Raw genomic sequence first — 144,179 nt, forward strand, 5'->3', positions numbered from 1 at the left:
CCACAGTACACAAAGTAGTTTTTCAGCAGATATTTCTTCATTGAAGGTATTATTTCATGTGAAATAAAGTATGAATCAATTTCTTGTGAAGGGCAAGGATAATGAGGATCAGCTTGCTTCTAGAACTTGAGTAAGTGTGGGTAATTTTCAGAAAAATCAATCTTTTTTTTTTTTTTAATTTCTCCTCCTGGAAAGTGGAGAATTCAGCATGATTTTTTAATGGTTTAGACTGTCACCTCATTTTATTTTTTTAAGGTTCATGTATCTATTCCATCAGCAGTGTTTATGGAGCTACTGTTAAACAAATTGTACTCTATTAGATTCTGAGGAAGAAACTGGAGACAAATTTCAGGTAGGAATTCCAAACAGGGACATTTTAATATTGTGAGAGAGCATAACACAAATGTTAACTAAAGGGCATGCAGTAAGTACTGTGTGTGTGTATGTTTAGAAAAAAGAGGATGCTATCGAGGGCTTGAAAAGTTGAATCAGGCTTGGTTCATTTTTTCTAGGTGTAGAGCTCTAATGTTTATATCGACATCTTTTTGGCTAGCTAGCTTGCTTCCTCCCTTCCTTTCTTCCTTTTCTTTCCTCCTTCCTTCCTATACAATTTTTATTGAAAGGTAATTTACTTATCACAACATTTATTCTTTTTTTTTCTTTTTGGTATTTGGTTCTGGGAATCAAATTTTGAGCCTGCATGCATGCTAAGCACACATTTTACCACTGAGTTACATGCCCAAACAAAAACTGCTGTGCTGAAGTACGCATTTCATTGATTTTCAGTATTTCAAAAATTGGGTAACCATCAGCACTATCTAATTATAGAAAATTTTATCAACCTTAAAAGAAACCTATACCCATTATCAGTCACTCCCCTATTCCTCCCAGCCCCTTGTCCTTAGTAAGCACTAATTCTACCTCTATGGATTTGTTTATTCTGGACATTTCATATAAATGGATGGTATGTTTTGCGGTCTTTGTGACTGGGTTCTTTTACTTAGTGTGCTATTTTCCAGATTCATCCATATTTGTAGTATGCATTAGTGCTTTATTCCTTTTCATTGCTGAATAATATTCTATTGCATAGAAATATCCCATTTTGCTTATCCACTTCTCAGTTGATGAATAGTTTATCTCCACTTTTTCAGCTGGAATGAATAATGTTGCTATGAACAGTAGTTAGTATACAAGTCTTTGTGTGGACATATGGTTTAATTTCTTTGCAATATATACCTAGAAGTAGAATTGCTAGGTCACATGGAACTCTATATTTAATATATATTTTTAATATATACATTTTTAGTTGTTGATGGATGTTTATTTATTTAGATGAGGTGCTGAGAATTGGACCCAGTGCTTCACACGTGTGAGGCAAGTGCTCTATCACTGAGCCACAACCCCAGCCCTATGTTTAATGTTTTAAAGAACTGCCAGATTCTTTTTCAAAGTGGTTACACCATTTAAGAATCTCACCAGTAGTGAATGAGTCTTCTAATTTCTCATATCTTTGTCAACACTTACTACTGTCTATCTTTTTTTTTTAAATTTTATTCATCCTATGGGGTAAGGCATTATTTAATATGGTTCTTATTTGTATTTCCCTAGTGACTGATGATCTCGACCATCTTTTCATGTGCTTGTTGGCGACTTTTATATATTGTTTGGAAGAATTGTCTGTTGAAAGCCCTTTTCTCATTTTTAAAAAGTTGATTTTCTATCTTTTTATTGAGTTGGAATGTGTAATTTGCAATTTTTGCAGAGATGTGATTTGAAATTTTTCTCCTATATCATAGATTACCCTTTCATTTTTAAAAATACCTTTATTTTATTTATTTGTTTTTATGTGATGCTGAGGATCGAACCCAGGGCCTTGCACATGCTAGGTGAGCACTCTATCGCTGAGCCATAACCCGAGCCTGCCCTTTCATTTTTTGAAAGTGTCTTTTGATGCACAGAAGCTTTTAACTTTATAAAGTTCTATTTATTTATTCTTTTGCATCTTTTGCTTTTGTTATTGTATCTAAGAAACTGTTTGATAGGTCAAAGTCATGAAGATTTACTTCTGGTGTTTTCTTCTAAGAGTTTTTTAGTTTTATCCCTTCCTTCCTTCCTTCCTTCCTTCCTTCCTTCCTTCCTTCCTTCCTTCCTTCCTTCCTTCCTTCCTTCCTTCCTTCCTTCCATATTGTTTAGGTCTATGGTCTTTTTTGAGCTACATATATACATGTGTATACATGCACACACACACACACATATGGTGTGAGGTAAGTGTCCAACTTTATTCTTTTCATATAGCTATGCAGGTTTCCAGCATAATTTGTTCAAAAGGTATTCTTTCCCTTACTAACTTGTCTTGATACCCTGTTGAAAAACAAGTGACCATAAATGAAACAGTTTATTTCTGAAGTCTCAGTTCTATTCCATTGATCCTCATGCCTTCTTTTTGCAAACACCACATTGCCTTGATTACTGTAGCTTTGTAGAGAATTTTGAAACCAGGGAGTATGAGTTCTTCAGTTTTTTTTCTTCTTTTTAGTATTGTTTTGGTTATTCTGGGTCCCTTACATTTCTCTATACATTTTAGGATCATTTTGTCAATTTCTCCACAAACGTCAGCAGGGATTTCATAGGCATTGTACTGAATTTACAGATCAAATTTGGAAAGTATTGCCATTTTAACAATCTTCCAATCCATTAACATGGAGTTTATGTCTTCTACTTTAAAAAAAACACGCTTATGTATTTTATTCTTTTAGATGCTATTGTGAATGAGTTCATCTCTCAAGTTTCAAATTTGCTACATCACTGTTTTGCAATTTTCTATAGAGAATTTTCATTAGAATATCACACTGAGACAGACCCCCAACCCTCCACCAGAGCTTAGAGTCTATTAGGCAAAAGATTGGACATGTATCATATGTACCCATTTCATACTCTGCACAGGGATGATAGGTATGTTGGTGATATTCAATAGATATATTCTGCTTACTGATTGATTAATAGGCTGATTAAGATGGGATTTGGGCTGGATGGTCCCAAAAGATTTTAATAGGATTCAGACAGGTAAATAGATTGCATTTAATTAAGTGGATTTATGGTCCCCCCAGGCCCATGTTGCATTTTTGTAGAAGATGAGAGAAAATATGGGAGCCAAGGAGCATTTTCTGTCCTCAGGCAATAGTTTCACTTGGAAGATTAGACAGCAGTCTTCAGGCTTGGGAAGTTATGCTTATTTCTATTTGCAATTATAAGGGCTGTAATATTTAACAGGAATGTTTGCCTCACAGAATCACAGAAAGAAATAGTTACCTCTATTAATCTCTCACATTTACTTAAATGTCAATATATATCTGAATTTGTAATACTAAAGTATTTTGGGGTAAAAACTAGAACTCTCATCAAACCATTTAATAAATTAAAAGTCCTATATAGAAAATCAGGTATAACCTGGTTTTAACCTTTGAAGTACTTTGGCCATACAAGTGGTGAGTTATTGTTCTCTTTTCATTTATTAGTGAGGACACAGTACCAGAAGAAGATTGTCTTGTCTCTGTATCTCCTATACAATCTTTAAAAGAAATTTTCTTTATATTGTTGATGAGTTCTGATAATCATGAAAGTATAAAGAATTATTTACGGGGGCTGGGGATGTGGCTCAAGCGGTAGCGCGCTCGCCTGGCATGCGTGCGGCCCGGGTTCGATCCTCAGCACCACATACCAACAAAGATGTTGTGTCCGCCGAGAACTAAAAAATAAATCTTAAAAATTCTCTCTCTCTCCTCTCTCACTCTCTCTTTAAAAAAAAAAACTTTAAAAAAAAGAATTATTTAATGAACTCTCATATAATCATCACCTGACTTTGACAATTATAAACATTTCCCTTAGGGCTGGGGATGTGGCTCAAGCGGTAGCACACTCGCCTGGCATGTGTGGAGCCCGGGTTCGATCCTCAGCACCACATACCAACAAAGATGTTGTGTCCACCGAGAACTAAAAAATAAATATTAAAAATTCTCTCTCTCTCTCTCTCTCTCTCTTTAAAAAAAAAAAAACATTTCCCTTGTATCTCCTAATACAAAAATTTCCATGACATCATTATTCCAAAGTAGTTTCTCCTCTTCCATTTGTTTTTATATCCTTTTACCTCCTGGAAAATGCATTTCAATAAGTCTTAAAAATACTAATATTGAATTCCAGTGGCTCAGGAGGCTGAGGCAGGAGGATCACAAATATAAAGTCAGCCTTAGCAACTCAGCACAGCCCTAAGCAACTTGGCAAGACCCTGTCAGAAAAAAAAACAGAACAACAACAACAAAAAGGGCTGGAGATGTGGCTCAGGATTGAACTCCTCTGGGTTCAATTACTGGTACCAACCCCCCCCCCCCAAAAAAAAAAAGTAACATTGAGTTGTATATTTCCTGATTTTTTATACTTTTAGGTATCCATAACATTTTATGTGCTATCATTGTAGCCATTGAAGAGGCACGGAGACTTATTTCCACTGAAGATGCATGTGGGTGTGAGGCCACACTAGCTTACCAGGAGAAGGTCAGCTCCTATCTCCAGAGACTGAACACCAAACATATCCTTTCCAGAAGGTTTTCTGCTTCTTCTTGAAGCCAGTGGAAGTACTACAAATGAGCCAAATGTTTTAGGACATTACGAAGGCAAGGGCCTTATTTGTTGTTTTAAGATAAGCAGCAATAATATACATTTTTTTTCAATTTAGAGTTCTTTAAAATACTTTAATAGACCATTTATATTTACATGTAAAAGCTGCGTAACTATTACATTTCCTAGTGCTTTTCCATGGCATGTATGCTCCAAATTGAGCTCTTACTCCACAGATGAGGTAATTATCCTATGCTTCCTTTATATGGCCATCTTAGTTCAGAATCTGCATCTGTGCAGAACAAATCAGCTGACTGATGAGGTGTGATATCTCAGATTTCATGATTCCACACTTTGGCTAGCCAGGTGTTCAAAAACAGATTTTAAAATGTAACATGATACTGTCTTAGGGTCTTTCAAAACCAACACTTCAAAATACTAACAGAAAAAGTACTTTTTCTCAGCCCAGCTCAAGTTAACTACTCTGTCTCTGCTACCTTAGAGGAGTGGAATTCAGATCTTGGTACAACTTAAGAGTATGCAGATTTTTCAGTTCAAATTGAATCAATTTCCAAATACTTCACTTGCTCAAGATGCTACTTGGAATCTGCTGGCATGTTCATTTCTCATCTTCCATTTCAGGATTGCCATTTTCCTAACTACACAAGAAAAGCACACCTCTCTCTTACCCTGAATCTAATAAGATGCATTTTCTAGAAAAGCAAAATTCCCAGAGGACCAATAATTCCTTTAATCAAGAATTCATAAATGTTGCTCCCTTTATCCATCTTACTAGTAAGTATTTTTCCAATTGAATTTCATATGAGCAAAAATATCTGAAGACCACTGCAGTGGTCAAGATCTCAAAAGAATTGAACTTCTGAGTGTTAGATGAGACTTTTGCTGAGAAAATAGTCTAGTTCTTTTTCCTCACTTATACTAGGACACAATTTTCTTTTATCTTGTGTAAAAGTGTTTAAAAGTGTGCTTGTTTTCTAATGTGTAGAAATAAATGGTGTTGGCCTTAACAACTAGCTACTTGATGACATTTTGCAGAAGCTGCAAATAAATGAATATGGACAAGTACATCGTTAGATTGCTCAAAATGTGGAAATGTAGAAAACTTGGTGCAATTAATATACTTTTGCACACTGGTATCTTCAATGTTCTTGCTAATTATTTGCCATTATAAATGCTTGAATATTGCCAGATAAATAGTATGACGATTTTCTGGAGAATCGGTATCATTTTTCCAAGGAAATAAATGTGCATATTCTTATTAAGGGCAAACTTTAGTGTTTCTATGCTCTAACTGTGAAATGGTAGGAAGTAGAATGAAAAGTTCAATTTTTAAAATTATCTACTAATTGGTCCATTTAATTTTAAATGTCTATATTAGTAAGATAATCATATTCACAATGGAAACTTAAGATATATTTTCTCTTGATAATATTTATAAAATAAACCATTTTATTACCAAGAGTGCAAATGGTATGCAGTATTTCCACATGAAAAGCTTATATAATTAAAATTGAAATTAATATAATTTAGAACTGTTAAACACTTTTTGTTCTTTGCTAATTTTTGCAGGAGTATTATTGAAACTCTGATCAAGGGATTGTAATACACATATTTAAACGTAGTTGATTAAGTAAATATTACCTGCAATTTTTAATTCATTCTGGTCTTTGAAATGCATGACTAAAGAGCATTAGTTGTGAATTTAGAGTGCTAAACTTTTTACCAAGAGCAAAATGTCCTAAATTTATTTTATCATTTTCCTTTAGGATCAACTGATAACATGATATGTTTGTAGAATTGGTATAACAAGCAACAATATCTAATGACTTTTTGAATGTTAGTAATAAGCATAACATTTTTCACTTATATATTTGATACATATACTTTATCTTTACAGCTTAAACTTTTAGAATAAAACAGTCCTTTAAGTTGTGTAGCACTCAATTCTTTCTTGGTTTGAATTGTTTATAATAATAAAGTTATTATCTTTATGTGTTAATGTCATGACCATTTTTTTTGTTAATTCACATTAATTTTGTCTATTGAACACATTTCTTTATGTTGAACTGAATAATTATTTAAATATAACAGCTTCTTGTCAAAGAACAGAGTATTAATATTCTTCCTATAATCTAATCTCACACTTAATTTTTTTTGAAATTTTATACCTTTTATTCTACAAATGCATTATTTATATATATTCTACTTGTCCCATATAACTTCTTTCTTATGAACTGTATTTTAATACCTAAGAATTTTTTTAGTTCATTTAGTTCTTTTAAAAAATTTCTTATTGGTACATTACAATTGTACGTAATAGCAGGATTCATTGTGACATATTCATATATACCTTCATTCATACATAACATAATTTGGTCAATTTAATTCCTCCATATCTCCCCTTTCCCTTCCCTCCTTCATTCCCCTGTTGCCCTTCCTCTACTGTCTCCCTTCAATTTTCATGACACACTCCGACCCTTTTTCCCCTCTAGCTTCCACAGATAAGAGATAACATGACCCTTCATTTCTGAATGTGGCTTATTTCACTTAACATAATGCTCTCAAATTCCACCATTTTCCTGCAAGTGGCACAGTTTCATTCTTCCTTCTGACTGAATAAAACTCCACTGTGTATACATATCACATTTTCTTTATCCATTCATCTGTTGACAAATACCTGGGCTGGTTCCATAACTTGGCTATTGCAGTCTCACATTCTTGAGTCTATAAATTTAAGTTCAGATTGAATAGAAAAGCTTTAATCATTATGGTGTGGGAGAGGGATAATAGAAAATATCAAAATTTGGGTACAATAATGATGAAGTTTACATTGATATAAATTCCTGAAAAGCAAATATAACCTACAGATGTAAACCTAACTTATGAAATTTAAAGAAATGAAAAATACCAAAGCAGCATATATGAATTATCTATTGCATTTTTTCAAAATATTTGAAAGGAAATCATGTAGAGCTACTATATTTTTCAAATATATCTGAACATAGAATTGGTTACACATCATAATATATCACAAAGAAATACTGGAAGGAATAATTAGAACTCATATGCAAGGCAGGAAAGGTATTTATTTAAAGAGAGAAATGAGTTTTCAAGAGGGAAAACTAGCTTCACAGCAACTAGTTTCAGTGTATCATGTCTTGACCACCTGAGTGAAAATCCTTAGCTTAGATAATATTGATTTGTGTCATGAGTCTATGACTCTATGACTGATTTATATCATAGGCTCCTGGTTTACTGTTTAATGATGGAAATCTAGCCAAACATTTGAAAACAAATATCTGAATGGGATAGGAATTAAGTTTGAAAAGATTTCCTCAGTAGACCTGATTTGGTGTGGCTTGGACACAACTGGACTCTTTTAAAGAGAATAAGAACATCATAGGATATCTAAAGTAGCATGGAAAGTGGAGCCCATGGAAAGCTGATTCAGAAAGCGATTGACTTAGAGTGGGGCACCACAGTAAGACATTTCAGGACTGAGGAAAGATCTGTTTTTCTTTTTGTCTCTCTGGACTTGGAACCCAGGGTCTCCTGAATGCTGGGTAAACAGTCTACCATTGAGCTACACCCAGAGCCAGGGATCTGATTTTAGATGGAATTCAGGATTTTAAAAATACCTTTATTTTATTCATTTATTTTTATAGAACCCAGTGCCTCACACATGCTAGGTGAGCACTCTACCACTGAGTCACAACCCCAGCAGGAGTTCAGATTTGATGGGAAACCCACTAGGAATTTAGAATTTAGAATTAGTACATGCTAATTCTAGTATGTGCTGGGTGAGACAATAGACCTGGATCAAAAGATTTAAAGATTATTTGCCTGGGAGGGGAAAAACTCCAAGTGGGGAAATTAACGCTGCCGCATAAAGTACACGCTAGATTATATAAATCAAAAATGGTATCTATAGAAAAGTCTATCCCAGGGGAGAAGACACTAAACAGCTCAAATATTTTAAAAAGGGAGGCTATACCTCAATGGCAACTGTAGCTGTAATGAGCCCAAGTTCATAGTTTTCCTTTTATAAGGAGCTCTTTTAAAAATTCCCAAACAAAATAAACAGAGTCTCCTATTTTCAGATTGCCCCAGAGGGCCCTGCAATGCCCCAAAGCAAAGGGCAACCAATCCTCAAAACGCCGCCTGGCCTACGGCACTAGATACCGAGTGCAATAAATGACTTTTCCTTTTATGAATGATGGGACAAAACACCAGATCCTGGTGACCTCACTGGTTTGGGCACCTTTCCTGTTTGTACTGATACTAAGGACACCTGAAGCACGGCCATGCCAGGTGTGGCGTGGCGGGTCTTCAGAGCCTGCGCAGGCGCACGACGTCCGGGGCGCGGACGACACCGGAAGTGCCTCTTCGCGCCCCGGATGCGCCGGGGTAGCGGCGGTTGCCAGGGCGACGGGAGCCATCCAGAGCCGCTGGTACTCGGAATTGGAGACGGAGAACCGGTGACCAGCGGCGGGCTTTGCCCGCTGCGGCCGTTCGCTCTGGGTTCCCACGATGTTCTTCTACCTGAGCAAGAAAGTGAGTTTCCTGGGGCCGCCCCGCTCCTCCTCAGTGCCCGCAGCCCATGGGCCATTCCCGCATCCTTCCCGCTAAGCCAAGCGGCTTCACCGGGCCCTGATCGCGGCTCTGCTGCCCCGCTGCCCACCTGCCCGCCTGGTCGGGCCCCGGACCTTCTGCGGGTCCCGGAACCCCTGGTCCCCCTTAGCCAAGCTAGAAACCCTCTCACGGGTCTCTGCCATACCTGTCCCCGACCGGGTCCTTTTGGGTAGCCCGCGGGATAGATCACTAGGTGATCTATTACCAGTGGTGATCCAGATGACTTTGGATCATCATCGCGCAAGAGAAAAAAAATAACAAAAGGTAGCCTAAGTGTTCTAGGGGGAAAGGGAATACAGACCGGTGGAATGGGTCAATAACCCTTCAGTCCTCTTCCACCCTTTAAAAATACCTCAGGTGACTTACCTCCTAGCTTTCCCCGCAGCCTTCGCCTTTGTCTTGTGTGCACTTCTTTCCTTTTTTATCAAATTGTAGAGCACGGGACATTTCAGAGGAACATGCCCATTTTCATGACAGCTCATTTTTTTTTCTTTCTGCAAGGCTTTCGTGTTTCTTCTTGAAAGACTTTCATCATTTTTCATCTCCTGTAGACGTACTTCCCAACTCCTTCGTGAAAAGTTGCTAACTTGACTGTGATTGCTTTTACAGATTGCCATTCCCAATAATGTGAAGCTAAAATGCATATCCTGGAACAAGGACCAAGGGTTCATAGCGTGTGGTGGTGAAGATGGATTACTGAAAGTTTTGAAATTAGAGACGCAGACAGGTAAATGAATGCAAGCCCACATGTCTGAAATTATAGAAAAAGGAAAAGTGTCATTGATTCAGTGCCATATGCTCTTGGTATTTGTCAATATGAAATTCTAATTCTTTTAAAAACAAAAAACCCTAAACATCTTGTGACATTTTTCTAGAGAAAAGTTCAGAGAATGTCAAATGTGAACATTCAGCTTTTGCTGAAATTATTGATGGGAAATGAAAATGAATGAAAGATGAAACCAAGTCACCATGTTGTCTTGTGCCAGGTCCAATTATTGCCCTCTGTTATTAGGAGTCTAATAAAAATCATGCCAATCAACATTTCAGTAACATCACAAAATCTCACATTTTGGCAGTTTTTTTACAGGTCCATATCATCTTTTTTTCCTTATCAGATGTATTGTGATTATACAACTAGTGCCCCCAAACAGAAAATAGAATATATGTTACCCTTTTATTAATAGATCTCTTATCTTTGTAGCTTTCTTTCTTTCTTTTTATAGTTCTCTGGAATCACATTGAACAACTTTATTTTTATTTACCTTCCATACTATTACTCTATATTAGGGATCTAGGTAATCCCTATCTAGGTTGGAGATCTAGATAAAGAGATTGACATTGGAATCAGTTCTGCCACAAGATTACTGAATGACTTTCAGCAAGTTGCTGAATATCTTTGGACTTTAGTTCATTATTTTGTCAAATGAGGTAAACTATATTACATTTTGGGTTCCTTTATAGCATGACCTCTCAAAATTTGTCAGGCATAAGAATCACCAGAAGAGGTTGTTAAAATGGATTTCTGGGATCCGTCCCCAGAGTAGATCTGGGACAGGGCCTGAGAATTTGCATCTGTAGTGATGCTGGTATTGCTAATGCTCCGACTACCCTTTGAACAGTGTTTATTAAATATTTCCCGTGTATTAGATGGTTAACCTGTGCTGTCTCATTTGGCTTTAAAATACTCTTGAAAGATGTGTATTCCAGGTGAGAAAACTGGGACTAGGATCATTTAATAACTTACCCAAGGTCACACAGTCTATAAGTAACACTACACAAAGGGCTCATGACCATCCTAAACAAAGAATAGAATAATTGTTTTGATGTGCTACACTAATTATGTGAAATAAAAGGCAGATTGGAAGATAGATATTTAAGTATCAAAGTTTGGCTTCTGATGTTTTGTAGTTTAATCTTTTAACTGTGTTAAAAGAAAAATATCTCTGGTATGTTTTTTAAATGTGTATGTATGTATATATATATATATATATATATATATATACAACTTATTTTGTCTAAAATATGTAAAAGTTTTAGTTACATTAAGAAATGAATGTATTTTGTTCAACATTGAAAGTGTTAGTTTCTGTTTTTCTGAGACAAGGTCTATGTTGTTCTTTCTCACTATGTGTTTGACCATTTCTTTTCTTTGTTTTGGAAACATTTTTTAATACAGAAGAAGTCAAACATTTTGAATTTTGTCATATTTAAACATATTTAAATATATTCCCACTCTACCTTCCTGTCTTTGATAACTGAACAGTCCTTGGTCACTTTGCTAGATTCTTCTTTTCTAACAATTGGAATTCCTGAGAACTTGTTTGTGGGCTCTCTCTCTATTTGCTCTCTAGGTTTGTTATTTTATTCCCATGACCTTAAATGCTATCTGTAGGGTGATGATCCCTCATTTATATCTCCAGAACAGTCCTGAATTTTCAGATTTGGGCATCTCCACTGGAATCTTTCATAGGCATTTCATATTTACTATGTCCAAAATGGAACTCTTGATCTCTTAAATCTTTTTTCAGTTCTGTTTCAACTTGTATGTTAATTTCACTCGTTTGCTCAAGCTGGAAGTCTAGTCCTGCCTCTCTTTTGTTAAAGAGATAATGGGCATTTTCAACCAAAAATGAACAAACAATTCATCAAAATTCCCATTGTTGTTTCTCCTTTTATTCATTGTTCATGGTAGTTTTCTTTGTTTTTTTTAGATGATGCAAAATTGAGGGGTCTTGCTGCCCCTAGTAATCTTTCTATGAATCAGACTCTTGAAGGTCATAGTGGTGAGTCCAGCAGTTTTGTTTATTATGTGTAAATTGTAGTTAGTCATCTAGAAACCATTTACTTAATGTAGAAATGTCAACATTTTAAATAATTATGATATTATTTTTATGGAGTCATAATTAATATTTTCCAGAGTCATTCATTCTTCCATAAACATGAAAAAAGTAGGTGTTATATGTGAAAAATATTGTTATTTCTCTGTGGATGATATATATATATATATATATATATATATATATATACATCTATATGTATATATAATACATAAATATTATTTTCCTTTTAAAGATTGTTTGATAATTACAGATTAAAGGATACTAAAGATGTAACAACTGAATGCACAATATGATCCTAAATGGGATCCTGGAATGAGAAAAAACAAGTATCTATAAAGAACATTACAACTGGGTACAGTGGTGCATGCTGTGGTCCCAGCTACTGGGAAAGCTAAGGCAGGAATATCCCAAGTTCAAGGATAGCCTGGGAAGATTGGCAAGACCCTGGCTCAAAGTAAAATAAAATGAATTAAGAATATAACTCAGTGAAAGAAAGCTTACCTAGCACGTATGAGGGCCGGGGTTTAATCCCCAATAAGGCAATAAACGAATAAATAAATAAATAAAAATAAACATAAAAATGGACACCTTGACAATTGAAATTTGAAAGTGGACAGTGTGTTAGGTAATGATATTTTATCAGGTTAGATTTTTAAATTTGTAAGATAGTTATGAAAGAGAGTATCCTTAAAAATACATACAAAGTATTTAGAGATATAAGAATTAAAAGAAATCAATTACTAATGTCACCCACAGGTTTAATATATACTTAAAGTGTGTTACAAATAGAGTGTAAAACCCGGGAGGTTGGAAAGGGGGGAAACAGATAATGGGCATTTTCAACCAAAAATGAACAAACAATTCAAGGGAACAACTTGGTGTCCTTTGGACATCATTATCCTTGGGAGGCAAGCCAGCTTGGTAAATCATGCTTACTTTTGTTTCCACTATCTGATTTACTGGCAGCTTTCCATGAAGTGTGCCTTTATAGGCATGAAATAGGGATGGATGTGAGAGTATTAAGCATTGTTGTAGGAAATTAGTGATCTCAGTAATTATATCCTATGAATATTTTTAATATTCATAATATTTGAAAAACTGGTTAGTTGCATAGGAAGTCTTGATTTTAACATGTTCTTGATGTTTGCTTATATAAAGGTACAAATTTGAAATTAATTGTAGCCATTTTTAAGTGTCTAATTTATTTTCCAATGTTCTAGGTTCTGTTCAAGTTGTAACATGGAATGAACAGTATCAGAAATTGACCACCAGTGATCAAAATGGGCTTATCATTGTCTGGATGTTATATAAAGGTACATTAGGAGAGCTGCTTTAATCTTTCACAAACTGGAGTCTGGATCACAGTGTTTGGATGGAGAAATAACATCTCTAAAATAGACCCCTGGTAACCAGAAGAGCTGATTGCATAGTGATGATATTTCTGGATTTATTGTAGCTTACTTTTTATTTTATTTCCTTTGAGCTGTAACTTTGCATTAAGAAAGCAAATTAAGTGACTCCAAAGTGAACTTATTAACTTGGTAAAATAGTTTCTACTCTTAGATAGCTCTTCTTCTCCTTCCTCTAACCCCTGCAGATTTCCACCAAGAATTAGGTCCTATGTGGCTGGTGGTTGAAGTTAGTACACTAGAAGAAAGCACATTTATGAAGAATTCAGCAGCAATAGTAATTCACTTCCTATATTGGACCAGTCAGCTTCCTTTTCTTTCATGGATGCAGATTTTATCTTGGCTCTGGCTATTGACCTACAATTTTTGCCTCTTATCTATAAGAGACAGAGTAAGGTAGAGAGGGAAAGAGAAGGATTAGTTTAGATGCATCATTATTACTAGAAAAGCAACTCATGATACATGTTCTCTTGAAGCCTGTAGCCATTGTCTTTTAAAGGGAAAGGTACATGTGTGTTGTTTTCAAAAGGTTCAGGGTATGTTGTTTATAAACCTATAATTAAAAAATATGTGGTAGTGTTTGAATATTATTTTTAAAGTATGTGTATTTGAAAAGTGGAGTGGGGTAGAAAGTAAAGTAGATGGGAGTGAACTTTGTTTCCAAGATAAATTTTCTCTGGGCTTCAATCCTAATTCTATTAATACCCTGCGCTGACCATTTATTTCAAATCACATGACATTTGCTTGGCTGATGGCCAGAGTTCCCTAGGCCAGAAAGTGGTAAAGTTTTTAAAAAACACAAAAATAAGACAAAATTCCCTGCTCTTTTGCTTCTAATTGGATTATATTATGAAAGAAGTCACATCTCTGTCCAACTCTGTGTAGCTCAAATGTTTTTGTTCTCAGCATTAGTGATGGCATATGTAATGTACCACTGATGTAACATGAATTGCTTAAGAATTTTTTAAAGAGTTTTACTTAATGTGCTTTTACCTCATATGCTTAAACTAGTCATCAGAGAGTTTATGCATACATATAAGGTTGTTGTTATTCTGTTTTCCCCCCTGCTTCGTTATTATCTGAAAAGATAAGTTTCAAGTGGGAAAAATTTGGCCTTCAGAAAAATAACTTGTTTTGGCCCTGCAAAAGCAAATGAAATTTTCTTTTTTAATTGACAAGAAGAAAGCAAGAAAAAGAGAAAAAGTAAAAAGAAAAGAGCTGGGCATTTGTTGTGTTTTCTGTGATAGTCTTTGAAAAGATTATTAGTCAAGGCCTATGTTAATTTTTTCTTTTGTTTATGTTGATTTGAAGGTTTTCTAGTTTAATATCTCAGGTTGACAAAACTTTGCAGTTATTTATTGCACAGTGTACTTTATGAAGTGTTGTCAACTCTTAAGTACCATTTAATAGATGTGAAAGTTTTGACTTGTAATTTTTTAATTTGTGAAATCAGGCTCTTGGTATGAGGAAATGATCAACAATCGGAATAAATCAGTGGTTCGAAGTATGAGTTGGAATGCTGATGGACAGAAGATCTGCATTGTGTATGAAGATGGGGCTGTGATAGTGGGTTCAGTGGATGGTAATTGCATTTATTGGATATAGGACTAAGATCAACATTTAGCTTACTTTTTTATCTTTAGAGATTTAAGTTAATTGTTAGCATTCTGATTGAAAAATAGACATAAAAAGAGAAAATAGTCACTATACATTTTGCTGAAATCTAAGAAGCACCTTTTGGTCCTAACCATTTATTAAGTCTACATGAGAAAACAATCTATTCTTTTTTGATTTCCTACGGTGGCACTGAAAAAAATGAATTAATTTTTCAACATTATTTTAAATATGTCCATCATATAATTCATCTTTATATTGGTTAGACTATATAAATGCATAGATTTTATTTTCAAAAAGTAATAAAATCATAATAATATATGATATTTTCAGTAGAAGATAGTATATCATTGTTAGTTGTATTTTATAACCTTAAAACCTATGTCTTTCAGATTCTAATATGTAGATGAAACTGGGTCTTCTGTAAGTCAGCACCTTGGTATTAATGTGAATGAAATTGTTGATAGAGAAATAACATTTTAAAGTCATTTTCATATCTGTGTGTGTATATATATATTGTAGTCAGTGAATATTTCTGAGAACTTTATAGAGCAATAGCTATGGTTTTAGAAACTAAGAATGTAAGCTAGGTACAGTGGCTTTTTCCCATAGTTCTAGCAACTCAGGCCGCTGAGGCAGGAGGATTGCAAGTTTGAGGTCAGCCTCAACAACTTATTGAAGTTTGGTTGTGAGAGAATGGTAAAAATAGAATGCTAGCGAGATGGAGAGCTTAGAGTTGAGGAAAGTGTTTTTTTGTTTTATTTTGTTTGTTTTTTATTTGAGGTGATGATTTAGAAGATATGCATATATTTAAGTGTTTACTAGAAAGAGCCTAGAAAGATAAGTTTAATGAGAAAAAGAAAATGAGAATAATTTACTAAGGGAGATTTTTGCAAAGATGGAATGGATTAGATCATAGATTAGGTGGAAGGATTTACCTTAGACAGAGGTCTGGTTGGGAGATACCTCTTCCTTTGTATCAGGAGCTAAGCAGAGTGGATAAGTGTGGATTTAGTTATGTTCTAAATATCCTGAATTTCTTTTTCGGGAGCTTTTATTTCTTTTCCAAAGTAGAAGATGGGCTCATCTGTTAATTGGGAGTGAAGAAATGGGAGAGTTTGAAACAGCTGCTATTTTAAATGTCTCTGGGGTATTTTGCCTCCTATAAGTGCTCAGTAAATATTTATTGACCAAATAAATTGAATGACTGCATGAATGCTGAGAGGAATGTGAGAACTCTTTAGGGAAACAAAAATGTTGAAAGCAGCTGTTGGAGGATCATGAATCTGAACTTTTAATAATTATGTTTATGTTTTGTTTTAGGCAATCGTATTTGGGGAAAAGACCTGAAGGGTGTACAGTTGTGCCATGTAGCATGGTCATCAGATAGTAAAATCTTACTTTTTGGAATGGCAAATGGTGAAATACACATTTATGATAATCAAGGAAATTTTATAGTAAGCATATATATTTGTTGTTTTTATGTATATAATTTTATATGATTTTTAATATATCATTCATATGCATACACATTTATTTATTATGATGGCTTATGTAGTTAGTCTTTATTTATTTATTTATTGATGCTGGGAATTGAACCCAGGGGTGCTTTAACTACTGAGTCACATCCCCAGACCTTTTTATTTTTTATTTTGAGACAGGATCTTACCAAGTTGCTGAGGGCCTTGTTGCATTGTTGAGGTTGTCTTCAAACTCGAGATCCTCCTACCTCAGTGTCCAGAGTCACTGGGATTACAGGCATGTGCCACCAAGCCCCTCTAATTAGTCCTTAGTTTGACTTTTAAATTTTTTTATAATCTTCCAACTTTAAAAAAATATTAAAACCAAATCTTGGCTTCTTTAAGGCAAATTGATGCAACATATTAGAGTGTAGCTTTTAAGTTTGATCTTTTGGTAGTTGGATGGGACAAGGTGCTAGTACATTGAAGTAGAGAGATACAGTAGAATAATGTATAATTTAAGTTTTGAGAATGTCTTCTGCTGCTTGAAGCCAAAGTTTACATGCAGATACCAAAGTTATTTTTGTAGTAACTAATGGTTGTTTGTAAAAAGAATGGAAAACTTAAACTATAGGGGAGAAAAATCAATTTTTAGAAAAAGGGTAAAAAAAAGGAGGCTTAGGTAGCATAATCTGGAGAAAAGTTTTGGTTTTGCAAGATTTAGCTGTGGTAGGTCTCTGATTACTGATGGGGCAGTTTTGTTTTGAGTGAGGATTGGAATAGTTCATGAATCCACTGATAGCTGAAAATAAAATTGGTATCGTTTGTATGACACTTTGCTATTTTCCAAGTACTTTCATATACTTTTTGTCATCTGAGTCTCCCACATCCTCCTTTAAAAAAAAAAATTCTTTTTTGGTACCAGGGATTGAACTCAGGGGCACTCTACCATTGGGCCACATCCCCAGCCCTTTTTTTGTATTTTATTTAGAGACAGGGTCTCACTGATTTGCTTAGTGCCTTGCCATTGCTGAGGCTGGCTTTGAACTAATGATCCTCCTGCCTCAGCCTCCTCAGTCACTGGGATTTCAGGCATGCACCACCATGCCTGGCTCCCCCCTTTTTTTTAACCTTCACTTTACACACGGGGAAAATAGAGTTAGATAAGTGATTTGTTCAGGGTTGATAAACCAGTAAGTGATTAAGCTTGCATTCACATCCAGATTTTTAAATCCTATTTATGGTGTCATTCATACTGCTCTGTTTCAAAATGTAAATATTAAATCTAGCCAATTCTATCTAGATGAAAATGAAGCTGAAATGTTTGGTGAACGTCACTGGAGCAATCAGCATTGCGGGAATTCATTGGTACCATGGCACAGAGGGCTTTGTGGAGCCCGATTGCCCTTGCCTTGCTATTTGTTTTGACAATGGGAGATGCCAAATAATGAAACACGAGAATGACCAAAGTAAGTAAAATTTCTGTTTTTTTTTTTTTTAAATTGGAGAATTTAAAACATACTTGAAAATTGTTCTTTTTTTTTTCTTTTCTTATATATTTTTTTAGTTGTAAATGGACACAATACCTTTATTTTGTTTTTGGGTGGAAACTGGGGATGGAACCCAGTTCAATGTGGTGCTGGGAATTGAACCCAGTTCCTCACACATGCTAGGCAAGTGCTCTGCCTCTGAGCCACAACCCCAGCCCGAAAATTATTCTTAATATCAGGTCCTTTCAACTAAGATGCTAACACAGATACTTCATTTTCCTTCCCTTTTTGACTAGATCCAGTTTTGATTGACACTGGCATGTATGTGGTCGGTATCCAGTGGAACCAAACTGGCAGTGTGTTAGCCGTGGCAGGCTCTCAGAAAGCAGTCACTCAGGATAAAGATGTCAACACAGTGCAGTTTTACACTCCATTTGGTGAGGTAAATGTATTAGTTTATCTTCTTTTCATTTAATGGTATAGTGGCAAGCAGGGAAAAAAGAATGGAGGAAAGGTAAAAACTTATCACATTTTCTTTTAAGGACATTTTGAGTAATAATCTTGATATATCAAGTATATGCCTGACTAATGTCTTCACTTTACATGTTTTCATTTTATTTTATCATGGAATTTATTTTATGATCTGTACATGTAGAAAGTATATATAATATAAATCACTGTGCAGTAGTTATTTAGAATATTTTCTCTACAACCTGAATAGCTCTTTTCACAGCTGGTTTTTGAGTAGATTTTAGTGTAATATACCTGTTTGAGGTTCATTTTTTTCCTTTTTAATGTAATACTTTAAATATGATTAGGTATTAAACATACATATCTGCCTGCCCTTCTGGCAAATTTCTAATAATTTTAATTTATTACAGTGATTGTTTTAATAAAACCTGTCTTAACAGTCAATATATTTTTTTAGTTATTCATGACAGTAGACTGTATTTTGGCATATTGTACATACATGAAGTATTACTTATTCTATTTAGGATCCTATTCTTGTGGTTATACCTGATGGGAGTTACCCTGGTCATGTATTCAAGTGCAGGCTAGGAAAGTTATGTCCAGTTAATTTTACTGTCTTTCCTATTTCCCGTCCCCACTCCCTTTCCTTCATTCCCCTTTGTCTAATCCAATGGATTTCTATTCTTTCCCTCCCCACTCTCCCTTGTTTTGGGTTAGTATCCACATATCAGAGAGACCATTTGGCCTTTGGTTTTTTGGGATTGTCTTATTTCACTTAGCATGGTATTTTCCAGTACCATCCATTTACCAGCAAAAGCTATCATTCCATTCTTCTTTATGGCTGAGTAATATTTAATTGTGTACATGTACCACAATTTATTTTTCCATTCATCTGTTGAAGGGTACCTAGGTTGGTTCCCTAGCTTAGCTATTATGAATTGAGCTGCTATAAACATTGATGTGGCTGTGTCATGTAGTATGCTGATTTTAAGTCCTTTGGGTAGAGACTGAGGAGTGGGAAAACTGGGTCCAATGATGATTCCATTCCGGGTTTTCTGAAGAATCTCCATATTGCTTTCCATAGTGGTTGCACCAAATTGCAAACCTACCAGCAATGTATGAGTGTACTTTTTCACCCACATTCTTTTTTTTTTTAAATACTTTTTTAGTTGTAGTTGGACACAATACCTTTATTTTATTTATTTTTATTGTGGTGCTGAGGAGTCTTGCATGTGCTAGGTGAGCGCTCTACTACTGAGCCACAACCCCAGCCCCTTTACCCACATTTTTGCTAACATTTTTTGGTACTTGTATTTTTTATAATTGCCATTCTGACTGGAGTAAGATGGAATCTCAGTGTAGTTTTATTCTTTTTTTTTTTTTTTTAAAATATTTATTCTTAAGTTTTAGGTGGACACAATATCTTTATTTTACATTTATGTGGTGCTGAGGATTGAACCCAGTGCCTCATGCATGCTAGGCGAGCACTCTACCACTGAGCCACAACCCCAGCCCCTCAGTGTAGTTTTAATTTACATTTCTTTAATTGCTAGTGGTATTAAACATTTTTTCATATATTTTTTGACCATTTGTGTTTCTTCTTTTGTGAAGTGCTTGTTCAGTTTCTTTGCCTATTTATTGACTGGGTTATTTGTTTTTCTGGTGTTAAGTTTTTTGAGTTCTTTGTATAAATGGATTTTAGTGCTTTATCTGAGGTATAGGTGGTACACATCCATATAGATACATTTATCTCATCCTAGACAAAGGTGCTGTACACATACATTGGAGAAAAGATAGCTGGTGCTGGGAAAACTGGAAATCCATGTGTAATAGATTGAAACTGAATGCCTATCTCTCACCCTGCACAGAACTCATTCAAAGTGGGATCAAGGACCTAGGCATTGGATCAGAGATCCTGTGCTTACTAGAAGAAAAAGTAGGCCCAACTCTCCATCATGTTGGCTTAGGAACCAATTTCCTCAATAAGACTCCTTAAGCACAAGAAATAAAATCAGAAATCTATAAATGGGATAGTATCAAACTGAAAAGCTTCTTCCCAGCAAAGGAAACAATCAAGAATGTGAACATCATTTCTACAGAATGGGAGAAAATCTTTATCACTCATACCTCAGACAGAGCATTAATCTCCAGATTATACAAGAACAGTCAATCTTTTTTAAAAAACATATATATTTTTAGTTGTAATCGGACACAATACCTTTATTTATTTATTTTATGTGGTGCTGAGAATTGAATCCAATGCCTTGCATATGCTAGGCGAGCACTCAACCACTGAGCCCCAGCCCCAGCCCCAAGAACAATCACTCTTAAATGATGCTACATTAAAATATAAGCATACATTATTACTTTCAATGATATTATAAATGAATCATATTCTAAAGATAATTTTCTGAAGTAGCATTGAACATTCAGGTAAGATAATTTATGTATTGGGCTGGGATTGTTGCTCAGAGATAGAGTGCTCGCCTAGCATGAGTGAGGCGCTGGCTTTGATCCTCAGCACCACATAAAAATAAAGATATTGTGTCCACCTCTAACTAAAAAAAGTAAATATTTAAAAAAAAGATAATTAATGTATTGTGAATTTAGAAAATGAGAGCTTAATATATATTTGCCTGTCTTATTTGCAACCTTATACTCTATTTTTGTCCTTTTGGATACCTTGTTAGTTTTTGTAAATTCACCATAGATTGCAATAATGAGTATTTTTGGCGGTAAAAAAGTTCATGCTAGTTGTTTTTGTATTTTAATATTAATACTTTTATGTATTTTGAACTTTTCTATAAGGATAATAAATGGTATTATCTGGTGCTTTTCAATCAGTACCTCAGAGTTACCCAGTGAATGTATTGCAGAGAGGAGGCACTCTCTGTGTGTTGTTGGCTAACAGTATTTCTGGTAGATGTAAAAACTAAAACAAAGAACAAAAACAAAATCAGAGTTTTTAAGGTACGCAAATAAAAATCTGAATTCTAATAATTTCTATGCTTATAATCTTCACTCATATTTGTTGATTATTTTTGTGGGTCCCCATTGATTTAACATTATGTTATTTTATCTGTTTTTCCCCCCTTTACTTCAGCCTTTTCCAGGTAGAAAAACATGGGTCCTAAGGTCTATATATTTTATCTTGCAAAACAATATGTTAAGCATATCCTGAAAAATATAAGAAGGAACGTTTTGGTTCAACTGTACTTAAAAGTATCAGTTGTAGCTCTTCAGGGCATATTAGTAACTTGATATTTTTGGGATGAGTGAACATATGGGGGATTTATCTTTGGATCTATTTTATTGTTAAAATTGGGAAGATACTTGGAAAGAGGATCCCTAAGGTTCAAACTTAAAGAAGCCTCAGAGAAGAGTCTGCTTCAAGGCTGAAGGTTAGGGCTCACTGAGTTTTGCACTGTGGTCTTAGCTGTGCACTGTAGTCTCGGGATAATGTGGTTGAGGTCAGGTTGAACTGGCTTTGAATCCCATTTCCACAGTGTAGTTTGTATTAAGTTAGTTAATCACCGAAATCCAGTTTACTTGTTTTGTGAATGAAGGGTAATGCCTCCTGGTACTATCATAAAGATGAAAGAAGATAATAATGAGGAAGTACCTAGCCGGGGCTTGGCACATAGCCAGTGCTTGGCACATAACCAGTGCTTACTGAGTCTGGTTTCTGCCCTTGCTGTGGCTAACACCTGATTGGTTTGCACATTTAGGAGATGGCTTTATTCTCTCTCTGTGAATGGGTCAATATCAAGTGTATGATCATAAAAACTTTCAGTTCCCTTTTGGTTTCATGTAGGCAGCAAGATGGACCCTTCTAGGTTAAAACTTGAGTTTTTTGTTTCCATTGGTTTCCTTGGCAAAATGGGGTTCAGTACATTTGTCTTAGACTGTTATGACATTTTATAGTGAACAGAAGTTTATTTGCTCACAGATTTAGAGGCTGAGAAGTCCCATATCAAGGCTGCAGCATCTGGTGAGGGCCTTCTTATTGTGTCATCACATGGAGGAGGGTGGGACAGGAAAGAGGAAGGGCAAGAAAGAGACAACAGGGGCCAAATCACCCTTTTCCAGTGGCATTATTCCTAGTCAGCTCTTAAAAGTCACCCCATTTAGTACTGTTTCCAGGTCAAATTTCAACATAAATTTTGGAAGGGACAAACATTCAGACCATAAGCAACATGAAATTTGACTTTAGATACATCTGCTTCAGAATAAGGGATGCCAGTGCAATTAATTCAAATTTGGGGGATTATACTGGCCTGTCAAATGAGAACCATAGATTAAAAGGGCTGTGTTCATTGACTTGCTTATTGAGTCACTCATCAAATGTTAGTTTATGAACAAACTAATTTGACCATGAAGTGAGTGCTCTTGAGGAACTTACTGTTGCATTCCCTGGAACCATGGAGAGAAGAAGACCAGGCTCATCAAGGAAGCACTATTTGAGTTATATTTGAAGGATGAAGAGGGATTCTCCAGGAGGACAAGGAATAGTAAGGATAAGGAGGCATGGGGAAAGAAGAGGAGGATTTCAGGCAGAAGAGCTGCAATATGGGCCTAAGGTATGGTGGCAGAGTAGTTCTCTCACAAGTGGGCACACATAACTATGGCTGTATGGTAGGGCATTCAGCAAGGAAGGTACTTTTGGGCCAGATGGGAAAAAGGTAGTGTATTCCATGCTCAAGAATTATGACCAATGGGGAGCTATTGCTTTTTAAAAAGTATTATTATGTTTTTAAAGCAGGGAAGGTTATGATTAGAGTTTTGTTCCAGAAAGATAATTATAATAGCAGAGTAGAGAGGGAATCTGGGGGAAAGAGGGTAGAAATAAGGAAAGAGATGAAAGGGAGGCTATTCCCATAGTTTTCTCCACAATTGTTTCTTTGTGACCATTGAAAGGAGCAAAGGCAATGGGTCTTGGTGATTGGTTGTTTGCTGGGGAGGAAAGAGAAAAGTAGGACTTCAGTATTGAAGTTACTATTATAAACTTTCATGGACTCTAAAAAGTATAGCTTTTTACAAGTCTAAAATTTGGATCCATTGGCCAGGTGTGATGACACATGCTTGTAAACCCGGTAACTCAGGAGGCTGAGGCAGGAGGATATCAAGTTCAAGAGCAGTTTTCACGACTTAGTTCAAGATTCTGTCTCAAAATAAAAAATTAAAAGGATTGGGGGTGTAGCTCAGCAGTAAACAAATGCCTCTGGGTTCAATCCTGAGAACACAAAGAAAAAATTGGCACACATCATGTAATCAAAGTGATCATATTTTAATTAGCATGTTTTTTCTTAGTTTTACATAAAAGTAAAGATGTATATTTTAATCTATGACATGGTAGATTTGATGACATTTGCTAACATTCTTTGGATATAGCCTGTAAATATCTCCAATCATACTCATGTTTTTTTGTAATTAAAATGTAAGGAAAATGATCTTAAAATTAGTGATAAACTTTCACAAGAGAGTCTTCATACCACTTTTGATCTTCATGAAGTGTTCAATGGTAATTTGTTCATTGTGATACTTTAGATTGAATACTTTTTTTCCCCCCAGCATTTAGGCACTTTGAAAGTTCCTGGAAAACAGATGTCTGCACTGTCTTGGGAAGGAGATGGACTGAAAATTGCACTAACTGTTGATTCCTATATATATTTTGCGAACATTCGGCCCGATTATAAGGTATTAAGAACATTTGTAAAATAAAGTGTTTTTAACTAAATAATTTGTTATAACTCATTATATTCATAGTGGTTTTGTTTTAGAAATTAACAGAAAGGAGGCTTTTGTTGTCCACGAGGACTTTAAAACTAGCTTTTCTAGTATACTGTGTATAATTAGTAAAATGACCCTATGAGTCAGGGTCTCAGTGGGAAACAGATGGCCCACCCACCAGAGTAATTGAAAGGCTTGTTACAGATGTGTGGGTAGCATTAAGGGACAGCAAGGGAGATAAAGCAGGCACCCAGTGCTTAGCAAATAGATGCCATCACCAGTGCCCCCAGTTGGAAGGGGCAAGGGAGTAACATTCCATGAGAGCTTTGGCTGTGTAAGAGAAGCTGCCCAGCAGGGGCTTGGCTACCACCAACTGGCCAGGCAGAGACAGATAGGAGAGTAGATACTCCATCTTTCTACTTCATGTGCCTTTTACTGGTCAAATCCAACTAGGCACGAGTTGGCAAGGTAGCCCAGGTGATGGAGTTCATAGAAATCAGTTTCCAGGGCTCAGCAGAATAGCGAAGGGCAGAGAATAGATTAGGAGGGGGAAAAATGAGAGAGCAACTTGATATTTAATCACTATTTTATCTTAATATTTGATCCAAAACAAGTTTGAAATATGATCTGATAAATTATCTGTTATGAAGAATCTTATATATTTCATTTAAAGGGCAAAGCCCCTCAGAGAAATGACTGATTCTAGGACTAGAGCAAGGAAAATATAACATAAGTCTGGAGCATCTTAACAATGCCAGACAGTAATAAAGAACCCTAACACAAAAAAAAATGTGGCCACGTCAAAGGCACATGGCAGACAACTAGGAAGAACTCTCTTTGGCTTAAGGTGTAGCAATTTGAGGAATAAAACAAATGTTGCAAGTTCATTGTAACCCAAATTATGAAGTTAATGTCTGTGAGCCAATACTGATAAAATTAACTTACTTTAATGAAAAACAAATGGGAGAGAAGAAACAGATCTTACTTACAGAAGTATACTATCTCACTTATGTACTCCAGGGGGCTCCAGAAGGTAGAGCATAGTCCCAGTTCCTTGGCTTGAGTATGGGCTGCACTTGGTGACTCACTTCCAAAGAATGGAGGATGGAGAGAGGAAAGAGAAAGTAGCTTAACAGTGGGAAATCCCCATGAACACCACATCAACAGTGATGTCATGTGGATACCACGTACCTCCTAATAGGATGTGTCGAGATCATGTCACATCTCTGTTGATCTTCCTAAAAACCAGCAATCCCATGATTGAGGGGCACTTTACAAAATACCAGAGCAGTACTCCTCTATATTGCCAAGGTTATTGAAAATAGAGAAAGACTGAGAAACTGTCACAGCCCAAAGGAGTCCATGGAGACATGTTATCTAAATATAATGTGTCTAAAATGGGATTCTGGGATAGAAAAAGGACATTAGGGAAAAGCTAGAAACTTAAAGTGTGAAGTTTAGTTAGTTGTAATAGTAATATTGATTTCTTCATTGTGACAAATGTGCTATGGCAATGTAAAATGTTAATAGGGAAATGGATGAGGGGTATATGGGAACTTTGTATTATCTTTGCAACTTTATTGCAAATCTAAAACTATTTTAAAGTCAACATTTATTGTAAAAAATAATCATGGCATTAAAAGTGAACACAATTATTAGCTACTAATAGTAAAAGTAATGTGGACAATGAGAATTAATTTATTCAAAATTACATGTAAGTATACTATAAGAGTTAGAATGGAAAGCTGTAAGTGCCTGAGTTTCATAATCAATAGCTATGCAGTGTGATGATAAATACTAGAATAGTTACAGCTAAAGATGTTATAGGCTCTTCATGACAGGAAGTTGGGGAGGGATATGCATTTTGTTATTGTTTTAAATAAATTATGCAGAAAGATTTGATATAAGAACAAATTTCATAAAATATGTGGATGGGGAAAGGCAAAACACCTATCTTTAAATATTGACTGTGGACTCAGAATCTAAGATTTTGACAGGGATAACACTATTGATGGTTCACACTAGCTATGGTACCACTGAAGCTTAAGTCTTAAAAATTAAAAATAAGGAGGGTTAATCACACTGAATTTATTTTGACATTACATTTTTTTTTTGTTTTTAAAATGTATTATTATTACCTTTTTGGTTATTTTAGTGCAAAAAAGGTAGGTATGAAGCTGAAGATTCAGAATTCAGAAATTCTACCATTTCTGAAGAATGTATTTTGTCAGTACTGATAAAGTACTTATCTGCATTATTCCTAGAGTAAAAATAAAATAAATTGCATTTTTTTCTCCCAAAGCTAAATATTCTTTCCTTCCTCTCTCTTCCCTCCCCTCTTTCCTCCTCCCATTCTTTCCCTTTTCTGTTTCCTTTCTTCCTAGTGGGGCTATTGTTCAAATACTGTGGTGTATGCATATACCAGACCAGATCGTCCTGAGTACTGTGTTGTCTTTTGGGACACTAAAAACAATGAGAAATATGTTAAATATGTGAAGAGTATCATTTCCATTACCACTTGTGGCGATTTCTGCATTTTGGCTACAAAAGCTGATGAAAGTCATCCTCAGGTAGGAATTCCTTGGTATCTTAAAGCACAGACTGGTGAACAGACTGGTTGGCATAATCGTGCCAGAGTTATCTACATTCTCAAGCATGGCCTGGATACTGGCAAGTACAGAAACACGGGGTCTGTTGGCCATGTTAGTCTAGACCTGTTCTGGAAAACTCTATGACTCCATTGCTTCTGTATTCTCTGATTTTTTTTTCCCCTCCATTCAGCTGATCATTGGCAGTTCATATTGACTGGTTCAGTACTGAAGCTTTTTTTTTTCTCTGAAATATATTTAAAACACCATAATCCTTTTCCAAGTTAAAATTTCACAAGCAAACAATGAATATCCAGATATCTGCAATAAATACTAAAGAACTGATAAAACAATGACTATTTGTAACAGTTTGGGAAGCTTTTGACATTGAGAAATCTTTTATTTGAAATTATATTAGTTTAAAAGTCATCTCAGAGCACAAAATAAATAGTACATATAATATCTTGTTAAAAAGTGTACTAACAATTTAAGTATTTGTAGAAAAATGTAAATATTCCAAAATAGGACTACCAATGTCTTTATCTAGGTTATAATTTATTTCCTTATTACATTTTTGGTTAAAGGTAACCATTTGAACAGCCTTATTTGGCTTTGTTCTCTTCTGAAACTTGCTGAATAACAGTAAAGTTGTTTTTTTTTTTTTTAGAGTCACAAGCCCATAGGAACCAGAAATGGAGAGGAAATGGCAACAAATTTTGGAGGTTAGAGAATAGGTGGATTAGTGATAATTACCTTAGCAGGTCTAAAAAAGCTGAACCATAAACTTTTCATGGAAAAAGCAAAGAAGCATCTAGTTACAGAATGTTGAAGAGGAACAGGACTGGGAGTGCCTGAGAAAGAAACTAACATAAAAAAAGATATAACAAAGAAAGTTCTCAGATCCCCATAGAAAGAGAACACGGGCTGCTTGCTTAACATCTATTAAGACTGGGCTTAAATCTCCAGGGAGGATCAAAGGGGATCTCTGCACTGAAGGGCACCACACATAGCTAAGGGTGGAAGAACTCAACTGAAAACCAATTAAATGAGAAGTTCATGACTTGTCATTACCCCTGGTCCTCTGTCCCTACTTGGTTCCCAGAGCACTGGCAGCCAGGCATCAGGCTTTGAGGTATTGGATTGAAAGAATCTTCCCTGAAGAATCTGATCAGCTCATGAGAAAAGACTAAGATTGGGAATCTCCAAGAAAATAACCCTGCTTGATCACTTCACAGTAAAAGCCATGCTCAGTAAGGCTTATTTATGGACAAATAGATTCCAAGTAGCCTTTTAATATCCCACTTTTTAAAAATTTTGTTAGAGCATTATAATTATACATAGTATTTGGGTTCCTTTGGATAAAATTATATATACAAGGAATTTGATTTCAATTCCCATTCCTCCTCCCTCCTCTACTGGTGTTCCTTTTACTCATTTATTTATTTATTTTGGTACCAGGGATTGAACTCGGGGCCACTTGACTTCTGAGCCACATCCTCAGCCCTATTTTGTATTTTATTTAGAGACAGGGTCTCACAGAGTTTCTTAGCACCTCACCGTTGCTGAGGCTGGCTTTGAACTTGAGATCCTTGTGACTCAGTCTCCCGAACTGGAGCTGCTGGGATTACAGGCCTGCATCACGATGCCTGGCTCCTTTATTTATTTATTTATTATTTTATTTATTTTTAATTCTCGATGGACACAATACCTTTATTTGTTTGTTTTTATGTGGTGCTGAGAATCAAACCAGCACCCCACGTGTGCTAGGCAAGCGTTCTAGCTCTGAGCTATACCCCCAGCCCCTCCTTTATTTATTTTTGATTGGTGCTTTCTATATATATATAAAGGTGGAATTCCCTTTGGTACATTTATATATGTATATGACATGATTTTGTTGATTAATGTATTTCCGTTTTTCTTCCTCTCTCCCTCTCATTTTCCTACTCCACTGATCTTCCCTATATTTTATGATATCTGATCTCTTCCCCCATTGACTTCTTTCCCTTATTTTGCTTTAGCTCCAACATATAAGAGAAAACTTTCAACCCTTGATTTTCTGAGTCTGTCTTATTTCTCTTAGCATGATTTTCTCCATTTCCATCCATTTACTGGCAAATATTATTTCATTCTTCTTTATGGCTGGGTAAAACACCATTGTGTGCATATACCACATTTTCTTGATCCATTGACAGGTGTCTGAGTTGATTCCATAATTTGGCTATTGTGAATTGTGCTGCTATAAAAATTGCAGTGGCTACATTGTGATAGTATGCTGATTTAGTTTTTTTGGATAAGAACAGAGGAGTGGGATAGCTGGGTCATGTGGTGATTCCATTCCTAGTTTTTTGAGAAATCTCCACACTGCTTTCCACAGTAGTTGTACTAATTTGCATTCCCACCAACAATGTATAAGTGTACCTGTTCCCTCACATCCTTGCCATATTTATTGTTATTTGTATTCTTGATAATTGCCATTCTGACTGGAGTGAGATGAAATCTTAGTGTAATTTTTATTTGTATTTCCCTGGCTGCTAGACAGGTCGAACACTTTTTTAATATGTTTGTTGACTGTATTTTTTCTTTTGAGAAATTTGTGTTTAGTTCTTTTGCCCATTTATTGATTGGCATTCCACTTTTAAATACAGCAGATAGATTAGAATTCTCAGACATTTGAAGAAAGCATTGAATTTGACAGACAGATACCAGTATAACCACAAGTAGAAAAGAACTTGGAGGAAGTAAAGACTAGACAAAAAGAAAAATTCAAAGATTCTGTATTCTGCAAAGAACCATTATTATTATCTTCAGAGAGTTAAGAGGTTTCCATCTATAAAATAAGAATAGTATAGAAAAGGAAAATTTTAGAAATTACAAATATGAGAATCCCATTGAAAAATTTTGCAGAATGATTAGGAAATTGGATGAAAATACCCTAAAAAGTACAGCAAAAAAGACAAAGAAATGGAAAGTAGTGAAAAAGAAGAAAATTAGAAAACTTAGTCTTGGAAGTTTAGTATTTGAACAATAGTTCTAAGAAAACTGTAAAAGCAAAATAGCATGGAATGAATGTAAAAAAAAAAAAAATCCAGGAAAATTTCCCTTGAGATTCTAGATTGAATAAATGTGTTTCCACATCAAGACACATCACTGTGAAATTTCAGAACACTGGGGATTAAAAAAAAAAAAAAGAGTCTTACAAGATTTCAGAGAGGAAAAACAGATTTCATAGGATAAGGAGTCATAATGACATCTGACTTATGAAAAGCAATGCTTTGGAGAATCGCTTTTAAAATTTTGAAGGAAACTGACTTCCTATCTAAAATTCCACATCCTAAGAAAACCACTTAAGTATGAGGGTGGAATACAGACTTTTTCAGATGTGCAAGGTCATAAAAATTTTACCTTCCATGGTGTTCCATCTTAGGGAGTTAGTTACTTGATGATGATGTCCATGAAAATGAGGAATAAACCAAGAAAGAGGAAGAAAGAAGAAACAGGAGCACAGGACTCCTGGTGAAGAGTGGTACCAATTGACTGCTCTGCAGCATGCCCAGGGAGGCCAGTGAGAGAAGGGCAGAAGATTCCAGAAGAAATTTAAACATATGCAATTGTTAGATTCCCTAGAATGTTTGAACCCTTGGGAGGAGATAGACTTAACTGAGGAAAATCAGGGATTTGAGTTAGTAATGGGTGCCTAGGAAGCTAAACAAAGGAAAGAATAAAGATAATAATAAACTACAGGGAAAGCAAACTATGCTTGAAAGGAAAATAAATCATGGTATAATGGATGTCTCAGCTGAGTAGCATTTACACAGTCAAAATAATGTGATCACTGATTTTTAAAATTAAAATCTTTTAATTGACATATAATATTTAGTCCTAATTCTTTTTTTTTAGAGAGAGAGAGAGAGAGAAGAGAGAGAGAGAGGGAATTTTTTTTAAAATATTTATTTTTTTTTAGTTTTCGGCGGACACAACATCTTTGTATGTGGTGTTGAGCATCAAACCCGGGCCGCATGCATGCCAGATGAGCGCCCTACCACTTGAGCCACATCCCCAGCCCCCTAATTCTGATCTAACAAAATGATGTGAAAAGTGGAAAGATGAAGGGATAGAAATATGCCCCTGGGTGGCAGGTTTTGGGAAAGGGGATGAAAAAAATGTAAAATTCTTATCTTTCATAATGGGAAGGTGACAGATAATGCACTGGATTGAAACAAAACCAAACCAGAAATAGCTCTAGAAATATGTTACTTAGATTTGTAGAGATAAATAGCAAGAGCAGGAGTTGAAGGGAGTAGAAAAGGAATGCTGTGCCAGTTTTAGCAAGAAGTCCTGTAGAATTATTTTTTGAAAATATAATTGATGAAAACGAAAAGTAAATTAAAAATATAACTTGTGGTATTTTGGACAGTAAATAAGCTTTTAAAGGGTGGAAGGGTAAATTATAGTATTTTTAGTATACCTTTTATCATTTGGTTTATATTTATGAAATTAATTAAACAGGTTTTAATTGAGATAATTGAGATGCTGAAAAAGGTAAAATATGTATCAAAAATATGTATAAAATTGATTTATTTGAAATTATTATTCTGATCAGGAAAACATCTAAATAGAATAGTACTGTTAGTACAAGATAAGGTGAAAGAAAAATGAAATTATCACTTTAGAACAGTATGATCTAAAGCATGCTTTATTATCTTCCTAATATTAGTCATTGATAATTATTTGAATATAAGTCATTTTTACTAGGTTGGATTATGTCTTTTCTGAATTAACTGAATTTTTCTGAATTTCTCATGTTGTTTATATATTGCTTCAAAGGAGGAGAATGAAATGGAGACATTTGGTGCAACGGTAACAAATTAAGTTAGTTCTTATATAGCTGGTTATAATAAGATAAAAATGAGTTTTGATGTTATAGCTGGTCAGGAATTTTAGAAGTATACATGATGAAAAGGAGCCAGTGTATCAGTATTTCTAAAATATCCTCTTAAAAACTGTGGTATTCTGTTATATTGAGAAATCAGCCTTCATTTAATTTTAATTTATATTTTTAAAATGGTTAATAACTTAGATTGTCTTGTTTTATTTGCTATTTTTTGCACCTAACAATTTTATCAATTATTTCTCAGTTAATGATACTTGAAAAAGATAAGTATGAAATATATTTCTTTATTTGTTGTAAGTAAGAGTTGTGATATTTGTTTTTGTTTTGTTTGTTCACAGTTTGTGCTAGTTCTTTGTAATTCTATCGGCACACCCTTGGATCCCAAATACATTGATATTGGTAAGGAAGTGTTAATATTTATTTTGTTTAGTCTTTTCCTCTATAATCTATTTCCTCATTTTTTTTTTCTTTTTTGTGCTGGGGGTTGAATTCAGGGCCTCAGCATGACAGGCAAGCACTCTACCACTGAGCCATATCCCCAGAACAACAATCAGGTTTTATTTGTAACACTAATTAAAAAACCTATGATATTAATTAGAATGACCATACTTTCTGGTTGTCAGGTCCAGTACCAGATTATACCTGTTCTCATGGTAGACTTATTAACACACCATTTCACTCTCAAAAGCATCCTAGTTAAGATAATAAATTAAACGATTACTGTATCTGAAATCCATGATTATTCATAATTGCCATTATTTGCTTTAAGTGGGAAATATAATTGTACAGAAGTTGGCATGCTACATAATGCTTAAGTGTAATAATCTGAGGATTATAGAAAGAATTTTGCTGTTAAATCACTTTTATAACTGCTTGTAAATACCTCTCCCATAAAAACACTTTAGCTGCTTGTAAAATTGAGTTTGCTCTTTCCAGAGTTTTCTAATGAAATTAAGTCTATTAATAGGGACAGCTTTAAAAATTTCCCCTTTTTCAGATTTCATTTGTTTCTTTAACTTTGCATTTTTCTCTATCCAACAATTATAAAATAATCCACCAAAAATTTTTAAATTTTGTTCAGAGAAGCTTGTTTATAATCTAACAAATATTTTGTTGCCCTTTCACAGAACTTTGAAAAGTAATGATTTTCTTTTAAGTTTATGGTAGTATATTGGATATAATATGACAAAAAAATCATTTAAACAAAAAATTTGAAAAACCCCATTGAATTATTTTCTGACTCTGAGAATTACTCTTTTCTTTCTTTCTTTCTTTCTTTTTTTTTTTTTCCTGTATTGGACATTCAATCTAAGCAATGAAATGATAATGTCACCTCTAAATGTTTGCATTTTGTTAGGTTCTTCAGTTGATAACAAGCAAATGTGAAAAATATTTACTGGCCTTAAGATTTTATGCTCTAAGGTTAGGGTGTTGGTAATTCATTCACCTTGATATATTGAAATATTTCAACTGCCTATCTATGTCCATTGTTATATAGGTATGTTCATTTGTATGTCTACATATGTTAGTGTTCCTTGTTGAAAGACTTAGTATTACTGACTCTTGTCACAAATATCTTATTTATTGGAAACATAACAGTTTTTAAGGGGTAAATTCTATCAATCTTCAGATTATATTCTTTTTCTTTTAAGATCTAAAGTTTTAACATAGACTCATATGATGATAGGGTTAGCCTCTAAGTAATTTTTGTCTCAGGTTGACTTTTCTTCTTTTGTTTCTGATGGAACCTAGAGGTGCTCTATGACTGGGTTACATCCCCAGCCATTTTTACTTTTCATTTTTGATCAAGTATCTTGCGAAGTTGCCTACGTAGACCTTGAATTTGCTATCTTCCTGCCTCAGCCTCCCAAGTAGCTGCACCAGGTTAGACTGTTTGTGAAATAGAGCTAAATGCAAATCCTTCCCTTTCATAAAATGGCAAATACTTGAGGGCATGATTATTCGTATTTTTGAGTCTCAAAATGTTTTTTTGCAGTCTTGCAGACTGACATTTTAACAAACGGTTCTTTCATTGCACTATAGCAAACACAGCCAAAATCTCAACATTTTTTTTCTTACATATTCTGTAAAATTTCTTTATAAAGTTTCTATGCCAAATTTTCGTAAGAACTGGAGACTAAAATGACAAAAAACACGTGTGACTGGTTCTATTCTGAAACATATTGTTCTTGTTCTGCTGTGTACTCTTGCTCTTAACAGTCTCTATAGAAACCTTTAAAAAAGAATTTTACACATTATTTGGGAGTATGGTTTGTGGAGCTCTGTCGTACTCTACATGTTAGGGTTAGGGCACACTCTTTTGGTGCTCTTCCATGGGGTCATTATGATATCTGTGGTATACTTTTATTCAAAGTACTTCTTTTCTTTTATATTTATTCTTTAGTTGTAGGTGAACACAGTACCTTTATTTTATTTTTATGTAGTGCTTAGGATCGAACCCAGAGCCTCACGCATACTAGGCAAATGCTCTACCTCTGAGCCACAACCCCATTCCCCAAAGTGCTTCTTTGTTTGTGCTGCAGTTATTGATCTTCTTGCCTGTTTTCTCCTTTAGATTCTGAACTTCTTAAAAATATTTTTTCTAGTTAACTTTTGTATCCCCGGTACATAACACTGCTTGGCCTGTAGTAAATGTTTATTGAACATGTGGAAGATATTTTCTATCATGTAAATATAGAGTAAAGCAAATCATTAATAAGTATATATTGTTTTGGATACTTCAGTGATAACTGGGAATAATGAGAAATTAATTATGACATTTCTTTTTTTTGGTGGGGGGGTAGTAGAGATTGAGCTCAGAGGCTCTTGACCACTGAACCACATTCCCAGCCCCATTTTGTATTTTATTTAGAGACAGGATCTCACTGAGTTGCTTAGCATCTCGCCATTGTTGGGGCTGGCTTTGAACTTGTGATCCTGTTGCCTCAGCCTCCCATGCTGCTGGGATTACAGGCATGTGCCACTGCGTCTAGCTAATTATGACACTTCTTACATGATGTCTATAAACAAGTTATTAAGATTGAATCAGTCCATTGAAAGATGACTTACTGCTCCCCTGCTGTGGGCCAGGTATCATGAAAGATTTGGATAAATGAATCTTGGGGCATAAGGGCCTCAGAGTCATCTTTTCTATGTAGAAAAGGTTGCATTTGAGCTGAGTTTTGAGGGATAAGTATTTCTTCAGGTGATATTTTAAAGAGAGAAGATAGCATTTACAGAGGCATGGAGTCATGCAAAGTGGCCAGAGAGTGCCAGGTTGCCCATATTGCAGCCATTTTGGTGGAGCACAGCAGGTTTCTAATGGTGGTCTCTAACACATGCACTGTGTTTTCCATGTATTCCAGAGAAAGTTAATTTGATGAAAACTCTTCAGCGCAATTTCAGTTTACCAGCTTCTTTTAAAAGACTAAGAAATGAATGAGTAGGAAAGTGGGGGAGGGACTGTTACAAATGCAGGCATTTATTTCAGGGCTCAGCATGAAAATATTACAAGCAGGTTTTACTTATATGTGAATTCCTAAATTGTTTTAAATCATTTTACATCCTGGCTTCACTAGAAATGACTGCTTTTAGTGTTACAAAGTGCAATTAATGGAAGCACAATTATTTTCATAAAAATTTTTTCAATAATCTTTCTAGGTGTTTTGAATTTTTTCTTTCCAAGTATTAAATAGTTCAGGAGGGCATGAGGTGTTTTTGTCCAGAAAAATGTTCTTTTTCTAAAACATTTGATCCCTTGAAATTTGGCCTTGTTTTTTCTAGAAGCTTAATCTGGATGAAGTGAATTTTAAAAATAAAGATGTATCAAAATTTATATTGATGGCATTACTACTCATATAAATTTATTGAAATCACTACTATATTGACTCTAAAGAACACATTTCCAATATATTTGGGTTTAATTTTGTATTGACTAGAGAATTTATATATGGTTATATATATATATTTTTTAGTTGTAGTTGGAAACAATACCTTTATTTTTATGTTCGTACATAAAAGGCGAACGCTTACTACTGAGCCACAACCCCAGCCCTATATGGTTGTATTTTAAAAACCTACCTAGATAGTAAAAATGAGAATAAGAATATCATCCGTGCCTAATACTTCCTAATCCTTACTGAGGAGTGATTATGAGCATTAAACCTGGTGTCAGATTGACTGAGTTCATGTCCAACTCTATCACTTTCTAGCATATGTCATAGACAAATTATAACTGTTTTATGCCTCAGTTTCTTCCTATGCTAAATGGAGATAATAATGGCTACCTTAAAGGGTGATTGTGAGTTAATATTTGTAATGTGTGAAGAGGGCCTGGCATATATTTTTAAAAATCAATAAATATTGGCTTTAAAATTATTAAGTATTTACTCTCTTCCAGGCACTGTGCTATGCTTTATAGTTAATTTCTCTTTTATAAATAGGATTGGCATCATTATTATCTTTAATTTACTATAAATAATCTGAGGTTTTGAGAGAAGAAATACTTTATCCAGTGCCACAGTTAGCAAGTGCCTGTGATTTGAATCCAAGAAATTTGACTCTTACCTGGAACCACTGATATCCTAATTTTGAATCAGTCAGGCTAACAAAAAGAAATAACTTGTGTATGATTTATAATTATGATAAAACATTGGTTGGAAAATGTTTTTATGTGCTTAGGAAAATTTATATTAGAAAGCAGTAAAGGTTTGTGAACTTACTTCAGATTACTCTAAGAACATAAGGGTTACCAGTATTCGCATATTCATGGTAGAATTTACTAAATATTTAGTAAATGTTTTAGAATTTAATAATGACAAAGTGAAGGAGAGAGTCTGGGTCTGCCCTGAACGCCCCCTGGAGGCCCAGTGGCCATTCTTCAGCCTACCTTTTGTTCCCTACCCAGGAGAGGCTTGGAATGCCCTCTAGTGGTTGTTAATAGTACAGATTTTAAACAGAAAAATCTTGACAGTTATGAAAATAACATTTTAAAATATGACTTAATTTTACTGACTTATTTAGTATAAAAGTTCTATATTCAAAATTCAAATCTATAATAGGATTTGATTATCTTGTTTACTTCATAAAAGGGTCCACAGTAGGAGATTGAACATTTTTTAAAGAGATAAAACAGATGAAAAAGTTATTTGTTTAGAAAACTATATTTCTAAATTAGGAAGGAACTTGGGATAATTTTTTTTTCTGAGTTACAATGGGGATTTAACACATATGAGGTCAGGAGAAAAGATAAATTCTGAACTAAGTCATGACTGGTTGTAGGGAGAGAAAGCAGAGGTTGGATTTTATTTATTCATCCATTAGTTGATGGGCATCTGGGTTGGTTCTACCTTTTGACTATTATGAATAATGCTGCTATGATCATTTGAGTATGGCTTTTTATGTGGACATATATTTTAATCTGTCTTGGGTATAATCTAAGAGAATACTTGCTAGGGCATAAAGTAACTCTGTATTTAACATTTTGAGGAACTGACAAACCGTTTTTCAAAGTGTATTTTACATTTCTATCATTTCTGTACATTCTTGACAACACTTGTTATTATCTTTTTGATTCTAGCTCAAATTGTGTGAAATGATATCTCATTGTGGTTTCATTTGCATCTCTCTGATGCCTAATGATGTTGACCATCTTTTCATTTTCTTAATGGCCATTAAAAAAAAAAATCTTCATTGGATAACTGTCTATTCAGATTTTTTGATTGCTTTTAAATTGTTTTATTCATCTTTTATTATTGAATTTTATGTGTTCTTGATATATTCTAGATAGAATTCCTTATTAAATATATGATTAAATATTTTCTCACATTCTGTGGACTTTTTCACTTTCTTAATGGTATTTTTTGAATCACAAATGTTTTTGATTTTGGTGAAGTCCAGTTTATCTACTTTTTCTTTTGTTGATTGTGCTCTGGTGTTATATCTAAGATACCAACCATTGCTTACCTCAAGGTCACAAAGATTTACTTCTACATTTTCTTTTTAAGTGTTATAGTTTTTGCTCTTGTATTTAGGCCTTTGATTCATTCCTTAATTTAATTGTCTTGATACTCTTTTCAGTAGTACCATTATTTGTTGCAGTGACCAAAACCTATGTGACAGCAGCTTCAAAAGAAGCATTTTTGGGGTGCTTGGATCCATTCTTTTTGTATGGTATGGTCCTATGAGCTTTAGATTATTTTCTGGTTTGAGAAACTGTGTGTGGGTATTTTGAAACTGCAGGTATATTGTCTATAAAATGAGGAGTTGGACTCTGTGATTCCTGAAGTTACATTCAGGAGGACATTCTGTGATTCAGTGTAACCATTACTTAATTGTCTTAATGTTCTTTTTGACAGTGCCCTTATTTGTTGCAATGACCAAAACTCACGTGATAGCAGCTTCGAAAGAAGCATTTTATATTTGGCAATATCGTGTGGCAAAGAAGCTCACAGCACTGGAAATTAATCAGATAACTCGATCTCGGAAAGAAGGAAGAGAAAGGTATCTTTTTTGATACATATTTTAATAGTTTAACCATATCACATTAAAACCAGATATAGTAATTATAAATTTTCATGCTTGAGAAATGCCAGTTGCCTTGATTAGTACAAAATATTTTTCCATTAATATGAATATTTTTCAAATTGATCCATTTCAAATTTCTCAAAATGAAAGACAGATAGTATGGTGTAATAAAAGAAAACCCTTGGAGATAAAGGCTAGAGAGAGACCTTTGTTTTTTGTAATGAAATTGCTGTCTTCACTCACCTACCCCCAAGATACTAAGGTTATTATGTTTACTGAAATATGATTATTCATTTGTAGTCCAAGGATCTAACTGAAGCTTCATTCTTTTGGGTTAGTGGTAGAGAGGACAGGCAGGTCCTGAGGCACAGGTATGGAAGAGGTGTTGAGTGTGGTACACTGGGGACTTGGCTTCTTTCCCTTGCTCTGGATTCCAAGGAGTCTGGAGTTGGAATGGCTGTGGTAAGTGGGGGTAAGCTGTTCCACGTGAGGAGCCTGCAGGAGGGACTTCTTATAGTAGGTCTAGGTGAAGATGCATTTACAGTGTTTTCTAAGTTATTTTGTCTCTGTTTGCTGTTCTATGGTTGTTACCCTAAGTCTTTAAATAAAGCGTTCTGTCATGTGTGTTAAGCTGAATGAGGGTACAGGCATGTGTTGGTGGCACTGGGTTGCACAAGTCAGCTCAGAAATCCCAGGCTGCTTTTTCAAACTATCTTCTGCCCTCACATACACTTGATATCTTAATTCAACTTTCCTGTCCCTTCATGACTTACTCAATTACAAAATAGGAGGTTTGTCCCCAGTAAAAGCATTTGGGACTTGCAAATTATGTGGAAGAAGAAACTGTTGAAAAGTAAATATCAGCAGTGCTAGAAGGTTAGCTGGAGAGGGTCTTTGGCTTCCTTGAGGGTAGTGCAGTAGTCCTCTGGAGGACTTCCTATAGTAGTGATGATAAGCAGAGACCTGAAGTCTTTGTAGAGAAGCTGGATCTTTGGACATAGTTGCAGAGGGTGGGAAGGAAAGACCCAGCATCTCTGTGTAGCCATTGTCCTCTGTTAGCCAGTTGTAGGAATTCTAGTTTCTGTTTCAATCAAGAAGACAGCACTTCCTTATCTTCCTATCTGGGATGTGCTTACTGGTATTTGGAGCTGGTTCTCCTCGGATCTCAGTTTCCTCATCTATAAAATGAGGTGGTGGTAATAGCCAACATTTATTGAACACTTCTTATGTGCCAGATCCTTTCATAAATCTAATAGGTATCTGCATTATTCCTGTTTCATAGAGGAAACTGAGACACTGAGCTTCAATTATTTGCCAAAGGTCATCAGGTGCTAAGTGTAGATGTAGTCAATCTGACTTGGAACCCTTTTCCTGGGACTGACCTTTCTTGTGTCTTTCTGGTTTTAAGAGAAGGCACTGGGTTGCGTGATCTCTTGAGGGAACTGCTGTTCTAATCTTTGACTTCTTTTGTAATAATTGTGTAGGCCTAGATGTATTTAATAGAAATGTGTTAAAATGCAGAAACATGTATGGATTTAGACATACCCTGTTTCTATAATTTAGTAGTTCTCTATTAAATTTCTTTAAAATTCGATGTACTTATTATGTTGGTGATGTACAATCATGATTTCAGAATAATTATAAAATTTTATGGTATTTTAAAAATAGATAATGGCACGGTTTTTCTGTAATTATATTATAGCTGCAATTTCTGAGCCCCTGTTTGTGTTAGGCTCTATATTTATTATGTGCTTTATAACATCACTTTATTTTTGTCTCCAGAAACGCTAGAGGAGGATCTTTACTGTTGTTTTACAGAGAGAGAAATTGAGGCTCAGGGAAGTGAAGTAATTTGCCTTGGAGCTAGGATAGTATTTTAGTAATTCTTTAAATTTTTTTTATTCATTTTAATAATTTTTCAGCAGATATTATGGCACTTGAGAGTGCGTGGCACTGTGCTAGGGACTGGAGATTCTTTGCCTCCAGGAATCTCACCACCTAGTGGGAGTCAGTGGACGAGTAAACCAGCAATGACGCTCCACTGCAATTTGAAAAAGTATTGTAATATGGTGCCAGGGAGATGGCAGGGGTCCATAAAGAGCGTATCTTCTTTAATTAGTGCTTCTCAAGTCCATTTAAGCTTTATTTTCATTAAACATACTGACATAAGGGAAATTATGGAGAAACAACAGAGAAAGTTCATGGAGTAGGAGTTAATCCTGACAAGAGTAAGGTAACCTCTTCCTCAGAGCTTGATGAAATTCAACGTGAATATGTAATTGAATGGTCAGATATATTTGGGGCACAGCTATCAGAAGCAGCTTACTTAACTGTAAAAATATCCTTATGAAACTAAGCTATATCAAGAATTATTTAAAATAATCAGGATTTTTATTAAGTAACAGTATTCAATGGTGTCACCCAATCCTTTCATTGTTGTAAAGATTATGAAATAATATAACCTTTATTAAATTTTCTTTGGAATTCTAATTTTTTAACAGAATTTATCATGTTGATGATACTCCTTCTGGATCAGTGGATGGGGTCCTTGATTATAGCAAAGCCATTCAAGTAGGTGATTTTATTTTTCCCAGAAAAGATTTATATCTGTAGATTTGGAAATATTGTAATTTTATTTGGAGAACTGAAAAAAGAATTCATTTCTAGTGAATGGGATTTTAATTTTTTAAAATTTAATTAAAAAATTTTTTTTTCTATTCTGAAAAACTTTTTTTAAATCTTAAAAACTCTTCAATGAAAATGAAAGTGGTGATAAGTAGCTAATAGGATAATAGAAAAACTAATTATCTAAAAGCATTGGGGAACATACTTTCTCCTCACTTTCTTGCCCTCCTCTCTCAGCATCTGTCTGTCTATCTTATTGTCTATGGATCTATCACTTGGTCTACTGAACATAGATTGGCCTGTCATCTCTGGCATATTTGTGAGTATACCAAGTTTTGTAGGTAGCATAGTTCATTCTCTCTTTGTGGAAATATACTTTTGTTTATAAGCTAATGTAATTTAATATTTTAGTAAGCAATTTTGTTTTTGGTAAGATTTTTTTTAGAGTATCTAAAGCTCTTTCTTATCTATTTTCTTATCTGATGCATCTAACCAGATAGTATGGAGTCTCTCTCTATCTTATAGAGAAGAAAACTGAGAGTAGCAAAGTGAGGATTCAAATTTAGATCTTTTGACAGCAGATCTAGATCTGTTCACTAGAATATGCAGGAGTCCCTCTGGTCATCTACAGTGTCCATCCATTTATTCAACGGGTATTCACTGAATGTCTATTATGTGTAATACATTGGATGCTGGAATCTTCTGGTGAATAAGAAACAGTCTCTTCCATTAGGAAACTTTTGGGAAATTCCAAATCGATTCATCATCAAGCAGTTCTTTCCCCTACTCTCACATAAAGTAGACTGAAATCTCTCCCATCTTAAAAACAAGTTCCACTGTCAGCCACATGGATTCTTCTAACCACTGCCTTATCTCTTTATCCCTTTAGAGCTAAACTACTTCTTCTTCTTTTTTTTTTTTTAGAGAGAGAGAGAGAGACAGAGAGAGAGAGAGAGAGAGAGAGAGAGGAATTTTTTTTTTTAATATTTATTTTTCAGTTTTTCGGCGGACACAACGTCTTTGTTTGTATGTGGTGCTGAGGATAGAACCCGGGCCGCACACAAGCCAGACGAGCGCGCTTCCGCTTGAGCCACATCCCCAGCCCAAGAGCTAAACTTCTTGAAAGAATATTTTACATTCATTTTCTTTCCCTTATACATTCCATTTTCACTTCATTGCCATTTGGTTTCTAGAGACCTCTGAATTGCCAACTCTGATAGGAATTTTTTTGTATTCTTTGATCTGTATGTGACATTTAATAGGTTTGATCACTCTTTTATGTTTGGCTTTCATGAAACCACACTCTTGATTTTGTACCTGTCTTTTCCTTGTCTTTTTGTTAAGGGCTCATTACCCTCTGTTTCTGTGGTGTCCCCTCATTCCGGACCTAGACCATCTCTTAATACTCTCTTCTCAGTGTTCTTTTGGAAACCCATTCTTTATCTTATGTGGATGACTGTAATATCTTTCTAATGTTTCTAGTTTATAATAATATATTTCTTGCTGTTTGGGTATAATAAATTGGATGGCTTGAAAGACCCCAAATTTAACCTGAGTATGATTCATCTTGCCTCCAAATCCATTCGTCCATATGCATATACATATCAGTGACTGGTTCTGCCATCTGTGCAAAAATCATTAGAACTCCTTTTCTCTTGCTCTTTGTGTCTAATAAATTGCCAAGTCCCCGATTTCTCTCAAATTTGTGTCCCATCTCTATATTAGTTCAGTATCATTAGTTCCTGTCTAGTTCACTGCAGTAAATTTCCATTCAGTATCATTCAAGAGAACTTTCTGTTACAATGGAAATATTTCATCTTTGCTCAGTGCAGTAACCACTAGCACTTAAAATATGGCTAGTTCTGCTGAGGAACTGAGTCCAAAATTTTATTTCACTTTAATTAATGAAACTTTACATTTAAATGGTGACATATGGTGGGTGGCTATGATGTCTAATGGCACAGCATAGTCTCTTACTTTAGGCTTCCACATCCTCCCAGTGCCAACCCATTTGTCATATTGCTGGCCAGTGCGCTGTATAAAATGTAAACCTGGGGTGGGGCATGGTGGAGCAAGACAGCGCCGCAGCTGCCTTCCCCTGCTCACCAAATATTAATCTTCAGCAGATTATCATATTTTTAAGAATAAAGTATAGATGCCCCCAACTTCTCCCCTCCCTTAGATTGTCCCTTCCTGCCCATTTTTTCTCCTGCACATTCCTCAGCTGTGCTAAATAACTTGCAGTTTCCTGACTATGCCGGGCTGATGTTTTCTTTTGATTTATTAAAAAAATTATTTTGAAATAATTGTAGGCTCCCAGGAAGTTGAAGAAATAGTCCCATTACTCTACTTCCCACAATGGTGACATCTTATGTAATTGTAAAATGACATCCAAACAAGGAAATTTACATTGATCCAATACTATTACTAGACTGGGGCCTTATTCCTGATTCAATTTCCACCAGTGTGTACATACAGTTGTGTGTATAGAATTTTATCATCAGAAAAGTACTCCTTTTAGTGCTACTTATGCATGTTTTCATCTACTCCCCAGCCCATCCATGTTGCCTGGCAACCACTAATCGGTTTTCCACCTGTATAATTTTATCAGTTTGAGACTGTTTTGTGAATGGAATCACACAGGGTGTAACCTGTTGAGATGGGCTTCCCCCCGCAGACATGATGCCCTGGAGGTGGCTGCAGTGCCATGCCATTTGACTTTTCCTCCTGGCATGTGCTGGCCCTGCTGTTGTTGGTTCATCTTTTAGAGCTAGACTTTCACCCATATTGCTGTAGGTTAGATGCTTCTCCCGCTCTGCTCTCATAACCCCTGTCTGTGCCTCTTTTTCTATCATGCTGTCTACAATTAAGTGTTCAGTTCAGCATCTCTCCCAGTACACTTTTGAGTTACACCTGAGAGTAAAGATTTAATTTGAGTATGTGGCTGGCACATAATAAGTGCTCAGTAAGTAAGTTTCTTTTTAAGTTAATAAATACTTTATGGACAATATTCTTTTCTTCTTCTTTGTCCTCTTTCTCCTTCTTTTGTTTTTTGATCCTGGGGATTGAACCCCAGGCCTCCCTCATGATATGCATATATTCTACTGATGAGCTGTACCCCCAACCTGCCATATTCTTCTTAGTGAATTGCATTTATCTTTTATAGATTAAGCATGCAATAGGTATTTATTGAATAATAATAATTGGTTATTTGTTTTAGGGCACAAGAGATCCAATTTGTGCCATAACTGCATCTGATAAGACACTCATTGTGGTAAGTTGGAAAAAACTTATTTTATAAATAATAATTGTTTAAATTTTAAAAGTAGGTTAAAGCAATGATTTTTGGATATGAATAGCATCTTGTGAGTACCCCATGTTTTACTGAGTCTAATGTAAGAAAGGAGAACATTTTCTAGCTAACCTCACAAATTAATCATGTACAAAAATGCTATTTATAAAGGCAGTAAAATGATGGCTATCTGAGAAGGTAAAGTACATGTAGAGTTTGACACCAGGTTGAAGGAGCCCTATAAAGGGTTGAAAGATGTGTTATCAAATGGGATTTAGAAAGTTTTCTCTGTCGTCTGCTATTTTATATTGAAGAAAATGCTCAACTACTTTCATACAACTTAGAATGAAGAAGTGGTGTTTGCCAGCCAGTAAAGTAGAGAGGTTGCTGGCAAACGTCTGTTGAACTTTGCAAATAGAATCAATGGTATAGTGTTTTTTCCTGAGCTCTGACATTTGAAAATATTAATTTTAGAAATAAGTGCTTACTTTAATATAGTAATACTGGTGGAGTTGCATTGGAATTACAGAAACAGAGACTAAGTAGTATATATTTCCAGTTTTACTAACATTTGTTAGCTGTTAGCTAATTTTATGGGGGAAAATACTCCAAAGTGCCCTGTATTCTATAGTATCCCCACCTTTTTGACAGGCTCCTCTTGGTTTAGATGAAAGAGGTCAAGACTGGCTGTGTGGACCTTCCACTCTTTCTTTTGGCCAGGGCTTGAAACACTGTAGCTCTCTCCTGTCTGATATACTTGCTGCCAATCTGTCAGTCTTGATGTTTTCCCAGAATTACATAGAAATATATTTAGTTTTATTTTTAAAAACATATTTAAACAAATACTCAAGATTATAACTGTTTTCAGGTCATTTTTTTTCCTTACCAAAACTAGAGTTAGAAAAGTGGCTATAGGATAAAAATCCAAGACTTGCAAACAGCTGTTTCATACCATGATCTTTTATTGATTTTTCATTCATATGAAATTTAAATCAGCAAGGGCTTTATGCTTTAGCTCTTAATGTATCTTAAATATTAACGTAGATAGCAACTAGAAACAACTGTAAATATTTCTTCCTTGTGATGGAAGAATTTACATATTACTAAAGAACTAGGTTTTTGACTACTTTCTTGAACATTATATGAAAAAAATCATTCCATCTTTAGCCACTTTAAAAAGGTTTAAATTAAATTAGGAGATAAGTATATACTTAATGATATAATTCAGTATCAGAATTGGAAACTTGCAGGACAATGTCATTTTGGTTTTAAAACACACATGTAGATGTATAGAGAAATCTGCAGTTGTAATTTTATATTGTTATGGTAAATGTTTTAGTAATCACAACTAATTCCTATAGGGTCGTGAGTCTGGCACCATTCAGAGATACAGTCTTCCTAATGTTGGTTTGATTCAAAAATATTCCCTTAATTGTCGAGCCTACCAGTTATCCTTAAATTGCAACTCTAGGTAAGTATAAAAACTCTCCTTCTGGGGTGTTAGAAGTTATCAGTTGGGATTGTTGGGTTTATGTAATAAATGTGAAGACAAGTGTGTTTGTTATGAACTTGTAAACTATATAGTTTTTGGTTTAAATGCTTTTTATTAGATATATATGGAAATCCTTATGTAGTTTTTATTCTTAAAGCTTAAGTGTTTTGAGAGTATTTTATATTTTCCTATCAGTTGGTTTAATCTCTCTGGATATATTTTCCTTACAGGGAAGCAAAATAGAGAATAGTCTATATCTCCTGTCAAATTTATAAAAAAAATTTAAAGCCATTTTTACCATGATTCAGGTTTTTAAAAAATATATAGATATATTTTTTTTAGTTGTCATTAGATCTTTTATTTATTTATATGTGGTGCTGAGGATTGAACCCAGGGCCTCACACATGCCAGGCAAACGCTCTACCACTGAGCCACAACCCCAGCCCCAGCCACAACCCTAGCCCCATGTTTCAGGTTTTTGATAAACTGATTTTGAATAATGGTTGTAGGCTGTACTTAAGATGGTAATTTCACATTTGTTTCTCTTTCCCTGATGGCATCTTTTGTAGTCGTCTTGCTATCATGGACATCTCAGGAGTTCTAGTGTTCTTTGACTTGGACGCTCGGGTAACAGACCGTACAGGACAGCAAGTAGTCGGCGAGCTGTTAAAATTGGAGAGGAGAGATGTCTGGGATATGAAGTGGGCCAAGGATAATCCTGATTTGTTTGCAATGATGGAGAAGACAAGAATGTATGTTTTCAGAAACTTGGATCCTGAGGTAAAAACAAGAAACGAGTGCTAACAGTCCAGAAATAATGAGCCAAAGATCAAAATCTGGATATTTCTCCTTTGTTTCTTTAAGAGGTTCATTGGTGTTGGCTATGTAAATTTGTGAAAGTAAACACATTTCTGTGGAGGTTAAAAATATTTGATCTGAAGTGTGAATAATACTCATCTTTTAGATGTTCTTTCTCTGAAAGATACTGCCTAAGCATTTATCTGTTCTTTTTTTTTTTTGTAATGGGGGATTGAACTTAGGGGCACTCTACCACCAAGGCACATCTGTTTTTTTCTTAAAAGACAGAATTATGGTCACTAGATGGTCTTTTTCTTAATCAAAATTCAAAGAGGAAAAGAAAAAAGAAAATCAATAGCCTTATTTGCTAAAATTTCTTTTAAAAATCTAACCCAAAAAATATAGCTTTAAAGTTGCCTTGTTCTTTCATTGTCTTCTCCCTGAGTCTAGTTTCACAGGGACCTTGTCTTTCTTATATATTCACCATGTCACCCATTAATCCAGGCTCTTTCTTAACCCAGATATTCTTGCAAATATGCTAGGTGGATTCTGATTCTCTTTTCTCTCTTGGTATCAGGAATCCCTTTTCTCTGATTTTTATGCTTATGTTTTGATTTTCCACTTTTGCCCTAATCAAGAAGATAAATCTTTTAAACAATATGTAAATTAGTAATGATTTTCAATTTGGAATTTTCTGTTGTACTTCACTGGGGGAAATAATAAGAGGAGCAAGTTAATAAATGCTTTGCGTTGTTCATTTCTGTTTGCACTGATAGCTTCCTTTGGAAGAAATTGTATGTTTGGCCCTTGAGCTGCCAAAGATTTTGTGTGGTGATTTGTTTAGTGGTTAAGCTGTTGGCCCCTTTAATATCCTAAATTATTTTTACATTTCCCCATTTAGCCCTACTCAGGATCTTTGGCAAATAACCTGATGTGAAAGGCTCTGTTAAAGCTTTAGGAAGTCTGAGGGCCTTTGTAATTCTTAGACCCTGAGGAATTGTTCAAAGGAAGAGACATTTGGGACTGCCACATTTGACCTGCAAGCATGGGCTTTTGCCCAGGACTTAAGGGGCATTTGACCCTTGCCACAAAACAATTATAGAAATTTGACAGGTAACCACAGGATAACCTTGAAGATGGGAATGGAATACTTTTTGAATGTTAGAGTCCTTTTTTCTATCCTTGGCTCCACTCACATTAAGCTGGAAATCATATGCCTGGAGAAGTGAGTGTTTGTTATGGCTGGCTGCTCTTAATGTGTGGAGCACATGTGGCCAATCTAGCACCAAGTGAAATTTTTGCCTAGTGGAAAGTGTTTCTTAAGTAGTTCTAACAGAACAGCCTTTATTTTTTAAAAAATATTATTTTCGTTATTTGAGTTTATTTTGGGGTTTGGCATGAAGTTCAATTTCTATTAGATTTAAAGCTAGATGAATTTTTTTTGAACAACCTTCTCTGTCTAGATTTTTTTTTTTTTTAAATAAACGATGCTGTTCTGTGCTTCTGTTCTTTCATGAAGACACTGGCTTGTTCTGGTCCCTGCTTGTTTAGTTATAAGTAATCATCCTCTAGATGCTTATTGATATGTAAAAACAAACTTCTAAAAGCAGATTTTTTTTTTTTTTGGTATGTGTGTATGTATGTTCATGGTGTCCTGGGGATTGACCAGGGCCTTGTGCATGTCAGGCAAGTGCTCTACCACTAAGCCACAGTCCCAGTCCAGGAAAGAATTTAACAGATCTGCAGAACTACAGAAGAGTATATAACTTCAGGACATAGTAGTTGGTATTATCATTCAGGAGATGAGCTATTGTTTAACAGTTAAAACCAAATATATTTTTGTCCCTGTGAGGACAGGAGAGAATGTCCCTGTTTTCACACTGTAGTGTGGCTGACCTAAGGCTTATACTGGGCATGCCAGAGCAGTCAGTTCTGCCTTTCCATTTGCTTGCACTTGCATTACCAATATTATCTTGAGTTCACAAATTTTTGTCAAGAAACTTTTATTATACTTGTCCAATCTGTGAGGGGTAGCTAAAAGTGGATTGTATAATACCTCAAGCCACTTAATTAGGTATATCCAAACTCCAGTATGTTACAATGTGCAAGATTGAAAAGTAGAGAATGCCTGTGGTATTACATGAGTTGTGAGACCTTCTGAGTTAGTGCTGGGTAAGGGAAGCAGGTTTCTTGGAACAGCATGGAAAACTTTATAGATAGTGTCTTTTTGATATATATATTTTAATTTCTTTATTTTGTTTATTTTTATGTGGTGCTGAGGATTGAACCTTAGCGCCTCACATGTGCATGGCAAGTGCTCTGCCACTGAGCCACAACCCCAGCCCTCTTTTTGATATTTTGATAAATAGAAATATCTTGCATACTGCTTAGCTTTATAGACCATTGATCTGAAACTTTATAATCAATTGAGGTATAAATGAATGAATAATGAATTTTGGAAAATAAAAGATAATTGGTTGATTGGGCACATCTACTGTGCATACAACAACCTCATTCTTAAACTTAGACATACTAAACTAAATGTGAATCCATTTTTACTTCTTAGTTTCATATTATTGTATTGTATAGTATAATTATATGTTATATATCTGCAGGTATATTCTTAAAAATTATATTTTGATATTATTTACATCTCTTATTATTTATAACATATCCTATTTCTTTTATATTATTCATAAAGGTATTAAATATATTAGCAGTTTATTTATTTTGGTATTGATACCTATTTTTTTCTACTAAGGATTTAGGGAAGCTACTTTACATTACAGTATGCATTTCTTATACTTTCTTTCTATAAGCCTGCATAATATTAGGGTAGAGATAGACATATAACAGATGTATTTACATATTTGCAAATAAAATCTTGTGTAGGAGATATGTCAGGAACATTCTCTACTTATGTTACAGAAGACAGACTTTTCAGTATGTTATGGTATTATTGTCATGGATGTACTATGATACAAATATAGTATTTATTGGTTTTACTAAGAATTAAATGTCCTCATTTTGTAGAGAAATGTACTTAAGGGTGTTTAGGGGTGAAATGTCATGATATCTGTAATTTACTTTATAATACTTCTGCCAAAAGATTAAACAAAGTGTATTTATTAAAATGTTAGTAATTATTTAAGTGATGGATATATGGTGGTAATGGTATTCTCTCTACTTTTTTGTTGGTTTGAATGTTTTGATGATAAAATTTAAAATCAGATTCCTTAAAGGAGGCGACATTTTGCATGAAGAAACATTAACATTTGTTTTTGTCTCTAAAGGAACCCATTCAGACCTCTGGATATATTTGTAACTTTGAGGATTTAGAAATCAAATCTGTCCTGTTGGATGAGATATTAAAGGTAATTTAAAAAAGTTATATTTCTTTTGCCAGCTTAACTGGGATTCGTGTTTGAACAGGTGGTCAGACATCTCAGATAAAGTGGGGACTCGGAGGTCAGACAGATCTGGGGTCCAACCCTGCTCTGTTCATTGTGCTTTGATTCCCATGGGTAGGGGCTAATATGGTTTGAATCTCTGGCTGGCCCCAAAGGAGGGAGCACCTGTGCGTTTCAGCTTGCCCATGTGAGGCAGAAGGGGAGGGAGAAAAGGATGAAGCTCAAGAAGCTGCCAGCAGTCAAACATCAGAAGGAGTCTGAGTCTGTTGCACCCTAGGATTGTGTGCTTTCCATGTTGACCGGCTCTTTTGTGTGTGGGTAGCACTTCTGCAAAGATAAGGAGAGAGATCTCGTCTTATTTAAGGTATATAATCTGTAAAACAAGTGAGAACATCAGAGAATATCTATTCCCCCTTTCCTCACTTGTGCTGGGAAATAGTCTTTTTGTTTGTCTTGACCTCTTTTCCAAAAGACTTAGGTTTTGGGAACTCTTTTTAGAAGATGTGATTTTGCCTGTATCCTTTAAAAACAGAGACATAGGTGGGTAAAGTCCACCTAAGGTAGCTGAAGTGTCTCACCTGTTTTTGTGCAATTAATGCTTTGACAGTAAGCTTCTTGAGTACCCAGCATCCAGCAAGGGTCTGCTATATACTTGGTTCTCAGGAAGTGTTTGTTACACTGAGTTTTAAAAAATGAATAATGACTTTATCACTTTCTAATAAGTGGTGGATATTATTATATAGAATTCAAGCAATATAGAAAATTGCTGAAGAGGAAGACTTTAAAAAGCACCTAAAATCCCACCAGATAGCTTTTTTCATAATTACTATTACCATTCCGTATAGCTATGAGCCATATGTGGAGGGACAGATTTGATAGGTTAGATAGAGGAACAGAAGTAACTTTCTAAAAATGAAATCATTGTGTAATCCACAATTTTAGTGTCAAGTTTAATTTTGGGGATAGGTACTGGAGATTGAACCCAGAGGTGTTAAATACTGAGCCACATTCTCAGCTTTTTTTTTTTTATTTTTTAAATATTGAAATAGAGTCTTGCTAAATTGCTTAGGGCCCCACTAAGTTGCTGATGCTGGGTTTGAAGTTGAGATCCTTCTGCTTCATCCTCTGGAGTCTCTGGGATTACAGGTGTTTACCACATGCCTGGCTGAATTTAATTTTAATTAAGAAATCTAAAAGTTAATAAAATCATTCTGGCCTTTTAGGTAATTTCTTTTTCACTACAAAAAATATCATTTCCCCAAGTTTAAGAAGAAAATTTGTGGAAAACTAAGTTATCAGTTTAAACTATATTTTAATTTTTAATAGGATGGATTGACTTTTCATTTTGAAAGATGACATTCTTTTGTTTTCTCCCCTTTTTTGTTAGCCATATTATTATGTTCACATTGTCAAAATTCAGAACATTTTAATTTTGTTTTGTAAGCCTAACTTTCAGTTGTTGATTCTTATATTTAAATGAATTCACAGTACTAGTCTTTTTTTTTTTTTTTTACTATATTTTCTCTATACATGAGTTCTTAATTTTGATTAGTCTTTTAGTTGGCTGGATTTCATCATTAGTAATGTTTTTTAAGAAGGGCTCATAGTTGCTGATTGTATTAACTTCTACAATGTTTGAAAATGCATCACTGTATCTAGTGATTGTCTGAAGTGTTTCAGAAAATATGTATTTCAATTGGTTAGGTGTACTCCAAGATTGTGGATACACTAGTGTTAGGATAGACTGCCTGCAGTGTTGGTGCCCAGTTTTTTGAGAAAGAATAGGGGTGAGGTGGGGAGTTAATTTGTAACTACAACCAAATTTTCTGTGATGGCTCCTTACCTACTTGGCTTACTACAGGCAAAGTTTACCAAAGAATATGGTCATACTTCTCTCTGGGTTCTTTTTCACCCAGGGTTGTGGATTAGCTGGACCACAGACTCATTCAAGCATAGTTTTAAGAATAATAGAGAAGTTTTTTTGGAGGATGAGAGAAGAGGAAATATTAAAGAAAAAGGAAGGGGTTAATGTTTACTATGGTACCTTCAAATGAGGTGTTAAATTTGTTGTTTGTCATTATAATGTACCTGGTAGGTATTACACATACCTCTTTTTTGGATGAGGAAGGCTCTTGGTGAGTAAAATGGCTTATCCAAAGTTCATCTAACCATTGATTTGGGAAATATTGATAAAGAGCCAGTAATTTTGTTTTGTAAGCCTAACTTTCAGTTGTTGATTCTTATATTTAAATGAATCTGGCTTCAGGGGAGATAGACCAGGAATTCAGCAACCAGAAGAGGTTTAGTGGTGCTGATTCGCCAGAGGGTGTTCCTGTTCAAAGCTCTGATGTAGAGAATATTGGGTCAGTTCTCAGACTGGGAATAATGTGAATAGCATGGCTGAACCTTGTGCACAAGGTCTGAGTGTTCTCTCTCTCTTTTTAAAATTATTTATATTTTACTTGTAGTTGGCACAATACCTTTATTTATTTATTTTTTATGGACACAATATTCTTTATTTTAATTTATTTTTATGTGGTGCTGAGGATCGAATCCAGGTCCTTGCACGTGCTAGGTGAGTGCTCTACTGCTGAGCCACAACCCCAGCCCCTTGAGTGTTCTCTCTTAATCCTCACAATTCTAGGATGCAGATTTGATTACTTTCTCTGCTTTTTTTGGGGATGAAAGGTGGAGCTTGGAGAGAGAAGCTAATTTGCCAGTGTCACCCAGTTAGCAATTGGCAGAGGCATAACTTGGTTCCAAGTGATGAGGCTTCCAAGCTGGCATATACAATTAGTAGCACTGGCAGAAATGAGGCTGGGAGTCCGAGGTTGGGGTGGGTCTTCAGGGACCCTGAAGCCTGGTTCTTGTGTTTACACTTTATCCTGGAGTCAGTGGGGAAGCAGTGGAGGGACACGATTGGGTTTCTGTTTGGAGAAGAGGGGCCCAGGCTTCCTGGATGGGTGGGCTGGTGTGTGGGGAGGTGTAGAAGGAGTTGGCACATGGCCAGTGAGTGATGGGATTGGATTAGAGCTTAGTTGTTTGAATCCAGATCATCTGCCTTTTCCTTACCAGTTCCTCCTTTGTGCTCAGGAGTTCCCCAGACGCCTTTGCAGCTTTAGCTATGGTGCCTTCGTGGCAGGGTGGGGGGTTGGTGCCTGTGGCTCTGTTTACCTTTTCAAAGAACTCTCCTGTCTGAGATCACCCTCTGCTATTTTGCACTCATGGTCTGATTGCCATGTGTGCTCCATTCTTCTATTACTTGGGATGTGTAATATCAGTAAGTTAATTATAGCTGCCTTTCCTGTCTTTGGCCATTAGCTAGCTCTTTCCTGAAAGGCAGGCCTTCGGTTTTTTTGTGGTGTTAGTCAGCCTGCTTCACTATGATAGGAAAGCAGTGATGACAACTGGCCCTTTTTCTTTCATCTCTTGGCTGCCTGAAAATACTGTAACAACAGTTTATTGCTTCTGGCAGGGAAAGAGTTGCTGAAGGAGTGACAGAGTGGAGGCTGCTGCATGTGTTTTCTGCTCCAGTGGAGGGCAGGGAGTATTCTGGAGGGGAAAAAAGAATCGCCTGGGGGAAAAAATTAAGCAGAGAGAAACAGGGACGCAGATCTGGGAAGGACCCTTCCACCACTGTGCACTTCTTCCATAGGCAGCTGATTGCTCAGGAAAGACTTAATTTGTGTGTTGGGGGTTTTCCAAGTAACTCATAATATCCAAACATGGGTATTTTAGTCAGCTTTTTTCCTGCTGTGAACAAAAGTCTTGACAAGAAGACTTGTCAATTAGAGAAGGAAAAATTTATTTTGGGGCTCATTTTCAGAGGTCTCAGTTCATAGACAGCCAGCTTCATTCCTCAGGGCTTGAGGTGAGGTAGAATATCATGGCAGAATTGTATGGCAGAAGAAAGCAGCTGGGGTCAGCACAGGGAAGCAGAGAGAGACTTTCATCACCATGGACAAAATATATCCCCCAAAGAAATGGCCCCAGTGACCTACCTCCTCCAGCTACACCCTACCTGCTTGCAGTTACCAACCAGTTAATCCCTACCAGGCAATTAATGCATTAATCAATGCATTAATTAATTAAAGCTCTCATAACCCAATCAGTTCTTCTCTAGGCTTTCTTACATTGTCTCACACGTGAGCTTTTGGGGGATACCTCATTACTAAACCATAACAATGGGGATTTCTTTTCTTTCCAATTTTGCTTACCATAAGATGTAGATTTTTTTTTGGTCTGTTTTAATTATAAAAAAAGAGAAACATGTTCTATTAGCAGCTATTTGAATCCTTTGTTTTAATTTTTACTTTTAGAATCCAGAACATCCAAACAAGGATTATATAATTAACTTTGAGATTCGGTCTCTTCGAGATAGTCGAGCATTAATTGAGAAGGTTGGAATTGAAGATGCATCTCAGTTCATAGAGGACAATCCACACCCCCGACTTTGGTATTTTAAAAACCTAAAATTTCTCAAGATGTCAGGTGCATGCTTTTAAAGTCCCAGCTCTGTCATCTCCTGCTCCCCCCTGATGGGAACAGACTTTTCTTGCTCTTCTTTTGAAAATATAGAAATTCATTTTAGATGTGGAAGTCCTCAATATTAGCAATGTTATATGAAAAATGTTTGCATGTGCTAAAATAAATACTTCCCACCACGCTTTACCAGAAGCAATAGGCATAATCATTGAATTCTGGTTCAAGGCTTGTTTATCAGAAATTTTCAGTAGCCTTTCTGTTTCTTCTTTTTAATAAAGGCGATTACTGGCTGAAGCAGCTCTTCAGAAACTGGATTTGCCCACTGCAGAGCAAGCATTTGTGCGCTGCAAAGATTACCAAGGCATTAAGTTTGTGAAGCGCCTGGGAAATCTGCAAAGTGAGTCAATGAAGCAGGCGGAAGTGGTGGCCTACTTTGGTAGGTTTGAAGAGGCTGAAAGAATGTATCTTGATATGGACAGAAGGTAGGTGACAAAGGATCAGGTGTCACCAAGTACTTTTGTTCATAATAGCTTAAAAGTGAATGTATCATATCATTTCTTTTAAAAATAATTTTTAGTTTGGAATACAACCTAGATATTCTACACATTAATTTATCTTTTATAATTTGGGGGTTGCTTGCTTCTATGTTTTTACTATTAATAATTCACTATAGAGACTTTTTCACTTGGCAGGAAAATACTGATGGAACTACAGAGTAGGGGATTTTATCACTTATCATACGGCTCATAATTTTGGTCCTCTTTTTTTGGTTTAGGCCATTATTTAATTTTCCATTGTCAGGAAACATAAAATAAAAATCAAAGGTGTTATGGACTGTTATGTTATTATATTTTCATTCTTATTCATTTAAAATAATGTACAAACTTAATTTCAGGTGTAAATATTATGTCTATATTTTCTTAATGTTATTTATCTTCCCAGAAGATCCTTAATACAACTTAAGCCCTGAAAAGACAAGACTCCATCTCTTATTGACACCACAAAGAGGATTATATTTCCACATGAATTTTGGAGGGGACACACATTCATTGCCTCTTACCTGGTCAGGCTGTTTCTAAAGTGTTCGGAGAGTTACCTTATCTGTTCCTATTCTCTGTACCTAGAAGTATACCGAACAAAAAGTAGACACTTGATAAATATTTGTGGAATGGATGAGTGACTGAATGCCATTGGTTGCAGAGATCTCGCTATTGGCCTCCGACTGAAATTAGGAGATTGGTTTAGAGTACTCCAGCTCTTGAAAACTGGATCTGGTGATGCAGATGACAGTCTCCTTGAACAAGCCCACAGTGCTATTGGAGACTACTTTGCTGATCGACAAAAGTGGTACGTAACCTATCTGGAGCACCTCATGCATTCACACAACACTTAGCTTTGGCACTGTAAGAGGACTTCCATTATTTCCACTAGAATTGGAAATAATGCTAGGGAAATGAGGACCATTCTCCTGAGTCTTAAAATTCAGGTATCTCTCGATTGACATTAGAGAGCAAGAGATCCTTGAAGTTGTGAGATGAGCATTGTAAAACTTTGGAGTTAGCAAACAAAAAACTTGCACTTACCTCCAGGAATTTTTCCACTGTTTGAGATCATGGTGTGTAAATCTAAGATATTATGTGATTTATTTTTGAACAAAGTTAAAATGTATTTTATATTTGCTTGTTTTGTTATTATAGATTATTTTCAGGAATCATTGCTTTTATTCTTAAGTTTTTATCTTGATCAGTGTGCTTTTTCTATATCAGTGGAGATACTGTAGTGGTATATTAGATTAAAATAACATTTCATAAGAGTATTCAAAGACTGTTACAACTAGAATATGCTACATAGTCTCTAGATTTCCCTCTCTGATTTATATGCTTTAAAGCAATTGTGTGACTGAAGATGATGAATTAGATAGTACCACTATTGGTAAATCTAATGAACATTTTTGGTGGAAGGACTTATTTATTAAGATTCACATTAGTTTAAAAAGTTTTCTTTCTTTCTTTTTGTAGGTTGAATGCTGTACAATATTATGTACAAGGCCGGAACCAGGAACGCTTAGCTGAATGTTATTTTATGTTAGAAGATTATGAGGGATTGGAGAATCTTGTCAATTCACTTCCGGAAAACCACAAGTTGCTTCCAGTAGGTATTGCAAATTTTAGTTGTTGAAATTGATAGGTTATTTTATTAAATTTTTATGTTATAGTCAGGAAATATCCTCTGTAATAAAGAAAATTAAAAATCTATAATTTTATAGTTTCTTAGATATGGAGTAGTGCTTTTATTTTAATTAGGAAATAATATATCAGTATTATAGAATGTTTGAAAATAGAGGAGAAAATCAATTATATTCTTAATACTTTAACATAGTCTTGTATAGTTTCTTCAGTTTTATAAAACTGTTTTAAAAAGTTAGCTGAATACATGAACTGTTAACAGATGAAATGTCTGTTGTCAGGTGTTTGGTTGAAAATAATTTGAAATTTGCTGCAACCTAAGTTTAAAAAGATAGCTCAGCATTTATTAGGTTTCATTAATAATAAAGTATTTAATGTCAAATAAGAGAAACTGAGCCTGGCATGGTGGCGCACGTCTGTAATCCCAGCAGCTTGGGAGGCTGAGGCAGGATGATCAAGAGTTCAAAGCCAGCCTCAGCAAAAGTGAGGTGCTAAGAAACTCAGTGAGACCCTGTCTCTAAATCAAATAGAAAATAGGGAAGGGGATGTGGTTCAGTGGTTGAGTGCCCCTGAGTTGAATCCCCGGTACAAAAAAAAAAGAGAGAGAAACTGAAAGTAGAGTTCTCTTTCTTTTGAATATTCCTTTTAAGCCTCTTTTAATTAATTATTGAATATTGTTAAGATGTTTATATTTTATTTGTAAATCACTGAGCTGTATGATACCTATGAAGTTGTAGCTCTAAATTGTGGGGTCTGGACATGTATTAGTTGTGAGTTCAACCTCAAAAATTTTGTTTGTTAACTAATAGGTAAGTATAGAGTTGTGATAATTCAGTTTTCTTACTGGCATTGTCATTTACCTTTGTTCTCAATCTTAAGTATTTTCTTGAGTAGGAAGGACAACAAAATTTCTTAGAATATTGGGTATGGACACCTGGAGTACCTATCTTAGTGTTCTCTATGAGGTGTGTCTGATGAAGTAAAAAAAAAAAAAAAACGTTCCTGTAGAGGATCCAGAATAATAATATTACTAAGAAAATACTAAATAATTATAATGGTAATACTAACCAAATGACTAAGATAATGAATTTTAAGTTGTACTATAAATTTTAAATCACATTTTAGAGGAATTTTTAATAGAATGAAAAGATGTATATAATACTGAAGTGGGAAGTACAGTATACAGAACTACATATAGTATGGTCATAATACATGTATGAATACACATACATGTACATTCATAGGACAAAGATACTAGGAAATTACTAGACTATTATGAGGTTACTTATGAGTAATAAGATTATGAGTAACTTTACTTTTTCATGTTTTATAATATTTTTGCTACTAAAATGTATTATTATTATTATTATTATTATTATTATTATTGCGGGGGCGGGAGCAGGCACTGGGGATTGAACTCGGGGCACTCAACCACTGAGCCACATCCCTAGCCCTATCTTGTATTTTATTTAGAGACAGGTTCTCACTGAGTTGCTTAGTGCCTTGCTAAATTGCTGAGGCTGGCTTTGAACTTGTGATCCTCTTGCCTCTGCCTCCCGAGCTGCTGATATTATAGGCATTCACCACTGTGTCCAGCCTAAAATATATTATTTTTAATCAGAAAAATAGAAGCATTATTTTAAAGAGATAGTTGGATTAAAAAAAAACATACTTTTATATTTCCAAAAGTATTTTGGAAGTGGGGTGGCAGGGTGGAGAGAGAAACAATTTGGCTAAGTAGAAATGCCGAAACAAACAAAAAATTGGTTTTCTGAAAGTGGGGAATATAGCCAAACAGGTCAGATTTGATGTGGTGGTTCTCCTTGCCTGTCACAGCTTCCCAAAGGAGCGGTTCGGGTCTAGCTTCTTGAACTGATGAATGACATGTTTCTCTAGGGCATTTCCCATTTTGTTTTGAGATGGGGGAGGTCTCCCTTTGTTACCCAGGCTTGTTGTGTTAGCTTTTCATGGCTGTGACCAAAATACCTGACATGAACAATTTAACGAAGGAAAGATTGAATTTTACTCCCACTTTCAGAGGTCTCAGTTCCATTGGTCTGGGTTGAGGTGAGGCAGAACATCAGGCTGGCAGCTGGGAATCAGAGACAGCCAGGGAGGGTCCAGGGACAAGATATACCCATCTAGGGCACTCTCCTAGTGACCCACCTCCTTCAGCTAGGTTCCACCTCTTACACTTTCTCTCACCTGCTCATAGTCCATTCAGTCTTTGATGACATTAGCACTCTCAGGGTACAGTAGCCTCCTAAAACCCCATCTCTGAACACTGCTGCTCTGGGGACCAAGTCTTCAACACATGAGTCTTTGGGGGGATATTCCAGTTCCAAACTGGTCTTAATCTTCTAGCCTCCTAGGCTCAAGTGATCCTCATGAGCCTTGACTTTATGAATAGATGTACTAAAATGTATACCAGCATGCCTGGCATAGGGTATTTCTTTAGAGAGGTATTTCAGAGCTCTGTGAATGGAAAAGTTTTTCTTGTGCTTTTAATTAATGATTACCATCAAACATACTACCAGTTCTCTTATAGGTCTTCTTTTTACCTGCTAATGTGGGATATGTTTTGGAGCTTGATGTTTCTATATACTAGTTACTGAGCTGAGAGAGGAAAGGAGTGCAGTGTTTTCAGAGACTGGTTAAGATTCCAGTAAAGTACTGGTTTTGTTGGAGGTGCTTTAACATCTGTTCTGATTTGTAGCCTCTGCCCCTATCTGTTTAAAAGAAAAATTCCTTTAACTACCAATTTAATTTTCTTATGTCCCTGCACAGTTTTGCTAAATTAAAATATAAGTGATTTCCTTTATCTGTGAAATCTGATAGTATTGTTTTGTCCTTACAGGAAATAGCACAAATGTTTCAGAGAGTTGGAATGTGTGAACAAGCAGTGACTGCGTTTTTGAAATGTAATCAACCAAAGGCAGCTGTAGATACCTGCATACATCTGAACCAAGTAAGGAGCTGAGACTTATGTCTGTGCAGCTGGTTGTCTTAGGAATTTTTAAGTTAAAGTAAAATTAAAGTCACTGTCATGATCCTGTAGAGATTATGGCGAGTGCAAGGGTTGGAGGGTTTGAAGGGAATTTTGTGAAAGGAGGCGGCCAGATATGTCTCCCTTGGAGTTGAAGCTGGAGAAAGTGTTGGAGTTTGTTGAAGGGCTACCTTGAAGGGTAACCACTCATTATTGTCCCTCTAACTCAATAAAGGAACATGAACAAACCAGTGCTTGTAGTCTGGCAAATTTTTATCTGGAAGTAATTTCACCATTTTCTGCATTTTTTTAGGGTTAGGTTTTCTTTCCAAAGAAGGACCAATTAATGGTTGGTCATTGCCTGAGGAAGGAATCTAGTTACTTTATCAATATTTATTTTGGCAAATCAGTTTTCCTTTCCCTTTATTTATTTCTTTTAAAAATTTTTCTTAGTTGTAGATGGACACAATATCTTTACATTTATTTATTTATTTATTTTTATGTGGTGCTCAGGATTGAATCCAGGGCTTCATTTATGCAGGGCAAGCGTTCTCCTGTTGAGCTACAGCCCCAGCCCTTGCTTTCCCTTTATGGAAAACATGTATTTGACATTTTTAAGAACTGAAATTTAATTAAAATGAAAGTACAGAATTATTATAGAAACTATTGACTATTAGTATGTCCTTTTCGTATTTTTCTTATTTTATAAAGCTGCATTTACTGTATAAAAATAAGTTTTAAATGTTAAATCTGAAATGATATTTTCTTAACTGAAATTAGATATTTTATTTTACTATAAAGAATAAAAAATGAATCTTTTCTGGTTCACATTATGTTAAAAAATAGAATTATAAGATTAATGTGATCATAAACTCTTTCAGGTGCACTTCTTAAATTAGTCTTAAATCATTTAATCCTTTTGACACATTTAGCTTGTAGAACTTATAGCTTCTCTGATTTTAAGTGATTTTTAAAACCATATGCCATTTTTTTCTATTTTGAAGAAGTATCTTCAGTTATTACAAACTTAAATTCTTATTGTGTGAATTTTATGACATGTGAAATAAATACTTGGGTGACTAAATGATATAATTTTTTTCCTAGTGGAACAAAGCTGTTGAATTAGCTAAAAGTCATAATATGAAAGAAATTGGATCTCTATTAGCTAGGTATGCATCTCACTTACTGGAAAAGAATAAAACTCTTGATGCTATAGAACTCTATCGGAAAGCCAGTTACTTTTTTGATGCTGCTAAACTGATGTTTAAGGTAATGTAATAATTTTGGTGAGTATTTGGTTTGTCCAGGTTATAATTGTTTTTGTATAGTTTTGAACATATTTTCCATTTTCTTTGGAAACAAATGTTTGTTATAGCAAACTTCTGGTTTTATGACTAGGTAAAAGGTAATAATTTTAAGGTAATTGTGTAGTTTTGGTATTATTACCTTTTACTAACAAGGGTGTTTATTACTATTAGCAACTTATTGATTCCTAAACAATTATATATTTATTACTCAAGTTAACAGAGACTTAAAGAATTTGCTGGAACAACCAAGCACACATTCCCTGAATTGGGAGTTGAATTCTATTGATAATAGAGTTTTTGAGTCCTTGCAAATGTTACACTTTTGATAATATCCATTTGGAGGAAATATAACTAACTAGAACAGTATTAATCTCTGAAAAATTTACATTCTATTTTTTTCCTGTTTGATTTAATGAAAAAGGAAAAATTTCCCTCAAAATTATTTAAATAAACTTCTGAAGGATGTACCATGTTAATGCCATTGTATCTCTGTGTATTTGGAATGTTATTTATAAAACCTCTGTGTTGTGGAAGATACCCATCCTATCATGACTTTCTTTGTTCTGACTTAGCTATTTTACAGCAGATATTTCAAGATTGTTAATAGGTTTAACTCCATGGGCTGAATACTAAGGAAAGAACTGAGTATTTATGTTAGTAATAAGGAAAGGAAAATGGCTTTTAAAATATGAAACACAGATACTTGGTATTTATATTCCATCCTACTGATCTTTTTCCTTTTTTAGATAATCAAATTTCAGTTAATTTTGAAAATGATTGTATTTGTACAAATACAGATTAAGAAGTATCTTTCCCAAATTCTGTTTAAAGATTGCCGATGAAGAGGCAAAGAAAGGAAGTAAACCTTTACGTGTGAAGAAGCTCTATGTACTGTCAGCCTTACTTATAGAGCAGTACCATGAGCAGATGAAGAGTGCCCAGCGAGGAAAAGTGAAAGGGAAGAATTCAGAGGTAAGGTGGAGCACTGTGTAGCTTGAAATGACATCAGATCCTCTCAAGGGCTTAGGGCGAACCTTTCTTTATAGACAAGCCCTTTAATTTGTACAACTGCATTTCTTTCTTTTTGTTTTTAAAATATTTATTTTTTAGTTGTAGTTGGACACAATACTTTTATTTAATTTATTTTTTTTTTAATGTGGTACTGAGGATCAAACCCAGCGCCTCGCCCATGTTAGGCGAGCAAGCTACTGCTGAGCCACAATCCCAGCCCCCTGCATTTATTTCTTTTAAATGACACAAAGTACAGTGCGACTGATTTAAAATTGGTATTCAAATTTAGAAATTTCTACTTAGAAATATTAAAAATTATTTTCAACATGAAAAATATGTAGTCTTTGCTTTATTTATTTAAATTTTTAAAATTTGTTTTAATTAGTTATACATGACATTAGAATGCATTTATGAACTTCAATATATCATATATAGATGGGATATAATTTCTCATTTTTCTGAGTGTACATGTTGCAGAATCATATTGGTCATGTAGTCACATATATACATACAGTAATAATGTCTATTTCATTCTACTATCTTTTCTATCCCCATATTCCCTCCCCTTCCCTCCTATCACTTCCCTCTACCTAATATAAGTTAATGCTATTCTTCCCTAGTGCCCCTGCCTTATTGTGAATTAGCATCCACATATTAGAGAAAACATTTGGCCTTTGGTCTTGTGGGATTGGCTTATTTCGCTTAGCATGATTTACTCAAACTCAACCATTTACTGGCAAATTCCATAATTTTACTCTTCTTTAAAGCTGAGTAATATTCCATTGAATATATATATCACATTTTCTTTATCCATTCATCTATTGAGGGATACCTAGGTTGGTTCCATAGTCTAGCTATTGTGAATTGAGCTGCTATAAACATTGATGTGGCTGCATCACCATAGTATGCTGATTTTAAGTCCTTTGGGTATAAACCAAGGAGTGGGATAGCTGAGTCAAATGGTGGTTCCATTCCCAATTTTCTGAGTAATCTCCATACTGCTTTCCATAGTGGATGTACCAATTTGCAGTTCCACCAGCAATGTATGAGTGTAGCTTTTTCACCACATCCTTGCCAACATTTATTGTTGCCTGTATTCTTGATGATTGCATTCTGACAGGAGTGAGATGAAATCTTAGCGTAGTCTTGATTTGCATTTCTCTAATTGCTAGAGATGTTGAACACTTTCATATATTTGTTGATCAATTGTATTTCTTCTTCTGTGAAGTGTCTGTTCAGTTCTTTAGCCCATTTATTGATTGAATTATTTGTTTTTTTGGTGTTAAGTTTTTTACTTACCTAGTAAATCTTCCTTTCTAATCAGAGAATTTTAAAAAACTTTCTTAGGGCCTAGGGATGTAGCTCAGTTGTGAATGCTTGCTTTGAATGTGCGAGGCCCTGGGTTCAATTCCCAGCACCAGAGACAAAAACAACAAATACAGAAATCTTTTTTAGAATATGTATATTATTTTAATGTGTAAATGGATCTCATATCAACTTAAATTTAATCAATCCTACTTTAAGATTTGATCATACCAGTTTAACAAAATATGAATTATAATGGAAAAAATCCATAAAAAAGTTTTATAATCATAAATCTGGTCCTTTAGATATGCTCCTGCCAGTTTCAGAGGTTACCTTCATTGTAATGACGAGGTTGTGTGGTAGCTGGCATGGTGTGTGTTTGAGCTGACCCAGAGTGCTGTCTGCTTTTCTCGAAGGCCACTTCTGCTTTGGCTGGTTTGCTGGAAGAGGAAGTTCTGTCTACAACTAGTCGCTTCACAGACAATGCCTGGAGAGGGGCTGAGGCTTACCACTTCTTTATCCTTGCGCAGAGGCAGCTCTACGAGGGCTATGTTGACACTGCACTGAAGACAGGTGGGCATTTCAACTATGTATATAGTTTGTCCGAAAAATTTTAAATTGAGTGAAGGGCCAATTCCTTCAGCTTGTCTTTGTTTTAGTTTTGATAACATTTTTGCAATGGATTTATTTTTATATGTTTGGATTATTGTATATATTATTTTGTTCATTCCCCTTTTTGAAGTTTAAAAATATTTTTAATATGTCAAAGGTAGCACATACAGTGCATAGAAATATCAGAAGTTTGAGATAAGCAAAAGAATGCATCTAGTATTTATATGCTGTCCATTCAAAGCCAGACTCTATCCTTTTGGAGATATCTGTATCTATATAAAACTTTTAAAAACATTCTTTTTATAATATTGGGAGTGAAAGAGGGCATAATTTTGTTTACTTTTAAAAAATAATGATATAAGACATTTTCATGTTGTATACATTTCTATGTATTTATCTTGCTTTTATAAAATGATTCTTAATTATTCAACCAAAAATTATAATAATAAATAATATCATATATTAATATAATAATATAATAAATATAAATAATAATAATTTATAAAATAATGTTGTAAGTCAGAGATGATCATCACTGACCTTTGGGTAAACTTCCTTTCAGATGTTTCATCATACCAGCATCAGTATGTTGTAATTATCTTTTCTCATTGGTAAACATAGATCTGTATCACTTTTAATAGTCATCTAATATTCCATGCTACTTATGGATTATAATTTATAGAAAATTATTTGCATGTAGTATCTGAATCTAGAACTTATTTTGGCTTAACAGTATGCTGGAGTTTAAATATATTAAATCCTAAGAACTAATTATGAGATCTATGTTATAAACCAAAGCATATGAATGGTTAAAATATTACTGTGACATTACTGCTGTTTTAGCTTGACATGACAGCAGTGCAAAAAAAAAATTGTTCTTCAACACACTTCTCCCGTGGGCCCTCCCCACTGCACTGGGTGGGCCACTGTGATATCACTCATCTGCTGCTCATATTATCACCAAGCGCATATCACTCGCTAATCCTGAGTAATCATTAATCTGCATTCTGGTGGAATTATTTTTAAAAAATCTTAGAGAGAATTCTCTTATTTGAATATTTCTATAATTCTATAGTGATATTACTGTGACATTACTGATGTTTTAGCTTGACATGATAGCAGTCATGTTTTCACTATTTTCATGTTTTCACTATTTGTGTAAGAACTCTTAAGAGATTATATATAACAAGCCTCTATCATATATGTTGATTTCCCCAGCAGTTATAACTTCATTATTTAGCTTTTTCCAGCTGTAGTGTTTCTCTCTTCTCTCTTTTTTTTTTTTTTTTTTGGTACCCAGGTTTGAACTAAAGGGCACTCAACCACTGAGCCACATCCCCAGCCCTAATTTTGTATTTTTTTTAGAGACGGGGTCTCACTAAGTTGCTTAGTGCCTCACTTTTTTGCTGAGCCTGGCTTTGAACTCATGATCCTTCTGTCTCAGCCTTATGAACCGCTGGGATTATAGGTGTGAGCCACCACTGGGCGGTAATTTCTTTTTTATGTAAAGTGGAAGTAATAGTATCTTCCTCTCATTGTTTTAATGATGAAGAGAGAAGTTCCTGAAAAGAAAAAATCACTTGTTACGGTACCTAGACTTCATGAGTAGTGACAGCATGATGATGATATTAATAGTGAGTTTTGATACAGCCTTTTCTGTCAGTCTGATTTCATATTTTTCACTTAGGAGTCATGCTTAATAAGTAAAAGTTATTACATATTATATTTTATTGTAACTTCTTAGTTAACTGAAAATCACTTATTAAACATGTATTCTTCCCTCGAAGATTTGAAATTCTCCCTTTATGAAATTAAATTTATGTATCTAATCCCTTCCTAGACTATTATTTTCTATTTATGTATTTCTGTGCTGGCACTGTGCTTGTATTTATTTTTAAATTTCAAAATCTGGGATTTAAGCTATTGCCCTTCTTTTTAAAGGGTATTTTCTTATATTAGTTCATCCAGATCAACTTCATAATCTTTTTGAGGGTAGGAGTTGTTTCGGTGAAGTCCTGTTGGACTTTGTGTTAGCATTGCTTTAAGTTAATATATTAATATTGGTATCGATAATTTATTTGTGATTTTTTTCATCCAGAAGAATCAGTTTTTAAAAACCATTAGTGTATCTGTATTTTTAAAAATTTATTTATTCTAATTTGTTGTACATGACAGCAGAATGCATTTCAATTCATAGCACACATATAGAGCCTAATTTTTCAAGTCTCTCGTTGTACACAAAGTAGAGTCACACCATTAGTGTCTTCATACTTGTACCTAAGGTAATGATGCCTATTGCATTCCACTGTATCTGTTTTTCTTTACAAAGATTATTTTTTTTAGGTTGCAGTTGTCCTGCATGTCTTTTATTTTGTGGCCTTATTTAAAAAAAATTTAAATTTGTTTTTTTTAGGTATACATAACAGTAGAGTGTATTTTGACATATTATACATACATGGAATATAATTTATTCTTATTAGATCCAATTTTTGTGGTTGTACAGGACGTGGAGTTTTACTGGTTGTGCATTCACATACACGAGGAAAGTCATGTCTGATCTGATTCATTCTACTGTCTTCTCTACTCCCATCCCTTCTCACTTCCCTTCATTTCCCTTTGTCTAATCCAAGGTACTTCAGTTCTTTCCTACCCCACCCCTCATTGTGTGTCAGTATTCACATATCAGAGAGAACATTCCACCTTTGGTTTTTTGGGATCAGCTTCTTTCACTTAGCATGTTAGTCTCCAGTTCCATCTATTTACTGGCAATCTTTCCAAAGATTCTTAGTTTTCTTCCTTATGCTCTAAATATTTGTAGTTTATTTCTACTTTTGTTTTCATTAGCAATGGGTCTGTGAAAAAGTCTAACTGGTTATTAGTAATATAAAATAAGTTTTAATATTTTATAACTCATCTTAATTCTAATTAATGTTTGATATAAATTAAGCACTATGTAAAATCATATTTTTATAATTTATGTACCATTTGTAGTCAAAAGAAAAATTAGACCTTTAACTTGAGATTTTTTTTACCTGTTGGGTGGAGATTTCCATATACTTCCAATTTTTTTTTTCAGTTATAAAATGATTTAAAACAACATATGTCCTGTAAATTGCCTATGAACCTATTATGTGCCAGATATGAAATTAGAAGGTATTATTTATTGTAACTAAGTGAATGTATTTTTTTTTAAAGAGAGTGAGAGAGACAGAGAGAGGGAGAGAGAATTTTTTTTTTAATATTTATTTTTTAGTTTTCGGCGGACACAACATCTTTGTTTGTATGTGGTGCTGAGGATCCAACCCAGGCCGCACGCATGCCAGGCGAGCGCGCTACCGCTTGAGCCACATCCCCAGCCCATGAATGTATTTTTATACCTTTTTTTTATACATTTCACTAAACTTTGTTGTCAACACTTGACCTCAGAACCAGTCTGAGGAATCTAATTATAAAATACATGAGTATATTATTTTACACTTGTTTTGAGACATTTCCAGTATATTATGATAAAAGGGATATTTTAAGATTGCAAGATCTGGTACATTTTAAAGAAAGATTACAATGTCTTTAGCATAGAAGAATTGCAAATTAAGATGTAATAGCTATTAAAATAAATGGTCTAAATGGACAATTTAGAGGTTCATTTTCAATTCCTTTTTCTGAGTCTTGTTTCAATGAGACAAACAAAAAGTATTAACCAGTTTTGTCCTTTCATCCCAGATGTGGAACATCTGAACACTGAAATTGAGCAACATATATACCACTATGGTAACTTTACATTTGCAGAATTGAAAACTTGAGACCTTATGGGTTGATCTATTTTTAAAAACAATGAGAGAACATGTGATTTCATACTTCTTTGCCTTTATTTTTGTAAAAATAAACATGATATTTTAAGAGTTATGATTAACAGTTATGATTAATATTAATAGTGTAAATATTAATCTACTTTCTATGGAATGCCCCAGAAATTTATAATTTAAATGGAAGAAAAGATGTGTCTTTCAACATCAAGACATTTTTTTTCTCTTGTGTATCTTTCTGGGTGGGTCAGCCATGTGCATCATTTGGTGGTTATAATCTTCACAGGACTGAGTTGTCAGTTGGTTTCTCAGAACCTAGGAATCATGGACCCTACTTTTTCTATTAGTGCTCCCCTCTCTCAACATTATTTTAAATTCATTCAAGTCCATGTGGATTAAACGACAGCACCTTTATTTACATTCTTTGCCATACATGTTCATGATATCATGATTATTTTTAAATACTCACACTGTTCTCTCTTTCCTAGCTCTTCACCTGAGAGACTATGAAGACATCATCCCTGCAGTTGAGATATACTCTCTGTTAGCACTCTGTGCATGTGCCAGTAGAGCTTTTGGTACTTGTTCCAAAGCTTTCATTAAACTTGAATCATTAGAGACTCTCAGTTCGGAACAGAAACAGCAATATGAAGACCTCGCTCTAGAAATCTTCACCAAACATAATCCAAAAGATAACAGAAAATCAGAACTGGACAGCCTTCTTGAAGGGTAGGCTAATTGTTGTTTATAGCTACCATTCTCCCTTATTTGAAGCTTGAATTTCTATGTGTATGATGTGTAATACAATAATTAAAGCACTCAATTTATACCTTAACAATAAACTCTTTTATTTAATCTATATGCATATTAATGCTTTTTCTCATTGTAAGAATTATTTTGAAATGTTTTTCGTTCTTCAATTTTTAGGCTATTAAATGCATTATTAGAGTCATTGGAAATTTTACAGTATAATTAACTGTTTTCCTCTTGTTTCTCCAGGGGAGAAGGGAAATTGCCAACATGCGTTGCCACAGGAAGCCCAATCACTGAGTATCAGTTCTGGATGTGTGCTGTGTGCAAGCACTGTGTTCTTGCTCAGGAAATCAGCAACTACAACTTCTGTCCCTTATGCCATAGTTCAGTGGGATAATAGAAAGATGAATGTATATGATTTTAAAAATACATGTAACATATAAAGCTCTAACTGTATATATAATAAGGTCTTTTTCTATAAGTTTTATATGAAAATAAGCTTCATTTTTTTATAGTTGGATTTTTGTACAAAATTTATGTAATAAAATAGCTTTTATGCAGAGGTACAACTGTGAAATAATAAGGTTAACTTTCATATAAAACTTATGCAAGTCAGTTTTATTTTTTTCCTATCTCTATTGCTATCATTTATTTATCTCATGGTTGGTTACATGTTCCTATGGCAACATTCCAATAAGAAATATTTTTTCTCCCCATGCCAAGGTTACTAATTCATTATACAACCTTGGAGAGGTAGATGGGCAATGAGGGAAGCATGGGAATGGGCAAAGCTGAATTTAGAGATTGACATAATCTGTGCATTACAGGATATCTGCCCAAGAGAACTTATCTCCTATTGAACTTAATTATATCTTTCCACAGGACTTTGATTTTTAGAGATGAGACTATTCTCTGCTTTATCAATGAAAGAAATTTTCAGAGTTATAGGAATAGTGTGCCTGTCACTAGTTCCATCATTGTGAGAAGCTCCTGCAGGACTGTTTAGTTGTGAGTCTTGGTCCATGGTCTGATGCTTAGGTGTCTCTTCTTTCCCTATCCCGTTCTTACCCAGGAATCTACTGAGAGCTCATTAACTCCTAAGCCTCTCCTAATAAACCTTTCAGGAACTTTCTCTTGAAGCCATCTAGCTCCATCTGCCTAAGCCCTGGATTTTTCCTCCAACTAATTATTTTAGATAGATCCCGAGTTGCTGCCAAGCTGAACTTCATGTTCAGTTTTGATTCAGATAAACTCTGATACCTTGTGGATCTAATTTTCATATATGTATATGTATCTGTATATTCATCCACACATATATAACTATGTATGTGCACACAAGAGATACATCTGTTCTACTATTGTAAAAATGTGTATGATTCTTGGGGATCTAAATCTGTGGAAGTTTTTAAATGAACTGCCACTATGTCTTGGGACTTTTGTTCAACTTAAAACAGTACTAGAACCTATAGTATGAATTTATCTGATTGGTTTTATTCAACCCTCCCTTGATGAAAGGGACAGAGAGAAGCAAAAGTGGCTACATAAAACAAATACCTGAAGAGAAGTTGGATGGACGGAGGTAGTGTACTGGAGACAGGATAATGAAATTGCTATTCTTTTTTTTTTTCTGGCCATCATAAACATGGACTTAATTTGAGCAATGCTGAGTCATTCTTTATTCTGAATTACGTTATGTTTTAAAATGGTATGGTAGGCATAAGTATTCAAATGATAGAACCAACTGATGCAGCTGTACACATAAGCAATGTGCCTAATAAGCACTGTAGCATTGTTGACTTACCACACTCAAAAAATGCTAACTTCATTTTAAGTTGCTTTGCTTATATTTTGAAATTGCTGAGACCTTTAGTTTTTATTATTATGTGAAAATAATAAATGCCGAAGTCTGGCTTGGCACAAATCAGGAGCCACTTGTCAAAAAGAAACTAACTTTATTTTTAGAACTACAAACGCCAAACAAAACAGCTCCAGGGAAAAACCCTCAGAGCCCAACTGCCACCACCGGCTTCCACAAGCCTCTCTCTCCCACACCAGCCTCTCAACCTCCCACAATCCTCCTCCTCTTGAGGCCGATTGGCTGGGTTGCGTGGGCAGAGCCAAAGAAGTCACCCAATGAGCAGCTCCGTGGAGGAGCCAATCAGCTAGATGTTGCTGGGGCAGCTGTGAGCCAATCATCAGCTGGCAGTCTGAAGGGCAGGGAAACAGCCCAATGAACATCACCGCAGAGGAGCCAATCAGCTAGATGTTGCTGGGGCAGTCTGAAGCTTGCTGGCAGCTGGAAGTTTGCTGGGGCCCCTTTGGCTGTGGCTCTCAACATCTCCCCCTCTCTGTTTAAACAACAAGCATGTGGCTTATGGACCGTGCCTGCCTTAGGTTGTCCAATACATATGGTCCTTACCCGTCTTCGGATGAGCTGACCTCAGGGCGTCAGCCTCCTGTCTTAGGTTGGTACCATTGTAATTGGATCTTACCCGTCATTGACTACCGGTCCAGTACAGCCACACCTGTGGAGAGGTCTCAGCGGGGGGGGGGGGTGAGGTTCTTTGCCTCACCTCTGTTGACCCCCAAATTTTAGCTGAATGATCATGACAAGCAGAAGGGAGGAAGATATACCAAGTCAATTGACGGCTCCTTTTGGGAAAATTGTACCACCGATGATATCATCAGCAAAAATACCCCAACACTACCACAAGTCGCTGCACCAACAGATAGTTCACAATGCATACAAATGACACATAGTTCTGTAAGCAGTTCAGTGCAAGTTCTGTAAGCAGTTCAGTGATGGCTATTGCAGAAACTGTAGATTAGTTTTATCTTTGTCTTCACCGGCACAGGGATGAAGATAGGAATTCTGGCAATAATGACTAAAGAAAAAATTAGGTAACATTCCAGAAGACACTAAAAGAAAACAATTTTCTTAACAATTTATATTATCTTCATCGGCACTGGGATGAAGATAGAAATTCTGGCAATAATGACTAAAGAAAAAATTAGGTAACATTCCAGAAGACACTAAAAGAAAACAATTTTCTTAACAATTTATATTATCTTCATCGGCACTGGGATGAAGATAGAAATTCTGGCAATAATGGCTAAAGAAAAAATTAGGTAACATTCCAGAAGGCACTAAAAGAAAACAATTTTCTTAACAATTTATATTATCTTCATCTGAAGATAGAAATTCTGGCAATAATGGCTAAAGAAAAAATTAGGTAACATTTCAGAAGGCACTAAAAGAAAACAATTTTCTTAACAATTTACATTATAGTGAAGAGAATTATTAAATATAATGAAAACGAAAGGTGAGAGTAAACAAACAGATCTGTTAACCTCCTTTTTTGTTTACATATTAAAACAATTCTTAACAGTTATTTACCCAATTTAAATTAAACCATTTAAATCACGTGAATAAAAAAAAAAATATTTGGATCCATCTTTTCATGAGCGCTCATCATATATGATATATAGAAATACGTACATTGGACATACGTACATTCAAACATATAACACAAAACACAAGTGTGCACACATAATATAATACATACAACACATAACACAATAGTAAAGGCCTTATAACTTTTTACAGGTAAAATCTCTATTGCAATGTTTAAAAACTCTATAGTCAAAAAAAAATAGAACTGATCAGCAAAACATTAACCTAGGTCTGTATGAGCTCAAAAAAATAAAATAGAACTTCATGATATGGGAAAGGGCAATAATAAAATAGATATTGAAAAAAGCATCCTGGTTCTGTCGCAGATGTAAGGATAGCCAAATTGGAGTTTTGGATATCAGCTATTATGGATTTGAGCTAAATCATCTTCTTTTTGGTCTGTAGAAATCGCTTTAGTTAATCTCTCTGGAATCCAAATCGGCTGCTGTTCTCTCTGTGGAAACACAAAAACAGACCCCCGACTCCAGACAATCACTGGGTCAGGATTTTAGTTAATCTCTCCGGAATCCAAATCAGCTGCTGTTCTCCCTGTGGAAACATACAAACAGGCCCCCGACTCCAGACAATCACTGGGTCAGAACCTTGGTTAATCTCTCTGAAATCCAAATCGGCTGCTGTTCTGGGTCAGAGGTGCTGCTATACATTGTTCTTGTCTTTCTAATCTTTTTCCTTTCCTAAAACCTTGTCTAGCCATAATAGTGGGTGCATTTTGATTGATATTATTTGTTAATGTCAAACCTAATTGATCTAAGACATCTCGTCCCCATAAATTTACGGGAAGATGATCCAATACATATGGCTGTATAGTTCCTTCACATCCTTCAGGATCCTTCCAATCTAATAGCATTGCACTTCTATCCGGATTAGTCGCCACTCCTAGGCCTCGAAGCGATTGAGTGGCTTGTTGTAATGGCCAATGTTTTGGCCATTCTTGACGAGAGATGATGCTAAGATCTGCACCTGTATCCAGTAGCCCATTAAATTCATGTCCTTGAATATTTAGTTTTAGCATGGGGCGAGAATCTAAATTTAAAGAAAGCATAGCCCAATCTACACCTGTGGAGCCTAATCCCTTGGAACCTCTTTCTACAACATGACTGGAAAATTTATCATGTAGGCTTGGTATTATTAGTAACTGTGCTATTCTATCTCCTGGTGAAATTACTGATATACCCTTTGGAGAACTGGCTATAATTTTTATTTCACCTTCATAATTGGAATCAATTACCCCAGGACTTATCAAAAGTCCTTTTAGAGTAGAAGAGCTGCGTCCCAATAATAAGCCTACTGTTCCTTTGGGAAGAGGTCCTTTTACCCCTGTGGGAATGATTTGAACTCCCATCTCTGGAGTTAGTACTGATTTGGTGGAGGCGCAGATGTCCAACCCTGCGCTCCCTCTGGTTTGTCTGATGAGGGATCTGATGTGCTGGGCACTACCCTGATGGGGTTGCTGGGGTTGCTGGGTTCCTCCAGTGCTCCGTATATTTGTGGTTTGGGGCCCCGGAGCATTGGGGCCCCCTGTCCATTTTTTGGCAACGGAGCCCGATGCCTTTGTCCACGATATTGTGGATAAACACCTTGTCCTTGTTCGTTTTTTGATAATGGAGTACCCTCTATGGTGGTTTGAGGACGGTATTCATTAGCCCAATATAATGGAGTACCCTCTATGGTGGTTTGAGAACGGCATTCATTAGCCCAATGTCTCCCTCTACGGCATCGTGGGCAAATACCCGGTATTCTACTTGTTTGATACCTAGTTTTGTTAAACCCTCCTCCTATGGGGCAATTCCTTTTAAAATGTCCTGTTTGTTGACAATTGTAGCATGTTCTTGGCCTGGCATCTAAAGCCTGTTTTACTGCAGCTGCCACAATTTGCCCTTGTTCATTAATGTCTCTGGCATCCAAAACCTGTTTTACTGCAGCTGCCACAATTTGCCCTTGTTCATTAATGTCTCTGGCATCTAAAGCCTGTTTTACTGCAGCTGCCACAATTTGCCCTTGTTCATTAATGTCTCTGGCATCTAAAGCTTGTTTTACTGCAGCTGCCACAATTTGCCCTTGTTCATTAATGTCTCTACATAATTTAATATATGTGTTTAAATCTTCCTGTTTCCATGGTCTAATGATATCTCTACACCAACGATTCGCTTGGTCATAAGCCAGTTGTTTTATAAATGGCATTGCTTGTTCTGTATTCCCAAAAACTCTGGTAGCTGTTTGAATAAGCCTATCTACAAATTCAGCGTAAGGTTCATTAGCTCCTTGTATTATCTTAGATAATTGACCTTGTAAACCTCCAGGTTCTTGTAAAGACTTCCATGCCCTAACTGCATCTACAGCAATTTGTAAATATACACCAGGATCATATGCAAGTTGTTGCTGCCGATCCTCATAAGGTCCCTTTCCTAACAACATATCTAGATTTCTCTGAGGATAACCAGCTGCTGCATTTCGACTAGCCGTCTCCTTGCAAAATTCCTCATTGGCAACCTTCCATAACAGGTATTGTCCTCCATTTAGCACAGCTTTACACAAACTAGCCCAATCTGCTGGCGTCATGCTTAAGTTGGTAATGGATTCGACCAAGCTTACAGTGAAGGGTGCTTGAGGACCATAGGTTGCTACAGCCTCTTTTAGCTCCTTCACTGATTTGAAATTTAAACCCTGGTAAGTTCGCTGCCCTCCTACCTCAAATACAGGGCATACTTGAGATCCTGTCTCAGGATCCAAACTATCAACTGCGGGGGTTGGGAGTCTCTTAGCATATGGAGGTGGTGCTGTTGATTGGACACTTATGCCCTCTGGTGATAGAGTGCTGTTAGTAGCAGTCTCCTGTAGAGGTGGCGCTGTTGGTTGAACACTTATGCCCTCTGGTGATAGAATGCTATTAGTAGCAGTCTCCTGTAGAGGCGGTGCTGTTGGTTGGACACTTACGCTCTCTAATAAAAGGGTCTTATTAGCAGTCTCCTGTTTTAAATTTTCCCCTGATAGATTTTTCTGCTCTAAACTTCCTTCCTCTGTCTCACTGTCTCGAAAGACCTTCTCTTTTACTTGAATCTTTTCCTCTTTCTGACTAGCTCGAGCTTTTACTTGAATCTTTTCCTCTGTCTGACTAACTTGAGAGACTTCCTCTTCTACTTGAATCAATATGTCTTCTTCTTCCTCTACCTCTGTCTGAACTGAAGGCTTTGGACTAAGCAAACTAGATACCAACGTCCACAATGACAATGTGCCAACTGGCAGAGTCCCTGGGTTGTTCTTTTCTATTCTTTTTAAATCTTCACCGTGATGGTTCCATTGTGATATATCTAACAGCTCCTCCTTAAAAAGCCATGGGCTATATTCTTGTATTACATCAACGTATGCCCTGACTGCTCTTGATTTTACTGGGAAGCTTCCTTCCTCTAACAATTTACTTAACACTCTTTCGGTTTGTTTTTTACTAATTGCTGATCCCGTATTTCTACTATAATACAACCCAACAAGATGACGCCAAACAAAACCGAGACAGAATCCAATAAAAAGGGAACCACACAAAATCATTATAACAGCCTTTCTATCCTCCTGACATATGCATCCGTCCTTTCTCCCTATCTGTTCCTCAAACGCAAATAGTTTTTCCTCAGATGTGAGTGGTTTGTCTTCCCTCTTACTCATCTCCAGGGACAGGAAAGTTAAAACAAAAACGAAGCAAAACAAAAGAGGAGACTTAGAATGGCTCCCCATCCTCTCGCCCTGCCCTCAGGGGCGAGCAGTTTACTTACCCTCAGTTGCTCCCCGTGCGAGCCACCAAATGCCGAAGTCTGGCTTGGCACAAATCAGGAGCCACTTGTCAAAAAGAAACTAACTTTATTTTTAGAACTACAAACGCCAAACAAAACAGCTCCAGGGAAAAACCCTCAGAGCCCAACTGCCACCACCGGCTTCCACAAGCCTCTCTCTCCCACACCAGCCTCTCAACCTCCCACAATCCTCCTCCTCTTGAGGCCGATTGGCTGGGTTGCGTGGGCAGAGCCAAAGAAGTCACCCAATGAGCAGCTCCGTGGAGGAGCCAATCAGCTAGATGTTGCTGGGGCAGCTGTGAGCCAATCATCAGCTGGCAGTCTGAAGGGCAGGGAAACAGCCCAATGAACATCACCGCAGAGGAGCCAATCAGCTAGATGTTGCTGGGGCAGTCTGAAGCTTGCTGGCAGCTGGAAGTTTGCTGGGGCCCCTTTGGCTGTGGCTCTCAACAAATAAATACTGAAGAAAAAAGGACTTGTGTTTATCCCAGGGTTTTTTTTTTTCTTTTAATGTGTCTTCATTTATCTATTTTGGTGGGGGTTGTTGAGTAGGGAGTTGTGCTGCACAATGGAGAAGGCAAGGAGAGGGCAGGTACAGTAGATGTATTACACCACTTTTGCTGTCAAAGGGGGAAAAAATCCCAACCCTTATATAGGTACAGGCAAATGTCAGATGGTTGACATTGCAGAGAATTACTCCTTAAAGATCACATATTCTCATTTAGAAATAAGGGGAAAAATCACATTTCCAAACTTTTGAGAAAAAAAATCAAGAGTACTAAATTTGCTAACACAGCTCCAAGCTCTTGCCTCTGGGTTTCCAAAGTGAAAATAGTAATATTATGTTGCCCCCTACTGTTTATTTTTATGATTACTTTCTCAATTCATTATTTTTTCTTTTAGAAACTAATATGTTTGCTTTAAATATAAAAACAACATGTTCATGGTTGAAAATTTCAGAAATATATAAGAATATAGATGAGAAAGTAAAAAACTTTTTAAAAAATAAAAGCATTATTTATATTTTAGTGTGATTTAAGAGAATAAACAGGCAAAACTTAAGAAACTATCTTTAACAGTGTTTTATAGTTTTCATTGGACAAGTCTTTCACCTCCTTGAATTCATTTGCTAGTTTTTAACAGTGTTTTCTTTTGGTGGTAGTATGTATACTTATGCATGTATGTGTATGCACGTGTGTGTGTGTGAACAGAGATACTCTTCTTTCTTTTCACTTTACTTTTTAAGTTGCTTTGGCTAGATCTTCATTGCTACATTGAGTAGAAGTGATGGAAGTGAGCATCGTTGCCTTGTTCCTGGTTTTAGAGAAAAATCTTTCAGTCACTATTGAACCTGATGATCTAATGTTTACTGCAGGTTTTTCATATAGGCTTTTACTATGTTGAGGTAGATTCCTTCTATTTCCACCTTGTTTTTATCATGAAAGAGTTTTTAATTTTGCCTAATGCCTCTTCTGTATGAACTGAGACAATCATGTAATTTTTCTCCTTATTCTGTTATTGTGGTGTATTATGGTGATTGATTTTCATGTATTGAATCAGCCTTGCATTCCAGGAATAATTTCTACTTGGTCATGGTATATAATTCTTTTTATTGTGCTGTTGAATTTTATTTGCTAGTCTTTTTTTGTTGTTTTTTTCCCATCAGTGTTATAAGTGATATTAGTCTAGCTTTAATATGAGAACAGATAGCTTTATAAAGTTAACAAGTATTCCCTCCTGTTTTATTTTTAGAAAGAATTTAAGAAGAATTGCCTCAACTGGTAGAATTCATCAGTATAAGCATGAGTTTTTTTTTTAATTATCCAATTTTACTAGTTATGTCTGTTTTTTCAGGATTCAATCTTGGTTGGTATTCTGTTTGTAGGAGTCTGCCAATTCCATCTAGTTATCATTTTTTTTTGGCATATAGTTCTTCATAGTGCTCTTATAATCCTTTTTATTTCTGTAGAATTAAAAGTAATGTCTTCACTTTCACTTCTGATGTAATTTTTTTTACTTAGTCAAACTAGCTAAAGGCTTATTAATTTTTGTTGATCTTTTCAAAGAACCAATATTTGGTTTCCTACTAGCTTATTTCTGTTCTAATCTTGTACACATCTTGCTATTCTTCCTCTCAGATCATTGGATGTTGAGACACATGAATATTCTTGCTACTCCTTGAGCAAATCTTCTACTTCATGGCTTTTATATTTGGTTTCCTCACCCATTTCAGTTTGGCTTGCTCCTTCACTTGCTTTAGGTCTGTACTCAGTCACCTTTCCTATAAAGTCTTCACCCAACTTTTATAAAACAGAAATCACCTCTTCCCTACCCCCTATACTGTTTTTTTTCCAAGTCACTAAATCACTGATTTTAAAATTGTGTCTTTTTGCTAGGCTGTAAGCTCAGTGGGAGCAGGGGACTTCATCTTGTTCACTATTCCCAGTTTTTAATCTGCGCAGATGCCCAAGAAGTGATTTTTGAGCATTAAGTTCTGTATATGTTAAAGATGATAATTATTCTGTAAGATGAGAGTTTCTTTCCTCTCTGCCTAATTTTTATAGTTAATTGTACCAGATTCTTTGTAATGTTTTCTTTCTTGTCTTCTTCAGTTTTGTGTTGCAGTAATGATACCACAGTCTAGGTAATTTTGTAAAGAAAAGGAATTTATTTGGTTTACAGTTCTGGAGCCTGGTCCAATGTCATGAGACTTTAACTGGTTAAGGCCTTCTTGCTTCATCATAATATTGCAGAAGGCATAGCATGGCAAGAGAACAAGAGAAATTGCTTCAATTTCAAGCCCTTTAAATAACTGGCATTAATCTATTCATGAGGTGGAACCCTCTCGATAACTGCTATTAGATCTACCTCCAGACACTGTTGCATTGGAGATTCAACTTCCAACACACAAACTTTGGTGGACACAATAAAACCATAGCATTCCTTTTTTTTTAATGTATAAAGACCTGTTTATATTTGAGATAATTATATTTCATCCTACTTTTTATTTTTGGAGACTTTAAAAAATATTTTAAGTTTCTGACTCACCTGGAATAAAAGTATTGTGAATTGGTAACTTAAATGTTTAAAAGTATTTTTCCTCAAATGGTTAACTCATTCTCCCAATAGCATACATTTAAATGATATTATCTTTTTGCATATGTTAAAAACCATTAAAACAAACAACAAAATATCGAAGACTATCGAAGATACAGTATGTGATTTAATTAAGCCTTCCCTACACAAGTCCTGAGGTTAAGGTGGAAAAGTTCGCCATCTCCGTTGTTGGAGCTAACCTTGGGTATGGTTTGAATTCGGGCTCAGAGCCGTGGGACACGAAGCCTAGAGGATTCCAACCCAAATGTCTCGAGGTAACCACTGTCTACTTAACACCCCAAACTCCGCGTTCTGCGAAGCGGGGCGCCTCACCGGAAGCCAGCTGCAAAACAAAGAGCCACTCTAGAACCACGGCAGGCTTCCTGTTTCCGCTTCCAGCACAATGGGCTCTAGTGCGCTGTGACTGAGGGCACGTGCCTCGCGACGTCAGACGTGGATTTAGAAATCCTTTGGGACGACTTGTCGATTTTTCCAGGAAGGGAGACAGGTGGAACCAACGATACCAAGGCAAACACTTCATTAAAACCTGTTCAAGCTTCCCTTGAATTCCCGCGCGTTCCGTTAGCGGACCAATTATCTCGCGAGAAGAAGGGTCCTCACAAGACTCAAACTTCCTCCCCGTAACGCCGAGGTTCTGTTGGTAAACTAAATTCCGGGGTGCAGTAGGAGCTCTGTGGCGCCGCCTCTAATCCCTCAGAAGTAAATCCTTATTCCCCTCCGAGAGCCAGGCCTTCGACCGCTATGGAAGGACACCAAGGGCAAGGAAGCCATGATACCCTAGCACTCGCCCAGGCTCATTTGGATAAGGGCGAGTACGCGGAGGCCGAGGCGCTGTACTCCGCTTATATTCGCCAGGGCGCTGGTGCAGCCCCAGTCGGCGCGCGTCCGGGGAGGTAACTATCGCGAGAGGTGGGGCGACAGCGTCTCGGCTTAAGGGTGCGTGGCTGGGATCGTCTAGTCCCCTCGGTACTTCCCCGGAGTTCTGGGGACGCTTGTGTTTCGGAAAGACCGGGGCGAGGCTTAGGACAAGGCCGGGAGAACCCGAGGCAGGAGCCCGCCTCGAGAAGCCGCCGCGGGAGCGCGCGCGAGCGCAGCCTCTGCCTCCTCCTCCGCCCCCGACCCCTGGGCCGGCCGCCAGGTCTCTCCCCGAGCCCGAGGCGGGGAGCGCAGCGGGCTGTCGTCCGCAGTTAGCGGAGATCCGAGACCCAGGAGGTGGCTCGTCGGAACACCGTGCCGCAGCCGCAGCCTCGCTTAAACGTTGTCAGTTAACACAGACACGCGGTTCATGGGTGTTTAGGAAGGCATTTCCTCACATTAAGGATTCCTAGAAAGTAACCATGATATCCTTGATGCCAAATAACCGGTCAGTCTTGGACTTTCCTGATTGGCCGTTAAAGTACTTTACTGCTACTGCCTGGTGTGTTATTAGCCATTGATTCTAGTTAGGTTTTTTGCATATCTGGACTCCAAATCTTTAATGCCCTCCTCCGTGTTTTTTTTTCTTCCTCCCCCCCCAGCAGTTTATTTGTTGAGAAAACTGAATCTTGTGTCCTGAGAGTTTCCGTATTTTGGATCTGTTGAATGCATCCCTCTGATGTCATTTAATGTGGTCATCTGTGAATTGGTAGTAAAATCTTGACGTTTAATTGAACATTATGGCAAGAACACTTTATAAGCAGATGAGTGTGGTTCTGCTAGGAAGTATGTAAAGTCTGGTTGTTTTCTTTTTTGTGATTTTAGTGGCCTCACCTTCCCACATCCACTTGTCCAGAGCATCTTTGGGGTTTATGCCTGGATATGTAGCATTTGTTGTTGCTTCAAGTTTTGCCTTTGTCGTACTTGTTGATGGTGTAGAGTGGACCAAGGTGAGGAAAGAAAAGAAAGGAGCTGGTTGGATTTCCTTGACAATTGAGAGAGATCTGCACCATCCTCCTCCTCTGCCCTGGAGGATTTGATTTTTCTTGTTCAGATGCCCGTAGTCTTTTGAAGTTTAATAAAAAAACCCGAAGACTTGATTTTTACCGTGTTAAACTCATATAGAATTAAACTAGAAAGATAAAATTGTTCTCTCAAGAATACATTAGAATTATAGTTAATAAAGTTTCTGAATGGACAGTGAGAAGATGCCACCATCTCTGCCTTACACTGCCCCCCTTGGGAAAAAAAAAAGGTAAACATAGGAAACTTAGTTTTCTATCCTTGTTTTGATCTCTGAGAATAGACCTGTCTAGTAGGTTTGAAAATATATTCAGTAGTAGTTTATGTGGATGTCATCTAGACTTCCTCCATTGCATGTCTCAGCCCAGAACCCAAGTGTCCATAGCAAATGTAATTTTGGTCCTTTACCAACACAGGAAAAAAAATTGGCCGTGGCTTATTTGAAGGGACTTTATCATGTGTGTATTCTCATCTTGGCTTTGCTGCAGGACTGCACCTTTCTCAGCCTCAGTTTCTCATCTGTAAAATAAGCCTCCACTTTCCTAACAGCTCTAAAATTCCTCTAGGAAGTCATGAATTGAAATTAAATTCGGTTAACTTTCCCCTCTAAGTATATCCTTCAGAGTTTAAACTTCTTTTTAAAATATTGGGGCCCTGAGTTGTTTTGAAACACCGTTTGCAATCTTTTTTTTAAAAAAAATATATTTATTTTATTTTTATGTGGTGCTGAGGATCAAACCCAGGACCTTGCGCATGGTAGGTGAGCTCTCTACCGCTGAGCCACAACCACAGCCCCCATTTGCAATCTTTAAATGCCTTTTACTCTGAATGCTTTATTACATTTTCTTTTTAATATCCAAAGGTGCAATCATAGCTGTAATCTAATTTTCAAGTACTTTGTCTTTGCCAAAGCTAGCAAATGCTAAAAATCCACATTTGGATTAGGTAACTTGGTTAAATTTCATGACAAGAAATACTATCTTCACAGAAATCCTAATGTAAAAAAAATTTCAGTGTCAACTGTTATCCTATTTCTTTAAAATTGGAAGCAAAACTTCTTCATGAAAAAGTAGGCTTTTAGAATTTGTTGTAATGAGATCTAACTAAATTGAACATTCTGTGTGATCCTTTGAATATAAGAATTTATAACAAAACTCTGAACCTTCAAATTTATAACTAAAACCTTACTGAAGTCCCGACACTTCTTTTTTTTCTTCAAACTACTGGGTAGCAGTTCGACTAGTGTCCTAACAGACAGATGTAGGGCCTGTACCCTCTGGTTCTCCAACTTTTAACAGTGGTGTTAGTGGCATCTAGAAGTAGTCTTGTATCAATCTGTAATGGCTTCCGAAACAGAGATTTTCTAAAATTGTGGCAGTTCCTCTCCATTTTTAGCAAACTTGGACTGAGTACCTCAGCTGACCAGTGGTTACAGTGCTTATGTAAGATAAAGAATTGATATGTTAAGTAGCTGACCAATGTCACAGATATTTTCTAAGGACTACACTTTGCACTATGGGGTATAATGAAGAAATGACAGACAAGTTTAATCTGCAGCTCCTGTTTGGTTTGAATTTGAGAGTCACTTTTGAAAAAAAGAAAGGAAACAGAATCATCTCTGACTCAGAGAAGAATCCCTAATATTCTCTGTGCAGATAGTTTGTCCAATACAGAGAGTTTCAAGTAATAGGGAGGGGACTGAGACCTGTTGAACTGGTGGCTTCTTGGAACTGCAGGTTGTCCAGTCCCCTTACGAAAGTCTGTTCACTTCAAGCTCTTGGGGCAGTCTCTGGAGCCTATCACGGGCAGAACTGATTCTGCACACAGAACTCCCAAGTTAACCGGAATCTACCCTCCCTTCAGGAGCCAGCCTGGTGTTCTTCAGCTAAGGCTGGAGATTACTCTCTGGAATCAATGTATTGAATTTTCATCTAGGGTTAACTAGTATTTATTTCTTTGGTGGCAAATGATTTCAAGTCCCATTGTTTTAAGGTCACTTCAAATTTTGAAAGTAAATTTGGTGGTTCACTTTGTGATCCATCCGTAGCAAACTTGAACTTTGGGCTGCCTTTCCCTTCTTGCTCAACATGATTTGAACTGTCTTCTTTACCCTGCTGGTGTGTGCTTAGAAAATGAAGTCATTTTAATATTATATTCAGCAAAACATGTTGGCAGTGAATAGGAGTGTTGAGCACCCTATAAAATTCATGTGCTTTTCAGTTTGACATCTTAGTTCTGTAGCCCTACAAAAGTAATGGGATTAGACAAAAATTCATTTCAGTTCCTTATTTACTTGCATGATTTCTCAGTGTAGATAGACAAAGCATGTTATAGGTTATGAAGTTTGACAATGCCTAAAAGAATATGAAAATAGAAATGAGAGGAATTTGGTAATACTGTGTTTTTAATGTGAACTTTTTGTTTAAAGCAAATGCATCCCTGAGGATTTGGCTACTGCGTATAACAACAGAGGGCAAATCAAGTACTTGAGGGTTGATTTTTTTGAAGCCATGGATGACTACACATCTGCCATAGAAATTCAACCCAATTTTGAAGTTCCATATTACAACAGAGGGTTGATACTGTATAGGCTGGGTAAGAAATTTTTAAATTTATCTCTTTATTTTTGCTTTCCTTCATTGATTGTATTGTTATTTCAGAGCTATTAAATGTTGTGAAACAAATGTAGCAGTCATCAAGTTTTAAAGGTAACACAAACTTTAGGTTTGGAGCATGGAAGGAAGAAGAGTACCTGAGTTTATTTTAGGCTTTTGATGGCCATTGTAGATCACAGCAGAGCACTGGGGTGGGAATTGACCTGGGTGCAGGAGTGGGGGGCACCCCATTACTTTATGCCTCTGCATTCCCAACTGCATAATGAGGGTGATGGAGATGGTCACTTGTGACACTTTTCTGAGTTAAGATCTCTGAAGACCCTTGAGACAATAGAAAGTGAAGAAGTTTCAGATCCCTTTATTAAAGAGACTGTGGATCCTGTTTCTCATTTAAAATTAAAAATAAAACTAATTTCCTATTTCTCAATTTTACTGCAGTTGTATAGTTTTGTTAAAATTTTAGGACTTATGCTACTTAAACTTAACTTTTTAAATCTTATAAATATAAACTACAGCCAGCTTCATTTTTTTTTTTTTTCTGCTGTATGGGGATCAAACCCAGGGCCTTGCACTCTACCCCCAGCCCTCTATAGTTAATTTGAGGTGTAATTATTCCATAAGAACACACAAAATTAATTTACACACCCCTATATTAAGAGTAAAAACTTGGTATACTACAAGTGGTCAAAAGCTCATAAACATAAAAGTTGTATATCCAGATTTTGCTATGAATAACATTCACAAATACTCAGCTTTTTTTCTCTTTTATTTTTTGGGTTCTGGTACAGGATATTTCGATGATGCTTTGAAAGATTTCAAGAAAGTACTAGACTTAAATCCTGGATTTCAAGATGCTATTTTGAGCTTAAAACAGACTATTTTAGACAAAGAAGAAAAACAAAGAAGAAATACTGAAAAAAATTATTGAAATTTTTAACTCAGTTGAAATGTTAATTCATGATCTTTACATCTGCGTCTAGGGGCTCTAATTTAGAATAGCTACTTTGATTTATATTTAAGATAAAAAGATTCATGCATTGGTACTGAGAGTTCATTTATTTAAAGTTGTTAATTTCAGGTTGAGAAACTGTTGAATGTAAATAAGTAATATTAATGTATAATTGCATATAATTATAGTAAAATATTTAAAGAAATGTATGGTATTTTCTTCAGTGGAACATTTTAATTTTTAAATTCCCAACTTATAATTAAAAATTTTTCATCTGTAGAACAGTTGTAAGTATAATACAGTCAACACCCATAAGCTCTTCACTTGGATTCATTAGTTGTTAACATTGTACCACATTTGTTTCTCCTCTATGTCTAAAATTAATACATTTTGCTGAACCACTTCATAATAAGATAAACATCACAATACTTCACCCCAAGTGTTTCAGCCTGTCCCTTCCAAGAATAAAAAGCATCCTTGTTATAACCACAATATTATTATAATACCTAATATGAATTAAAGTGTCACAAAGCCCTCCATATCCAGTCCAAATTAGATTTACCAAATTATTCCCAAAATGTGTAGATTTTTATTTCGGAGTCTATAACCAATCAGGTTTCATTGCATTGTGTTATGTCTCTGATTTCTTTTAATCTAGAATCATTCATCCCCTGCTCATTTTTTCCCCATTCCACTTGCTTTGAGAGTAAAGCTGTTTCATGTGACCAGGATACACAGACATTTTGGGCTTAAAAATAAAGATATGTCCTGCAGGAGAGCAGTTTGAAAGAAATCAACTTATACTTAGTTTTCTCTAGAAATCATAGATAAGACATTAGAATTTTAAATATTGCACATACTTTTCTGTCTCTGGATAATGACCATAATTATTGTCATCAACTTTTACTGAATATTTACTATATAAGTAGCACTGTTCAAATTAATGATTTTGCAGGTGGGGTGGGGTGGATAGAGAGGCAAGGATTTGACAGAAACACATGGTAAATGTAAAGCTTTGAAAGTTCCATTTTATCATGTGCTGCCAACAAGAGATTGGGCTCTGATGAGACTCAAGAACTGGGACGAGCTTGAAGGGAAAACAAGCCAAAGCCAGCACGTCCCATCTATAGTGGAATGTTTTTATTGTTGTGGTTTGGCTTTCAAAGATACAGACCCTCATCTTGAGATCTACCAAACTAGTTGATTGCTGCTGCAGGAAAGCTGTTCTGGAATGGAAATTACCCTCCTGGGGAGAAAAAAAAGTGTGTTTGCCTGTTGTCTCCAGAGGAAGGCGCAGCCAAGCTTCAGTGGCCTTTTGAGATGCAATAACCATCATCAGCCTTAATAATTTTCTTAATTTTTAAGTAAAAGAGATCTCACGAAGCAGACAAACTAATTGCCTTGTTTGTAGTTCATAAATAATATCTGGCATGACACATGGAGAATTTGGGCTGCAGGTGAATGACTATGAAGAGGAAATTAAGTTAGATGGCCAGAAATAAAGTCTATATTCTGGAATTAGTCACATTTTCCAATATGATATATCTTTTCGTTTGTTGGAAATGTCTTTAAAAGAACTTATAAAGTTGCATGAAGACAGAAAAATCCCTTTTAAGAAAACTTTTTTTTTTTTTTTTTTTTAAAGCAAAGTCTCTAGACCTTGGGAGAGCTTAAAGCTAGTTCAAGAGAATCAAATACTTAAGTGCTACTTATATAACTGTATTTTTTTTCTTGGCTTATATTCTCTTTACTTTACTCTTGCCTCGGATCAGATATAATATGAAAAAGAAAAATTGTTTAAAAAATTTCATTTGGTTGTCTGGATTTTATTATTCAAAGTTTCTTCATCCTTTTAAAGGAAAAATATCAGTGAAGTTCAGAATCAGCACTACCTTATTGTGAATGGATGGACTTATTTTTTTTCTTGTTACTGGAAATAACAAGGGAATAATACATTTACCTCATTTATGGTCTTCAAAATGAGGCATTATACATTTGGGTTCTAAGTTTCTGGTTGCCTAAATAATACCTTTGATATTTACCTTAAAGATACTCTTATGTTCATTATTGTTCCCATACTTCAGAATTTGTTCAGTTCTTTTCATTTTCTTACTAGAAAAGTGCCTAAATTGAATTGTTCCATTTTTTCCCTCTACAAAAACAAAGTAGAAGAGAATTATAGTTTGTTATAAGAATTGTCTTTCTCAAAGTACAGTAAAATAGAATAAATGGACTTATGTTACTTTTGAGATTACAAAGTTATTCTTAGCACTAATTGAGAAGCATGAAGCTATTTGTCTTTTTTGGAAGTCTGGAACTGAACAAAACCCTGGACTGATTTTACGATAGCAAACTATGGTACAGCTGGTGAAAGCAAGCTTAAATTTCCAAGTCAGCTTTTAGTCATCATCAGATTATTCTTTCCTGAATCTATGTTGGGTTTCTGTCTTTTACTAGCTTCTCTATCCTAAATGGCTTGGCCCTCTGCCATTTTATAGGTCATAAGTCTTTCTCAGTGGGCATAATATAATTATCCTCACCACTCAGGGCAAATCAGTTCAGTATATATTTTGGCCTCAACAGCCCATCTCTGCTGAGTCTAGTCCCCTTAAAAATTTAACGAGAAGTTTCAAATAATTAAACCTATCTCTTGCTTAACAACTTCCATTTGTCCCTAAAAATGCTTTTTCTAACTGAAAAGCCATTGAATCAAAAATATTTGTATTACTTTTAATTGGAAAAATTATGAATTCCATTTTATTCCATAATACTCACTTTTCACAGGAAAACAAATTGTTTCAACAATGAAAACAAGTGTAACCATTGGAAAGTGAGCAATTTTCACACAAACTGTTATAACATGAATGTTTACTTTTTAAAATGCATTTAAAAAAGCCTTATTGAGATAGAATTCATCTATTTGAAATATACAGTTAGATGGTTTTAAAGTGTGTTCAGTTTCTGCACCATTTTTTTTTTCAAGCTTTTTGGGTTTCGTGCTCTTTCTGCATGCAAACTATACTTAATAGTGTTATAACACAGAAAAGCACCTTTAGGGAAATTAAAGACCAAGCATGGGTGTGCTTCAGAAACATAATAGCACATGCTCAAAACAGATCAAAGATGCCATTTCTGGTTTTGTCCAAATATGCAGCATGATCCTAATTTGCTTCATGTGATAGTCTTTGGCTAGAAGCTGTGTTAAGGAAATTAGTAGGTATGTCTCTGCCTGCAGCTGTGGTGTTGAATTTATTTAGGGTGTTTGGACTAATAGACTGTTATTTTTAAAAAACTGATTGTTGACATACATGTGTTCTAACTTTTCAAGTGCTTTGTGAAAAGCAGACTGTGCTGTTGCTATGTGAGCTAAGTGTGTAATTTTAACTGCTTCTACATAAATTCAGATTTTAACATTTCCTATATTTCTCAAAAATGTGACAGTAAATTAGGGGAAGGGGATTTCAATCACAAATGGCCAAATGGCACTTGGTCGGGGGTTGAAGGGAGACTGAGAGACTTGTTGCATTTCATATATAATGTTAGGAAACTTCAAAAGACCACATTTTACTCTTTCTGAAAAGGAAAGGAAGATGATAAATACAGTTTTTGGAAAAACTGTCGGGTTAAAAACAGTTCATAGGTAAAAACAATAATCCATGTAGTAAAAGACAATTTAAAAACCCTGTAAGGAAGTAAAAAAGTAGAAATTATGGGCTGTGAATATGTACATAACCATGGTATAGCACTGTGGATCAGCATACAGTTATGCGTGTAGCAGGGCAGAGAAGAATGTCTTTTTTCACAGGGGAGGAAGCTGCAACTAAGAAATTCAGTAACTTGCTCAGAGTCTGCCCCAAATCCTTACAAATATCTGAAACTGCAGTTTGTACCAATTTGATATTTTTGTTGTTGTTGCTGGGCAGGCATCAACTCAAAGCAGATATATAGACTTTTTGGGTCCTGATAAAAAATTTAAATTGCTCATAAAATGTTTTAATACTTATCAAGGTAAGTATCCAAATGATGTTAAAATATATTTCATTTTTATAATGCAACATTACTGCAATGCTAGAATTGCTTGTTGGTCATTTTTCTTTCTGATTGAAAACAGACATAAAGGATGGTGAAAAGCAGATTAATATTATGAGCAAACTCCATTTGGAAACTTTAAAACTGTGGCTGCCAGTATGTAAATTTGTATCTTATGTTAAGAAACAGCATCCAACACTTAGAAAAAAGGCAAAAGGAGGAATTGCATGTTCTTTCAACATCATACTGAGCTGTCTAACAGACCCACCCGAGGACTGTTTAATTCTACTCTTGATTGGGGGCCAGACTCTGAGGTTACATGTAACTTGTCAATTTTTGTTCAGAGGAGATGCAAATGCACTGTCTGATAGAAAAGATAACCCTAAAAGCTATGGTTTTGTTGCTCTAAAGAATGCTAACCAGTTTTGCATCTAACCTGGCAACTTTATTCCCAGTTCTTCATTGCCCATAAATACTTAGCTTTTCAAATGCTGTCTTATCACCTGGGTGGTTCTTTCATTAATGAGTTAAACATTTATCATATTTTCATTCCGTGTTCTTTTAGGAGTCATGCCTAACTTTTCAAAGTTTTAGCACTGCTATTGAAAGAAATAAACACCGTAAGGAGAGCTTATTATTATGTACTCATTATTTTTTATCAGGTATAAAAGTAAAGGGAGACTGAAAGTTTCTGTTTTCATGTTGCCTGTTTCTTTAAAATATTCAATCCTGTTTAGATTGTGTGGAGATTTAATTGAGTTCTGGGTAAAGCAAAATACAGGGAAGACCTTTATCTTAAATTAAAACACATGTGAAAGTACTCCTTTAAGAAGTAGCAAAAGCTGTGAATATAATGTAAAAAGTGAAAGTTCCCCCATTACTCCCTTTCTGACTGCCTTGGGTCACCATGGTTCATATCTACCCTTCCAGGCCTTTTTCTTTGTGCATATACATGGACACATGTATGCACACACATGCAAAGGATTATGTTGTATGTACCATTATTCGGTAACTTAAATAATTTATCTTGGCCATTATTCCCCATGAGGACATAGAAATCTACTTCATTTTTCTTAGGCCTATAATTTTTTTTTTTAAAGAGAGAGTGAGAGAGGGGAGAGAGAGAGAGAATTTTTTTAATATTTATTTTATTTAGTTCTCGGTGGACACAACATCTTTGTTGGTATGTGGTGCTGAGGATCGAACCCGGGCCGCACGCATGCCAGGCGAGCGCGCTACCGCTTGAGCCACATCCCCAGCCCTTAGGCCTATAATTTTAAAAACCACTTTAAAAATATTGCCAATTTTTTGTCATAAAGTATATTTATGGATATGGAAATGACAAAACAGTCAAGGAGGTGTAAATGAAGAATTAAGACCCTGCCCCATGTTCCCCTCCAGAAGTAATCACTTCTAACCAACACAGTGGGAAGCCATGGTTAAAAGCTCCTTTTTTGATTCCTGCCAGTTACTTCTTTAAAAATTACTTTTAGTTCTGTTCGCTACCTTAGTGACTGTTTTTTCTAGGCAACTTTGACTACCAAGAATACCTCTGAATATCTTCTTTTGGCAGTCTATTGTTTTGAACCTATTTCCACTTAATTATAGAGCTCTTTTAAAGTAGAGTTGATGTAGCAAAAACTCGCCTTATCCCAAACCGAGCTTTCAGTCTTGCGCCTGTAGCTGATGGCATCTCTACTGCACCAGATCTTCAGGCCTGACTTCAATTTCAGTGTACCAGTAGCAGACCCAGATTCCAGCAACTTCCATCTCCTCATCCCGGATATGACTGTGCCTTACAAGTCTCCTGCTTTGCTTTCATCTGAAAAGTATATTTCAACACAGTCACCAGAATAAGGGGTAGATCTCAGGCTACTGCCCAGAAACTTTGCTCTTGCTGTTCCTGCCATGCATTGCTTGCCCCTTGGCCTTATTCTGGCCCTCTTCTGACCACTCTGCTTAAAATTGCAAATCCCGATCATACTCATGTCCCTGTATTTTTTTTTCATCTACCCATACCACTTTTTGTGTATTTTGTCTGCCTGTTTTCTTCCCACTGGCAGGTAGGGCAGGGGTCTGTGTCTGCTTTGTACACTCCTATACCCTCAGCCCCTAGGACTGTGTGTGGCAGGCAAAAGAGCCTCAACTGAGTGGAGTGGTTCAAGGAACAACTCAATTGGAATCTGCTTGTGCACTTGCTGTCTAGAGTTTGCAGATTCATCACTGGCTAATAGGTATGAGGTGGACAAGACCCTGAGAAAGGACCCAATTTATAGTTAAGTTTTCATTTTTCTTAAAACAGCTTACACTTCTGGTTTAACTTAGAGGAAGAACGTCTCTAAGAGGTCAAATTCAGCAGGGACTTTAAAAAACATACAGCATTGTAACAGGTACCTGTGATGGCTTTAATTGAATTGATTTAAAAATAAAGATATGTGAAAGCCACAGATACCTCTGATGAGATGTTATTTGGGAATGGGATTACTGCAGATCTGATGAGTCAAGATGATGTAGATGGAAGCCAGATCTTTCATCCACCATTCCTAGTGTCCTTATGTGAATGGTGTTCTTATAAGGAAAAGGACATTTGAATACAGTCACGGGCCTTCCATCATGAAGGCCTTATGAAAATGGCAGAAGAAGTTGGAGTGATGCTGCCACAAGTCAAGGAACACCCAGGGCTGCCAGAAACTGGAAGAGCTGAGGAGATTGTTTCCCTGTCATTGGAAGGAGCATGGTTCTGCCTACGTCTTCATTTTGGACTTCTGGTTTCCAGAACTGTGAGAGAACAAATCTCTGTTGTTATAAACCACCCAGTTTGTGATATTTTGTTAGGGCAGGGCTTGGAAACAAGAACAGTACCCAATAAATAATCCAATTTTCAGGTGACAAACCTTTTGTGTATTTTTGTGTTTTCGCACCCACAAATGAAGCTCTATTAAGAAAAGGGTGGGTCTTTTGTTGGTTTAGCCTATAAACTAAAGATTTCCAAGGCAAGGGAGGGTAGAGAGAGGGCTGTGTTTCTTTATTTGGTCATGACCCTGACTGAATCAGGAAAGGAACCCATGACTAAGCACCATACAAAACATGCTGGTTTGCTCTGGCTGCCTGCTGAGAAATTCATTACCACCCTGTGTGGCTTCGAGGCACTCAACTTTTGGAGAACTGAGGCTCTTCTGACTTGAGATTGGAAGAGAAAAGTGGGAGTCACTCAGGTTGCCAAACAACAAACCATTACTAGCAAGCCAGGTGAAAAAATATCCAAGTTGGCTGAGCAGACAGGAATGGGAGCTGTCAGTCTGGGGCTCACAGAACAGTAATTATTTCCATCATGAAGACCAGCTGCCAGTAGACTTATTGGAATTGGACCAGCTTCTTGAATGGGGAGAGTGAGGTGGACACAAATGGAGTGAGGCGCCTGCACGTGGAGCCCCAAGCCTCGATCTGTCACTTCCACCAGCGTGTGACAATGGCCGGTGTCCACTTTTCTACCTTTGCTGCCTTTCTAAGTATTCTCTCCAGGAGCACCTTCTTTTTCTCATTTACTTAAATTGTCTCATTTTTCAAGGACTAGCCTAAGTTCCAACAACTGCCATTAAACCTTCTACACCAATATCAACCCACTCACCCCCATTCTCCAATCTCTATGACACTGATGGTCTAGACAGAGCACCCTGGGTGCTGAATGTTGTCCACAGACTGGCAGCCTTGGCATCACCTGGCCTTGTGAGAAATGCAGAAAAGGTGTACCTTAGTGGTAGAATGTATGCTTATCATGTGTGAAACCCTGGGTTCAATGCCCAGCAAGCCAGAAGCAAGAAGGAAATGCTGCCTCTTGGGCCTGTGCCTGACCTACTGAATCAGACTTTACAGCCTAACTGATCCCGAGGTGGTTCCCATGTATACTAAGGCATGGGAAGCACTAGCCTGTTGCATTCATTCTCAGTGTGGTCTTTTGACCAGCAGCACCAGAAGGAACCAGGAACTTGCTCTAAATGAAGATTTGAGCCCTGCTGAAAAGTAACTGACTCTGACTCCATGGAGGGAGGCCCAACCATCTGTGATTTAATGAGTCCTCTGGAGATTCTGATGCACACTCAGGTTTGAGAACCACCCCTCCATAACATTTAGCCTAGCTTCTAAGTATGTTCTTTCATTCCATGAGTGTTCATCTCCTTCTTCAAAATGGGGATTTGGGAGCAGGAGCCATGTTGGTTGTGTATATTTTTGGCACTTAGCCCTATTCTAAGCCCAGGTCATACATGTCCAAGGGTCATTGAACAGTCTTTGTTTCCCCTACTGTCTCTGAACAATCAGAGAGGGCTGGGAGCAGTACAGAGCAGCTGGAGGCAGACCTCCCTTTGTAACAGCCTCGAAGGACTGAGTTTTTGAGAGGTGTTATGCTTCCTCTTTCAAATTGGAGACCGGCAATACCATGTAATTTTGTTATCTCATCATAGCCTGACTTGATCCAGAATTCTGTCTCCAATAGTTTTATGTGGGTTTCCTCCCTGGAAAAAGTAATTTTTATTTGCTATTAAAATAAAGCATGCTGGCTGACTTCCTTTTTCTGGATCAATAAGTCCTTCATCTGGGCAGTGGCCGTGCCGGCTCCTTAGGCTTGCAGTATCAGTGAGAAGGAATCTCAGACATGACTAATGTACAGCCTCCTCAGGCTTCCTGCTCATGAACTCTCATAAATCGCTGCTGTGTTCCATCATCGTCCATTAATGCCGCAGCAAGAGTTCTGGGCTGGAGAGCAGATCGTCCTTGCCCCCTGTGCTCTTCCTCCTTGGGCTGGTTGCTAACTTTCAAATCGCCAGACATAATTCCTTTGGACTTGCTTCATGGGCATACAGTTTTCATCAGTCATAGAACTTTTGAGCTGGAAGGAACCAGAGGAGTCATCTGCTCCTTCATTTTACAGGTAGACCAACAGAAGAAGAACTTCTGGATTAAAGTTTATGTGATTGGTTAACAATAGAATTATGACCAAAGCCAGTTCTTCTCTCAATTTGGAAGAGTAGTGGTGACTTCCAGTTAGGGGAGCCCCTCAGTTACACATATATTCATTATTTCTGACACCAAACCTTAGACCCACACCAGTATTCAGTTCTTTGCCCAGGACCATCCTCTAGGATTGGAGCCCTTGATCCAATCCTGTGTGGAATTATGCATAGGTTCAGCGTCTAACTCAGAGAAGAATGTTATGGGCACCCAAATCAAGTCCCCAAAGTAAACAGGATGCTCAAACCATAGATGAGTTGTGGGGAGGCACATGTCTCAAACTGTGGGCTATAGGAAAGGAAGCTGGCCTGAAGGACCTTGGGAAAAGGAGACATTCCAACCCCACCAGGTTTCTGCTCACTGGTTACAGATATGGGAAGGAGAATAGTGATTTCAGATTAAACCCCAGGTCCAGGGAAGACAACCTATTGGAAGTAGGGGTGGGAAGAAGGAGGGTGAGAGATCTGTTAGAGCACCTTCCAATAAGGCAAGTGTCCGTTATTTTCCATGTATCAACATGGAAGCTGCATAATATCCCTTCAAGACAGGCAGATCTGTTTTACCAAAAGAGACCCTCAGGTGGTTCAGTGAGGCTGTAGCCAAAATTAGGAGACAGCCCCCAATTCTATTCTTTACACCCAGGTTTCTTCCAGGATGACTAACTTGTCCTGGCTTGCCCAGGACTTTCTCTGTTTTGAAACTGGAAATTCAGCATCCCAGGAACTCCCTCAGCCCAGGGCAAGCCTTGCTCCTCTGTCTTTTTGTCCCACAGAGGACAGGAGTTCTTGCCAGAAGCCACCCTGGCCTCAAAGGTACTAAGTTAGGCCTGCTCTGCTTAGCTGACTGGCGCCTGGCACCAGGGCAGGCTTCTGGCTCTGCAGTCCAGTGGTGGAGGTGGGATGGAGCCACAGCCCTGGGGCTGGTTGTGGCTCTGCCAGCCGCCAGGCCATCCCACTGCACTTTCCTGTGGAGGGTTGGTCATGGGTAGGATTGTGGCTGTCTTTTTCTACTTTAAGTCATACCTACAAGAAGTGGGACATGAGGGAGACAAGCAGGAAGACAAATGACTCAGCCCCTGGGACTAGTTCTTCTGCCTGGGGAAAAATATAATTGCAAGGGTCAAAAACTTATTCAGAGTTGCCTCAAGGCGAAAGGGACTATATTTGAAGGACACAATTCTCACAGCAGCAAGATCAGGTTTCATGAGCAGCTTGGAGAGTGGAGAGTGGAAACAGCCTCTCACCTGCTGATCCTGTCCAGCTCAGCTTTGCTGGGGTTCTGAAGGACCAGTAGCAACACGAGGTTTAACTAATTCCTAATGTGGACAGGCAGATCTGGAGGCCATGCTGGGCTTCTCTAGGAGAAGGACTGGGTAGGAGAGAAGGGGACACTTCCTTGGCAATAGAGTTTCAGAATTAGGACATGATCCTAGCTGGCAGTGGAGCAATACAAAAGGGGAAGGGCTGAGCTCTGCAGCTTGGTTCTTGACTTCTTCACTAGTGGAGAAGTCCTGGCCCATGGTGGGTAGGGGTGGAGAGGAAAGTAGGTGAGGAGGTCCCTGTAGTCCGAGCCCTGGATTCCAGCCCACGTGGCAGTGCCTGGGCTCAGCTAGACCACAGGTGATGGCAGGTGTTCCACTGTCGGCTCTTGGACTTCACAGAGTGCTCCCCCTTCCCAGGCATTTGCTACTTTCACTTTTTAGAGCAGCTCAACTTTTAGACAATGACAAATGACAACATGCAAATCCCAGTCTCAGCCTTGGCACTCACTACAGCCTTGCGGATATCTCCCCTTCTCACTGCATCCTGGGGTGACTATTGGGATGGATTGAAGCATCCCTTATATGTGAGCCAACATTTTGTGCTTAAAATGTTCTGCTTTTGTTTTTTGCTGTTAGTGTTTTAAAAATCCTAATAAAGAACTGGTCTTCAATGAGGAGAATTCACTACATTGAAGCCTTTAGAGTCCAGCAGGGGCTTAGGAAGTCAGGGCTCTTCCCCCCAAGGCCAGTAGGACCCACCCCTTTATAGCTAACCCACACCTGATGCTTAGCTAGGTTAACAGATGGACCACCCATTTTTACAGTAAGAAACATGGCCCTTTTGAGACAGCTGCATGGGCCAGAAAAGAGTGTGGGCTGAGCTGAGGCCTCCGTCCATTACGGCATGATCTGGAAAGGAGGCCAGCTCAGTAACTGGGCTCAAGGGAAACATTCTTACCACCCTCCTCCAAGACTGCTTCGAGACCTGGACAGGAAGGGCCCCAAATAAGAGGCCTGTATTTAAACCATGAGCTCTAATTCAGATCCTGATTTGTGAACTCAGAATTGAGCTAAACATTGACCCTGGGAAGTGAAGATGGTCTTACAGACATCACTGGAAAGCACTCATGTGGAGAAGAGGGACAGGCGGGTATAACCAGTCCTATGGCTCAGAACATAACCATATTCCTGAGAAGTCAGGCCAACTCCTAAGAAAGAGGAGCCAGGTCACAGGCAGGAGCACTGAATGCCCCTGGAGTTCTGGTTCTCAGGCCTGAGGTGGCTCCAGGGCAGTTTTTCTTCTACTGAATGACTCTAGGGGTGATAACTATTCTTGTTCCTGTTTCCTCCTTGCTAATAGGTCTGTTGGTACCTGAGGAGCTGGACAACTTTGCTTAAGTCGATCATCTCACTTTATTAAACATATTCCAAGTCAAGGTCTCAAGGGCTTCTGTGGAATGCTGAGAGTTCTCCCTGATTTGGCAAAGGGCAAGATCTCTGAAGTGGAGCACTACTGGAAGGACAGCAGGGTGCTGTGTGCTTGGGTCTGCCTCCAGATCTGCCTGTCCACATTAGGAATTAGTGAAACCTCTTGTTGCTACTGGTCCTTCAGAACCCCAGCAAGGCTGAGCTGGACAGGACCAGCAGGTGAGAGGCTGTTTCCACTTTCCACTCTCCAAGCTGCTCATAAAGCCTGACTTTGCTGCTGTGAGAATTGTGTCCTTCAAATATAGTCCCTTTTGCCTTGAGGCAACTCTAAATTAAAGTTTTTGACCCTTGACATATTATACCTGGAATCTGGTGTCATTCATGGATGACTTACAGGTCATCTTGGACAGAACCATCATAGCAGCCACCACTGTAACCACGAAGCAGATCATCAGCCAAGGCCACAGACAGGACCTTTGGGTACTGCTCTGTAGGGAGGAAGATGACAGGGTTTCAGGATAACAGTGTGTGTGGAGGGAAGTAACATGCTTCCTTCAGAATTCCACCAAGATCCCAATCTTCTAGGTAGTGGGTGTGTAATCCCCATAGCTACTGAAAACCAGGTCAGATGAACAAGCACATTTCCCAGGACTGAATTCAAGATGCCCAGGGGTTAGGGGAGTCACTGAGGCAGGAAGAGCAATGTTTCTGGATTCACATGGATTTCCTTCTCCTAGAAAGATAACCAGACTTGTTAAACTTATAAAATGCCTGAAGATTAGCCTAGCCAGGCAGCAGACAGGGTGAGAGCCAGGCTTTTTTGGCCAAGGAGACTTCTGAATTCACAGGGCTTTGTAGGCAAGGCCTCCTCCAGCAAGAGTTCCTGGTCCCAGCTAAGATGTCGCTGAGGACACTCTGCAGGAAGGGCAAGGTACCCTTTGGTCAGCACTCAGGTGGGAGCTGTGGAGGAGAGATGGGTACAGAGGTTCTTGGGCAGGGCTGGTGGGGCAGGGCTGCTCAGTGTTACTGCTGTCCAGCGTGGTGAGGGACCGTTTCCTCCGCCTCTCTCTTCAGGAGATGCAAGTTAGGCAGACTTGGGTCAAGCGATGTAGATGGAGCTGAGAACAGAAGTGAGTGCATGACAGAGACTGAATGTTGGCAGAAGAGACCTTGAGGGGCCAGTGTCTTGGGACCCTCTCCAGCATCTCAGCTCCCATGGTCAGAGGCTCCTCTGTTCTAGCAGGAGTGGAGGTTCCCTTGTGGGAGTCTCAGCAAGTCAAGAGTGATCCAATACCCCTCCTTCCCAGCCCCACTTGTCCTAAGACGTAAGCCTTCGGGGGCACCTTCTCACTACTGGCTTTGGTGGGAAGGAAAGCTTCCTCTTAGGAGAGAAGAGGGAGGGGACAGGAGGGAAGGGAAGGGATAAGTAGGAGAGGGAAGGGAAGGGAGGGGAGAGGGGAGGAGAGGAGAGAGGAGCTAAAGTCTGAGAAGGACGGGAACGAAGACTTCATCGAGGCAGGAAATGAGTTCATTTGGGGGTGTCAGTCAGGAATAGGCAGTTCCCGTCCTTCTGAAGAAGTCCACATGCAGATGCTTTATCAGCATTTCTAAAGTCTCTGGTGACTTTAATGAAGTTAATGCCCCATTTTTCATAAAGTGAGGTTAAAAAAAAAAAAAAAGAAAGAAAGACTGTCCAGGTCACACAACTAGTGACTGGCTAAGCAGAGGATTGGCTAGAAGTCCCACTCAGGCCAGGTTGCCTCTTTCTGCTTGGTCTGTTGTCAGTTACCAGCAAACATTTGTCAGACTCGACTCTGGACATTGGTGCTAAGTCATCACAGCTTGACTGTGCCAGGAAGATGTCTTCCGGAGAGCCCAGGAAATGCTCCAGGACCTGGGCCTCCAGGGACTTTGCTCAGTGTCCCCAAAATGTATAATAGGGAGTCTAGATTTCCATATGGCTCTTTCTGGTTTCTGATAACTCACTTTTTTCTGAGATCTGGATGCCACTGGTATCACCACCAGCCTCTTGACCAACCATGGGTACAAAACTCTCACTTTGGAGTTAGGTCAAAGTCTATCTTTAGCAGATTATTTTCTTTTCTGCAGTGGCCAAGAAGAATTTGGAAACAGGATGTGAGGAACTCTGGAGAAAGCGTGTGTCCGTTTATACCTGTCTCCAGTCCATCCTGATAGTCACTGAAAGAAATGGCTAGAAGCAGCTGGCTCCTCAAGCATGAGGAGGTATCTCACAGGCTTGGGTAAATGCCATGGCTGTGACCAGGACTGAATCTGGAAGAATTCAGGGGAAGATCCTGAGTAAGAAAATGAACAGGAGGGATGGGAAGCTCTTGATGGGCTCAGATGACAAAAGATCTCCTGGGAGATGGTCTTCACTTGGGGATCTTGCATGGCAGATATGAATCTGGAGACAGGGTATGAGGCACTTGCAGACTCTTGGGCTGTTACTGTTAGGATGGGTTCTGGTCCTGTCTTCTCAGCTTGGGGTACTTGCCTATTGATGATGTTTCATGGAGGCCACCATCAAAGTCTGCTGATCCAACACTCACCTAGGTGTCATTCTGCAGAGGCACCTGGACTCATTAGATTTACCTCAAAGGATGCCAGCCTTGATGGCTGATTCACTAGTGGCCATTTTCCCATTGTGGAACTGGTGAATGACTCATTTCAAGAGGGGAAGTGCTTGGTGTTCTCATGGAGAACTTTTTTTCTGCCCTCCATGCCCAGATACCTAAAACTCTGGCTCTCATTCCGCTTTGTGAGACCAGAACTTTCCTACCATACAGCAGGGCCCACACGGTGTGCAAGTGAAGTCTCACCTTGACACTGAACAACATAACCACTTGATGTCTGTTCTCTGCATCCTCCTGCAGACAGGGTTGGTTTCTCAGTGCCTTGTGCTCAAAGTTCACAAAGGCCAATTATAGAGCATTTCTTGATCTGTCCCCTCACCTGGCAAGGATTACACCCAGGTAGAAGAATGTACTCAGGTGGCTTTAGCCTTGCTGCTGGAGTAGGGTGAGTGCTGGAATGCAGGCCCCAGTGCTGGTGAAGCCATAGCCCAGCTTGGCTGCACTGCCTTACAGCTCCCAGCCCAGCATGAGCAGAGGTGACAGGAGAGGCCCAGCCAAACCGGCCTGCAGAAGGGAACTCTGTACTTAGTCTTCAGGCCAAGGAGGGAGGCTCCCAGTGGGAGGCAAGACTGGCAAAGACAGGGGGACCTTTTGTGGGCAGGAGGAGATGGGTAGGGCTCTTGTCTCTAGGCTGTCGATAGACCACAGGGGAATTTGAAGGCTGATGTGGTTTTGAGCCTCCCTCTGAGATAAGCCCAGCCACAAATTATATGGGAAAGCCTTGCCATCCTCCCCGAGGCTCCTTCCCTGGAACATGTCTCCTCTGAGCCTCACCTGAGCCCAAGACTTCTGTGGGCTGCTCCGTTTAACCCTCTACAATGTTTAGCCTCCTGCCAGCCATCTGGGGCTGGGGAAGGACCAAGTAGGAAATGAAGCAGCTGCTCCAGTTCTGGTCTCCCCCAAGCTGAGTAAGTCACAGCCACGTGCAAGTGGTACGTGTCTTTCTTTGTCCACCCTACAAAGCTGCTCTGCTTGCTAAGGCTTTGCTCATCAACCCTGAAGGCAAAGATGGAGTGGTGGTCTCTGTGAAGAAAGCTTGTGCCAAGGTGAGGCAGCACACCTCCGGGAAGAAAGGCTGGATTCCTGAATGTTCTCAGCCCTGGGAGGCGGTGTGTGTGTGTGTGTGTGTGTGTGTGTGTGTGTGTTCTTTCTGGATGTTATATGGTATTTGTTTTGGCTGTTGAGGTTTTAGACTCTTGTTTCTTGGGGCAGTTCAACCAGGCATTTCAGAAGCTTGCTCACCTGGTCAGCCATGACAGTCCAGAACAGAGTCCCTGAATAGGGTCCCCAGGTATTTTCACACAGTGGAAGGCCAGCGAGGCTACCAGGGGATTGGCAGACCCCAAAGAAGATCTGAAATGGTGGAGTAAGGTCACTTTTCAGCCTAAGAAAGCATGGCAGCTCTCAGAGTCCTGTTACCAACAGCACCTATGCCAATGCTCAGGGCAGCAGGCCCAGGGCCTTCTGCTGCAGGGCAGATGGAGCGGGAACAGAGGCTCCGAGTAGCCTGAGCTGGGGAGCCCCTCAATTCTCTCTGTCTCCTTTCCTCTTCCCCAGGCCAGGCAGTCTTGCTGGGTTGGTTGGGAGAAACTGCCCTGGGAACACTGGGCCACAAAATCCCACGAGTCTTCCCCTCACAACTAACTCCAGCCAGAGGGTTTCGTTTTGCCGAAAGCTTGCCACAGTCTCATCTGGAAGTTCCTGGTGGTGCAGCTGGTCTCCACCCAACCTGGGAGGTCCCCATTGGTTAGGGGGTCTGTTAGGAAAGGCAGGTACCTTCCTGCTACTCCTGGAGGAACCCATGTGGACAAACAGAGGTTTCAGAGGCACTTCCTTTGGATCCTTCATCTGGGGCAAGCAGAGACCGTGGGCAGCAGAGGCCAGGGCAAAACGAGCAGGAGCAGCAACCAGAACCCGGGGTAGAGAAGTGTGCGGGCAAGAAGGATGAAGGAGCAGGGCTATGGAAGGGGGCTGGGGCCACAGACCCCCATCTTGGTGCCTGCAGTAACCTGGGTCCTGGTACTGGGCAGGGTGCAGAGCAGCTGCCCTGGACTTTAATCTTGTTGATCTGTTGCATTGCCCACCAGGTGTGGAAGCCGAGGTCAGACCAGAGGGCCAGGTGTGTCCCCACAGCTCTTGCTGGCTCTCTCTGAGGAGGTGCCATGGAACCTGCTGGGACTGTGAGGTTGTTCCCAGGCCCTGGAGGCCCAAGAATCTCCAGTCTGTTTGCAGGGGAGGAGGCATGTCTGGGAGCCAGGGGCAGGGGTTGGGGAAGAGCAGAAAGCAAACCCTTTGCACCTCTAGGGACCGGATGTAGGATTTCCTGCTGTTGGCCCTCACTAGTTGTTAGGCCTACCTCTGTGGACCTCAAAGAAGAACCAGGGCAAAAATCACTACCTTGAAACTCATCTTACCATTGGTTTGGAGCCCTCCAAGGCTCTGTGCTGGAAGGACTTTGTGCTTGAATCTGCTGCTTAAAAAGCAAAGTAAGATCTATCATCTATGTATTTATTTGTTTAAAATATGATTTAATTATTAAAAAAGTACAAGAAATGCACAGTTTATGGTAATTATTCTGAAGCAGTCATATTGTTCCCAACAAAGCTTTTCTAGTGTCCCAGAAACCTTCCTCTTCCTTCTCTGCAGTGGTTCTGATTTATTCATGTGACTTTATCTGGTTTCCTGGTTTTAATGTCACTTTTGTGGCTACAGAATGTCTGTGCTAAATTGTTCCCATTCTCTTGAATGCATAGGTCATTTGCAATACTTAGCTGCTCTGAATGATGCTGAGACATACTTTGGTTTCCTTAGTGGAATCTGCAGCCAGGAGACACCTTTATTTTCAAGATTTTTGGAATATGTTGACACGTGTCCTCTCTCCCAAGGAGTTTTGCCAATTTACATACCCATCAGCAATTTGATTCAATAAATGCCCACTCTGAGCCAGTTCCCAGGAATAAACATCAGTTTCATCAGGCATAAATCCTAGTTTCACCCCATCCTGGCCAGCATTGGGTTTTAGTTTTCTTAGTCTAAGCAAATCTAGGATCTTCTAATTGTATGTATGAGCTGTCTCTGTGCCCTTGGGATGTTGTTCTTTATGTAGTAGGAATAATTGTCTTTTGCCTTGTCAGAGGTTTGTAAAGCTGAGTGAGATCTGGGCTTCATTTGGTCAAACCCCTTGTAGTGGATTGAATGACTGTGCCCCTCCTCCCCCATGTGTCCTTGACCTAACCTCTAGAACCTGTGCTAATGACAGGTTCTAGAGGTTAGGTTCCAAGTATTTGGAAAAAGAGTCTTTGCAAATATAATTAAGATAAGGGTCTTGAGATAAGGAGATTAACCTGGATTATCTGGATGGACTAAATCCACTGCGATTGTCTTTTTGAGAGAAAGGCAGGGGAGATTTGAGACAGAGGACAGTGGACAGCCACGTGAAGAGGAAGGCAGAGATTGAAGTGATGCCACTGTGGGCCACCAGACACTGGAAGAGGCAGGAAAGATCTTCCTCTAGATCGTTTGGTGGGAGTGTGGCCCAGTTGACACCTGAAACTAATTTCTGACTTTAGATCTGGGAGAGAATCAATAATTGTTTTAATCTATCAAGTTTGCCATACTAAGTTACGGTATCCCTGGGAAACAAAGATACCCCTTTTTTTATAGCAGAAAAGGAGTCTGGTATAGGGCTTGCCAGGGGGCCATCTGTTAGTTCAGAGTGGAGCTCTAAACCCTGGGCTGTCCTCTGCTCCAGGCACCTGGAAGCCTGTCCTGGCTTTCCTTGAGTACCCTACAGTTGCAGATGGAGTTGGTAAAACTCAGGCTAAGTGAGAGCACTTGGCTCTGGTTGTGGCTTTGCTGCTGATTAAATTTTGGTCTCAGACAAACTAGTTTCCCCTTATAGGCTATATAGTAGTCTGATACATTGTTGCCACAGCTCCTTTTATGCTCTTGACTCTTTGAGATGCACATACTGGCTTTGCCCCATGGATCCTTTGGGTCTTTGGAGACAGTGGCTATTTGCTCAGAAGTTGGATCCTATTTCCATTTCTCTTGGGTGGATATTCCTCTTGATGCTCCATTACCCATACCTATGAATCAGCTGGAGGGATTTGGGACAGACAGCCCAATAGGATTGTTGGACAAGGCAGGAAGAACAGACATGGGTTCCAAGTGTTTGATATCTGGATCTGGTCTTACTTAAGAGTTATGCAAAAGATCTAGAGCTACAACTGTCCACTTTGGCAGACATCAGCAAATGTGGCTCTTAAACATTGGAACTGTCGTTTCTGCCACTGAGGGACTGTATTTCTAATTTTATTAGAATTAATTTAAAATAAAAAAATATTTAATTCAGTTACTGGAAAATGTTAAAGCATGTTTGGAACAACATATTAACATTTAAAACATGTGAATCTGCAACTGCAAGTCAAGGATTTTGGAAGAAAATTTATTGTCCCAATTGAGATGTGCTGTAAGTGTTAAATAGATACCAGATTTTGAAGACTTCATACAAATAGAAGAATGTAAAATATTTCTAACATTTTTATATTGATTATGTGTTGAAATGATAATATTTTGGATACACTGGATCAAATAAAATCATACTGAACTTAATTTCATTGGCTCCTGCCACTTACTGGCTCTGTGGTTTCAAGGAATTTCCCCAAGCCCTGTGTCTCTGCTTTCCCTTATCTAAAGTCCCTGAGTAGAAAGACCCTCTGGGCTCATGGCAGCCTGTCTGAAGAGGACACTTGGTGGGAGGGAGGTCTCAAGTCACATAGTGTGGGGTGGGTGTCGGGGCTGGAATCCTTCCCCACCCAAAAGGAAGTCCTCCACTAGTAGGAAGCTCAGCAGAGGCTCCTCAGGGCTCAGAACTAGTGTTTGCTTGCCACAAGATACCTAAGACGTAGGCCTTGCCCTTGGCCCGACGGTTCTGTCTAATGGGGTGACAACCACATCTCTTTAGTTTCTGGAACCCTTCCTTCTGGTTGAGTGCTGGGACCCACCTTGTATCTGAGCTCCGGAGCTTCACTTTGGGCCAGCCTGGGTGGGGAAGGAGCAGAGGGGACCTGCTCTGTCCACCTTTGGGCCTCTCCAGTCTTCTCCAGGCATCTGTGGGGGTTGTGAGTGGGAGCTTCAAGGAAGGAGGGGGGGCAATGTGGCCTTGACCTTGAGGGGGCCAGTGAGGGTCCTAGGTAGCTGAGGGGTGTGTGTGTGTGTGTGTGCGTGCGTGCATGACCAGGGCTATGTGAGGCCTGTGGCCGAGGACCTGGGGAAGGACAGAGGAGGTAGGTGATTTGGATCTTCCTTGATTATCCACAGCTGCCTTACATCTGTGGCAACTGTTTTCTTCAGCTCTAATGTCATGAGCACCTGTTACAGAATAGCACTGTGTGGAGGTACTTGCGTACAGTGTGTCATTGAACCTTCAGGTAACTCAAGAAGGGGAAAGGGAGAAGTTGGGGAGCAGTGGTTGATGTCACAGAGCTGTTACGGGCAGAGCCAGAATATGACCTATTTTTTCTGTTATCAAGAATCAGAAGACAAGTTGCTCACAAAGACCCAGAATTGCAGATGCCCTCAGAAGTGGTTTAACAGAACCTGGGTTGGAGTGGGGCTTGTAGAGTCAGTCCGGGGACAGAGCAAGGTCCAGGGCTCCAGTGAGCACCGAGTTCTCTCCACTCCCTGATGTCAGTGCTGAACCTGCTGGAGAAGCCTGGAGTTCTGCAGTGGTACGTGTTCCCTGGGACAGAAGGCCCAATTAAAGGGCTTGCAGGCAAGGGCTCAGTGACCCCACTCTCATGCGACCTTTGTTGTTTAATTAGCTGTGCACGTGGCTAGATGGTCCTGTACAAGGGAGAAGCTCTTGCTGTCCCTCCTAGGGACTGGAGTCTAAACTTGGAGTCCAGAGGATATGACTTGCACAGAATCATTTGCATGAATCTGAGGCTGGCCAATTTCACTGCTTCCCTTTCACAGCTCAGCCCACAGGGTTGCATGAGCCATTTCCAGGTGGCCACTGGGTGTCGCCCTAGCTCCATGAGAGGGCTTCCTGGCCATGGCCTGAGGCTCCTTTGGGACCTACTGTGTGCTGGTTTATCACAGGTATGTGTTCCCTTGTCCAGGCTTTGTTCTGAAGCGAGTGACTGCCTCAGCCAGCCGTGGTGAGGCTGCTTCCTACGCACAGCCATTTGCAAGTGACTGTTCTATAGGCTGCTTCTCTGTGGAGGTCTCAACCAGCTGATCTTTGAAACTGTCCCACTTGAGAAATTTCTAGGGCTCCTGGTTGAGGTGATACCTTTGCACTCTGCAGTGCCCAGTCTCAGGGAGTGGGATTTCTGGTAACTAGGCCTCATGTCCTTATTTGAGTAGGGTTGGAAGAGTCTCTTAGTCTAGACAAGGGAGGCGTTGCTGAGACCTTGGGAAAAGTCAGCTGCTGGGATGCCATACATCGCAGACTCAGGTGTGGCCCCTGGTCTTCCCAATGTGCGGGAGGCAGGTGGAAAGGGACCATCATCCACCTCTCACCCACACTCCTCTGTAGCTGAGTCACTGAAGTCAGGCAGTGAGTGAATTTTCAGAGTCCCTGAGCTAGTCGGACTGGTCTCTTTTCTACTGAGTTACCTCCTAGAAAAGATTCTGTTATAGGCTGAATTGTGTCCCCCCCACCCCCCAAATCCCCATGGTGAAGTTCTAACCTCCAGAATATGACGTCCTTTGGAAATAATAGCATTGCAGTTGTAATTAGTTAAGATGAGTTCTTACAGAAGTAGGGCAGTCTCCTAATCCAATATGGTGAGTGTCCTTATGAAAGGAGGACTTGTGGACACAGACAGGCAGCCAGGGAGACGGCCACGTGAAGACCAAGGATGAGGCTGGGGATCTTTCTACGTGCCAGTGATCCCAAAGATGGCTCCAGACCACCAGAGGCCAGAGGACAGGCCTGTAACGGATCCCCACAGCCCCAGAAGGCAGCAGTGCTGCCGACACCTTGATCTTGGGCCTTCAGAGTTCACAGAACAGCGGGGCCAGTAGGTTTCTGCTGTTCCAGGCACTCAGTTTGTGGTCCTCTGTTACAACAGTCAGTCCTGGCAAGCTAGTCTGCTGGAGTCAGAGAGGACTTCCCTCCCCCTCTCCCTCCCAGACTTTTTTTCTTCTTCTTTTTTAAAATTGTATTCATTGTTGATGGATATTTATTTATTTTATCATTTATTTATATGCAGTGCTGAGAATCAAACCCAGTGCCTCACACATGCCAGGCAAGTGCTCTACCACTGAGCCACAGCCCCCCTCCCAGGCTTCGATGTGATCAGTCAGCTCTTCTTTGTCTCCTTATTTGGCCTCTGGCTGAACAGCACTTTCTTTCCCCACTTCTTCTAAGTCTCTTGTGGTGCTCCTGGCCCACCCTGTATCAGTCTCCACCAGAATCCCTTTCTTTGGGCCATTGGATTCTACCAGCAGACAACAGGAAAGCAATTTGATCAAAGTGATTCATGCTAAGGGGTGAATGACTAACACCTAGGTAGTATGACTCCAGGGAACGTCCCCCTTGGCTCTCCCAGGGACACTCCCATGTTCAAAGAGGAGTTTGTTAACTCTCCAAGAGGACCCTTTGTTCAATGAACAATACTTTTGTGTTTGTCCCTCTAAGTAATTTGTTGGTCATGTCAGCGTGTTTTTCTTATGACAAGGGTCAGATTCCTGAAGGCTTGTGTCTGTGCTGCTGACCTGGAGGCCCAAGACTGGAGGTGGCTTCTTTCCAGGTGGAAGCCTCTGTGTAGGCCCATCCTGTGCCCCAACCAGGGAAGGTTCTGGAAGAACGGAGATGGGGACCTCCCAGCTCTCCTGCCTCTTTCCCCCACGCCCACGTGCTGGCCTTGCAAAAGCGAGACTGCCTGCTGGGGTCAGGCTGTTTTCAGCCTCCCTGACCAGACAGGTTGCCCTCGGGGTTGGATGGTGCCGGCAGCCAGGCTCAGTGTGCCTCCTGGGAGTGGGACTGGCTGGAAGTGACGATGTCCAGAAAGAGTTGGCACTGGGCAGGGCACGTGTCTGGCTTTAATGAGCCATGACCTGTGGCCTTGAGCTGTGGGGGGCTGGTGAGGGGGGCTCTGTGAGGTGGCGCAGAAGGCAGGTCACTTTCTAAACAGAGTCGCTGGTGCCTGTCTCCAGGAGCCTTGAAGAAAGGGCTAGAAGCTGTGGTTCCCAAACCAAGAGCTGGGGAGGCTCAGAGTCCTGCTTGACAGAGATGGGCTAGGCCTGGGGCATGCTGGGCATGACAGCCTCTCCCAGGCTGGTCTCCTTCGGGATCGGAGGGTCATTCTCCAAGTCCTGGTGCGCCAGGCCTGGCGTGAAGCTTGCTGTGAGGAAGCTCACAGAGGAAGGGCGGGGCCTGTTTCTAGTGGCCCTCCATGCAGTCTACTGCGAGAAAAGCTGCTGACCTGTGAAATGCCCGTCCACGCCTTGTGGTGGCCTGAGCCGATGGCTATGGTGGGACAAAAGAGACTATGTGCTAGAGAAATTGGGGCAGGAGAGGAAGAAGTGATACCTGTGGAGGAATCCCAGGAGAGCTTCCTGGTGGAGGTAGGGTCTGAGCAGGGCGAGATGGGTTTGCCATGCAGCAAGGAACAGGGAGGCAATCCTGGCGAGGATGACTGCAGACAGAGTCTTCTAGGGAGGAGTAAGAGTCGGGAGTGTGGTGGCCAGCATCCCTCCATCCCAGGGCCCTTCTAGAACCTTCCAGCCAAAGGAAATATCATAATATCATACCTGCCATCTATTTATCCCAACTGTGTGTTATCCCCTCTCACCTCCAAAGCTCCCATGGAACTGAGCTTCCTGCTCTTCCTTGTGTTCTCCAGGCCCTGCTACCCCGGGCTTTGCTGGCCCACCTGGCGTCTTCCACCTGCTTGATGCTAGTGAAATCCTACCATCGCATTCCGACCCAACTCCACTTTGCCTGTTACACTTCCCATTCCTCTCAATCTTCCTTCCACGTGGAGACCTTCCTTCTTGGCCTCTCTTGGCGACTGTAGCCATTAAGACTCCATCCTCACTCACTGCTCTGCAGACATTGGCTGGGCCTCCAACTTGCTGGGTGATGGGGATCCACACCTCTGGCCTGCAGGAGTCCAGGGACAGGCATGGCCCAAGATTAGTTCCCTCCTGGCTCTCTGAGAAGCAGCGTCTCTGTTGAGGCTGTGGCAATCTGTCCCAATGTCTCAAGGTATTCGCCCTTCCTGCCAGGAACTGGGCAGGGGCAGGGTGAACCAATCCATCTTGTGTGGATCTGTTCTTGTCATTTCTGAAGGGTGAGGTCACTCAGGTTGCTCATGAAGACCTTATTTGGAGAGTCTGCCTTCCTGCTATGAAGTAGAAAACCGAGGCGAGTTAGACCTGCTGATCCAGGGACAACGCCGTCAGAAACCAAATCCTCTTTCTGTTTCCCTGCAAGCACTGGGAATTGAAGTATGCACGGAAACACAATTCATAAATTGATGGACTGTATTTTCACCATTCCCAGGCTTTAATTTCCAGAAACAAAATGTCAGTGTTATGGCTGAAATTCTCTTAGTTTTAGAAAACACATCATAACCCAGAGCTGTTTATGCATAGTTCATATATTATATGACAAGAGTGGGTTTGAGAGTAACCAAGGGTCACAGCACTGTGGTTACACTGAAACAAGATGATCTGAGTGTGGGGATCCGTTGTTTCTATTATTTATATTCCAAGTCCTGCCCTTATGCTCCCCCCAGGAAAAACAAAGGGGGTGGGATTTCTCCTGGGAGCCACAGCTGTGGGTAACCAGCCACCAGGGTGTGCCAGGGTCTGTCACTCATCGACAGCCTGTGTGTGTGTGTGTGTGTGTGTGTGTGTGTGTGTGTGTGTATGTGTGTATGTACCAGCGTGTGTGTATGTGTGGTCATTGTGAGATAGAACATGGGCTGAGATGGAAGAAGTGGGCTCCGATCCTGCCTATTGCTTTCCAGCAGAGAGGCCTCCACCTCAGTCTTTTCTTCTGCAAAGTGGGCATGCTGGCCATTTCTCAAAGGTCCTCTGAGCACCTGATTGCACATGGGTACGGAGTATGGAGAAGATAGCATGCCAGCACAGCCTGGAGATTCTGGAAATGCATCTTGGGGGCTGAGGAGGGTCATTGGAGTCTCCTTGGTCTTTCAAATGGCACCTGAATTCTGGGGTCACTGGGATCCCCTGCCTCCCTCATTTCCTTCCCCCAGATTGTCTGGCTGCTGCTTGGTGTGCAGAGCAGCCAGCCGGGAAGGTGAGCGCTGCATCCTCTCTGTTCCTGGCGTGGGATGATAGAGTGGCTGTTGGAGAAAAGCCCCTCCAGGGTAATTTTTATAGCCCTGTTTACGAGCAGAACAGCAGTTTAATCCCATCGTTTTATGTGATGCTTCAGGATTAAAAAGAAGCACTTTGCTCATTTCATTGCTGAGAGCACGCAACTTCATTGGATGCCCCTTGTAAGCGTGGAGAAAGGAAATCGTGGCTCAGGAAACAGCACGGACAGTGTGGTAGCACCTCCCTGCCTGGCCATCTGAGGGGCACCTCTCCTGGCTCAGCCTCTGATCAGGGCCAGCTTGCTCTGCTCACTTCTGCCAGGTGCAAGGCCTCAGCACCCCCCCTTGGGTGAATCCCTGTGCAGATCCTAAGCATGATTTTGATTTAGATTTCATGTTTGTGCTCACTTAGCGGAACCCTGAGACTGCCTTTCTCAGGAGAGCTTTGCTCACGTCCCCAAGAAACCTTCAGGGCACCTTTTGGGGGAAACAAAGTTAGCAGCTCCAGAGACAGCTTTCAGAGGAAGCTCGCAGCTCCCCTTGTGCCTGCCCTGACTTGGGTAAAGTATCTTTAGGCACCTAACAGCACAGGGGACTCAACTCCTTTTTTTGGTACGGGGGACTGAACCCAGGGGTGTTTAACCACTGAGCCATACCTCCAGCCTTTTTTTATATTTTATTTTGAGGCAGGGTCTTGCTAAGTTGCTTAGGGCCTTGCTAAATTGCTGAGGTTGGCTTTGAACTTGAGATCCTCTTGCCTCAACCTCCCGAGCTGCTGGGAGGGACTCAACTCTTGAGAAACCCAGAGAGAAGAGCTGAGAATGGCAAGAGCCCACTCTGTCTCTGGCAGGTGCTCTGGGTGGGGTCGAACAATACTCCTCACCTCTCTCCAGAACCTTGTGCCCCCACATCCCAACACAGGCCCATCCTTTAGAGCCAGAAGCTCAGCAGGTGGGCTAGATGTGAGCTGTCCCTGCTGGTCCACATCAGAAGGGGGACAGCCTGAACTCCTTCATCCTTAGTCTACTGGTATGGGGGGAAGGAGTGGGAGATGGGAAACTTTGGAGTCGCCATGGTTGCCTCATACTTGGACACCGGGCATGGTCTAGGCCATGAGGACAAGCCTCCTCCACATGGCCAGCATGGTCACTGTCCCTGCAAGGTGGACCACAGGCTGCTTGTGCCTGTCTCCTGAGCAGGAATGGTTTTCTTTGAGAAGGAAAAATGGGCCATCCTCGCAGTGAAACTTGCTTCATTTGTCTCCTGAGTCACAGTGGGTGGCACTCTGAAAAGCGTGTGACATGGCGAGGGCCCGCTGTGTCAAGTGCTGCACTGACACCCCAAGGCTGCTCCTCCCCTGTGCCTGTGAAGCAGAGCTCAGGACTAATCAGCAGCAGGGGAGCCCAGGGGCCTTTGAAGCACTGGCCAAGTTTGGACTGTTTTGGTTTACTGTGAATCTGGGGAGTCTGATTTGTTGAGAAGCATGGAATGTGCACATTTTATAATTGCAATCCTATCTTGCCATGATAGGGGCTTCTTTCTGGATCCATGGACACTGGGCAGCAGCATTTTATTTTGCAAAACAATTTTCCAAATATTGTTTGAGCTGATACCCGCCAACTCCTGGCAGGACAGGGCAGTGTGGCCTCCGGATCCCATTCCCTCTCAGTCCTCTCTAAAGACTACAGGGGTCCAAGGGCAGGAGATGGGGACATGGTGGCTGGAAGGCACATGGCCGTGTTGCAGTCTGCCTTCCTGGTGCTGTTCTCATGGGATTTGCTCCTGCTGGAATGAGTAGGGAGGAGACCATAGGGCAGTGGGGGCACATCTGTGTTCTATAAGGCTGACCCTGAGCTTCCCATGCAGTGGGCTCCGCCTGCAGAGTTTGCGGTTAGAGTTGATAAAATGGGTTATTGAGTCATCCATATGACAGGGTCAGCACTGCCGGAACCTGTCCAGGGGCTGAAAGGTGAACTGAGACAGGCTCACGTGTCCTCTGTGTTAACCTGGTGCTCTGCAAACTGAGAAGATGTCCACACCAAGGACTGCAGGTTTACAGGCTGAATAAGTGACTTGAGGAATCAATATTTTTAAAAGTTAAAGCTAGGAGAGGAGACAGATGAAGTAAAGTTTTTTTTTTTTTCCCCCATAAAAGGTAGTTTGAAAAAAAAAAATTACCCTTTGAAATGTTGCCAGCAGTGAATGAGTGAAAATCAGAGAAAGTTCAGAAGTTAGAGCCCTACTCTGGTTTCAAAAAAGGCACTTAACGATCCTTTCCCATCATTCAGCAAGAATACATATCCCCGAAATTTCTCCAAAATTTGATTTGTTCTCCATTTCAGGGAAAAAAAAAGTGTTGTGAACACTCTGAGCCTGGTTTCCCTGGCCACGGCAAATTTTCATGAAACCAACACACGGGAACTGGATTTTCAAAGCTGCCTTTGGAGCCGTGGCGTGTCCCCACGGCAGCGGGGAGCTGCCCATGATGTGGGCTTCTGGGAGGGGATCTGGGAGGAGTTGCGTATAAATTGGATTCGAGTATAATTGATATTTAAGTCTCTCTCTGGAAATTTAAACTTTGATAGTTTATATCTCCACTTAATAGCATATTAAATCATTTTATAACCCTTAACAACTATTTAATCTTTTCATTGTTGAAAAATGAGGTAACTGATCTAAACCACGTTGGAATACGCCAGGAAAAACTTATTTAAACGTACCACCCTCACTATGCATCCAGGGCATCCTAGGGGCCGTATGTGTGGAGGTGGCCCACCTCCCCCACAGAGGGCTCTCACCCTGGATGGGGCCAGGGCTGGGGCCTGGCGAAGGCAGTCGGCAGAAGGCTGGAATTGGGCCCTTAGGCTAGGGTACCTCCGCCATCTAGGATTTTGGCTCCTAATTGGGCACATGGAAACACGCTTTTCTGGCTGACAGTATGTTCTGTGATTTCTCACTATGTTCGGCAAGATTGTGCACCATTACAATCAGCGCTCATGACTTGGGGGGAAGAGGGGGAGAGAGAGAGAGAGAGAGAGAGAGAGAGAGAGAGAGAGCGAGAAAGCGAGCAAGAGTGCTTTGTTATTCCAAAAACAAGTATGCCTTCTCCTTGGGAATGACACCAAAGAATACCTTCTAAATGAAGTATGTTTCCCTTCAGAGATTACAGCTTCGGTTGATCAAAGTCCCCTGGAAATAGCTCTTGGCAACTCTGAGGTTCTCTGTAACTCTTCTTCCACTCAAGCTGGGCGGCCCTGTGCAGGGGGCAGCCATGCTCTGCAGGCCTGAGCAGCCAATGTGGGGACAGATAGGTGTCTTCTGTGCCTGTGACCTCTTTGCGAGCCCGGTGGTGGGTTTGGGGCATGGGAAATGGTTTCTTTCCTCTGGAAAATTGACTGTGGCACATAGGCTGGCGTCCTCTGTCCAAGTAATGCAAGACAGGCATCTTCTAAGCTTAAACAAGGCCTTGGCAATCCTGGAGAAACGCCGTGTCGTCGGCTACATGTCCTGATGTCCTCCATAGTGTTGAGGAATGTTTGGATCTCGGCCCCGAGCCCTTCCTGGTTTAAGTTTAATGAAAGTCCAGGCGATCCAAATGTCTACCTGGCAGCGTGGAAGAGACCCTTCATGTTAATTATTGCTAGGCTAAACTCTCTCCCTCCAAGCCCTCTGTACAGCCATACACATTTGTATACATTTTATATGGTCTATTTCCATTATAAATTGCCCATAAATTAAATACAGATTTTCTTGGGAACATCTTAAAAAATAAAAAAAGGAAAAGGTCTGCGTGATGCATGTTTCTGGTATTGGAGGTGACGTGAATTACGAAGCGGAGGGCGCCCGGTGCGCCAGCTCCCCAACATGGAGGTCATGTGTCTGGGTGAAGCAACCTGAGTTGTGTGTGAACGGATGTGCAGCGTGCCTCTCCTCCATCTTTCATGTTGTGAGCTGCACGTCACGATTCACAAGACGATGGAGACTGATTGATTGACCTAGACAATCTGGAGCGGGGCCAGAGGAGGACAGGGAGGACAGTGAGGGATGGGAGCCTCTGCTCTCCAAAGCACATCCTTGGGCTGGGGGTGGCTGTGCTGTGTCTAGGACAGCAGTTCTCAGCACTGTGTTGCAAAGGAGTGGGGAGTTGTCTTGGTGGGGAGGTGTGTTGCCAGGATAATCTGATGCTGATAGTAAAGTACTAATGGATCTTAAGAAGGAAAGCAAAGCAGATTCAAGTTTGGTCTCTAAAATGTCTCCTTATTCCCCGCTCTTTCTTGAGTGGAAAACTAAGGGGGAAGTTGGCTGGACTCCATAGCATTGTGCCCAACTTGAAGCCCTGGATTTTCTACCCCAGGGCCCTTGCATTTATTGCTCCCTTTGCTTGCCTTGCTCTTCTCCCATATATCTGCATCGCTTCCTAGCCCACTCCCCTCTTTGGGGTCTTTGTGCAATAACACCTCCCCTGACATTCTCTTTAAATAAATATTCCAAGCACTCCCCTCTCTCTTCCCTGCTTTATTTATTTTAAAACTTATCTCTATTTGAGATGATGTATATTTTACTTATTGTTATTGCAAGCAATAATAAAGTAGAGTTCATGAAGCAGGGCTTATTTCTCTTCATGTTGTACTCTGCTCCAGTGCCTGGTCTCTTGTAGACTCTCAGTAATGTTTGTTGAATGAATGCTTGTAGAATTCATTTGTAGGTCATCAGTTCCACATTATAGAAAAACAATGTTGCCCAAACAAAACAAACCCCAAACCCCCAAAACAGCTGCTCTATAACACTAGAGTTGAGCCAGTTACAAACAATTACAAAAAGGTAGATTTTAGCCTAAATTAAAAAAAAAAAAACTTAAAGAAATTCAGTTTTCAACTTCAGACTGTGCCGACTGCAAGGGCATGAACAGCCACTGGGGAAGAATTTAAGGCAAGTTTTTGGTGGGGTCGGGTGGGGTGGGGTGGGGGTGCTGCTGAGCTGGCTCCTGCCCTGGACAGGGAAAATTTTAGCATAGTAGACACCCTTCTCCTCTTCTCTGTGATTCTGTTTAAGGTCACAGAGTGTCCTATCCTGGGATCTCCTAAAATTCAATCCCTTATAATTTGGGTGCTTTTGGTGGTTCAATGGTCCCAGGCTTGTCCCAGACCACACAGCTCTGGCTGGGGCAGGCCCAGGGGACACAGGTTTCTAACTCGGAGCATGAGCTTCTTGGACACCGTCCTCCTGCGGAGGCTGAGGCGGCCTCTGCACCTCCAGCAGGTGGCCTGGCCCCTGTGCCCTCCAGGATGCTGTGTTCGTGGTCTGCCTGGCATTTCCCGCAGGCGCCTCAGTGCTGCCATTTTCTCTTGCCCCACGGGAGGGGCTCCTTTATTTCCCCAGCTCCAGCTGCCATTCTGTGTGTGCTCTCCCTTGGAGTCCACGCTGGTTGGAGAGGCAGGCCCTGTCCCTCTCCCAGGTGTCAGGCTGGATGCTTTCTGTGCCCACCCTGTCCTGCTGCCCTGCTGAGACCTGCCCACGTGGTCATCTGCAGACCGGCTTTCACGTGTTGGGCGGGATGCCCAGGCCTGGCTCCTTCAGCTTCTGGGCCTCGGGATGAATGGAAGGCTGCTCAATCAGGCTTTGTTGGGGGCAGCTCAGGGAGGCTGGGCAGGAGCCCCACAGCGGGGCAAGTGAAGCTACTTCCACATGGAGGGGAGGCTGCTGGGCCAGGAGCAAGAGCCCGCTGGTGGACGCAGTGCTGGGTACTGTGCCCTTTGGTGCATAAGAGGAGCCAAGGCCACCCCTTTCCCACTATGCTTTAGAGTGGGCAGGGCGTCAGGACCTGTGTGGGGTCAGGAATAGACTAGAGAAGTGTACCCTTCTAGAGCCAGGATGCAGAGTGTAGTCAGTGCCATCCTTAGGCAACAGAGGTCCTGTGTGGTTGGGGGGCCTGGCTCCACTGCAGACCAGCTGTGTGACCTTGGATGAGCCACCTGACCTTTTTTCTGTAGTTTTCTCATCTGTAGAGTGGATACTAGACTTCCCTTTTAGAAAATTCTTTTAATGTTTGGTTGCGGATTTTGCTTCTGTGCTGTCTGATTCTTAAATGCTGCACAGGCATCACTTGGATTATAATAATAAAATAAGTGGCTGGAGAAGCTTATGCAATGCTGTGTGAACATTCATGACTGCCCTACCAACCCTGGGGTGATTGATGATAAGTGGTCTTGGGGGCACTGCACTTCTGTCCAGGCCCTTGCTCTGAGGCCGTGACACCCAGGCTGCATGCAGGCGGTGCAGGAAGGAGTCAGCCTATCAGCTGGAGCTGGAAGCTGGTGCAAGGAGACTTTGGCTGTGCCAGCCTGGGCTCTGCAGGAGGCTGCTGGTGGATGAAGTCTTCCCCACTTGGGCTTTATAAATGGTTCTGTGGGGTCCATTAGAGCCAGGTGGGGAAGCAAGAAGTGTGATTTTATGGGCAATTTACACAAAGGGCTTTGTGCAAGGTCCCGTGCGTTGCCAGCTGGACAGCAGGCTGTTGGCCACTCCTACAGCTAAGCCCCATCCTCTGGAGCAGCCCCCAGGATGTGAGATAGCACCACACTAGTGGCTGGGCAGGGTGGCCCCAAGGTCTCACAGGGAGGTGGGCTCCAGAAACAGCAGGAAGGAGGAAGAGTCATGGAACCCCATCTCTCCATCTGTTCTCAAGATGACTTGAAATTCTGACCCCCAAGGCTGACATGCCCTGTCCTGTTAGGGAGAGTCATGTTTTGGGAGCCAGCAGTGACTTCATGATCATCTAAGTCCATTTGGATTTTACAGTGAGTGAAAGAAGCAGGCCCCGAGAGACAGGTGCCTTTCTGAGGGTCACATAGTAGGTCAGAGCAGGGCCAAGACAGATTTCCTTCCCCTAATCTATGCAGTCTCTTTGGAGGGCAGGAGGAGCCTGGGGTGGGAGGTGTTGGTGTTGAAGCAGCAGGGCTGTCCCCTGTAGACCCAGTGCTTGTGGGGCTGGGGTCTTCCTACCGTGCGGGGCACTTACCTCTGCCCTCTCCTGCAGCACTGAGCCTGGAACTATTGAGATTCCCTGGTGCCTCCTCAGAGGCTGCCTGGCACTGCCCAGGGGTTTCAGGGAGCTCAAGGCTTGCAGCATCTTTCCTCAGGCGTTGTGTGTCTTAGTCTGCGTTGTGCTGCTGTAACAGAGCACAGCAGACTGGGTGATTAGCAAGCAATAGAAGTTTATTTGGCTCATGGTTCCAGAGTCTGGGAAGTCAAGGTGGAGGGGCCACATCTGGTGAGTGCCTTCTCGATGTATCATAACGTGACACAAAGCATCATGTGGTGAGAGAGCATGCGAGTGATGGAAGCGGCCCAAACCCATTCTTTTTCTAGGATCCAACTTCAGAGGTAGCTAACCTACTCCTGAAATAGTGGCATTTAGCTCTCAAAGTGCTGTCACATTAGGGATCAAGTTTCCAACACACGAACTCTGGGGGACACAAGCAGACCTGAGCAGTGTGTAGGAATGGCTCATCATTCACACATTCTGCTGATGGTGGTGAGAGCAGGAGAGAGGGATCTATGGGTCCAGAGGGCTGGGAGGAGTGCCTGGCGTGGGAAGGTCCTGTGTGCTACTCGCTGACTGCATGACCTTAGGGAACCCAGGGCTCCTGCTTCTCCTGGTGTCATTTTAGGAGCAGAATGCTGTGCTCCAGCCCCGATTGCTCAGAGGACTGTGGGAGGCTCTTGCTCCTGCCTGTGCCTGTCGTATTGCCCCTCCACTTTCTGAGCTTCTGTGCTGGAAGGAGCCGCACACTACCACCATCTTGGAATTCTTAATCAGTCGTGAAAAAGATGACGCACGTTTTCATTTTGTACTGGGCACCTTCAGTTGTGTAGCTGGTTCCTGGCCCCACCCTCAGCTATTCTCCCCCACTCCCTGTGTGGCCAGGTGGTTGACTCGCAGGGGAGGGGGATAGAGAGGGGACAGAGCAGAAGGTATCTCAGATTGGTGGGCAGTAACTGGCCCGGATGGGACAGGGTGGGATCGACCTCCAGAGACTGAACTTGGCAAAGCTTCTCTTGGCAGCTCTCAGGCCCTGCTTTCTGTGACTTTCCTCATTCTCTCTCTTTCTGTTTTTGGGACAGATTTTATGGGCTTGGCCATTATAGTAGTCAGGATAGGCTGCGTTGGGTAGCAAATGACTGCAGCAAATCCCAGGGGTTTAATTTACATTTATTCCTTGCTCGTGTCTCCTGTCCATCACAGTCAGGGAGAAGGGATTCTGCTCCACATGGTTACTCAAGGGTCTTGCTCGTGGGCACTCTGCTGTCTTGGAGCCATACCACTGGGAGCACACGGTCTCTCCTGATGGCAGTAGTAGGAGCAGGGAATAGGGGAGGGCCTCTAAGCTCCCAGTGCTCCTGTGGAAGGAGCACATATAACTTCCTCTCATTGCTCTTTGGCCAGAATTAGTTCTGGGCCCCATTCAGCTGCAAAGGCACTGGGATGTGTGGGCTGCTCCCAGGAAGAAGGGGGGAGTTAGGTATGGGTGAGCACTGTGAATGTCTCCTGTAGTGACCCCAGATATTTTGTGAAATAGGTGGATAAACAGAAGGACAGAAAAACGCCATGCTCCTCTCTCTTCACCTAGGGGGAGAGTCGTGTTTAATCCTTACTTGGGAGCATGCTGGTGTTTTTTGGTGAATTACTAAAGGCAAAGCCCTTACTCAGATCCCAAATTTTGTGGCAGGAGAATCTCCACCTGCCCTCTGCAGAATGTGAGTGATCTGGGTCTTCTCCGAGTGTGTAGGGGACAGGTTGGGGGGCTAGGAGACACAGCAGAGGAGCAGACGAGAGGCCGTGCTTAGTGTTTGTGGGTGTGGATCCTAAAAAACAAGTGCAGCCAGTGTGAACTTGATCCATGCCACTGGGTATAAGAAGCGTCACATTTGCTTGGCTAAATCAAATCTGCCTCAGTTCCCAGCCACCTGGTTGCTGGGATGTCCCCTCATCCCTGTCCCCCTCCTATTCTCCCATCTTCCACTTGTGCAGGGATGAACAAGAATGGGCTGTAGAAAAGCAGTAGTGGTCACCCCTTTGGCCTAAATTTCTCCTCGCTGAAATGACTGTAGGGTTCATTTGGGAATAGGAAAGTCCTCTGGTTACACTCAGAAGGGGACGCCCCTGTGGTGCACTAGACTGTGACTCTCAGCCCAGTGCCCAGTGCCCGTGAGACAGGTCCCTCATCCTTTAGCGATGGTGGCTCTCATCCTGCTTTCCTGAGCCTCTGCAGTCCTGTCCCCTGTGCTGGAGCCTGTGGAACCGTGGAACATGCTGGCTCCCATGGCCACTTGTTTGGGGTGTCTGCCCGCCTGTCTCTTTCTGCATCAGTCATCAGCCACGATGCAGCCAGAGGATCTGTGAGTTACCTCATTTTGTCCACATTTACGTGGCCAAAGCCCTTCGCAGACAAAACACCAATAAAAGCCTGGGCCTGGGAAACAGAGAACCGCAGAGCAGGGAATCAGGGTTGTTCTCATGGCCCAAGACTTGTGTCTTTTTTTTTTTTTTTCCTCTTTCTTTTTTTGGCAAAAGAGAAAACGAAATAAGTTTAAAAACAATGTACAGTCCGCATTTGATGGCTGTAGAGTATGTACGGCCTTCAGCTGCTTCCAGCAAATTATTCATGATCTATTTGAGCACTAGCTAGACGCTGACACCATGTCTCCTCACACTGACTCAGCCCCCACCTGGGGCCCAGCCTGGAGCCTTCTGGCCTGGGGGCCCTAAGGATTCCATACCTGAGCCAGGTAACTGCCCTTAGGACGAACTCCATGCTCACTTCCACAGGCAGGCTCAGGAAGCGGCTCATGGCCAGGGTTTGCTTGTGGGCTCTGACCTGGGCTTTGGCGAGGTGAGGGCTATTAACCATCTTGTGAACATTCTAGCACAGGTACCTCTCCAGGTCTCGGCTTCCTGGTCAAACCCAGGTTGTGTGTGGTTTCCATCCATGGAAAAAGCCCAATTGGATAATCAGTGACCTTCATTCTGGATCGTGTTTTTTTGTCCTTGGCTCCTAAAACTTGATTAAATTATATGGAAAACACTCTGATGGGACAGTCAGGAGATTGCTACCAACGCACTCTATGTCCTTGGTCAATTCCCTTCTCTCCTTGGGCCTTGGCTCTATTTTTTCTTTGAAACAACCAAGGGTGTCCAAAAAGGTCCATGAGAGACTTTCTTCACACAAATTGCCCCATCTACAGAATGGAGAATCTCAGAATTGCTCTTTGATGGAGCCGGCAAGGAGAATGTGGCTGGTGCTCCTTGCCTACTCACTCCTACAATCCAACTCCCCAGCACCCCTTAATGTGCTCTGTGAGCCCCACAGGGCTCCCCTAAACATAGCTTGAAAACCACCAGTGTGAGTCACCTGTGAGGAACTGACAATATCCCATGTTCCGATTCTTACCTCATCCCTACCTCAACAAGATGACACAAAACCAAAATGGTGACAGAACTCTCCTAAGATGCAAGACTGAAGGCAGGAGAAGGGACAGTGATTTCCTGAGAGCTTCCCCCTCCTCCTCTGAAGTTTGAAGCACTATTCTCTGACCATTTGGATAGGTCCACTTCCCAGACTTTCCCTTGTCAGCCAGGTGGGGTGGTTCAGGCCTTCAGGGACCCCACCCTCTTTGGATGGCCCCTCCACTGATCTGGGACAATTGCAAGACCAGGAGGCCCTGGTTCTCAACACTATCATGAAAAAACCCTTTAAGGTGCACTGGCAAGGTTTTCCACCGCTTCGCAGAGGCCTCTAGACCTCCCCACGGCAGAAGAAGCTGAAAGGGTGAGATGGTGGAGGAGCCCCAGGGAGGTACTGGTGGGTGGGATTCAGGAGGGTTAGTTCTCTTCAAATTCTAGGTTGATTGGGCAATTTAGTTCATAGTAGATGATGAGTAGGTACTTTTGGGCTAAGTGAAGGGTTGGTGGGGAAAAATAGGAAGGAGATGTCCACACAATGGAAGGACATTTCTGAATTGCAGACTTTCATGAGTCCTAGTCACTGAGGGTGGTGACTCGGTGCTCCTGTTCCTGCTGCAGAGAGACTCAAGGGATGGAGTGCTGGAGGGAACTTGGATTGCAATGGCCCTCACCGTCCCTGTCACTCCGTGTCCTCTTCATATATCTCTCCCCAACCCTGGCTTAGAGGTCTTGGAATCTTGAGAAGAAAGGTGGCCCACTTTGGCTCTGGCAAGTTTCCGGGCAAAGTGACTTTCATTGTTTCAGGAAAGTTGCCTGCCTCCTGCCCAATTAGCATGGTGAGCATCAGGCTAGGGAAATCTCCATTCGTTAATGGCGTGGAGACTGATGGGACGGAGATGTGTGTGTCCTGGGAGGCTCAGCCTGGAATGCTTCACTTGCAGGCACCAATTGCAGGTGGCCCCCTGTCGGGCGGCCTAGTTTCCTCAGTGGGTCACTGATGTAGAGCTGCTTTGCTAGGCTCACAGCGCAAGTGAGTTTCTAGTTTATGGGTTAGGAAGGGAAGTTGGGCATTTCGGCTTGACTTTTCCCGACTGGGAGTTGCGGCTAAGGTTTTGAAGGCTGTAGCATGGACTGAATTCACGTTCAGTCAAAGGAAAGGAGGTAATATTTTTTGGACCTCATGGAAGGGGCCAGCTTCTTGGTATGTGATGTTTGGGGTTATCCATTGAAATTTTGGTGGAGTTGGATTCTGACTATCTGGTGACCTTGCAGACATTTAGGTCTTGAAGGGACCTCAGAGTCACCTCCTTCCACCCTTCCTCACTAGAGAAATTCCCAGGGTAATTGATGGCAGACGGTCATTCACTGTTAGGATCCAGGAAGTTCCAACACTCTGAGCTAAGAAACATCTTGTGACCTGGAAAGTGGTGTAGATGTGGCAGTATGATATCTCTAGAACCTCCCGATACCTGTACTGTCCTGGGTTCTGATTCTGCCTTCTGGAACCATGGAACCTATGTGCTTCCTCCGGCCTTTCAAGGGAACCTTTCAAGATCTGCAGATAGAAAGAGCTGCCCATCCCTCCCTCAGTCACATCTGGAGCTGAATGATGCTGTGAATCAGGATTTGTTTGTCTTCTTGGGGAGAGGAACACCTCAGGTACCAAATGGGGAGCAATCCCTCATTGGTACTATTTTTTGGACAGTACTGTAGCACAGGGGAAAGGAGGAAGTAGGCTTGGGACTCTAACTGGAGGTTGTGAGTCTCCCTGCAGAGCATGGGATGTTGGTCCCATGGGAGCCACAGTTTTGCCAGGACATTCTCCCATCTTCTGGAGCAGCCATTCAGTTTAGGCCAGGGCTCCAAAGTACTGTGAGGTCAATGCGCTAAGAAGCAGTTAAGGCTATGCTTAGAGTGGTAGAAGGAGGGATCGAGAAGAGACAGCAATCAGTGTTTATTAAGTGCCTACTGTATGCTGGATTCTTTTACGTAATGCATCATTTAATTCTCACTTAACCCCCTGGGCTATGAAAGTCTTATTTCAGCAATAAGAATTCTAGTCCTGGAGAGGTTGGTATGGACCCCTGGCCACATGGAGTTGTACTGAATTCAGGACAGCCTGTCTCCAAAGCCTGTGTTCCATTGCTGGCTAGTCTGGCTCCATGACCTAGCTCTGACTTGCTTTGGACTGGCCAGCTTCCTCCTCTCTGGGCCTCCATTTCCCATTTGGAAAATGAAACATTGTGCTCCAACCTTTCCAGAGCTATCACCTATGAATTTCACCCTTGGGTGTTACTGAAAGTGAATGTCACTGGAAGGTATTTAGGGACAGCAAGCCCTTTCGGACTGGATAGTAGCATAGAACTTTCTGGTCTGGGGAACAGTCAGTTTCTGGGTTGGACTATGCTGCCACCATCCATATGTTTTCCAATCAGAGAATGAATGTCAGCTTCCCTGTTGGCACTGTGCTCCTTCCCTGAGATGGGTGTCCCCTGAGGGATGTTCCCACTTCCGGGCTTGCAGTGGGTCTCCTGGGCTTGCAGTGTCAGGTACGGACAGAAACCCAGAGAGCTTTGAGAGTCCTCCACCATCCAGGCCAAATCCCCAGGAAGGGCAATGAGGTGATCTTCAGCCTGGGAGTAGAAGAAGTGTTCTGTGCTGGGCATGCAGGGTGCAGGTTCTCCTGGCTGGGGCAGAACATACTCCTCAGCTGGGTTCTGCTCAGAAGGTAGGAAAAATGGCCTCTGTTCAGCTGTCAGGAAGGGACATTTTGATGAGGACCCTTTAGTGGGAGAATGCACGTTGGTCCTGGGCTCTGCTGGACTTATACCTTTGCTGTCTTTCAGAGAGTGCTCAGGAAAAGGCCACCAGGTGAGAGAGAAGCCCTTGGCTCTGCCTCTGCCTTTACTTCCCGGAGTTCTTCCCTGAGCTCAATAGCCAATTACAGGGGGAAATTTCTGGAGCCCTGAGAGGACATGTCTTCCTCTTTGTGAATCTGAGAGCTTTGGTGTTTCATGGGCACATGTTTGCTGCTATAGATACATACCTGGGGCAAAGGTGCCAGCTGCAAAACCTCACCACAGTGCAGGGTCTCAGAAAGCACCGAACCTCTTTTGCAGATAACTGTGTTATGGGTAACAGATGTGCTTGCTTTTGTTCTGCACCCGGATAGGGGAGCAGTAAGAAGGGCATTGACTCCTGGCATAACTAAAATGACTTCTCATGATGACAGACTTCCCCTAGTGGGGTGTGTGTGTGTGTGTGTGTGTGTGTGTGTGTGTGTGTGTAGGTGAGACTCATAGGTAGGCCATCCACATTGCCACCCTGACCCTTGGGCATACATGTGTGTCCATTACTCCTGAGCCCAGTTTCCATTTGGACTCCTCCCCCCCCCAAGTGTCATGTGTCACCACATCTATGTCAGGTGTGCCCTTTTTCTTCTGTTTTAGTGGGAAGAAGTGACCCAGCAGGAGTAGCTCCCTGGGGGACTGCACAGTACCCCTGCTCCAGGGCCTCTTTCCTGGCCCCTGGCCAGCGCAGTACAGAGGGGAAGGGGCTTTGGAAAGGCTCTCCCCTGACAGGATACCATGCTGGTGATTGAAGGTTAGTTAATCAAGACCATGTGGTCGGCTCCCCCTTGAGATGCTCCCAGGGTAAGAAATTGGAGAGTGGGAGGTATTGTTGGCCATCAGCCCTGAAGCTTCTCGTACACCCCTTTCCTCTTTGCTCTTCAATCCCCAAATTGAAGGGAGACAGTTTATTTAATTTTATTTTTTTGGTACCAGGAATTGAACCCAGGGGCGCCTAACCACTGAGTCACATCCCCAACCCTTTTCATGTTTATTTTGAGACAGGGTCTCACTAAGTTGCTTAGGGCCTCACTAAGTTGCTGAGGCTGGCTTTGAACTTCCAATCCTCTTGCCTCTGCCTCCCAGGCCGCTGGGATTACAGGCACGTGCCACTGTGCCCAGCCAGATCGTCTATTTTAAAGACAGAAACAGCTCTGGACTTCCTTCTGTCCAGGGTGGGAATCTCTTTTCCCATCATCAGGTCTACCTGGGAGTAGAGGAGCCTTGGAGTGTGTGTTGGAGAATTTGATCTCATAAGGATTGGGGTGTGAGTGGGGGAAGAGATGGGCTTGTGGTGGGTCACACGACGTGGGAAACCCTAGTGTTGTGATGGGAAGAGCATCTGAAACCCAGAATGGTAGCGGGATTGGCTCAGCTTTTGCATCACCAGGGTTGGCTTCTAGGACCAGGTCTCTTGCTTCCCATTTGGATTTCTGTCCATTGAGGGGTCTGAGATGTGAACATTGAATTGGGATTTGGCTTGAAGAAGAAATATCTTGAAGAAAGAAGTGAGAGGAAAGTCCTAAGAGGATAGAGATGGGCAAGGGAATTCTGGAAAGAAGGGAGAGGGAGACATTCTAAGTCCATTTCCTGGACTTGCTGAGATGTGAGAGAACTGTAGGATCTTGGTTTCAGAGGACACAGCTGATAGGCAAGTGAGTCAGGAAGTATGTGGATCAAGCCTGAGGCACAAAGACCACATCTTAGCTCCATAGAATGTCTGTTTCCTTGGGAAGGAAGGCTGCAGCTATCTAGACCCCAGTTCTATGGCAATTTACATCATAGAAAGCTCTGGAGTCTGGCGCTGATATTGAGGGGTCACAAGGGTTGACAAAAAGATCTCTCCTTTGCTCCACTGTTCAGGGACACACTCAAACTTGCTAGTGCAGAATTGGCAGTGTAAACTAATCAACCTGTCTGGTTCTTTCTAAATTGTGTGCAGCTCCCTAGCAAAGGACATGGGTGAGCAGGAGAAGCAACTTGAACTCATGGGCTCGAGTATGAGCCCTGTAACTTCCTCACCTGACAACCGCTGGCTTGTCTCTCCCCTTTCCCAGAGCATGTTTCACCCATCAGCTGGCGATGACAGTGCTCCTCGTCCCACTCACCCATGGCAGGCTCCATGATTTTGTCTGCCCAGTTTGCTCTTCTGATCGTAGTGCACCCTTCTAGGGTATGGCTTCTCCTGCATGTTAATAATGAGTCCTGCCCAGTAAACTGACTCCCTTCCCACCTCTGCCCACGATCGTAATGAGATCAATCTATTTATCCCACTCCTCTGGCCATAGTCATTTTGCCAGAGAGTGTCATAAAAAGAATGACCAGAATTGTTCCTAGTCATGTGGAAGACACCCAAAGCTTGCACCAACCATGTAAATAAGTTCTGTGAAGAAATAATCAAGGCATACTTGAAGGGGTGCTGAGTCCCCACGCAGTAAGTGGAAGCCACCATGTGCTGCTGTCAGTAGGACCAGAAGTCTACCCATGGGCTGGTGAGGCCTGAGAGGATGTGGGGCCACAATAGGATTGTGATCTTTTGTGATCTTTTGCTCTTCACGGACAGAAATCTCAACCCAAAGTAGCTTAAGTAACAAGAGAACTTACCAGCTCACTTCTCTGAGAAGGCAGAGGTTGGGCTAGTTCCAGATTTTGCTTCAGGTGGCACCTCGCTCATCCACCGTCGCCAGGATCCAGGATCGCTCTAATCTCTCTCTCCATTGCCCTCCCCTCTGCCTCCTTTGGGCTGATTTGACTTGGAAGCAGGACCCCTGTCTCAGGGCCCTAAATAGCTTCCTTAACTCCCAAGTTCCAGCAGGAAGGAGCAGTGGTCTCTTTCCTAGAAACTTTGGCTAGTGTCTGTGGCCTCTTACTGGTTTTGACTGGGTCCCCTATCTGTCTCCAAGTTTTAATGACAGTGTGACCATAGGACTATGCTATAATCAATTGGTTTAGTCTCATATTAGAGGTTCCTGTTCTGAGTACAGAGTGGAGTCCCACCAATACCCAGGGTCTGAGAGTAGATAAGAGGACACAATTATCAGTCCGTGCCAGGTCTTGTTGACCTTCAGCACCCAACAGGTTGCCCAGTGTATATGGCTCAGGGCAGTTCTCACGTTCTCTCTTCCTCGTTGTGGGTTACTTGGTTACTGTAGCTGCCATGTTTTACTTCTCCTAACTGTTAGGAGGTGATTAAAACTTGGTTCCCATGTGAAAAATAATGACTGTCAACGAATGCCAAAAACTACTGGTGGTGATAGACATGTAGAGAAACTGACGTGGTAAAGAAAATGGGTGTTCTCCCAAGTTTTGGACAACATAGAAAATGAAGTTGTGAGATGGGCAGAGGCTTGCCCCAATTGTGTAAATGAGTCCACCATGTGCTGTATGTGAGAACAAGAGCAGGCATTTCCTGAAACCATTTCAACAGCTTCTCTAACTGGTTGACAACGGCTCACCAAATGGCAGGAAAGTAATGAAAGTTGGAGGTGCAGTTACCTGTGGTTCAGGAGAAAGCCAGGATCCAGTACAAACATTTGTGTATCCTTGGCTCTGGGGGTTCACAAACCCCCAAGAATACATCTCTAATGAAAGCTAAGGGTCCATCCTTCTTCCTGTCATTTCCACTGCAGGAGTGGCCTTGGCATCACACACCCATGTTGTAGACGGTTATTTTCCCCATGTCCAACACTCATTTCCATGACCCCAGGTAACAACATGTCAGCATTCCTTGGGGAAATGGTCCTCCCCCAGGCTCCTTCCATTTGGTCCAGGTAAAACTGACAGCTGGCTCCACCCCTACCTAACTATAGGCTCTGGAGTGAGCACGAGCCCAGGGCTGGTTGATGTGCTTATGATACCCCCCTGGCCATGGTAAGTGGTTCAAATGAGTGGAACAGCAGCAATCTTGGGACTTCTATCTGAGACATGAGGATGGAGTCATTAGGGTGCTGAGCAGGTGAAATATTAGCTGGGAGCTACTGGTGGCTGCATGGCTATTTCAGATAATGTTGAAAGTGAAGACAGCACAGAAAGAAACACGGCCAAGATCTGGTGAAGAAGTGCAGTTCTGGTGACCGCATCTGAGCTCCTGAGTCCAGTGGTGTGAGAATCTAGACCTCAGGTGAAAGTTGGACATACAGTCAGACCTCGTCCACCCACCGTCACCAGGATCCAGAATCTCTCTCTCCATTGCTCTCACTTCTGCCTCCTTTGGGCTGATTTGACTTGGAAGCAGGTTTATTTTTACAATAGATTTTCTTCTCCTCTTCCTCCTTATTCTGCTTCCTCCTCCTTCTATCTCCTCCTCCTCTTCTCTATTCTCTTCTTCCTTCTTTTCTATTTCTTCTTTCTCCTTTTATTCTCCTTCTTTCCTCCTATTCTTCCTCCTCCTTCTCATAGATATTTTTTCAAAGACTTCCTGGGAACTCTTGGTTACTGTAGCTGCCACGTTTTACTTCTCAACCAGTAACAGTGGGGGAGACGCCATGAAATCCCTAGCCAAAGGTTTGCCAATCTTGAGGTGTAACTTATACTCCAGTCTCTTCAGGAAGGGTCAGGTTAAACCATCTTCTGTGAGTCTCTGCCTGAAATCAAATCCTATCTACTTTTTCTTTCCCCTACTCTCACCAGTCTTTCCTGGTAATACTTCCTTAATAAATCACTTGCATGCAGAGTCCCATTTCAGGGACTATTTTGGGGGAGTCTGACTTAAGACACTGAGTTCTCTCAATCTCTGTGGACAAGGAGAACATTCCCCCAAGAGTGGTCTGTGATGGTCCACAGATTCCGTGGACAGGCTGCCATCTTGTCTTGGTCATCTCTCCACCTTTGGGCCTGACCTAGGGGAGGTCAAGTTTCAGCAATTATCCAGATAATCTAGTTTGGATTATACCATGTCAGGGCCCCAAATTTGTGATCTCCATGTCACTTCTCTTGTTGGTTCCATCTTCTCTTTGGCTGATCCAATATTTGTGGCCATAGCAGGACCCACCTGGCTCCTGTGACTGAGCCTATGTTTCTGTCTGTGCCACCAACTGTTTGAGGGAGCCTTTCAGACTGTGTGGGAGGACAGCTCCATGGTCATGTCCCTTTAGGGGTGATTATGCAGATGGGGATATTCCTTTTGATTTATTCCCAATACTGAGTCAGGTAGACCCCATTTAGGATCTATAGCAGCAAGTCTGCCAGATTCTTGCAATAATAGAACTTTAGGTGCTTTGGAAGGAAAGGACCTCTGAAGGCTCATTCTTTTGCCAGGGTCATTTGGAACAGTGCTCATGGGCTTTCTGAAAAAAAGCAAAATCCTTTGAGTGGACCTTGATTCTTACATTAACTCCGCCACCCCCTGTCCAAGGGTTTTTTGAATGTCATGTTCCTTGGGCCTCAGTTTCTTCCTCTGTAAAACAGGGGAAAGGTGAAACTCAATGATTTTATTGGCATTCTGGTTCTGGCCTTGGAAAAATGTTGAATGTCAAGGGTCATCTTCCAGAACTGTACTTGAACATTCAAAAGTGCACATCAAGGACCCAGTAAAAGGGGTCCCCAGCTGGCCATTGGGTCAGCAGCTGTGGCATGAGTCATGCCCAGCAGCAGATATTCTGTGCTAGTGAGGAGAGTCAGCAATGCAGACAAATGGACTAGGAATCATGAAGCCATGTAATTGATGTTAACAGTACCATCAACCCCCAACTCACGGTTTTGGGGGAGACTTACCTGGAACAAACAATGGTACCACTTGAGGTGATAAAAATTCACTATAGCTGGAATGAACCTGGAGTGAGTGGTTGGTAGAGAAAGACGATGATTATTAAGAGAAGATGATGGAAAAGCAAGAACCAGTCCATGCTTGCTCTTGAGGAACACATATCAAGAGAATTTTGAACTTTCCTCCAAGAACCGTGTGAAGACTTTTAAACAGTAGAGTGACATGATCCGGTTTGTCTTTTAAGAAGAGTGCTTTGGCTGCCTTGTAGGGTTGGTCTGGAGGGGCCACACCAGAGTGGGAGACCAGGTCAGAGGCTGTGGCTGAGATGCAACTGGGTGATGGCGGCATGAGGTGGGATAAGAGCAGTGTGGGCAGAGAACTGGACAAAGCCCAGCAAGTTAGGAGTTAGCACGGACAAAATCAGTCTCAGTGTTTGGCTGGGCTGTGGGGGATGAAGGGAAGTGAGTCAAAGATGAATGCATGGATTCTGATTGGGATAACTAGGTACACAGAAGCATCACTAATGGAGATATGAATTATTGCATCAGTTGCATGCTGGGGACAGGGACATGATGGGTATCTGGACATCTCAGGTGGGTTATCTGAGTGGAAATTTGGATAACTTGGCCTTATATTCCAGGGAGAGATCTTTTTTTCCCCAACATTATTTTATTGGTGCATTATAGATGTACATATTGGTGGGATTTTTGGTGACATATTTATGCATGCACACAAGATAATGACATAATTTGGCCAATATCATGCCCCAGCTCCTGAGAGCGCTCTTGACAGGAGACACTACTATGGGTTAGGCATGTCCCCTGGCATTCATGTGTTGGAAAGTTGCTCCTTAAAGTTATGTTAATGGTATGTGTAGGTGGGGCCTCAGGGTAGTGCTTGGCATTAGATGGAGTAAGGTGGGTAAGACCCCAGGATGGCATTAGTGGCTTTATAAGAAGATGAAGAGAAAACTGAGCTGTTAAGTTTGTTCTGTCTCATCATGTGATGCCCTTCACCATGCCCCAACCCAATAACAAGATCCTCACCAGGCATCAAGCACATGCCAGTGCCATGCTCTGGAATCATGAGCTAAAGAAGCTTCTATTCTTTATAAATTTCTCATCTGTGGACCAAGGCAGGTACTGATTTGAGAATTAGCAACATTCAAATTAATGTCAGCCATGGAGTGAGTGGTATAGGGGTCCAGGGAGAAGAGAAAAGTTTTAGGAAGCCCTCAATCCTCTCGGGACCACAGCATTTAGGAGCTGGGCAGAGGATGAATAGTCCACGATGGGCACAAGATGAAGCACTTCAAAAGGTAGAAGGAAAAAGAGAGGAAGGTGATGTCAAGGTTGCTGGGTGTTTTCAGAACAAAGGAGTGGTCGATTATTCAGTTGTGGATGGAATCTCAAAACTGCATTTAAGTCTGTTTTGTTTAGCTATTATGGTAAGAATGTTTTCAAGGAAATGAAGGTGCCAGGAGTGAAGTTGAATGAACTAAGGATTACTTTCACTCCTCCATTCTCATTTCTTCCTCAGCCTGTTCAACTTAACTTTTGCCACTTCTACTTCCTGACAATACTCTTATCATTCTCTACATGGTTACTCGTAGATGGAGGAGATCAAATGGAGACAAGGTCTAGGGTGTAGCAATAGGAATGATGGTTGGGATGGTGAGGATGGTGAAGGTCACTGTTGATTAGAAGGTCATGGAAGTAGCAGAAGCCCAGATATGGCCAGGTCTTCCTTGTAGATGTTGATATCACCTAGGGACTTTGGTTGATGGAGATAATTGTTAACCAGCTACTGATGTTTTTAATGAAAGAGGAGAAAATCCAGGACATTGGTGGATGACAGTGATAGGGAGAGGTAGTAGGTAGCATTGCTTGCAGGTATAAGTCTCCAAAGAGCCAGGATTTGCAAACAGGGCGAAGAAGAATGGGTCTAGAAGAGCAGGTGAGGTCAAGAAAGAGGTCAACTCCATTTCTTGACTTTCTCCAGCTTCCTCTTCAGTGGGTTAGACACTATCCTTGCCGGTGGGGAACCATGACTGTTCCCAGATGATCATGGCCTTGGGACCAGACACAGGTTTTGGATAGCAAGTCTAGCCAAATGTGGTCAGCCTTTTGAACATCTGCCGTGGATACGCTGTTCCCAGCACCTGCCTGACATCTCCTCTGTGCTCCTGCCAATGGCCAGGCCCCCAGAAGTCTCTGCACAATGTTACTACACGTTTGATGTCCCTGAAAAAAAAGAGGGAACACGTAATTATGATTAAAAATAAACAGCAGAAGACAAAGTATTTTGGTTCTTGGCTCTACCCTGTGCTGGTGAAGTCATCTCTTCAAGTGGGCTCTGGCCACAGTGTTCTTGGATGACTTTGAGGTTTGGCAATCGTGAGGTTTGCCGGCAGAGGGTTAGACTTGTTCACAGATGAAAACCCCCACTCACCACTGTCATGACTAGGTTGGGGCAAGACCTCGAGCTGGCAGATCCCTCCCTGGGCTTCCCCCCTCGCTGGTCTGTCTGCCTCTGTCTTCCTGTCCTTTCTGTCTTTTTGGAATGGTACAGAACAACTCCACCATCAATCAGAGAGTCACATCAATGGGTTTTCCATCCAACACCGGCCAGACCTATACCAGGTGCTTGGCGATTCTTCAGGATTATCCAAACAAATGTAAGACTCAGAGGGCCGGGTTCCAAGGCTAACACTAAACCTTTGATTATACATCACCTTTCAAGAGCAGGAGCCTCGGAGGGGGGATGATCACACAAATGGCTTTCATCATGCCTTATTGAGAGCTCTGGGGTCAAAGGATAGAGGCTGAGAAGTGGAACAGTATAGAGACCAACAGCACAGGGTCACCAGAAGGTGTCACATCAATGTCTGATTCTTCCCAGAGGTTAGATCATTGCTTCCGGATACATTTATGTCTGGGCTATTTAGGACTTTCTGGGTGTGATTTAACTGCAATATTGAATAATTTAATAGAAGAAATCCTCCTATAGGTTCTTTGTGTGCAATGTTTATTTAACAAAAGCAAAAAAGCATTTCCCTTGTAAAAATTCTATTAGTACTTAAAGCCAAATGACAAACTGGGAAAGATAGTTGAATAATGACAGCGTCAATAAGCCCAATATATGCAAGACCTTTGAAAAAGAAAAGGAGTAAGGAGAACAGCCCACATAGATTAATGGACAAAGAAATTGAGTAGGCAGTCTACAAAAAGAAGAAACAATGTGGCCAGAGACATGTAAAAGGACATTCAGCATCACTAATAATGAGAAAGACGCTAATTAAAAATGAGGTATCATGTTTCGCCTAAGGGTGAAGGTGAACAGATTGGGTTAAGTAACAATATTAATGAAGGTTCTGAGAATTACTTTGTTAACAGGAGTATAAGTTGGTGGAACATGTTTTTAAGCAAATTTGACAGCAAGCATTAAAATATAACATACCCGTATTCTTTGGTCCAGCAATCCTGCTTTAAAAAATTTACTCTGAGAAAGAAACTGTCCAAGTGGGAGAAGTTGTAAGCCAGAATATTCATTAATTTCTGATTAATGGAAAACCAGAAAAAACCCTAAAGCCTTATTACTAAGGGACTGGTTAACTAAATTAAGGTTTGTATTACAAAGGAAAACTATGCAATCCTTAAAAATGGTGAAATATCTTCCAAACTATTGGAAAAAATAGATGCATGATCTCCTTTTGATTGGAAAATACCCACATTAATTCATCTCAATCACAAGACTTCTCCTCTAAGTGCATCGTGCCCCACCATGGGCCCTCCAGCGGCTCACACAACTATCTTGGGATGTGGTGGCCAAGGTGAGCAGCCACTTAGTAGTATTTTGAGGAAAAGAGATGCCTCTAAAGAATATTCTCAGAGACCCAGGGAGGGAAGGGAGGCTGGAAAGTGTTGGATTCGAATGTTCCTGTAGAGGATGCAGGCCCAACCCAGGTGAGTGGGGTTAGAAAACTGAGGCCCAGTTCTGTAGGGTAGGAGCCAATACCAAGTGTGTGTCTTGTGTTTTAGCCTAGCATTGCTTGTGTCACCTCTCAGTTTCAGAAAAAGTCCCCGTTTGACTTTGGAAATGCGAGTGTCCTGATGAACCTCAGGGTCCCCTGCTGGAAGTCTCCCTCCTGCTGGGCACACAGCCTTATTTTAGGGGCACTGGGCCACGGGCTGAGAGCACAGCCTCTGGTGCCCACCCACCCAGCTTCCAATGCCAATGACTCCCCATGGGGCCCCGGGTAAGTCATTCCACCTTCCTTTAGCCGGGTATTGTCACCTGGAAATTGAAGGAGAGTGGCAATGATCCCCACCTTGGAAGGATGGAACGAGCTATTGCATGGAAAACAGAAGTGCTAGATAAATGTTCTCCATCATTACCTTTTGCTGTTTTCTGCTATTTTTTTCTTAACTGACCACAAAACAGAAAACGTTTCGGACAGCATCTTTTTGAAGGACGACTGTATCTTCTTAAAGGAAAATGATTATGTGGAAACTGTAACATGTTTCTATTTTTAACGCCTCCCCCCACCCCCATACGTGAAGAAGACTGACACGCGTGGTGCCTGACACTTGATTCCTGTGGTTTGTCCTGCATCTGTGCTCAGTTCTCGCTCAGCTCTTCCTCTGGCCACCCGTGGGTGCAGCTGCTGCTGCTTCTGCGGCAGAACCTTTCTTGCTTGTCAGCTCTCAGCTCTTGCACCTGCGGGTCCTGCAGAACCTCCTTGGTCCCTCTTCATGGTTTGACCTCCGGGCACTGGGATGCTTCTCTCTCTGTCTGTGCTCACTTCCTGGGAGGCTCTGCAGCTCCCCTGGCGTCAACACCGTTGGTAGGTGATGTGACAGTATGTCTGTCTGCTGCGGTTCTGGTTTTTGTCTTATGGCTCAGCATTGCTTGTGTCACCTTTCGGTTTCAGAAAAAGTCCCCGTTTGAATGCTCAATTAAGTGATGGCCCTATGCACCGCTCCGGCTCCTGGTGCTCAGATTTTCTCAGGACTTCTGCCCTGAGGTCCAGACCACTCCAGATCTCTGGTGGAATCTCTAAGGAACACACTGAAGTCTACCTTTTGATTTTGTTTCAAACATGTACTTCCTGCAATTTTGTGAACAATGAATCCATTCTTCTGGTTGCTGAGCCCAAGTCCATTAGCAAACCCAGTGGTATCTCTGTCATGTATTTAGAACTCAAATCATGCTTTTCTGCAGGCAGTGGCTTCTGGGCCACTCTAGTAAGTCACTGTCAACTGTCTTTGGAGTGTTATTAAGCCTCCTGGTTCCCTAATACCTCTCTTGGTACCCTAAACTTTATATTCCCCCAAATAGCAGAGGAATCCTTTTAAAACACACCAGGTCATGACACTTTCTTCAAAATTCTCCTGTGGTTTTGCATAATATATGCAGTAAAGTCCCCAGCCCTGTGGGACTGGGGTCCCTAAGACCTGACCTCTTTGCCATTCTTTACTTTTCCTCCCACTCATTTAACTGCACCTCAGTGACCTCAGCTTTTCACTATTTCTCAAACTGACACACTCACGCCCCACGATCCTTGCATCTGCTGATCCTATTACCTTCTCTGATTTACACATTAGTTCACGCTCTCATTGTCCTCAGGTCTCTATTAAAACTTTCTATTATCAAAAGGTCTTTTATTTCTGTTATCAAAAAGGTGTACAATAACCATTCTGTAAAGAGACAGAGACTTCCTATGTTACTTGCTAGCCCCTCACCTAGATTTATTTATTTATTATTTCATAGCTCTTTTATAGAAGATAGCTTCTGTCTGCTCCTAGAATGTAAACTTCCATGAGATCAGGATTTTAATTGCATAATCTCCAGTGCCTAGAACAGTGCCTGAAATATTGTCATTACTCATTAAAATCCATCTCATAGATTCAGAAAGTATATATCAAGCTCATAACATGTTTTTGATGTTTACTTGGCCTTTCTTTGACTTACCTAAGCAGTGCAATGTTTTGAAATGTGCATTCAGATGTTTTGCAATACCATTGTTAAATTTGTTCCTAAGTATTTTTCATTTTTGACATGATTATAAAAGGAATTATTTTCTTATTTTTATTTTCTAATCTAAAGGTCAACTACACTTCTTTTCATGCGATTAATGCTATTTCTTAATAAACATTTGGTAGAATTTAGTAGGGAAATAATTTAAGCTTGAAGTTTTTCTTTCTGGGAACATTTTTGACAAATTCAACTTCTTTGGCAGATATAGGACTATCCACATTTTCTCTTTCACCTTGTGTCATTTTGAAAAGCTGTAGTTTTCAAAGAAATTGTTCATTTCATCCAATTTGACAAGATAATTAACATACCATTGTGCATAATATTTAATTATTAACCTTGGTGTCTGTAGGATCTGTAGTGTATCCCTGCTATCATTTCTGATATTTCTGACCTGTATTTCCTTTATTTTTCCTTCAACCTTCCTGTGAGGGGCTTATTAATTTCATTAACTGTCTCAAATATCACATTTTGGCATTGCTTTTCTATTTGATTGATTTCTGTTCTTATTTTTATTATTTTTCCATTTTTATATTTACTTTGTGTTTGATTTATTTCTTTCTTAATTTAAAGATGACACCTTTTATCATTGATTCTTATACTTCTCTTTTCCCCCCTAATATAAGTATGTAAAGCTACAAAATTTCCTCAAAGCACCCCTAACCGCAGCTCATAAATTTGGATATGCTATGATTTCATTTTTATTTAGTTCAATACATTTTCTAACTTCCATTTTCAGTTCTTTGAAAATTATTTAGTATTTGTTTAATTTCTAGATATTTTGAGGCTTTTTTAGTTTTTATATTATTGCTAATTTCTAACTTAATTTTATTGTGGTCAAATAACATATTCTATAATATTCTAATATTTTGAAATGTATTTATACCCAGCAAATAGTGAATACTTCATAGGAATTTAAAAATTTGTGTGGTCTATAGGTATTGGATATAGTGTCCTTTTGGTTAAGATACTTGATAATGTCGTTTGGATCTTTTATATAAGTCTGGTCTCTTTGTTCGGTAGTTTTATTGTTGAGGGGGTGATAAAATCTCCAGTTCTGTTTATACATTTGTCTACTTCTCTTTTTATTTCTGTAAATTTGGGTTTATGTGTTCTAAAGCTTTGTTATCAGCTGCAGGTCCATTTAAGTCTTTTTATGTGAAATCAAACCCTTTATCATTATAAAATGTCTGTTTTTTTCTCTGCTAATACTCCTGGTCTTGAATTCTATTTATCTGATGTAAATGTAGCTATTCTAGTTTTTATTTTTAAAATCTATTTGCTTACTTTCTCTTTTTTCCTTTTACTTTCAAACTATTTTTATCTTCATGTTTCATTTACAGACAGCTTACAGTTGAGACTTTTTTTTTTTTTCATTTTATGTCCATTCTGATAATTTTGGCCTTTTTTTTTTAAATTTAAATTTTGAGTTCTGGAGATTGAACCCAGGGCCTCATACCTAAACATTCTACCACGGAGTTAAATCTCCAGACCCCCCCAACCCTTGATTTTTCAGAACTGGGAATTGAACCCAGGGGTGCTCTACCACCAAACACATCACTAGCCTTTTTGATTTGTTATTTAAGACTGGGTCTCACCAAGTTGCTGAGGCTGGTTTTGAACTCATGATTCTCCTGATTCAGACTCTCTAGTAGCTGGGATCACAGATACCTGTCAGTGTATTCAGCTCCCAACGGCCTTTTAATTGCAGTGTTTGGATCATTTCCACTTAATGTATTATTGATAGAGTTGAATGTGGTCTGCCATTTTTCCATTTGTTTTGTGTTTGTCCCATCTGTTTTATATTTCACTTTCCCCCTTTCCTTCCTTAATTTGGGTTAATCAAATATTTTTAGTATTCCATTTTGATTTCTCCTTTGGATTTTTAGCTATATGTTTTGCATTACGATTTTGGTGGTTGCCCCCGGGACAGTAATGTGCATCTTTATCTTATTACTTAGAGTTAATAATGTACCAGTTCACATAAAATGTGGGCTCCTTGGCTCTAGGATTGTTCTACTTACCCAGCTCACTCTCCAGACAGAACGTAAGTCACATCTACCTCTTAAGGACATCACGCAGGATATTATCTCTTGCTGGCACCACAAGTGCAGCTGGCTCTTGTTCTTGGGTAGGAACAGGAGAAATTCATCTGGAGCACGAGGCAGTTATGCTTTGCTCAGTGCCTCAGTCTGGGAGATAGGCAGAGTCGGCCAGGCCATGAATCAATGAGACCGCTGGGAAATGAAGGAAGGTCTATGTTGCAAAACATGTAGGAACTAGAGAATTCCTGCTGTGGAGTGTGTAAGAAACCTGGATCCTTGCTCAAGGATGGTTCTGTCCTTTATCTTTGGTGTCAATCTGTATCCTGTGCCAATTTTTAAAATTGTAACATTCTCTGTAACATGAGTTTAAAAATTCAAAATACATGTCTAAAACAAAATTAAGTACTGCTTTCTTTTTTCTTTAAAAAAGTTAATGGTGATCATGTAACTTGGAAAAAGTGTTGATCCCATGTATTATCACTGCCCAAGGTGGAAACCAGAAAGGACAAATCTATTGAAGAGGCCCCAGCATCTCAAAAGTTTACGGTTATTTTGAATCTGTGCTCAAATAGAATTAGGACCAAAAAACTGCAAAAGGTGTTTGCATGTTGTTGTGTGACTCACTTAGACCCAAAGACTCTTCTTGTATGTTAATTTCATTTACTCTCCTAATTTTCCTGGGCAAGGAGGGAAAGTGAAGTGATAGCAGAGGATGTATTGGCTTCAGAGGAGAACAACAACTTCTCCAATAGTTATATGAAGCCAACAGTGTCACAAGATGCCTCACATAGAATATCCACTAAGATAATTTCTATACTGGTTCAATTTTTCATCCAATATGGAACCAAAGAAATGCTTTTATAATTTCATCTGTCAAAGGTGAAACCGCTAACAGTGAATGCAATGGTAACTTAAGAAACTGAACATTGAATTTTTTTTTCAGTGATAATAAAAACACGAATTTTAGTGGAACACAGTGTTATAGAACAAATAATTTTCTGACTAAATTAAGATGTTTGTAGACTAGGAATGTTCTTGGAGTTCATTGGATGCATGCATAATTAATAACTGTTTCCAAACAAGCTGTTTTTTTTAAAGTACCAATTGAATTGGAAGATGTAGTTGCAAAAGTTAAGTAATTTTATATTAGCTCAAAAGACTGAACTGAAAAAATTTTGTGACAGAACTGATTTTATACAAAATAATATTTTTAGCATAACGCTATATACTTTCTTTAATTGTTATTGATTAGATTTTAGGAGTCTTCAAACTTTTAAAGAAGTACTTTGTGAATCAACCTAAGTATCCTTAAATGCTGTTGACCTTCTGTCTAAATAAATCCTCCAAGTTTGAGTTCATTTTGTACGAAACCAGCTGGGAATATTTAATCAAATTAAATGAATGATTCTCCCTGACATTGGTTTTTGAATCTTTTAGTGAATTGCAATTATTGAGAACAAAGTCTGTAATCAGGAAAACCCTGAGTTTTATCTCTTCAAAAGCAAGAGAGGAGTTGAAAAAAAATTAAATAATGAGAGATTAATGGTGTATAGTGTTTAATATTCTAATTTGATAAGAATGTTTTGAAATATTTCAGTTTACATGAAGAGTCTTGTGAAAATGCTTATGTGGCAAATGAATAAATTTATATTCTGTACCACAGTGGAATATAGTTAAGTAGATCTGTGATTTTAAGCATCTAAAACCGGAGACAATTTATTTGATGTATTTTGTCAAGGAAAACTAGTCTGAGACAAAAAGAAAGTATTTGAAAATATTTGAAGTGAAATATTTACTCATTTCAATTTGAGAAATAATTAAAATTGACAATAGCTTCAATTTCACTAAATTTTTTCTCCAATTTTACTAGATATCTCAGTCCTGGGAGGCAGAATGTTTCCTTAATTAAAAAATTGTGGTCTAAAAAGAAGGGTTGATTGAAAGAGTCAATGGTTTCAAATGTATTAATAACACTCAATTCTGAAAAAAAATTACAGGTAATTTTAAGGAGAAAATTAACATGATAAGATGATGTTGAAAAACCTGCTTCTTTAGAAAAGCCTATGATACAATATTAGGGGGTGGAATATGTAAGAATCTGATTAAAACATGTTAACTTACATTAAAATAAGTTATTCTGCTTGCATTAATTTTTAATGCTCAGATTATCAATACAAAGATTTTTTATTTGATATACACAAATATTTATTATAAGTTTAAAAATAATTCTATTTTTTAAAATTTTTTTTTGAATAGAATAATTTTATAGGACCATCAATAAGACAAAATCAATTTGTTAGTCAATACATAAATATTATAAAAATTATATATTTTAAATATTTTTTCCATTCTCTTTTACTCTCAAAAGTGTCCCAGTTTGTAAGGTACATTATATGCTCACTTTTGTCACTTGGCACTATTACTTGCCATTAGCAGGTTTTACAAATAACCTGGTGTCCTGGGCTGGGGCCATAGCTCAGTTGGTAGAGTTCTTGTCTTGCATACACAAGGCCTTGGGTTCAATCCCCAGCACCACACACACACAAGAAAACAACAAAACATAAAAAATCCTGGTGTCCTGCCAGAAGGATGATGTGCTTCCCCACTCTTCTTCTTTTTTAAAAAATTTGTTCTAATTAGTTATACATGACAGTTGAATGCATTTTGACACATTTTACATAAATGGAGTATAACTTTTCCTTCATCTGGTTGTACACGATGTAGTTACGCAGGTCATGTAATCATGTATGCACATAGAGTAATAATGTCCAGTTCCTTCTACTATTATTCCTACTCCATGCACCTTCCTCTCCCTTCACTCCCCTCTAAGTCCAAAATACCTTTACTTTCCCTCTTTTATTGTGAATTAGCATCCACATATCAAAGAAAACATTCAGCCTTTAATTTGTTTGGATTGGCTTATTTCGCTTAGCATAATATTCTCTAGTTCCATCTATTTACCTGCAAATGCCATTATTTCATTCTTCTTTAAGGCTGAGTGGTATCCATTGGGCATATATATCACAGTTTCTTTATCCATTCATATGTTGAAGGACACCTAGGTTGGCTCCATAGTTTAGCTATTGTCAATTGAGCTGCTGCAAACATTGATGTGGCTACATTTGTGTACTATGCTGATTTTTAAGTCTTTTGTGTATAAACCTATGAGTGGGATATCTGGGTCAAATGGTGGTTCCACTCCAAGTTTTCCGAGGAATCTCCATACTGCTTTCCACAGTGCTTGTACCAATTTGCAGTCCCACCAGCAATGTATGAGTATACATTTTCCCCTACATCTTTGCCGGCATTTATTGTTGCTTGTATTCTTGATAATCACTATTCTGATTGGAGTGAGATTCTACTCTTTTTCTAATAAGCCATGGCCAATGAAAGATGAGCAAAAGTGACATCTAAGAGCCAGTGTCTGACCTGCCCTCTTTTTTCCACACTAGGGATCATGGAAGCTTTGGTCAGGTGGTAAACCTGAACAGTAGTACTTGGAACACAGCTCCCAGTGATGCTGTCTAAGAGATAAAAAATGATCTTTGGACTATTAAGCCACTGAGATTTCAGGACTATTTATTACTGCTTCAAAACTTAATCTATCCTAATTGATAAAGCCATTTCACAAGTCAATCTATTAATTAATTAATTAGTTTAGATCTCAGTTTGTTCCAAAAGAATCTGAGGCAGCTTATAAACAGCAGGATAAAATAAAAAGATAGAGGATTGGTCAAAGGCAAAATAGGAGTATGAATATAAAATACCATCAGAGGGGAGTTTCGTCCTGGAAATGCATCCTAGGTATTTCCTAGGGTCTGTGTATTTTCAGGTGGACATACAGTCAGTCTATCATCTCAGCAGCCAAGGTGAGATGGCAAACTGACCAGGAATGGTGCTCAGGAGATTATAACAAACAGGATGCTTGGGAAAAACCATAGGCCAAATGGGACATGGTATCAAGTACTAGGCAATTTTCCTTCAATAAATAAAACGGAGTGCTTCACGAGGCTCTTATACCAATTCCCAATGAGAAAAGTGTACACAGGGCCATGTTTTATTCAGGAAAAATTAATGGAAGGTGATGGTCTAATATAGTCTGGATGATCTGGTCTAATTCAACACGAGCCTCAGAAAATCTGAATAATTACATAGCTCTCAGTCAGTCCTTTCAGATATTTTGTATGTTTTAATGTATGTATGCTACCTATCTATCTATCTATCTATCTATCTATCTATCTATCTATCTATCTATCTTCATCATCATCATCATCATCATTATCATCTATCATCTCTGTTTTCATGATGGGGACTCTTTTAATGAAATTTGGTTTGTTGTATTTTCTGCAAAGTTCCTGGAGCAAAATCAAACCTGGTTCCTACCCCCACCAGATGCTTTGCCTCCAACCATAGAACAAGACATAAACACCACAGCACAGAATGAATTAAATGCAGAAAGACCTGTCCACAGAGCATGCCTTGGGAGCCCTGGGAAAGGGCAGCAGCTCTCCTGGGGGATAACGATGTTTCTTTCACTGGGAGAATCACGATGGGCCCCAGCGGTCTGAGCTTTGGCCATTGCTTGGGGGGCTCTGACTGCTTGGCATCACAGTCTCTGAACAGCTTCATCTCCAGGAACTATCTAAAAGACCCAAGGGATGAATGTGCCTTGTTGAATAAGCCACCATGTCAGTTAAACCAGCTGTGCTGAGGTGGCCATAGGGCTCTGAGTGAGCTCAGGGGAAAGGACCTCAGCCAGGGCTGGAAGAAGCCTGTGAACCAATGACCCAAAGATTGGAATGTTTGCAAGAGTCTATTTTTGTTTCAGATAAAACCAGAAACAATGAGCCACTTGAGGAGCCAACCTCCTGGAGATTGATGGTGATGGAGCTAGCGGCAGCCACTGGGGAAATATGTGGGGCTCTGAGCTCACCATGATGTTTTTCTGCAAGGCAGAGGCCATCCAGTGGGGAAGAGCAAGGGAAATCCAGCTCAGGGTCCAGAGGCCAGGGCCCCTCCCACAAGGTGCCTGTCAGCGTCTCCATCCCTCTGCCTAATCTGCTCTTCCTTCCCTGAGCTCTACCTGCTGGTGTCTGGTGCTGTGCTTGGCTAATAGAGGGGACAGGAGAAGACACAGGCCCGGTTCTCACAGGCGGAACACCATCAAGGGGAATACCAGACCCCTGCCAGAAGTGATCTGAATTCATATTCCTGGGATTTCCTGTTAATCCACCATCAGTGGAAAGGAGTGTTCTCCCTTGAGAAGTGTTTTCTGGGTCAATCTAAGAGCTCTATTTGGGGCTTAGTTTATGCTGCTGTGGGATGTGGCTGGAGACTGAGAGGGAGCACCTCTCCAGCCAAGGGGTCTGGCATGTCAGGCTCAGGTGAGAGGGAGCCCCCTAATCCTGGAGGTGTAACACAGGCACCATTGAATGCCTAGAGGACTGTCAGTCCCGCACCATCTCCCCTCCATGTGCCATGGAGCAGGCACTGAGGGACCGAGCGGCATCACCCAGCTGATAAGAGAAAGAGCAGATTCTCAGGTCAAAGAGAGACAATGCTCCTTCCTTCCATCCTCAGAGTCCAGCCATCGGATTTTGGGAGAGGATCTTTCACCCTTTGGCCATTCTCTAACCAAACTCCCTTTGCTTCTCTCCCTTCTAGCCTTGGGGGTCCTCGGTCCTACACCCATGACCTGCTAAAAATCCCTCAAACCTGGGGGTTTCTGAGCTCCAGACTTTGCTGGGGATGTCTGCCTTCCTGGCTATGAGTACCAGGTCCATCCCTATGTGAGAAGGACCCTGCTGGCTCCAATGTCCCTGGCTGATGGCACACTGCTGTGTGTTTAACGCTTGTGCTCTCCACCCTGAATCTGTCTGGGAACTGGGACGTGAGGAGACTCGGCTTGCAGTGGGACCTGCTGGCACCGTTCACAGTGTCTGGGGAAGCGTGTCATTGACTTGGCAGGCCCCTTGGTGGATGTGGCATGGCATGGTCCATTTCTGACTGCAAGGCTATGATTTGGGAGTTGTCTGTGTTGAGTTTGCAGGGTTTTCAGACCGACATGCAGGAAGGGATCAGCCAGCTGCTAGCCTCAGACCTGGGCCAGGGTGAGGAGCAAGAACACACACTACAGGACGCAGACCCTGACTTCGAGGTGCTTTTATCATCCCCGTTGCTTCCCTCACGAGAAAGGAGGACCACAGAGCTTTCTTCAAGGCACTCCTTGTACCAACTTGGTACTAAGTGAGATTGGCACCCTTTCATCTTTAACAGGTCTCTTACTGCCTCATCTCCCATGAAGAAACTGCCAGGCCTGACTTGAGACTCTGTTTTGTAGGTTCCAATATTTATTTTGTAGGTTCAAATATTTCAAAGATGTTTTGAAAGAAGGAGGACCCTGTCAAGAGGGGGGCCGGGATCAGCCACTGTGCTGGGAAACCTTGCGGCTCCTGCAAGGATCATGTGTTCTTTCATGCCACCAGTGTTTACTGAGCCATCTCTGCGAGCTTTGGGCCGGACAGCAGGCTGCAAAGATGAACCAGAAGTGATTCTGCCTCAGAGGCTGCCGAGTCAAGTAGGTGAGATCAAACCCTAACACCCAGGGGGCGTGGGCATGCTCCCAGGGTGGAAGGCTACATCCTGACGCTGTTCGGCTGGTTGGCACTTAGGAAGGGCTCCTGCTAGGAGGAGTTACGATGGCTATTTTTATGGACCAACTTGACTAGGCCACAGTGACCAGACCTTTGATCAAAGATTATTCGAGGTGCTTCTACAAAGGTCCTTCTTCTTTTTTTTTTTTTTCTTTAAAGATGAGATTAACATTTAAATCAATAGGCTTGGACTAAAGCAGATTATTCTTGATCTTGTAGATGGGCCTCATTCAGTCAGCTGGAGGCCCTAAGACTGACCTCCCTGAAGCAAGAAGGAATTCTGCCACAGATGGCCTGTGGACTCAAACTGCAACTCATCTCCTGCCCCTGCTGTTGACCTACTCTGAAGACTTTGGATGGACCAAACCTCCACAGTTGCGCACATAACGTATCAACATGCACACAGACACGCACACACTCTGTGGATTGTGTTTCTTTGGAGAACTCTAATACACGCGTCAATGGCTGAGGATATCTTAGGGGAGTCTGTTCACATGGGGTACACACGAGCCAAGAAACTTCTGGAGTGTCAGTTTCCAACAGATGTATTTGGGTTTTATGAGGGAATAACAGAGGACTATTTTTCAGAGATTGATAGAATGTGGTTGGTCGGAGATGGAAGCTTTTCCACATTGGAAGAAAGGTTGACAGGGTTTTTTTTGCACCTGAAGACGCTCCTGGAAATCCCAGAACCATGACAAGCCACTTGAGGGTTCTACCGAGAAAAACTAAGACAAAATCCAAAGTCAAAAGAGCAAGTGACAAGGAATACCACTCTAAGATTTCGGAAGCCTCACCTTCCTAATCCTGAGACCAAAAAGCCTGAGAGCCGAGTTGACTCAGTTTTTGGTGTTTGCTTTTCTAAAGTACACAACACTATCATTTTAGGCAGGTAATGCTAAAGCAGCTTAGAATTTTTACTCAAATTCCTAATTTTCCAGTATAAAAATCATTCTAGAAAATGGAAAGTGCATTTGTCTTTCGCTCCATAGAGCCTATGTAGAGGTGAGGTTCTGTAGTGACCTCTGGGCATTGACTGCTGTGACCATCCTTTAGGGTCCCCTAAAGCTAATTGAGTTCTTCCCTGCTCTTATTCCTTTCAGTCCTTCTTGCAGTTTTACAAACATCTACATTTTTATTTATTTATAATGTTTTTTTATAATTATTGATGAGTACTAATTGGACAAATGGATGGGGTTCCACTGTGACATTTCCATACATGAGGTATACTGTGCCTTGACCATGTCTACCCTCCCCTCAGCACTTTCTGTCCCCCTGTCTCTTCCCATCCTCCTGGTCCTTTCCTCTTCTCTAACAGTCTTGTATTTCCAGGTCATCCCCCTTTTTCCCCCCACATATGAGAGAAAACATTTAATACTTGTATTTCTGAGTCTGGCTTATTTCACTTCACCTGAATGAACATCTACATTTCAGTATGAGATGACTTCCAGCTTGGTGCACCTAGAACAGTTCACATTATCCGTCTAGCCTCTCAGGGATTCAGCGCTTGACGGCACATGTGCT

The 144,179-nt window shown here is 39.9% G+C and overlaps 3 protein-coding genes across 6 annotated transcripts in view; all 3 read left to right on the forward strand.

Moving 5' to 3' along the window:
* Matn3 (matrilin 3) overlaps positions 1-6,560 on the forward strand; it is a 20,166-nt gene extending 13,606 nt beyond the window's left edge. Inside the window, exons 7-8 of the mRNA XM_078029621.1 lie at positions 4,472-4,582; positions 5,651-6,560. Coding sequence (XP_077885747.1) covers positions 4,472-4,582; positions 5,651-5,706 — 167 coding nt within the window. The 3' untranslated portion in view covers positions 5,707-6,560. The remainder of the gene's footprint in view (positions 1-4,471; positions 4,583-5,650) is intronic.
* Positions 6,561-9,015: 2,455 nt separating this feature from the next.
* Positions 9,016-70,252, forward strand: Wdr35 (WD repeat domain 35). Of its 2 annotated transcripts, XM_021724659.3 has the most exons (28): positions 9,016-9,186; positions 9,874-9,991; positions 11,976-12,047; positions 13,325-13,417; positions 14,967-15,095; positions 16,451-16,584; positions 17,891-18,056; positions 18,374-18,519; positions 24,120-24,245; positions 26,663-26,848; positions 31,691-31,723; positions 32,096-32,156; positions 38,114-38,258; positions 40,784-40,853; positions 44,128-44,181; positions 45,561-45,670; positions 46,261-46,471; positions 49,783-49,863; positions 54,219-54,355; positions 54,663-54,866; positions 55,585-55,731; positions 56,403-56,535; positions 59,428-59,538; positions 60,661-60,825; positions 61,695-61,835; positions 63,596-63,752; positions 68,083-68,323; positions 68,594-70,252. In XM_021724659.3, exons 1-28 carry the CDS (start codon positions 9,163-9,165, stop codon positions 68,742-68,744), a joined length of 3,546 nt encoding a protein of 1,181 aa, XP_021580334.2. In that variant the 5' UTR covers positions 9,016-9,162; the 3' UTR covers positions 68,745-70,252. The 2 variants fall into 2 exon arrangements, with proteins under 2 accessions (XP_021580334.2, XP_005322672.2); XM_005322615.3 differs by lacking the exon at positions 31,691-31,723.
* An 8,547-nt stretch (positions 70,253-78,799) lies between these two features.
* Positions 78,800-91,145, forward strand: Ttc32 (tetratricopeptide repeat domain 32). 3 transcript variants are annotated; one of them, XR_013429207.1, is made up of 5 exons: positions 78,800-79,614; positions 80,838-80,891; positions 83,088-83,254; positions 84,063-89,329; positions 89,519-91,145. XR_013429207.1 is itself a non-coding variant. In XM_078029622.1 (4 exons), the coding sequence occupies exons 1-4, from the start codon at positions 79,463-79,465 to the stop codon at positions 84,200-84,202; spliced, it is 513 nt and encodes a 170-aa protein (XP_077885748.1). In that variant the 5' UTR covers positions 78,800-79,462; the 3' UTR covers positions 84,203-91,145. The 3 variants fall into 3 exon arrangements, 2 of the variants coding, with proteins under 2 accessions (XP_077885748.1, XP_005322673.2); XM_078029622.1 differs by having other exon boundaries at positions 84,063-91,145; XM_005322616.5 differs by lacking the exon at positions 80,838-80,891 and having other exon boundaries at positions 79,099-79,614; positions 84,063-91,145.
* The last annotated feature ends 53,034 nt before the right edge of the window (positions 91,146-144,179 follow it).

Source organism: Ictidomys tridecemlineatus, chromosome 12, assembly GCF_052094955.1.
Source record: "Ictidomys tridecemlineatus isolate mIctTri1 chromosome 12, mIctTri1.hap1, whole genome shotgun sequence".
Classification (NCBI taxonomy): Eukaryota; Metazoa; Chordata; class Mammalia; order Rodentia; family Sciuridae; genus Ictidomys; species Ictidomys tridecemlineatus.

Excerpts from the sequence above, each read along its gene's own strand:
- Ttc32 (XM_078029622.1), top strand. The coding sequence starts at position 79,463 with ATGGAAGGACACCAAGGGCAAGGAAGCCATGATACCCTAGCACTCGCC. Across the intron at positions 79,615-80,837 it reads GTCGGCGCGCGTCCGGGGAG|TGAGAAGATGCCACCATCTC; the intron begins GTAACTATCGCG and ends CTGAATGGACAG. Across the intron at positions 83,255-84,062 it reads GTTGATACTGTATAGGCTGG|GATATTTCGATGATGCTTTG; the intron begins GTAAGAAATTTT and ends GTTCTGGTACAG.
- Wdr35 (XM_021724659.3), top strand. The coding sequence starts at position 9,163 with ATGTTCTTCTACCTGAGCAAGAAA. Across the intron at positions 15,096-16,450 it reads GATAGTGGGTTCAGTGGATG|GCAATCGTATTTGGGGAAAA; the intron begins GTAATTGCATTT and ends GTTTTGTTTTAG. Across the intron at positions 18,520-24,119 it reads TTTACACTCCATTTGGTGAG|CATTTAGGCACTTTGAAAGT; the intron begins GTAAATGTATTA and ends TTTTCCCCCCAG.